Source organism: Hordeum vulgare, chromosome 2H (assembly GCF_904849725.1).
Source record: "Hordeum vulgare subsp. vulgare chromosome 2H, MorexV3_pseudomolecules_assembly, whole genome shotgun sequence".
NCBI lineage: Eukaryota > Viridiplantae > Streptophyta > Magnoliopsida > Poales > Poaceae > Hordeum > Hordeum vulgare.
The window spans coordinates 187,407,578-187,551,756 of NC_058519.1; positions in this window are offsets into that span (position 1 = coordinate 187,407,578).

A 144,179-nucleotide genomic window follows, 5' to 3' on the forward strand; every position below is an offset into this window, starting at 1 on the left:
ATGCAATATACCTCTGGGTGAAGAACGGTTTTGTTGGGCTCCCTGGGGAAACCAGGGGATGACCCGGGATGCATGGGGAAGCACCATGACATCTTGCAGAAAGCTTCACCCAGGCACGAAGAGATGGATGGATAATTCAAGACGTGAGGCTTACCTGCACAACCACAAGTCATTATGGGCTCTGGCTTAGTTGGACATCGTGGTGACTCTGGACGGGCGGTGCTACGAGATGTAGAAGAACGATAGGATTGGATGGGCACCGACAGTGGCTCGGAGGAACCCTTTGGAAGACCATGTTTGATTATTTGGTTCTCAAACACCCTGAAATGCGAGGACTCCAACGGAGGCGATAAAATCTTGTGGGGAACGTGTGCAAAACACTGCAGAGTACTCAAACCTAATCGATTAGCCATGTCCACGATCATGGACAACTGGAGCCAAAGGAACTGAAGCTATCAGGAATTCTCAACACCATTAAATCTATTTAATGTGGGTAATATTGATAACTTGGGTATGAGAAATGGTTGGTGGAACTTTCTCATTAACAACCAACAATGTAGTAAATTTTGCGTTTACCCTCTCCCTAGTTGTAGGAAAATTTGCCTTACACAAAACTTAAACTACTGCCCCACCTGCCATATATGCATATAATATAGATGATATTTTCACCCCTCTCTTTTATGACTTGCCAGCATATTCAATATGCTGACATACATGGCTGCAACGTCTTATGTTGCAGATACTTTCTTGGATGAGTAAGAGTACGATTCAGGGTTACGGTCTGCACTCAACCTGCCGTTGGTGCTTATTGGGACTCCACTCCCTTTGACAGTTTCCACTGAGATTTTGATGTATATATCAATTTTATGTTCTTTACATGTGATTGCACTTTGATATATACTTTGATGTACTATGTGTGCCAGCATACTAATACAGGGATGGCACAGATACACAGAGGCTTGACTCGTTTTGAGTCGGGTCGCTACAACAGATCTTTGTCTACTATGCTTAGGGTTGTTTTGAAGAACAATATAAAACTGTGGGAAGAATGCTTTCCTCATATTGAATTTGCTTATAATTTTTCGCTGCATTCTACTACAAAGATGTGTCCTTTCAAAGTTGTGTATGGTTTCCTACCTCGTGCACCTATTGATTTGTTAGCTCTTCCATCTTCGGAGAAGGTTAACTTTGATGCTAAAGAACGTGCTGATTTGATATTAAAGATGCATGAGTTAACTAAGGAAAACATTGCGCGCATGAGTGCTAAATATAAACTTGCTGGAGATAAGGGTAGAAAACATGTTGTCTTTGCACCTAGAGATCTTGTTTGGATGAATTTGCGTAAGGGTAGGTTTCCTTATTTGCGCAAGTCAAAGCTAATGCCGCGTGTTGATGGTCCTTTCAAAGTGTTAGAGAAAATAAATGATAATGCATATAGACTTGAGCTGCCTGTAGATTTTGGGGTTAGTCCCACTTTTAACATTGCAGATTGGAAGCCATCTTTGGGTGAGGAAGATGAGCTTCCGTCGAGGACGACTTCAGTTCAGGAAGGGGAGGATGAAGAGGACATCAACACCATTGTTACACCCACAGCCCCAGCTGTTATACATACTGGTCGAGTTACTAGAGCTCGCGCACACCAATTGAATTACCAGGTACTTTCATTTCTTGGAAATAATTCTAATGTTCATGAACATATGATACTGCCTAAGTTAGATACTTTTGTTTTGCTCATGAATGAAGGACCTAGCATGGACAAGAAGGATATCCGTTGGAGCGAGGTCAAGTATGGAGAAGAAGGTCTCGCGCACACCAATTGAATTACCAGGTACTTTCATTTCTTGGAAATACTTCTAATGTTCATGAACATATGATACTGCCTAAGTTAGATACTTTTGTTTTGCTCATGAATGAAGGACCTAGCATGGACAAGAAGGATATCCGTTGGAGCGGGGTCAAGTATGGAGAAGAAGGTGCACGCGCGGGGAAGAACAATGAGGTTCCACTGGTGACTTTCACACATTAAATCCACCATTAGGAGAGCATGAAGGCTTGGACGAAATATTCAAGATGCCACTTTATAAAGTTTGTTCATAGGCTATTATAGGTGTCGCGCCACCTTATTTTTGGGCTAGGCCCATGTAATTTCGAAATACCATAATATAGGTTGTTTTTAGAGTCTGTATGTGTGGGGAAACCGAGTTTAGGGCTCTTTTCGGACCCCTCCTCCAAGGGTCACGAAATTGCCTCTTTATTCCCTCATATATACAGCCCTTAGGGCACCGTTTAGACTTGGCTTTTGTTTAGATTACATGTTCGCCATAGCTTTAACTTCGCGTTCTTTGTTTGTGTTCCATGACCACACAAAGGGGTCACAGAACCCCATCTTCATCAATAAAGCTTTCCTCTTATATTCGCAATATCTTTATTGCAATCTTAGTTTCTTGCTTGTTCTTCGTTTGCGTGAAGGAAACACACCTTTGTGGTCAGGTTGATCGTGCTTCGGCATGGTCAATAACCTCTCGGAGTTGGTTTAGCGATTGCTAAGGCGCGACATCCTCACACATCTGTAGTCAGATCATCAAAGTCGACTCTACCAAAATGAAACCACCATCTCATCGAAAAACAGGGACAACTTCGCCTCTATCAAATTACAGCTGGGCAATTGACAGAATTATAAACGCACCGCAATGCTAATCATGCTATTAGAAGTTAGAGGCTCAAAAGTAATGGGCAGTACGCCAAGACAAGTAGACCATTTGTACATCACCATCTACTCTCTAATCATCCACCTTGAGATATCTATCCAGAACATCTCACTGGTATTAAGTTGCGAGCCCCACCCAAAGTGTAAACTCAAAGCAACGGACAACTGCATTAACGAACTTTGCGTAAGGTAAACAATCCTTGCAACCGTGGTTACAAGCACCGTTGTTTTCTCCCTGGTGGCAACAGCACATCCCCTAGTCTCATGTTTCTGTCACTCAAGATAGACATCAAGGGGCATGAACCCACAATCATGCATAACACTCCCCCTTGGAGTTACAATCTACTACTTGGCCAAAGCAATAAAAAGCAACGGAGAACATGCATGAATTACTCAAGAACATAATATAAAAGGAGAACCAAATATATAACTCATCACAATCTGAACATAATCTCATAATCCATCGGACCCCAGCAAACTCAGCATAGCAACAACAAGTAAATTTCATAGATGCCTTGATCATGTAGGGCAGCTCACAAGGGCTAAGCATTGAAGCACAAGATTGGAGAGAAGACATCACATAGCTAGTGGTCATGGACTCATGGTCCAAGGAGGAGTACTCACGGAACGTCCGAGAAGCGTCCATGGTGGTGGAGAAGCTCCCGGAGGTCAATTCTCCCTCCGACAGGGTGCCGGGAAGAGGTCTTCTGGCGCTCCCGATCTCGGAAGCGCTACAGCAGCGGAACGGAGGAGAAACTCGCAACTGGATATATCTTTAGGGTAAATATAGGCCAAAGGAGGGTGTGGGGGGGTGGACCCTCCACCTAGGCGGCCTGGTGGCACGGCCAGGAGGGGGCCTGCATAGGGTGGCCGCCTGGGCGGCGCCTGGCTCCCCTCTGGCCCACCTTGATGCTTCGTGAAGCTTCTGTCACGCCGATTTTTATATATTTTTCTCGGGATTATTGGGGCTCTGGAAATTGGGGTAAAGCGTGTGAAATTAAAATACATCAGCAGACAGAAACTGGCACTCGGTGCACTTAGTTAGTAGGTTAGTCCAAATATGTGTAAAAAGGTATGAAAGTGTAGCAAAACATATAACAATGTCACCCAAAAGAGCATCGAACAAACAGAAATTATAGATACGTTGGGACGTATCAACATCCCCAAGCTTAATTCCTGCTCGTCCTCGAGTAGGTAAATGATAACACAAATAATTTTTTTGGTGACATGCTAACACACATATAAGAACTTCAAAGTAAAGCAAGTAAGATATGCAATTCAAGTCAATACAAGAACAAGCAAGAGTCTATATCTAGTTGAAATTAGCAAAGTAAGAACATAAAGGTGCAAGAGCCCTCGCTCCCCGTGACTCGAATGTCTCCAAATGGTGTTTGCGTGCAAGAAGTGGGAGATGGGTTTAGAGCATAAAAATATTATATAGTTTAATTGAGAACTCAATCTACTAGACTTCACACTTGGTCTCCTTCAGAATCTTATTTTGACTCATCCCCAGACCACTAGTCACGCACAAGTCAAAATGATCCTCTCCCTTTCGACTTTGAGCACTCATGCAATGGATGAGTGCAAGCAAGATATTTTGGCACTTAGGCTGGCAAACAGAATAATTATGGTGAAGAAAGACAAAAAAAGGTGTGAAAGGCTCACATCAATGAGGACAACATAGGCGAGAGAAAGCCAAATGATAGATATGATGTGAGGAGTAGGGATTGCCATGCAACATATGAGCTAAGGTAGGCTCTCCAATGGAACTAGTGGGGGTGCATCCAACTTGCTTGCTCATGAAGACCTAGAGCTCATTTGAGGAGGCTCATCATTGGAATATACAAGCCAAGTTCTATAGTGTAAGGGTCCCACATAGTTATGCATGAATAATAATCTCTATGGAGTACAAATATAACAATGGAGTACGAGTGTGGATCTTTCAAAAGGAATAATAGTGTTGCCCCTTCTCTCTTTTTTTTTATTTTTTTATTTTCTTTCTTTTTTTTATTTTTGTGGCCTCTTTATCTCTTTCTATTTATCTCGCATCTGTCCTCTTTGCGATCTTTTCATGTGTCCTCTTTTGGGATCTTTTAATTTGTCCTCTTTGGGATCTTTTCCTCACTTAAGGGCAACACTCTATGTTCTACAAGAATAAAAATAAGATCTTCACACTTTATAAGAAGTATTCAACATAAAGATAAAGGAAAACTATCATGATGTATGCAAATTATGCATCTGCCGGTGTAGCAGGATATGCAATGAAACTAGCGCGTCATGTAGAATTAATTAGGGCAAGGCCCAACTAACATGCGGCTCCTCGGAAAGGCTATGGAAATTCCTTAATAGGTAGGTATGGTGGCTGTTTTGAGGAAGAATATAATGAGGCTTATGATGACAGAGCATATCATGCCAAGGGTTTGGATGCACCGACGAAGTATGCACCTACTCTCAGGATGAGAAAGCGCAATGCACGGTACCGCAGAGGCTAGCAAAATATGGATGGTGGAAGTGCCAATAATCGAATACTCGGATTAGTCCGAAGAACTCATGCACTTATTATTGGTAACTCTATATCTAGTGAGGAGATTCACAAAGAGACAAGTACCCCGAGGAGGAGTGTTTGCGGGTTTGGTTATCCTTGCGCATCCTCGACCCATGATAACGTGAGGGTACTCTATATATTCCAACCCCTCGAGAGGTTAGCGATCCATCTAGTAGCTAGAGTTCTCAACTAATTTTTAGTTTTTGAAAATACACACGGATTTCCCAAAATAAAACACCTATCACTAATAGGCTCAATCTCTTGACACCAATAGTCCAAACATTACTTAAATCAATACCTCAAAACTATTGCAAGTTACTACTACACTCAAATAGCAACCTCACTTACCTACTCATGCAAGACACACAACTCAGTGCAACAAACCAACTCTCTAAACAAGGTAAGCATGATAACTCAAGAGAGTTCGAAAAGCAACCTAAATAAAAGCTCTTAAAAAGATAAAGCATGAAAACTAAGAGCTAAGCATGACAACAGCTATGAAAAGATAAAGAACACACAAAAAGATAAGCATGAAAACCTATGTTGTGTTCTAGGGTGGAGTGGAGCGTGTTTCTCTCCCAAACAAAGAAGGCTAGGGTCCAACTTGTTATGAATAGAAGGAAAAACTAAAACAAACTAAAAAGTAAAAGCGGGATGATACGTCCATTTTGCATCATGTTTTCATGTTGATATTTATCGCTTCTTTCACTGTTATTTCACTTCACGGTACTATTCTTATGCCTTTTCTCTCTTATTTTGCAAGCTTTACATGAAGAGGGAGAAAACCGGCAACTGGAATTCTGGCCTGAAAGTGGAGCAAAGTTGAGATACCTATTCTGCGCAACTCCAAACGCCATAAAAATCAACGAGGAATTTTCCCGATTTATCAAAAATACTGGGCCGAAGAAGTGCCAGAGGGGCACGAGGGGGTGCCCACAAGCCTGCACGGCGCGGCCACCCCCCCCCCCCCCAGGCCGCGCCATGGGGGCTTGTGGGTAGCCCACTGGCCCACTTGCTCCCTTCTTTTGCTATATGGAGGGTTTTGTCCAGGAAAAAATCAAGGAGGAGCTTTTTCGTGGTTTCGCCACCGCCACGAGGCGGAACTTGAGCAGAACCAATCTAGAGCTCCGGCAGGACGATCCTGCCGGGGAAACTTCCCTCCCGGAGGTGGAAATCGTCGCCATCGTCATCACCAACACTCCTCTCATCGAAGGGGAATCGTCACCATCAACATCTTCATCAGCACCATCTCATTCCAAACCCTAGTTCATCACTTGTAACCAATCTCCGTCTCGCGATTCCGATTGGTACTTGTAAGGTTGCTAGTAGTGTTGATTACTCTTTGTAGTTGATGCTAGTTGGATTATTTGGTGGAAGAGTTTATGTTCATATCCTTGATGCTACTCATTACCTCTCTGATCATGAATATGATTATGCTTTGTGAGTAGTTACTTTTGTTCCTCAGGACATGGGATAAGTCATGCTAATAGTAGTCATGTGAATTTGGTATTCGTTCGGTATTTTGATATGTTGTATGTTGTTTTCCTCTAGTGGTGTTATGTGAACGTCGACTACATAACACTTCACCATTATTTGGGCCTAGAGGAAGGAATTGGGAAGTAGTAAGTAGATGATGGGTTGCTAGAGTGACAGAAGCTTAAACCCTAGTTTATGCGTTCCTTCGTAAGGGGCTGATTTGGATCCACTAGTTTAATGCTATGGTTAGACTTTGTATTAATTCTTCTTTCGTAGCTGCGGATGCTTGCGAGAGGGGTTAATCATAAGTGGGATGCTTGTCCAAGTAAGGGCAGTACCCAAGCGTCGGTCCACCCACATATCAAACTATCAAAGTAACGAACGCGAATCATATGAACATGATGAAAATAGCATGACAGAAATTCATGTGTGTCCTCGGGAGTGTTTTCCCTCCTATAAGACTTTGTCCAGGCTTGTCCCTTGCTACAAAAGGGATTGGGCCACTTTGCTGCACCCTTGCTACTTTTGTTACTTGTTGCTTGCTACGAATCATCTCACCACACAATCACTTGTTACCGACAATTTCAGTGCTTGCAGATATTTCCTTGCTGAAAACCACTTGTCAGATCCTTCTGCTCCTCGTTGGGTTCGACACTCTTACTTATCAAAAGGACTACGATTGATCCCCTATACTTGTGGGTCATCACGGGACGCTCCAATCATAGCACATAACATATGAAGTGATAAAAATATAGCATGGAGAAGGACGAACTAATGATTGTTGATGGAGAAGGGGATGCACACGGGCATCCCCAAGCTTAGACGCTTGAGTCTCTTTGAATATTTCATGGGGATGCATGGGGGCATCCCCAAGCTTGAGCGCTTGACACTCCTGGATCTTCTTTCATCATCTTCCAACGCATACTTGAAAACTCCCTTCATATGAAACTCATCATAAGCTGATTAGACTGGTTAGTGCCCATAATAAAATATATTTTTCTCTACTGGAAATAAATATTTTCAGGAAGAGCTACTGTTTCTCAAGATTGCCAAAAGGTTTTTGCAAAGAAAAAGCAAGCTAAAGATTTGCAAAACAATGAAAATGCAAAACAGGGCAGAATCTGGGGAAACAGAATAGAAGGTAGTAAATAATTTTTACGGGGCACTTCTGCAGCTCAAATAAAAAAACTCAGAACAGATGCCAGAAAGAAAATTATATAGAGCATACTTTAAAAAACATTCAGATCAAAAATATGATCTGGTGATTTTGGGAGAATATTTCCGTCATGCAGACAGAATCTGTTTCTGGACAGCATGTCACAACTTTTGAACTTTCTTGCAATCGGAGGCTAAAACTTGGCACAAAGCTTGAAAATAAAGATAGAATGATGTTGCTATAGTAGTAACAAGAATCAAGACCACTAAAACGGAAAGTAAAAACAAATTGGTTGCCTCCCAACAAGCACTTTCTTTTATGCCTTTGAGCTAGGCATGATGGAATAAGAACAAGTATTATCAACTCCAAAAGAATAACTTACCCGAATAACGGACTCATAAGGTAACTTAATCTTCTTTCGAGGGAAGTGTTTCATTCCTTTTTAAGGGGATATTGGAATCTAATGGTCCCTTCTTTCATGTCAATGATAGCACCAATGGTGCGGAGAAAAGGACACCCCAAAATAATTGGACATGAGGGATCACACTCAATGTCCATAACAAGAAAATCAACGGGAACATAATTATCATTGACAACAATAAGAACATCATGAATTATCCCTAAAGGTTTCTTTATGGAAGAATCAACAAGATGAACACCAAAAGAACATTGATCAACAGGTTTCAAATCAAGCATATCATACATTCTTTTGGGCATAACAGAGGCACTAGCTCCAACATCACATAAAGCAAAGCAAGAGAAATTATTCAATTTAATCTTGACCATAGGATCCCAATCATCTTCAATTTTTCTAGCAATAGAAGTCTCTAGCTTGAGCTTCTCCTCCCCAGCTTTGATAAGAGCATTGGTAATATGCTCGGTGAAGGCAATATTGAGTGTACTAGTGTGGGGATCTTTAGCCATTCCTTGCAAAAAAGTGATAACTTCGGAAAGACTACAATTATCAAAATTAATATCATCACTATTAAGTAAAATTGTAGTGTCATCCTCTATATTTGATTTGCTCTCTGTTATAAAAGTTTGGATGTCTTCCCAAGTTTGGGGACGTTTAGGAGCAACTTCAAACCAAAGATCTGGTTCCTTCCCGGGGAGACCATGACAAGGGCATAATTCTCCATAATATATACCTAACATAGTCACAAGGTCTGTTACTTTAATATATACCCGCAGTCGAAATTGGAGCAATTGAAGTGAACGTAAAATCAGTGTTGTTTTGACTAGTGAAGTCACACAACTTGGTGTTCTCAGTGGAACCCATAGCAGCAGCAACAAGCAAGCACAAAGCAACTAATTTTTTTGTGGTTTTTGGTATAAGACTCTAAAGCAAAAACTAGAAAGCAAACTAACAAGACTAAAAAGCAAAGGTAAAAGATAGTGTGCAACTCCCCTATCTTGAAGATTGGAGTCCGTGGCAACGGCGCCAGAAATTTTCTTGATGACGAGTTGAAGGATATACTTCTCGCCCCCCGTTGGTTACCCCAAGTGGAATGTTGAGATGTCGTCAACAGCAGATTTCCCTTACACGGGGACTATAAGGTTTATCGAACCAGGAGGACTCCAAGATAAAAAAAGTAGGTGTTTGTTGCTCTCGCGCTAGCAGAAGAAGTGGACCTGCACACACAACAAATAACTTTGCTCCCAACGAGTTCAGAGACGTTGTCAATCTCTCTGGCCTTGTAGTTTGCAAAGGATCAAAACACAAGCGGAAATAGCGATGGTGATTGCAACGGAAAAGTAAAATAAAATAGTAAATGGTGGAGGTGTAAACAATGGTGGTAATATGGACCAGAGTCCCATGATGTTCACTAGTGATGTCTCTCTCCCAAAAGACGATAAACAACTATGTTGGGTAAACAAATTACATCTCGGCAATTGACAGAATTATAAACGCACCGCAATGCTTATCATGATATTGGAAAGTTAGAGGCTCACAAGTAATGGGCAGTACGCCAAGACAAGTAAATCGTTTATCCATCAGCATCTACTCTCTAATCATCCACCTTGAGATATCTATCCAGAACATCTCGCTCGTATTAAGTTGCGAGCCCCACCCAAAGTGTAAACTCAACGCAACGGACAACTGCATTAATGAACTTTGCGTAAGGTAAACAATCCTTGCAACCATGGTTACAAGCACCGTTGTTTTCTCCCTGGTGGCAACAGCACATCCCCTAGTCTCATGTTTCTGTCACTCACGCTAGACATCAGGGGGCATGAACCCACAATCAAGCATAATGCTCCCTCTTGGAGTTACAATCTACTACTTGGCCAAAGCAATAAAAAGAAATGGAGAACGTGCATGAGTTACTCAAGAACATAATATGAAAGGAGAACCAAATATATAACCCATCAGAATCTGAACATAATCTCATAATCCATCGGATCCCAGCAAACTCAGCATAGCAACAACAGGTAAATTTAATAGATGCCTTGATCATGTAGGGCAGCTCACAAGGGCTAAGCATTGAAGCACAAGACTGGAGAGAAGACATCACATAGCTACTATTCGTGGACTGATGGTCCAAGGAGGAGTCCTCACGGCACGTCTGGTAAGCGTCCATGATGGTGGAGAAGCTCCCGGAGGTCAATCCTCCCTCCGGCAGGGTGCCGGGAAGAGGTCTTCTAGCACTCCCAGTCTCGGAGGCCCTACGGCGGCGGAACAGAGGAGAAATTCGCTATTCTGGATATATCTTTAGGGTTTTCTGTCTGAGGGGTAAATATAGGCCGAAGGAGGCCGCTAGGGGGTGGACCCTCCACCCAGGCGGCTTGGTGGCGCGGCCAAGAGGGGGCCCGCGCAGGGTGGCTGCCTGGGCGGCGCCTCGCTCCCCTCTGGGCCACCTTCATGCTTCGTGAAGCTTCCGTCATGCTGATTTTTATATATTTTTCTTGGGATTTTTGGCGCTCTGAAAATTGGGGTAAAGTCCCTGCAATTAAAAGACATCAGCAGACTGAAACTCGCACTGGGTGCACTGAGTTAGTAGGTTAGTCCAAATATGTGTAAAAAGGTATGAAAGTGTAGCAAAACATATAACAATGTCACCCAAAAGAGCATGGAACAAACAGAAAATATAGATACGTTTGGGACGTATGAGTGAGGCATCTCATGAAGCTTTCCTTTGGTACAGGTACTACAAGCACGACCTTTGGCAAAACTAACATTTGTTAGTCCATGGACATGGACCCCATTCAGGAGACTTTGCAAAGATCTCATATTTACTTGGGATAAATGACAATGCAAAAGCCATCCCACATCAACTTTAGCCATTAGACATGGTGCGATCTTAGTGGGCTTCTCCGAGAAGTTTACCACATAGAGACCATTCTCAACATATCCAACATAGGCTACTTTAAGAGTGTTGCTCCACATGATGGACACAGTATCAATAGCAAACAAAGTTGAAAAGCCCGTGACTGCAAGTTGACGAATGGAAAGTAAATTATATGCAAGGGTCTCAACAAGCATGACTTTCTCAATGGTTAAATCTGTAGAGATCACCACCTTGCCTAGACCCAATACCTTAGAAGTTGTAGCATCACCAAATTAGACTTGAGTGGCCAAATATGAGTTAGTTTGAACATCCACCACCAAGTCCTTGCTTCCGGTCACATGGTTCGTTTCTCCACTATGAAGCCACCATGAACCTCTTCCGGAAGCAAAGTCTTTTAGGTACCCATTCTTGAATGGACCCTTTGATGTGAGTTAGAAAGGTCTTAGGAACCCAAATAGACCATTCAATGTACTCAAAAGGAGAACCAACAAATTTGGCATAAACATGCCCATCACTAGCACGACATAATACATAGGAAGGGTTAAAATCGTCGGCTTTGTTGGGATGAGTGGCATTACCCCTTTTGTCCTTATCACCCATCACCTTGTTCTTCTTCTCCTTAGGAGAACCCTCTATCTCTTTGACAAATCTTTCTTTAAGAGGAAGAGGTTGCTTGTTCTTGACTTTCTTGGAGTTTGTCTTCTTTGACTTGGGCAGAAATCCCTCATGTCTACAATGCAACTTTATTCTTATAGACGTTGTTGGGCCTCCAAGTGCAGAGTTTTGTAGGACAACAACAAATTTCCCTCAACTGGATAACCTAAGGTTTATCAATCCATGGGGGTGTAGGATGAAGATGGTCTCTCTCAAATAATCCTACAATCAAATACAAGATATCTCTTGTGTCCCCAACACACCCAATAGAATGGCAAATTGTATAGGTGCACCACTTCTGCGAAGAGATGGTGATACAAGTGTAGTATGGATAGTAGAAATAGATTTTTATAATCTGAATAAATAAAAACAACAATGAAAAAATTATTAAATAGTGAGCACAACGGTATATTAATGCTTAGAAACAAGGCGAGGGTTCATACTTTCATTAGTGCAATATCTCAACAATGCTAACATAGTAAAATCATATGATCATCCTCCAACGTGCTACAAAGAATCACTCCGAAGTTCCTATTAGTTGAGAACATAATAAGAAGTTGTTGTAGGCACTGAACCACCTCAAAGCTATTCTTTTTGATGAATATTTTGAGCTATTCCTTTAAGTGTCACAAACAGCCCTAGAGTGTGTACTAGAATAACACTTATGATGCATATCAATCAACCCTAATGTCACCTAGATACTCCAATGTCACCTCAAGTACCCATCGGTTAATTATTTGACATGCATAAAAAAATCAGATTCATCATATTCAATCCAACACAAAGAACTTCAAAGAGTACCCCAAGATTTCTATCGGAGATACTAAGATAAGAATGTGTATCAACCCCTATGCATAGATTACCCCAATTTCACCTCGGGAATCCGCAACTTGAGTACAAAACATATATCTAGTGAATCAATGGAACGACCCATTGTCACCAAGCGTATCCACATGAAATACATACATTGAGTGATCTCAAATCTAATATTCAATCCAACATAACAAAATCTCAAAGGGAAAAATTCAATTCATCACATCAAGATAGCAAGGGAAGAGCGACATATGATCCAACTATATTAACACAACATGTGATACATCAAGATCGCGACATCTCAATAACACAAGAGAGAGAGAGAGAGAGAGAGAGAGAGATAGATACATAGATAGATAGATAGATAGAGAGATAGAGAGAGAGATCAAACACATAGCTAATGGACATACCGTCAACGTCGAGGGTGAACTACTCCCTCCTCATCGTGGCCTCCGTGGGGATGATGAAGATGGCCACCAATGATGATTTCCCCCTCCGGCAGGGTACCGAAAACACTATAGATGGGTTTTTCTTCTATACAGATAGTTGTGCCATTAGAGCGGAAGTTCTAGGTTAACTTTCGTGGGTTTTTGGATTTATTGGAATTTTCAGCGTTGGAATCGTGTCAGTCACAGCCATGTGGGCCCCACAAGCTATCAAGGCGCGCCCAGGAGTGGGCGCGCCTTGTTGGCTTGTGGCACATAGGTGCTCCCCCCCTCCATTTGTTCTTCGCACCAGTATTTCTTATTTTCTCTAGAAAAATCATACATAAGTTTCGGGCGATTCCGAGAACTTTTATTTTTTGCACAAAAACAACACCACGGTAATTCTCCTGAAAACAACGTTAGTACGGGTTAGTTCTAAATAAATAATATAAAGTGCATCAAAAACATATAAAAGTATTGTAGACAAAGGAAAATATGGCATGTGTGGCTCATAAATTATTGATACACTGGAGACGTATCAGCATCCCCAAGCTTAATCCCTACTCGTCCTCGAGTAGGTAAATGATAAAAGAAGTAATTTATGAAGTGTGAATGCTAGCATAATGTCTAATATTGATCAATGATAATTTCAATCACTTTAATAGCATAATAACCAGCAACTTTTAGTAGGAAACTCATTATGATAGAGTAGCAATCAATTCACATGTCATGGTTCAAACAATGCATTCTCTTGAAACTTATCAACATATGTTCTTAGGCATCAAACAATTTCAATGCATCATTGCTACTGCGACAACAGACCTTCCCTGGCAACGGCGCCAGGAATCCTTCTATCACGGGCTACGCCTATAGGGACTTCCTTGGCAAATATGCAAAGGATTTCCCCGCGGCCTTGGAGCCTTGCGTTGGTGTTCCCTTGAAGAGGAAATGGTGATGTAGCACAGCGGCGGTAAGTATTTCCCTCAGTTTTGAGAACCAAGGTATCGATCCAGTGGGAGGCGCTCGTCGAGTCACAAGTACCTGCACAAACACAAAGAGCTTGCACCAAACGCTATGAAGGGGTTGTCAATCCCTTATAGATTGTTTGCAAAGTGAGAACTGAAAGCAAAAAGTAAACAAAGCAAAGTAAAAGTAAAAGTGGAGACGATAGTTGTGAATAGACCCGGGGACGTAGTGTTCACTAGTGGCTTCTCTCATGAAAGCAAGTAGACGGTGGGTGAATGAATTACTGTCGAGCAATTGATAGAACCGCGCAAAGTCGTGACGTCATCTATGGCAATGATTATATCTATAGGCATCACATCCAAAACAAGTAGACCGATAGTTTCTGCATCTACTACTATTACTCCACACGTCGACCGCTATCCAGCATGCATCTAGTGTATTAAGTTCATAAGAACAGAGTAACGCCTTAAGCAAGATGACATGATGTAGATGGACAATCTCATATCTACGATAAAAGCCCATCTTGTTACCCTTGATGGCAACAACACGATGCATGCCTTGCTGCCCCTTCTGTCACTGGGAAAGGTCACCACACGGTATGAACCCAAAACCAAGCACTTCTCCCATTGCAAGCATCATAGATCTAGTTGGCCAAACAAAACCCAAGACTCGGAGAGACTTACAAGGATATCAAATCATGCATACAAGAAATCAGCAAAGACCCAAATATAAATCATAGATAATTTGATCACAAATCCACAATTCATCGGATCTCGACAAACACACCGCAAAAGAGGACTACATCGGATAGATATCCATGAAGATCATGGAGAACTTTGTATTGAGGATCCAAAAGAGAGAAGAAGCCATCTAGCTACTAACTACAGACCCGTAGGTCTGAAGTGGACTACTCACGAGTCATTGGATAGGCGATGATGTTGATGTAGAAGCCCTCCAACTCCAAAGTCCCCTCCGACAAGGCACCGGGAAGGGTCTCCAGATGAGATCTCGCGGAAACGGAAGCTTGTGGCGGCGGAAAAGTGTTTTCGTGGATGCCCTGATTTTTTCGGGATTTTAGGGAATATATAGGCGAAAGAGCTAGGGCAGGGGAGCGCCAGGGAGGCCACAAGGCTAGTAGCCGCCCCCCCCCCTTGGTGGCGGCTACAGGGCTTGTGGGCCCCCTGTGGCTCTCCTGCCTTGGCCCTCGAGTCCCCTGATCTTCTTCTCTTCTAGAAAAATTTATTTCGGGGATTTTATTCCGTTTGGACTCCGTTCCAAAATCAGATCTGAAAAGAGTCAAAAACACACAAAAAACAGGAACTAGCACTTGGCACTGAATTAATAAGTTAGTCCCAAAAAAGATATAAAAGGTACATAAAACATCCAAAGTTGACAAGATAACAGCATGAAACCATCAAAAATTATAGATACGTTTGAGACGTATCAAGCATCCCCAAGCTTAACTCCTACTCGTCCTCAAGTAGGGAAGTGATAAAGAATGTTTTTTTGATGCTTTCATGCTACCTAGCATAGATGTCCTTTGTAACTCCTCTTATGTGACGTGAATGTTCAGATCCATTAGATTCAAAACAATAGTTTGCTATTGATGTGGAGACAATAATAATTCAAGCAAACTAGCAAGGTAATCATGATAACAAGGCCAAAAGAAAGTTATCCCTACAAAATCATATAGTCTGGCTATGCTCTATCATCCTTGCACAATGAATTTAAATCATGCACAACCCTGTATTGGCCAAGTAATTGTTTTCACACTTTTACTTTCTCAAACTTTTCCAACTCTCACGCAATACATGAGCGTGAGCCATGGTTTTAGCACTATAAGTGAGATGGAGTGTAGTGGAGGTTGCAAGGCAAACAAGGAGAAGATGGTCACATTAACTAGGCATATCAATGAACTATGGAGATGCTCATCAATAGATATCAATGTGAATGAGTAGGGATTGCCATAAAAATGATGCACTAGAGCTAAGAGTATGTGAAAGCTCTTAAAGAAAACTTGTGGGTGTGCATCCAACTTGCTTGCTCATGAAGACCTAAGGCAAATTTGAGGAAGCCTATCATTGGAATATACAAGCCAAGTTATATAATGAAAATTTCCCACTAGCTATATGGTGGTGACAAAACGAGAGACTCTCAATCATGAAGATCATGGTGCTTAATAAGCACAAGTGTGGAAGGATAGTAGCATTGTCCCTTCTCTCTTTTTCTCTCATTCATTTTTTTGGTGGGATCTTTGGCCTCTCTTTTTTATTTTATTTTTTATTTTTTATTTTTGGTGGGTATCTTTGGCCTCTTTTTGTATATGTGCTTCGCTGGCCTATTTTATTTCCTCACATGGGACAATGCTCCATCAATGATGATCATCACACTTACAAATCAAAACTTAGAGCAATGATGACTCTATATGGAATGCCTTCGGTAGTGTACCATGACAACGATCTAGCATGGCATGAACATCAATGGAAACATCATGCTAGCTATCTTACGATCATGCAATGGCAATGTAGAAGTGGTGGCACATGTCATGGTGGTATTTGCATGGCAATATATCTCGGAATAGCTTCCAAAAAGTCATAGTAAGTAGGTATGGTGACTCTTTTGAGGGAGGCTATATGGTGGGTTTTGTGCACCGGCGAAAGTTGCACGGCACTAAAGAAGATAGTGATGGTGGAAGGTAAAAGTGCATCTAAACCATGGACTCAACATTAGTCATGAAGAACTCATATACTTGTTGCAAAAGTTTTAGTAGTAATCAAAACAAAGCATTCAACGCATACTCCTAGGGGAAAGGTTGGTAGGTATAAACCATCGCGCGATCCCGACCGCCACACAAAGGATGACAATCAATAGACTACTCATGCTCAGACTTCATCACATAGCGGTTCACCATACGTGCATGCTACGGGAATCACTAACTTCAACAGAAGTATTTCTAGATCGACAACACCTTACTAACAACTTAAATATTCCCACAACCACAACTCAAAACTAATTGAGATGAATCAAACTTCTCTTACTATTCAATACACATGAAGGTGGAAGTTTTCATATCCCTTTGGATAACTACCCCTTTTGAGACTACTTTCATAGCATAGATCAACTACCAAGCCACGCGCTTCCGTGCTCTAAAATATATAAGTGAAGCACATAGAGAAAAATCAACTAGCTCAAAAGATATAAGTGAAGCACATGTGAGCTGAATTGTCTACCAAAGGATATAAGTGAAGCTCGACAAAATCACGATGAGTGCATGTCTCTCTCTCTAGGTGTGCAGCAAGGAAGATTGTGACACAACAAAAATAAAAGACTCCTACGATACAATACGCTCCAAGAAAAACACATAACATGTGGTGAATAAAAATATAGCCCCAAGTAACGTTTTCGATCGATTGAAGACAAAAGAGGGGATGCCTTCCCGGGGCATCCCCAAGCTTAGGGTTTTACGACATCCTTGAATCAACTTGGGATGCCTTGGGAATCCCCAAGCCAGAGCTCTTGTCACTCTTTATCTCTTTGTCCATAAGAACTTCACCCAAAACTTGAAAACTTCACAACACGAAACTTAAACGGAAACTCGTGATAACATTAGTATAAGAAAGCAAACCACCACTTTCTTAGGTACTGTAGCAAACTTAAATTCTACTTATGTTGATGTTGGGTTACTGTATTTTCAGTCTTCCATGGCTAATACCCCCCGATACTATCCATAGTTTCATCAAAATAAGCAACAAGCTCAACAAAAACAGAATCTGTTAACAGCAGACCAGTCTGTAGCAATCTGTATACTTTGTATACATCTGGTACTTCAAAAATTCTGAAAAATTACGACAGTCTGAATAATTTGCGTAGAAATCAACAGCAAGAAGAATCAACTTAAACTCTCTTACAGAAAAAAAAAATTCTTTTCGTGAGAAGAAAGTTTTTGTTTTTTCCAGCATGACCAAACGATCATCCCCAAGACTAATCATAACGGTTTTACTTGGCACAAACACAAAAGATACACAAAAAACACAATCATAACAGAATTATGAAAGTGTGGAAAACACAAAACAGAAAGAAAAAGGATAGATTCGTTGGGTTGCCTCCCAACAAGCGCTATTGTTTAACGCCCTTAGCTGGGCCAAAGGTTATGGAATCACGTATAGTCATCTTTGGTGCTCAAACCATAAGTAGCGTGATCATTTATCATCTTAAGATCTTCATCTTTATTGGATGACTCACCACTAGCTTTAGGAACAAAAACAGACTTGACGGTCTTTTTGAGAGTGAAATTTGGAGTATTTTGCACATCGGCAAAAGCGGAACCCAAGTTGGTTATGACATCTTCTAGTTTGCCAATTCTAGAGGAATCATTAACTATAGGTTCCTTCTCCCTTAAATTTTTCAAAACCATTCCCACTTTGGATCCGTACTGAGTAATTTGATTGTGGATCTTTCTATCCAAACCCTCAATAAGTTCAATTGTGGCAATTTTGTTTTCAATAGCGTGAAGCCTTTGCATCAAGTGTTCCAAGGTCAAGGTAGTTCCATTAACCATGAGCGGGTGTGAGCCTACAAAATTCATGATAGCTCCATAGGAGTCAACAGTATGGCTCCCCAAAAAATTCCCGCCTACGATGGTATCAAGGATATACCTATTCCAAGGAGAGATTCCAACATAAAAACTGCGAACAAGAACGGTAGTGGATTGTTTACGAGTAGATCTACTTTGAGCATTGCAAATCTTCTACCAAGCGTCCTTTAAATTTTCTTCCTCATTCTGCCTAAAATTGAGAACTTCATTCTCAAGGGTATCATTTGGAGTGGTGGGTATAGCCATTGATGGACTATCCCACACACAAACGAGCAGGAAGAGAGTGAGTGAAACGGGCAAAAGAGAACGGCAAGGAAGAAAGGCAAATGAAAACGGCAAAGGAGAAAGGCAAATGAAAACGGCAAGGAGAAAGGCAAATGAAAACGGCAAATGTGAAGTGGGGGAGAGGAAAACAAGAGGCAACTTGCAAAAAAGGTAAGTGCAAGAGATGAGTTTGTGACACCTACTTGGATAGATCTTGACTTGATCTCTCCTTGGAAAGCGATCCTCCTCCCCGGCAACGGTGCCAGAAATCCTTCTGCTACTAAGACAACAGACCTTCCCTGGCAATGGTGCCAGGAATCCTTCTGTCACGGGCTACGCCTATAGGGACTTCCTTGGAAAATATGCAAAGGATTTCCCCACGGCCTTGGATCCTTGCGTTGGTGTTCCCTTGAAGAGGAAAGGGTGATGTAGCACAGCGGCGATAAGTATTTCCCTCAGTTTTGAGAACCAAGGTATCGATCCAGTGGGAGGCGCTCGTCGAGTCACAAGTACCTACACAAACACAAAGAGCTTGCACCCAACGCTATGAAGGGGTTGTCAACCCCTTATAGATTGTTTGCAAAGTGAGAACTGAAAGCAAAAAGTAAACAAAGCAAAGTAAAAGCGAAAGTGGAGACGATAGTTGTGAATAGACCCGGGGGCCGTAGTGTTCACTAGTGGCTTCTCTCATGAAAGCAAGTAGACGGTGGGTGAACGAATTACTGTCGAGCAATTTATAGAACCGCGCAAAGTCGTGACGTCATCTATGGCAATGATTATATCTATAGGCATCACGTCCAAAACAAGTAGATCGATACTTTCTGCATCTACTACTATTACTCCAAACGTCGACCGCTATCCAGCAAGCATCTAGTGTATTAAGTTCATAAGAACAGAGTAATGCCTTAAGCAAGATGACATGATGTAGATGGACAATCTCATATCTACTATAAAAGCCCATCTTGTTACCCTTGATGGCAACAACACGATGCGTGCCTTGCTGCCCCTTCTTTCACTGGGAACCACACGGTATGAACCCAAAACCAAGCACTTCTCCCATTGCAAGAATCATAGATCTAGTTGGCCAAACGAAACCCAAGACTCGGAGAGACTTACAAGGATATCAAATCATTCTTATAAGAAATCAGCAAAGACCCAAATATAAATCATAGATAATCTGATCACAAATCCACAATTCATCAGATCTCGACAAACACACCGCCAAACAGGATTACATCGGATAGATCTCCATGAAGATCATGGAGAACTTTGTATTGAGGATCCAAGAGAGAGAAGAAGCCATGTAGCTACTAACTATGGACCCGTAGGTCTGAAGTGGACTACTCACGAGTCATTGGAGAGGCGATGATGTTGATGTAGAAGCCCTCCAACTCCAAAGTCCCCTCCGGCAGGGCACCGGGAAGGGTCTCCAGATGAGATCTCGCGGAAACGGAAGCTTGCGGCGGCGGAAAAGGGTTTTCGTGGATGCCCTGATTTTTTCTGGATTTTAGGGAATATATAGGCGAAAGAACTAGGGCAGGGGAGCGCCAGGGAGGCCACAAGCCTGGTAGCCGCCCCCCTGGTGGCGTCTACAGGGCTAGTGGGGCCCTTGTGGCTCTCCTGCCTTCGCCCTCAAGTCCCCCGATCTTCTTCTGTTCTGGAATAATTTATTTCAGGGATTTTATTCTGTTTGGACTCTTTTCCAAAATCAGGTCTGAAAAGAGTCAAAAACATAGAAAAAAGAGGAACTGGCACTTGGCACTTAGGGTGCCCTCAACCATTCAAACACTTTCCATGGCTAGGTGTATCCATGGGTGCCCTCCAAATAATAAAATTTCTAGGGGGTTCTTGTTATTTTGTATTATGAAAAATTGGGCATCCTTTTTACCATCCTCTCTCATGCAATGACAAGTTAATAAACACTCATCATGAGAATAACCTGGTTAGCATGGAAGATATTTACCACCCCGATAGCTCAGTGAGTGGTACGGACACACAAAACAGATGTGTATTTGAAGGTTTTAGAGGTGGCACATACAAATTTACCTGGAATGGTAGTGAAATACCATATATAGGTAGGTATGCTAGAATCTCATGGACGAACTTGGCTCAAGGATTTGTATGCACAAGTAATATCTCTATTTAGTACGAAGTTTTTTCTAGCAAAAGGTTCTAAACAAGCACCACATGTTGGTGGATCCATAACAATATAACTTCTATGCAAATATACCCAATCATAACCATTATGTTGTCTTCCTTGTCCAACTTCAACTAATTGATCAAGGTTGAATATAATTAATGGGCACTCACAATCGTAAAAGATGTCCAAGATAATATATTTGTGTGTGAAAAAGTTCTCTTTCCTATACTGATCATTCATGGATTGCGTGTATGACCAATATTGTGATTGTCAAACTTCAATAGATTTTACTTTATAAAACAAATGTGAAACTACTGCCAACAATATAGCACACTGATAATTTAATACTTATGATATTTTATTCATTCACAATTTACTCTTAGGATATAAGTGAAGCACAAGAGTAAACATCAAACTACTCTCAAAATATATAAATGAAGATCAATGAGTAGTCAAACAATTAAGTAGATGTTTGAGGACTCTGTCCCAATAAAGTTTTCAGATCTGAGAATTTTATTCAAACAACAAACTAAACAAAAATGCACTCCAAGAATAGCACATATCATGTGGCCAAATACAAACTTAGGTTCAACGTAGGCTAAGTGACATTTGTTGACGAAGACAGGTGGGATGCTTGACACTGTTTGTAATATTTACTTGGGTGAATTGGTCATCTCATGCTTGATATTTTGTATCTCGTTCAATCCTCTCACATCCAGGTTTCACCTAACTCTCAAAAACTTCATCCACACAAAACTTTAAAAGAACTCGTGAGATAGGTTAGTACACATAAGAATAAATCAACACTTCATGTATTGCCAAGAAAATTGGCATAATAATTTGAAAATATTTTGTACTATATACTATCATTTACAGAATTTATATCTACCAATATAATCCATGAAAACTCTAGGATAAGTAGATGACAAAGCTATGACAACAATTTGTCCAGACAAAACAGTCTGTGGAAATTAATTTAACAAGTGTACTGATGCAACTCCAAAAATTCTACAAATTTAGGACATGATCAATAATTTGTTCAAAGTATTGTGTAAAAATGTAAGAAACCTTACATGTTCCAGTAAAATCTGATAATCAAATACTACAACAAAAGTTTATGTTTTTGTACAGCACACATCACACATGCAATTCAAGCATTCTAAAGAAAACTCTTGGAACTTTTTATTAAAAACAAGAGTATAAATAATATCTAACATAGAACAATGAAATGAAATGAAGAACTCGTATTATGTTATGAATAAATATATATAGCTCTAAGCAAGATATACCGATAGTGTTGAAGATGAAAGAGGGGATGCCTTCTAGGGCATACCCAAGATTAGACGCTTGAGGCTACCTTGGATATTACCTTGGAGGTTCCTTGGTCATACCCAAGCTTAGCTAATTGCTAATCCTTATTATCCTCATATCAGTATCTCACCCAAAACTTGAAAACTTCAATCACACAAAACTTAACGGAACTTCATGAGATGGGTTAGTGTAATAAAGATAGAACATTCACTTATGTATTGTCAAGACAATATTCATAAGTGTTCTAACATAATACCTACTGTACTATATCATCCCCATAATTTATATCATTAAATATAAGCTATGGAAACAATAAATCAAGCAAACTATGCATGCAAAACAGAATCTGTCAAAAAGAGAATAGTATGTGAAGATTTGAATGATAACCATACTTACGTGACTCTAAAAATTGTGAAAACTTAGGACAACTCAGAATATTTTCATACCTAAACTATGTAAAAATTCAGAAATTTTTTACACTCCAGTAAAGTCAGAGAAATTCTGCACTAGACATAAAAGTTTCTATTTTTGCATAGAATCAAACAAACAAGTATCCACACTATCCCAAAGGCGTTACTTGGCACTTTATTGAAATAAAAGACACAAAACATGATTACTACAGTACCTTAACCATGTCAACACACAAAAATAGAAATTATAAGTGTTGGGTTGTCTCCCAACAAGCGCTTTTCTTTAAATCCTTTTAGCTAGGTGTCGTGGGTATAAGTCTGACAGTAGAAGTACGGGGTACGGAAGTATATGGGCAGAGCCTTAGCTACGGCGAGGATGTATGAGTTCAGGCCCCTCTACGGTGGAGGTAAAAGCCCTACGTCTCAGTGCTCTTGGGAGCTTTGTGTCGAGTGTATTAAGGGATTACAGCAAGTGCCAACCCCTGTAGCAGTGGTGAAGGGCGGCTTATATAGAGTGCGCTGCCCTTCATAATGGTCCGGTGGACAGGGGTGGAGTAGTGGCGAGTAAATGCTGGCGTTACTAGTAACGTAAGCTTTAAATGCTAGTTATGGTGTACGAAAACTGACCGTTGCCCTCCTGGGAGGTTACGATGTACAGAGTGGATTCCAGTCGGTACGTTAGATATGCGCCGAGTGGATCGTCGCCGACTGGATGATGGGGGCGTCCACAGTTGAGTCGGAACTGTCTAAGGGCCTTGTCCCCTATGAAGGGTAGTCCTTGGGTAGGACCTATAGGGCAGACCTATGACCCTACCCTGGGACTATAACCCCATCATTAGTCCCTGAATGGATCGGGGCTGGAACGATGAAGTGAACCCTGGAGTTTGGAGCCCACTGGTATTGAGGTGATCTTAGCGTTGTCTACCTTGATCCATTTTATCTTTGCGGCTAGTGATTCGAGTGACTATGCAAGCGTAACGAACCGTGAGGGACCGATTTCTTCGACGGAATCTTTCGACGTGACCGGTCATACTGACAGCGCCGGATTTTCCGGGATTCTCAAATTTCGGTTGCCGCACGCTCAGCGGGGATGACGACATCGCCATCGAGTAGATTTCGCCTCCTCGATTACTGCGCCGCGATCTTCTCCACTGATCTTGCAGTAGCCGGTTGGGAGGATAAGATCTTGGGCCCACGTGTAGGTGGCTTAGTCGGGGGCCTTTTAAAGCCTTCCCGGCGGACCTTCCTGTTGTGCTGCTCGTCTTCCTCCCATCGATCTCGCCTCCGCGCAACTCCCTGCACACCTCTAGCCACCTCCTTCCCGTCGCCCTCGCCATGACGAAGGGGCAGACCAGCAAGCTTGACGCGAAGAAGAAGAAGAAGAAGGGGGCGGCCTCCACTCAGCGGCGGTAGCGGGCGTTGTCGGCGGGCTGGATCCACGGGGACTTCCTCCCCTCCACGGTGAGGGAGACCGACATGCTGGAGCTGGTGGAGCACGGCATGGTCATCAACAAGTCTTGGAGGCTGCCGGAAGGCGAGATGGAGTCGGCGCCGAGGGAGGGGAGCACGTCCTGCTGCTCAGCCACGTGGCCAAAGGTTTCTCCCTGCCTCCCCATCCTTTCTTCCGTGGTATTATGAACTACTTCGGGGCGCAGCTCCATCACTTCCCGCCGAATGCAATAGCTCATCTTTCCGCATGCATCACCCTCTGCGAGTGTTTCATAGGATGTCCTCCCCACTGGGGGATCTTCAAATATGTTTTCTCCGCTAGATCTCAAACGGTTAAGAAGCTTAGCCAGTCTGATGATAAGACACACATCCTCTAGCTCTGCGCGGGTTTAGGATTTCAAAAGAAAACGAAAAGTAGTTATCCCTCCATTCAGCTATCCGAGTCGGTTAGGAACTGGCAATTGTCCTGGTTCTATTGCCAGGACATTGCCAGCCCGAATGCTCCGAGTGGGTTACCACCCTTCAGGTTAGACCGTCCGGGCCCTCCCAGGAAGCTAGCACTCTCTAAGGGAGAAAAAAACCCAGATCCAGCCTTTGATCGACGCGCTGATAGCCGTCGTCCGGAAGGGAGTCACCGGCCTGGACCTGTTGGAGACTTTTTTGGGTCGACGCATCCAGCCGCTCCAGGCCCGAGACCACGCAATGTGGCATTACACGGGGCCTTCGGATACCACTCGGTCCCATCCTCAAGACGTGAGCGAGGAGACCGTGGGTGCGGGGGTCCGCAGCATCACGGGCACATGTGATAACCCTGTGGGAGCTCGGCGGGTGAAGGCCTTCCATGCCCAAAATCCTCCTCCGAATGAGGTGAGTACATGTTGTCGAGTGCTTTTAACCTTCTCAGTTTTATTGCTTTTCTTGTCTCACCGACTGACGTTGCCGACTGTGTTTTGTGCAGGACTGGATGAATTGGCATTTTGCAGTCTCAGGTGGGGATCCGGTCGAGGAAGAAAAAGGCGGCATGGAGCGCGGGTAGTGTCGTGTACGTCTCTGACAGTAGGGAGACGGAGGAGGAAACAAAAGAGGAGGAGGAGGAGAGCGAAGAGCAGAGCTCGTCACCCTCACCACCAGAACTCCGAACCAAGCACCGTCATGACCCCGCTGTTCCGCCGGCTCCTCCTGTGGCCCCGAGTGCTCGAAGTGTGAAGAGAACCAGGGGTTCTTCTGCCGAGCCCGTGGATCAGCCGTCCAAGGTGGCTAAACCCAGCCGGTCTAAACCTCAGAAAGCTTTGCCCCGGATGAGGATCGCTGTTCCGGTTGCCTCAGCGTAAGTATCTTTGCTCTTCCATCTTCCTTCAGTATCCGATTGGACTCTTCTTTTTGGGAATCCATGTTTACCCGTCGAATGGATTTCACTCAACAAAGCTGCTACCTCCGCCACCTCTGTGCCGCGTCAGGGTGACGATCCCATGGACACTGATGACGCCGCTACGTCCCAGCAAGGTACGTTGTCACGACTCTGAGAGCTGTATTACCGTTTTACGAGTGTTGTCTTTGATCTTGATCTTTTTCTGTACTTTTATTTTGTTCAGTCGGGCTTCCTTTGGAGGTGATCCATCTGGACGACGACGCCAAAACGGGGTCCCAACCAGCTTTGGCGCCTGTCCCTGGGGTTATCCAACCTGCTGCCAACCCTGCCATGAGCATGCTGCCGACTGAGACGGTGGCCTTCACGGCGAAACCGACTGGAGCAGAGCTCGGGATGCCCAGGGAGCTCGGGATGCCTAGGGCGCCTTCTGCCATGCCGGGTCCGTCGAATGTTCACTATAATGCCCGACGCCTCCTGGAAGATCAAGTAGGAGCCGCCAAGGACGCCATGGTATGGAGCTGATGGTGGGCGAAGCCAAGGGAGCATATGACTCCCTTGCGTCCCTGTACAAGAAGAGATTGGAGCTTCGGGATGATATCCGAGTAAGTGCGCTAGTAAGTGTTTACATTCCTCTTGGTGCCCACTGGGGGTTTTGGCGAGATACTCGGATACAGTAGGTTAATTTTCCAGTGGGTTCACTCCGAGTGAACCCAGTGGGTGTAGTCCCCGAGACTTCTGCCGAGTGTTTGCACCGGCAGTTGTCTTTATATGTATTTTCCATAATCTCTACAGATCTGAGTTGATCTGCCCAAATGGTACTAGTGGGGGCACGCCGAGTGCACCCACTGGGTGTAGTCCCCGAGAGTAGTGTTACTCGGGTCGAGTAATAGTAGTCTCATAGTGTTATTGGTTTGCTATGGAGCTCAATGGGACCGACCTGTTCGACCTTCATACCAGTGGGGTCACTCTCAGTGAACCCACTGGGTGTAGTCCCCGAGACCGCTGTCGATTGCTTGCATCGGCACGGGTCTGAAGAATCTTGAGTTTTGATTGTTTTGTCATATCTATCAAGACTTTTTCCTTGTTGAATCTGGCTGATCCTCCATTTGTGTCTCTTTGACAGAAGACTTGTGAAGTGGGATCGGCCTATACCGCTCTGATGGCTGAGAAGACTCAACTTGCTGCCGACTTGGAGGTAGCTCCGAATGATATGGCTGGCACGAATCGCTGAACAAGAAATATCTTTGGAGAAATCTCGGGAGACTAACAAGGCACTGTTAGCCGAGTTAGAAAATATGAAGAAGGAGAGATCTAAATGGGTGGGCCAGCTGAAGTCAATAAACGCTCGGTGCAAAGCGCAGGATAATTACGTCAGCGACTGGGCAAAGAAGATGGTCGCACTGCTTGGTGGTAAGTTGCTTGCCGAGTGCTCTTTGACTTTGGAGTTCACTCCGCGCTTATTTTCTCCCTGTGTTTTCTTTGCAGATTTCTATCGAGACGTTGAAGCCGAGACCGCCGAAATTGGACCGGCGCTTGGGCAACGGAATGTTCCACTCGGTGATGAAGCTAACCGGGACATGTTCCGACTGAATACCCGCCTTAACAAGGTGGGTCCTTTCGTTGGTCGCCTGAGAGAAGTTGTCGGCTGAATTGACAAAGAGTTGTGGCCTGAAGATGACTCCCAGAATGAGATAGAGGGGTCGATGACTCGACTGGAGGATGTTCCAAGCAGAGTGCACGTATGGAAGAAGTCTGCCGCTCGGTGTGGCGCAGACGTGGCGCTGTCTCTGGTCCGAGTGCATTGTAAGGAAGCCCGTGAAGACAAGCTGAAGACGTTGCAGGTCGCCAACACCAAGAAGCTTCAATTTGAAGACTTCATGGAGACCTTCCTCGACACGGCCACTCGGATTGCAGATGGAATTGACCTCGACACCTTCGTGGAGCCTGCCATCCCCGGCGATGCTTGATTGACTTTATGCTGAATGCGCATTTACCTCGGTATGCCGAGTGGAGTCTGTATTAAACTTTGGCCACTACTGTTGGCCGGTACATTCGTGGCTCGGTGTGGATAAACTTGATTCACACCGAGCCGACTAATCGTTGAACCCAATTTGAATTCGAACCGGATCTTTTGCTCTTCTTTCGCTGAGTTTTTTTTGACATGATTTTGGCTCGTGGTTTTTGTTTAAGCGACTCAGCTAAACCTCCGAGTGTAACTTGTGTGCCCACTCGGCGGAAGCTCTTTACTTAGGCAACTCTGGCTTGTAGCTAAGTCCTCGAGTGTGACTTGAAATGCACACTCAGAGCAAGTTGTTTGCTTAGGCGACGCTGGGTCGCAGCTAAGTCCCTGAGTGTGACTTTTGGTGCACACTCGGAGCAAGTTCTTTACTTAGGCGACTTTGGGCCATAGCTAAGTCCCCGAGTGTGACTTTTGGTGCACACTCGGAGCAAGTTGTTTACTTAGGCGACTCTGGGTCGCAGCTAAGTCCCCGAGTGTGACTTTTAGTGCATACTCGGAGCAAGTTGTTTACTTAGGCGACTTTGGGTCGCAGCTAAGTCCCTGAGTGTGACTTTTAGTGCATACTCGGAGCAAGTTGTTTACTTAGGTGACTCTGGGTCGCAGCTAAGTCCCCGAGTGTGACTTTTGGTGCACACTCGGAGCAAGTTGTTTACTTAGGCGACTCTGGGTCGCAGCTAAGTCCCCGAGTGTGACTTTTGGTGCACACTCGGAGCGAGTTGTTTACTTAGGCGACTCTGGGTCGCAGCTAAGTCCTCGAGTGTGACTTTTGGTGCACACTCGGAGCAAGTTGTTTACTTATGCGACTCTGGGTCGCAGCTAAGTCCCTGAGTGTGACTTTTGGTGAACACTGGGAGCAAGTTGTTTACTTAGGCGACTCTGGGTCGCAGCTAAGTCCCCGAGTGTGACTTTTGGTGCACACTTGGAGCGAGTTGTTTACTTAGGCGACTCTGGGTCGCAGCTAAGTCTCCGAGTGTGACTTTTGGTGCACACTTGGAGCAAGTTGTTTACTTAGGCGACTCTGGGTCGCAGCTAAGTCCTGGAGTGTGACCTTTGGTGCACACTCGGAGCAAGTTGTTTACTTAGGCGACTCTGGGTTGCAGCTAAGTCCCCGAGTGTGACTTTTGGTACACACTCGGAGCAAGTTGTTTACTTAGGCGACTCTGGGTCGCAGCTAAGTCCCCGAGTGTGACTTTTGGTGCACACTCGGAGCAAGTTGTTTACTGAGGCGACACTGGGTCGCAGCTAAGTCCCCGAGTGTGACTTTTGGTGCTCACTCGGAGCGAGTTATTTACTTAGGCGACTCTGGGTCGCAGCTAAGTCCCCGAGTGTGACTTTTGGTGCACACTCGGAGCAAGTTGTTTACTTAGGCAACTCTGGGTCGCATCTAAGTCCCCGAGTGTGACTTTTGGTGCACACTCGGAGCGAGTTTTTTAGACCAGAGTCTGCAAACGCGGAAGAATTTTGAATCAGCAAGAAATTAATCAGCTTTGTATTACTTCGATGACATTTGTTCTTTACATTGCCTGTGTCGGCGGTTATGTGTAGAAGCGCTTCAGTAGAGCTCCATTCCATGCTCGCGGCTCATCCGTCTCCCTGTCGAGGTTGTAGAGTCGATACGCTCTGTTGTTCAGCACCTTACAAATGATGAACGGTCCTTCCCAGGAGGGAGCCAACTTGTGTGGTCTCTGTTCATCCACTCGGAGCACCAGGTCGCCTGCTTGGAACGTGCGGCTCCTGACGTGCCTCGCATGAAATCGCCGCAGATCTTGCTGATAAATTGTTGAACGGATCAATGCCATCTCGCGCTCCTCTTCTAAAAGGTCTACTCCGTCTTCCCTGGCTTGCTCTGCTTCGGCTTCGGAGAAGAGTTCGACTCGTGCAGAGTTGTGAAGCAAGTCACTCGGAAGGACTCCCTCTGCTCCATAAACGAGAAAAAATGGGGATCGTCCTGTCGATCTATTCGGAGTTGTTCGAAGGCCCACCAGCACCGAAGGCAGCTCGGTGACCCATGCGCCGGCGGCATGTCCAACTTCCCGCAGGAGTCGAGGCTTCAACCCTTGAAGAATGAGTCCATTCGCCTGCTCCGCTTGTCCATTTGTTTGGGGGGTGCAACGGATGCAAAATCCACTCGGATACCTTGGCCTGCGCAAAAACCTTTGAACTCGTCCGAGTCAAAGTTTGTGCCATTGTCGGTGATTATGCTATGTGGAACCCCGTATCTGGCGATGATGTCTCTCATAAATTTGATGGTCGTAAGGGAATTAAGCTTCTTGATTGGCTTGGCTTCAATCCACTTGGTAAACTTGTCGACTGCTACCAGCAGATGGGTGAATCCTCCTTGGCGTGTTCTGAATGGTCCGACTGTATCTAATCCCCACACAGCAAACGGCCAAGAAAGGGGAATTGTCTTCAGCGCGGACGTTGGCTTGTGGGACTTGTTTGAATAGAATTGACAACCTTCGCAATGGTCGACTATATCTTTTGCCATTTCATTCGCCTGCAACCAGAAGAAACCAGCTCTGAATGCTTTGGCGACGAATGCCCTTGAGGAGGCATGATGGCCGCAGGTTCCCGAGTGAATTTCTTCCAAAATTAACCGACCCTCCTCAGGAGAGATACACTGCTGAAGGACGCCTGAAACACTTTCTCTGTATAACTGGTCATCAACGACGGTGAAGGACTTCGACCTGCGAACGATCTGCCTAGCTTGGACCTCGTCTTCTGGTAACTCTTGCCTCGGGATGTACGCAATCAATGGTACAGTCCATTCGGGAATGACAGCTAGAATCTCCATGACCAGGTCGACCACAGCAGGAACCTCGACTTCAGTCTGATCTGTTGAGCTCTTCGGTTGCACAGGTTCCTCTGTAAAAGAATCTTCTTTTACCGAGGGGAGGTGTAGGTGCTCGAGGCACACATCACTCGGGACAGGTCTCCGTGTGGATCCAAGTTTTGCCAATTCATCTGCTGCTTGGTTTTTCAGTCGGGGAACATGGTGAAGTTCCAGACCTTCGAACTTCTTTTCGAGCTTTCTTATTGCTTTGCAATATGCAGTCATGGTGGGGTTCCTTACATCCCACTCCTTCATTACTTGATTAACCACTAGATCTGAGTCGCCATAGACCATCAGGCGACGGACGCCGAGTGTGATGGCCATGCGCAACCCGTAAAGGAGAGCTTCGTACTCTGCTTCGTTGTTGGAAGAATCAAAATGGATCTGCAACACATACTTGAGTTTATCACCTTTCGGGGATATGAGCACTACGCCAGCGCCGGAGCCATTCAACATCTTGGACCCATCGAAGAACATGGTCCAATGAGCCGAGTAGATGTGAGTCGGTTGCTGTTTTTCTACCCATTCTGCTATGAAGTCAGCAAGAGCTTGAGACTTTATAGCTTTCTTGGCTTCGAACTTGATGTCGCAGTATAGCATCTCCATTGCCCACTTTGCCACTCGGCCTGATGCGTCCCGATTGTGGAGAATTTCCGACAACGGAGCATCAGATATGACAGATACCGAGTGGTCTTGGAAATAATGAGCCACCTTCTTTGCAGTCATGTAGATCCCACAAATAAGCTTCTGATAATGGGGATACCTCTGCTTGGAAGGAGTCAGGACTCCGGAAACATAATATACTGGCCGCTGAACCTTGTACTCTTTGCCTTCTTCTTCGCGTTCGACTGTCAGAACGGTGTTGACGACTTGATTTGTAGCCGCGATGTATAGAAGAAGGGGTTCTTTACTGAGCGGGGAAGTAAGAACCGGCTGGGTGGAAAGCAGGGCTTTGAGGTCGTCAAATGCGGTTTGGGCTTCGTCTGTCCACTCGAAGGTATCCGACTTCTTCATGAGTCGGTACATGGGTAACGCCTTCTCGCCGAGTCGAGCGATAAACCTGCTCAAAGCCGCTAGGCAACCTGTGAAATTTTGTACGTCATGTACTCTTACCGGCCGCTCCATTCGAACAATGGTCCCGATCTTTTCGGGGTTGACATCGATCCCTCGTTCGGAAACGAAGAAACCGAGTAACTTCCCGCTGGGAACACCGAATGAACACTTGGCTGGGTTGAGCTTGATATCGTATCTTCGTAGGTTGGTGAATGTTTCTGCCAAGTCAATCAGCAGGTCGGAACCTTTGTGTGACTTGACTACGATATCGTCCATATATGCCGCCACATTTCGACCAATCTGGTCTAGGAGGCATTTTTGGATCATTCGCATAAAAGTTGCTCCTGCATTTTTCAAACCGAATGGCATAGTGATGTAACAGAAGCACCCGAATGGGTTGATGAAAGATGTTTTTAATTCATCTGGACCATACAGACGGATATGATGATAGCCCGAATAGGCATCAAGGAAGGATAACAGCTCGTAACCCGCAGTCGAATCGACGATTTGATCAATGCGGGGGAGCGGGAAGTGGTCTTTCGGACATACCTTATTAAGGTGCTTGAAATCGATGCACATACGGAGAGACTTGTCCTTCTTGGGCACCATGACAACATTAGCGAGGAAATCGGAGTGGTGTACCTCGCGAATGAAGTTGGCTGCCAGAAGTTTAGCTACCTCCTCTCCGATTGCTTTTCTCTTGTGCGCAGCGGACCGACGCAGGCGTTCTCGGACGGGCCGAGCGGCAGGATCCACATGCAGTCGGTGCTCAGCCAACTCCCTGGGTACACGTGGCATGTCAGCAGGCTTCCATGCAAAAATGTCCCAGTTCTCACGGAGGAATTGGATGAGCTCGGCTTCCTATTTTGGATCAAGGGTGGTGGAGATGTTTGTTGGGGCGGCGGTGGCATCCGTCGGGTGGATGCTTACTTTCTTCGTGTCTCCCGCCGATTGGAATGCGGACTCGGAAGCTGGCTTCTTTGAACGCATTAGGTCGGTGGGGTCGGCAATCTTCTTGTACTCATCCAACTCGAGCACAGCCATCTGATGGTCTGCAATTCTCGACCCATGCTGCAGACACTCCTCGGCCCGCTGTCGATTGCCTGTGATAGTAATCACGCCTTTGGGACCACGCATCTTCAGCTTCAAATATAGGTAACATGGACAGGCCATGAAACGTACGTATGCCGGACGGCCCAGAATGGCATGGTATGCACTCTGGAAGTCTACCACCTCGAATGTTAACTTCTCTTTGCGGAAGTTCTTGTCAGAGCCGAAAACAACATCCAACACAATCTGGCCGAGTGATTTGGCCTTTCTTCCTGGGACGACTCCATGGAATTGCATACTGCTGTCGCTAAGTCTGTACATCGGAATGCCCATTCCCTTGAGAGTATCGGCTTACATGATATTCAAGCCGCTGCCGCCGTCCATGAGGACTTTGCGCAGCCTAACTCCTTCCACCACCGGGTCGACAACCAGAGCTTGCCTCCCTAGGGTGGGTACGTGTGCTGGGTGGTCTGACTGATCAAAAGTGATTGCAGTCTTTGACCACTTGAGGAACGTGGGAGTAGATGGGGTTGCCATGTTTACCTCCCTGTTGACCAGCTTCAGTCAACTTTTGCTTTCTAAATCAGGATAAATCATTAACGTTGCATGGACTTGATGGAACGGATCCTCCTTGTCCTCATCATCTTGCTCGGTGTCTTTCTCACTCGGCTGTCCTTCACCGAATCCTTGGATCAGGAGGCGACACTGCCGAGTGGTATGTTTCGGCAATATGACATTGCCCTCTTCATCCGTCTTCGAGTGGATTGGACATGGTTGATCTAGGATGGAATTTCCTGATTGTTTCTTCTTGGGGGTGTACTGCAGTTTCCCCTTGCCTTTGGACTTAGCGTTTGTAACGACTGTCGCCTCTGCTTGCGGAGTGGATTGGGCTTTCTGTTTCTGCTTCCGACTGCTGCTCCCATCTCCGTCGACGACTGACTTATGCTTGCCGCTACGTATGCGGTCCTCTTCTTTGCCATTTGCATAGCGCGCATCTATCTCCATCATCTTTCTCATGGAGATGTCGCCTGTCCGACCAAACTTCAGGTATAGATCTCTGTACCGAACGCCTGCCTTGAAGGCGCAGACTGCTTGGTGTTCTGTAACATTCTCCACCGTGTGGTAGAGGGTTGTCCAGCGCTGGATGAAATCGCGCAAGGGCTCGTTTTGCTTCTGGACACAGTGCTGAAGCTCTATGAGACCAGCAGGGTGTTTGCACGTACCCTCGAAGGTCCTGATGAAGACTCGGGACAGATCTGCCCAACTGTAAATGCTTGATGGAGCTAACCGGTTTAGCCAAGCTCGAGCCGAACCGTCGAGCATCAGTGGTGATCTTTCATGGCGACATGGTCATCTCCGCCACCTATCTGGACCGCCACTCTGTAGTAATCTAACCAAGTTTCTGGCTCGGACTCTCCTGTGAATTTGCTAATTCCCGTTGCCAATCGGAAGTTGGGAGGGATGTCAACCGAGCGAATGGCCCGAGTGAAACAATCGGGACCAGAAACAACAGTCTTGCTTCCACTCGGATGATCTCTATCATGACCATCACGGTGGGCTCGGCTTCTATCAACCTTCTTCTGAGTGATATACCCTCTTGCATCAGGCCTTTGATCATGCACGTCACCGCCCGAACGATGATCATCGTAATGCCGGGGTCCGTAAGGCCCACTCCGCGGAGGAGTACGCGAACGGCGACGATCTTCGGGATGAGACCGAATGGAAAGAGGATTCCGACTCTGGTCCCTGGAACGATCGTTCCAGAGGCTGCCTCCTCTGCGACGCTGGTGAGAGTCGGGACTGAAAACCGATCGATGTGTGTTGGCTTGAACGGAACTGTTGTGGATCTTGTTGTGCGACTTGGAGACCGCCGAGTTTTGCTGCTATGTTGTATGTAACAAGGCACAGATCTGCTCGATTCCTCTACCAGCCTCCAAATCAGTCAGCTGGAGTGAATCAGCGATCCTGGCGGCTGCAACCAAGTTGAGGATGGGTGTGCGGAACACCTCGACGTTGCTCTGGCGAGCGTGTCGACTGGAAGAACGAGGGTGCTGACGACGAGTGCCGGATGATTCTCCGGTCCCAGGCTCGTTCCGACAAGTCCCGGAGGGACTTTTGTGGGAATCGTCCATGAGTACTTCGGCTGCAGGCCCGTGACCCTGATACTCGGAAGGTACTTCAGTCGGAACTGACTCCAAGCACTGGGATGACCGCGGGACCACAACCGATTCGAGCACCGCTACTTGAGAGGACATGTTTTATCGCGCTAGGGCGTGTCGCACCCAACGCTGGAGCCGCGAACGACCGGATCGCTTGTTGCGGCGCGTGACGGGGGCGAAGATCGACACCGGGGTCGATGGCTAGAGAAGAAGAACACCGCAGGAACTGGCACGGAAGTGCATAGCCCCGCGACTCGGAAGCGTCTCGATGTCGAGGGGCGCATCCTGAAGCCATGCCGAATCATCGGCGATGAAGGAGAGTGCATTGAAGAGGATCTCATGACCCATGCACAGATCTCCGTCGGATGACATGACGAAAAGATGAAATCGCAAACTCGTCGGAAGTCGCTTAGACGCCTGCCCCACGGTGGGCGCCAACTGTCGTGGGTATAAGTATGACAGTAGAAGTACGGGGTACGAAAGTATATGGGAAGAGCCTTAGCTATGGCGAGGATGTATGAGTTCAGGCCCCTCTACGGTGGAGGTAAAAGCCCTACGTCTCAGGGCTCTTGGGAGCTTTGTGTCGAGTGTATTAAGGGATTACAGCAAGTGTCAACCCCTGTACCAGTGGTGAAGGGCGGCTTATATAGAGTGCGCTGCCCTTCATAATGGTCCGCTGGACAGCGGTGGAGTAGTGGCGAGTAAACGCTGGCGTTACTGGTAACGTAAGCTTTAAATTCTAGTTATGGTGTATGAAAACGTATGATCGTTGCCCTCCTGGGAGGTTACGATGTACATAGTGGATTCCAGTCGGTACGTTAGATATGCTCCGAGTGGATCGTCGCCGACTGGATGATGGGGGCGTCCACAGTTCAGTCGGAACTCTCTAAGGGCCTTGTCCCCTATGAAGGGTAGTCCTTGGGTAGGACCTATAGGGCAGACCTATGACCCTACCCTGGGACTATAACCCCATCACTAGGCATGATGATTTCAATGATGCTCACATAAAAGTAAAGAATTGAAACACAATGGAAGCATCATGAAGCATATGACAAGCACATTTAAGTCTAATACACTTCCTATGCATGGGGATTTTGCAGGAAAACACTTTATTGTAGCAAGAATCAACTTGCATCGGAAGGAAAAACAAGCATAACTTCAAAAAATTCAACACATACATAGGAAATTTGATATTATTGAAATATACGTATGCATATCTTCACCTCTGATAATAATTTTCAGTAGCATGTGATAACCCACAAGTGTAGGGGGGTCTTTTATAACCATTTTCGATAAGTAAGAGTGTAGAATCCAATGACGAGCTAAAGGTAGAATTAATATTCTGTCAAGTTCTATCGACCACCGATACAACTCTACGCACGCTAACGCTTACTTTACCTAGAACAAGTACGAAACTACTTTGTGGGAACGAAACTAGAAGTACCTAGTAGGTGTGATAGATAGTTTTGCAAAGAAATAAAGAGCAAGTAAATAAAAGTTTGGTGTTATTTTCAAAGAACAAAAAAGTAAATATAGCGAGTGTGGAAAAGCGGTGATAGGATTTGCGAGATTGTCCTAGGCAATTGATAACTAGACCAGTAATCATTATTGCAGTTTTACATGAGGGAGTGGCATGAGCAAACATACTTTCAGTACTTGGATCATATGCACTTATGATTGGAACTCTAGCAAGCATCCACAACTACTAAAGACCATTAAGGTAAAACCCAACCATAGCATTAAACATGAAGTCCCCTTTACTCCCATACGCAAACAACTCCCTTACTCGGGTGTAAGCTTTTGTCGCTCTAGCCACCCACTATAAGAGAATCATACACATATTGCAAACCCTCCAGCGTTAATCTTTCATGTGTGCGCCTCATGGAAAGCACCTTAGGATAGCACCAATATAAACCACGCAACTCAAATCAATCAAGATCATCAATCAACCCATAGGACGAAAAGGAACTACTCAAACATGATAGGATAGCCACACATCATAGGATAATAATATATAGCATTAAGCAACATCTTCAAGTAGGGGTACAGTGGGATGCAGGAGAGTGGAACACTTTAGATAGATGAGGGAAGGTGATGGTAGTGGTGATGATGGTGACGAGGTTGTTGGTGTAGATCGTTGCCACGATGGTCGCCGCGGCGGTGCTCCGACGCCATCAGGAGAGAGGGGGACAAAGCCCCCTCCTTATTATTCATTGGCCTCCTCCCTAGGTGGGAGGAGGGCTTCTCCTCTAGTACATGCCCTCCATGGCACCCAAAGGGTAGTAGCCCTATGGGATTGGATCTCTCTATGTTTCTCTCCTGTTTTTCGAGTCCGGTTTTCGGACCCTTCACCGTTTCTTAAATATCCGGAGATCCGTAACTCCAATCAGGCTGAAATTTTGAGGGGGGTTTCATCGCGAAAATATCTTTCTTGTGGCCAAAGGAGAGCTCAAACCGACTTAAGGGGTGGTCACAAGCCATCAAGGTGCCCCAGACCGCGCGATGTTGGCTTGTGCCTCCCTCGGGCAGCATCTTGCGTTGATTCCGACTCCCAAAATTCACATATATTCCAAAATATCTTCATAAATTTTTATCGCGTTTGGAGTCCGTTTGATCTGGATTTTCTACGAAAAAAATACGCAAAAAAATAGGAACGAGCACTGGGCACTTAGTAAGTAAGTTAGTCCCAAAAATAATATAAAATGTTGCCAAAAGTATATGAAAGATGTAGAATATTGGCATGAGACAATCAAAAATTATGGATACGACGGAGACGTATCAACATCTCCAAACTTAATTCCTGCTCGTCCTCGAGTAGGTAAATGATAAAAAGATATTTTTTGATGTGTAATGCTACCTATCATAATCTTGAACAAATGTATAATCATGGCATGAATATTAAGATATAAGTTATTCAAGGCAATAGTCTATTATTTAACAAAAAGACATCCATACTTAGGATTACTAGCAAACAATCATGTCCTTTAAAAATAACAATGCTTGAAGAATGCTATCCTTACAAAGTTATATAGCCTCACATGCTTGGTCTTCCTAGCATAAAGTATAAATCATGAGTACCCTCGTGTCAAACCAAGCAATTGGATTGTACTTTTTGAAGCGTTTCAGCTTTTTATTACTCATACAATACATGAGCGTGAACCATGGATATAACATAAAGGTGGAAAGGAATATAGTGGAAGGTTTCAAAGGGGTAAAAATGGAGAAGAAAGTCTTGCATCAACTCGGTGTATCAGCAGGCTATGAACATGCCCATCAATAGATATCAATGCGAGAAGTAGGGAATGCCATGCGACAGATGTACTAGAGTTATAAGTGTATGAAATCTTGACTGAAACTAAGTGGGTGTGCATCCAACTTGCTTGCTCAAGAACAACTCGAGCATTTGAGGACACTAATCATTGTAATATACAAGCCAAGTTCTATAATGAAAAAATCCCACTAGCATATGGAAGTGACAAAACAAGAGACTCTCTATATGAACAACATGGTGCCACTTTGAGGCACAAGTGTTGTAAATGATAGAAGCAAAGTCTCTTCTATTTTTTGCTCTCATATATAGAAGTTTGTGGATATCGAGTTTAACCATCGAAGACGGCCCCTAAAAATGTTCGAAGACATTGATGATGGCCGAAGCCATTGGTGGTACGCGAAGATAATCGCTTGTAGATAATGAAAGAGAAAGATGAAGTATTTTGTTTGTTTTGTTTCTTCTTTCCTAAGTCATAGGAACCACCGTACTATTAAGTGCGGTCGAGGTGATCGAAGTTAGATGCTGATGCGATGCTCAACCCAAAACACCTAGGTCTTCGAGTGAAGACAATGAGAGGAAATCTCTTCGAGGGTTGGTTGAGTTAGCATTGCTTGTATCCAAAGTAATGTTGTCGCGTGGGTCTTTGAAATCCGACCATTCGAACACGTGTCAGTTGGCCATTGACCCAAGGTCATTTTCATCATACCATGTCGGGTTGCCTGCTGGCTATAAATACCCCACCCCCTCCACCATAAGTTGGTGGCTGCTTAGAGTTAGATATATTTGTTGTTGTCTTGGAGCAACCCACCTCGAAGACGTCGAGAGAGAACTATCCTGCAAGGATAAACCCAAACACCTAGAGCCAGAGTGTTTGAGCATCACCGAAGTCATTCCGTTTAGAATGAACCGAAGACTTGTCACACTTGAAGACTGTGATCAGACGGTTAGTCATCGTGGTCTAGAGCATCCAACTATCACCATGGATTGTCAGGTGACCGAGTTTGTACGGGTTTCGGAAGTCTCCCCTGAAGACTTACCTGAGTGGTTGGGCATGGTCTAAGTGACCTCGGCTCAAGGGGAACAATGTGAAGACGAGGTCTTCAGAGTTCAATCTCAGCCTCCCCAACCAGACGTACAGTTGTCACAACAACTGGAATTGGTCCAACAAATCATGTGTCTTCATGAAGCTACTCATTCTATTACTCAATCTCTTACTTTTTGTATAGTAGTGTGAAGTAATTGTTTGATCATCTCAATTCAAAGACATACTCCAAAGACATTCCTTAACTGCCTTTTATCTTCATTCTACTTAAGTTTATCTTCTATTCATCTTAGTATGCATGATGACTATGCTATACCTGCATGAACGTCTTCATAGTATTTCCTGCTTTGCTTAGATCCTCGATTCACATCCCTTCTTGATCATGTTTTGCTTCCGCATACTTGGAATACATTTACTATTTCAAAGCTTTTCATAAAAATGGTCTATTCACCCCCCTCTAGTCGATAATTATCACTTTCAACTGGTAACACAGCAAGGTACTCCCTTGTTCCATGTTTTGTTTTAACCACCTGGAGTTTTAGCTACATCGACTACATGGATAATCAAGGTCTCTGCTGAGTGCCCTGTCTTGATGGCACTGATTACCATACTAGAAGAATAAGACGCGCATGCATCTCGAAGCCATTGACAATGACCTCTGGTATGTCATCATGGCTGGCATTCCCAAGATTGGCGAAGGTGTCACTTCTATTGATATGAAGAGATTTGGTCAACTGGACTCCACTTCAAGAACATCGTATGTGGTCATATGACCAAAGGACCATATGGCCGTGTGAGTGCTCTTGACACTACAAAGCAAATCTAGGAATGGTTTTCCAAAGTCAACGAAGGTGTTCCATATCAGAGAGACTCACGTGTTGATGTGCTTTGCAATCTGTTTAACAAGAGGCTTGATAATGAAGATATCCAGCTCACTTTTGGTCGACTTAGCGATATCTCAAATGAATTAAATGCTCTCGCCGCCACTCATATCACCAAACATAAAGTTGTGAAGAAGCTATTGAGATCTCTTGACAATTCCTTTGGCACTCTTACCCTCATTATCCAAGAACGCCCAGACTTCAAGGACTTGGATCCTGCTGATATACTTGAGAGGTCGAACACTCATGAGTTCAAGCAAGCTGAGAAAAGGGAAATCTATCGTTCCAGCTATGGTCACTCTCGTGCCCTGAAGGTGTAACATCCCAAAATTATATATTTTGGAATGTTATAACATATAAATAATTTGGATTTTTGTTTGTTTGAATGATGTGTGATTGATTGTTTGAAATTGAGCGAGATTTGAAACTTTTGAATGAGAGGGAATAAAATGACTTTCCCAAAATTTTCTATTTTGAATCCCTATTCAATTTTGAGTTTGAATATTTTCAAAACCCTTTGATAAAAAAAATTGAATGAGAGGAGGAAGAATGACACTCCAAAATATGGGACAATGTTTTGATTCAAATTTTATGTATTTACAATTTATTTAAAAATGCAATTTCTTTTCATTTTAAAGTTATTGCAAAAAAATAATTTTTTAAAAAGTATTCTATTTTGTCTTGAAAATATGTTCATGTTGTAGGAAATTTTATTCTAAAAAATTTGATATATAATATGCCTATATGATTATTCTCTTAATTTTGTTTATATTTTTTTGCTGTTTATTTTCAAAAAAAATAAAAAGGCACTATTCACTCGAACACTGTTCTTCCAAGGAAAAAAGGGCTGGCCGGACTTGACTGTGGGCTGGCCGAAATTTACTTGGCCCATGGGTATTTGGCCCCTCCTTTTCTCCTCTTTTCGTCTATGTTTAGTCCCACATTGCCTATCTAATGACTTTTAACCTGCTTTCCACCTATAAATATAGACCCATTGGAGCATCCAAATATCATCTATTTCGGGTTAAATCAATCTTTTGGTTTGACTAGGTTCATTAAATAAAAATGTTTTCTTCTCTTCGGCGGGATTTCTGGAAGTGGTCTCCTCTTTGGAATTAATTCTTGCTCTGCATTCTAAAGGTATTATCTTCGTATTTTTTTTATACTCCCGTAGTATATTATTTCAAGACTAGTATTCCTACACAAGTATACGGTAGAGGAATTAGATTTATCAATTTGTCTCTATATTTATACATTAGTCCTCGAATTCTTTTAGACATATCACTTTTCTTCCGTAAAACAGCTTAATCCTGATTTTTCAAATAGCCATAACTTTTTACTCGTTTATCCGAATTAGATGAAACCAAAGCCTAGAGTTTTTCCTTGATCCCACCTATCCGGTGAACCTATCATATCAACTTTTCGAAATTTTTAAATTTCGAAATTTGTTCACACTCATATTCAAACTTATTTTGATCATATCTTTTTATCCGTAGCTCCGTTTTAGATGAATCCAATTGCGTCGGATTCGTATCAAAGTAATATTCCAGTTTGTATCATTAGTTTTAACTTTTCAACTTATAATTTTGATCAAACCAGATTTATCTATTAGTTCCCAAAAGTGTTCACATCGTTCTAAGATGATTCAATGTTATATTGAAGTATTTGTATGTTTTGATCCGCTATTTCAAATCTAGTAATTCTTTTTTTCTATATGTTCGTATTGATCTCCTATATCCAGTAGCATCATTAGTTTCAGCCTTTGAACCTTACAAATTTGAGCTATTCAAATTTGTATTCGAACATTCATTTGATCTTATCTTGCAAATCGTAACACCTTTTCAATTGGTTCGTTTTACCCCTAAATACTCATGTCATATATTTTTGTACATAACCATCATACTTCAGTTCAACTTCTTTTGACCTTCTGAATGCAAATTCAATTCATACTTCAATTTGCTATAACTTGTGTTGCGTTGTAGTGCTCCATTTCAAGAAATTCTTTCTACAAATAAATTCTTATGTCTTATTCTATTTATCAAACAAAATTCATGTTGTTCTCCTAATATTTTTTATCATCTCCCATAGTGTATGCATGTCGTGCTTATATAGCGATAGTTGATCATCCTTTGGCTCTTTCGAGTTGACCCCTTTCACCTTTTCTTTTAGAACACCATAGGGCCCTATCTTTTCTTATTAAATCTTGGTATGTTGTTATTTTGTACCAAGACATGTTTTGTTCTTATGTTCTTTTGGTTCTTCCTTTTGGCATGAATATTTATTGAATGCTATTTCATTTATGATAGATTGCCCGGAGTGTGACGAGTAGAATTATCAGGATTATGAGAGCGACTATCTTCATCAAGTAATACCAGGCAAGTCATGTTGATCATATTTTACCTCTGTTTTATATGCATTGTAGTTCTACCTTTCCTCACCCAATTGCATGCAAAGTAGGTACTTGGAAATTTTGGATCTTGATGTAGTATCATGTGGTAGGCACCCATCCCCCTTGTTACTTTGGCCGGGACGTTATTATGCTATGCTCCTAGTAGACGGGGTTTGGTTGAGTGTTTACCATGAGTGTTGTGAGAACTTAATAATCTAGACCTGAAGACTCCAAGACTTGCAAGACCTCAGAATGAAATATACCTCTGGGTGAAGGACGGTTTAGATGGGCTCCGTGGAGAAACCAGTGGACGACCCGGATGGATGGAGAAGCGCCATGACATCTTGCGGAAAGCTTCACCCACACACAAAGAGATGGATGGATACTTCAAGACCCAAGGCTTACCTGCACAGCCACAAGTCATTATGGGCTCTGGCTTGGTTGGACAACATGGTGACTCTGGACAGGCGATGCTACGAGATGTAGAAGAACGGTAGGATTGGATGGGCACCGACAGAGGCTCAGAGGAACCCGTTGAAAGACCATGTTTTAATCATCCGGTTCTCAAACACCCTGAAGTGCGAGGACTTCAACGGAGGCGATCAAATCTTGTGGGGAACGTGTGTAAAACTCTACAGAGTACCCAAACCTAATCGATTAGCCGTGTCCAGGGTCATGGACAACTTGAGCTGAAGGAACTGAAATTATCAGGAATTCTCAACACCATTTATTATTGATGTGTGTAATATTGATAACTTGGGTATGAGAAATGGTTGGTGGAACCTTCTCATTAACAACCAACAATGTAGTAAATTTTTCTTTTAGCCCTCTCTTGTTGTAGGAGAAAACTTTGCTTTCCGCTAAAAACTTATAGCCCCACCTGCCATATATGCATATAGTATAGATGATACTTTTTCACCTCTCTCTTTTGTGACTTGCCGGCATATTCAATATGCTGACCTACACGGCTGCAACGTCTTATGTTGCAGATATTTTCTTCGACAAGTAAGAGTACGATTCAAGGTTACGGTCTGCACTCCACTTGTCATTGGTGTTTATTGGGACTCCACTCCCTTGACTGTTTCCGCTGAGATTTTGAGGTATATATCAGTTTTACGTTATTTACATGTGATTGCACTTTGATAAATACATTGATGTACTGTGTGTGCCAGCATACAGATCCAGGGATGGCACAGATGCACAAAGGCTTGACTCGTTTTGAGTCGGGTCGCTACAAGAGGCAAAGGTTGTTTCTTCATCTAAAAAGAACAATCTAAATGCAATTTTGATGGTGTCGAAGACATTGGCAAAGAACTTGCTCCGCTCATGAGGAAGTTCCAGGAGTTCACCAAGTTCAAGCGCTTTGGAAAATCTTCACGGCGTGACTCCAAGAAGTATGGAGAATTGTCTTCGCATGACAACAAAAAGAAAACTTGTCACAAATGCAAGAAAGCAGGTCACTTCATCGTTGATTGTCCCTGATGGGAGAAGGAATCCAATAAGAAGAGCAAGGACTATGATTCTGATGACAAGAAGAAGAAGCATCACAAGTCTTCATCCAAGTCTTCATCGCATAAGGAGAGCTCATCTGGCAAAGAACATGCTTTCATTGGCAAGGATATGGACTCTAACATTGAACCTGTGTCTGAAGCTGAAGAAGAATCTAAGGAGGAGTATCATTCTTAAGTTGCTGGTTTTGCTATGGCTTGTGCATTCGTCGCTTCATCTGTCTTCGACCCCAAAGACAATGGCCCCTCGTCAACACTGAAGCCAGTGACGATGACTATGCTCCAGCCTACTGCTTCATGGCAAAAGGCTCCAAGGTATCCACAAAATCTTAATGTCATGACTCTGATAGCAAAGATGAATCTCATGATGAGTTGAAACCTAGCTATTCTCAACTTGTAAAGATTGCCACTAAAAATGGTATGGAGGAAATGCAATTTTTTTAGAGAAAAGCGATGACATATTAAGCGATGAGATGAGTCCGAACGAAACTATGGCTAAAGACATGCAAAGTCTTCGTTCAAGGTTTGAGGATCTCCAAAATCGTCATGATGTTCTCACAACTCATCATGAGAAGCTTTATTATGAATATCTTCAAAGAAAGCAAGATCTTGAGAAGTTAAGAGAACCTCATGAGGATCTTCGGAAGTAAAACGACTCACTCCTAGCAGAACAGATGAGTACCGCTCAGGATGAATTTAATGCTCCATGCTTAAAATGCCTTGCTTGTGAAGCTAATGATTCTACTTTTGAATGTTTAAAGGCTTCTGAAAATGCTTTATCTTTAATTTTATATGTGGTATCTGACCCCTCACGTGAGGAAACCACTGTTATCAGTGATGACAATGACAGGTTGAAGACATTGCTTGAAACAGGCATGTAAAAAAGTCTGAAGGGACATTAGATTTTGTTGGATGTCCTCAAGAAGACAATCTTAAAAAAAACTAGGAAAGAGGGTGTTAGTTTCGAAACAAACATCAATGTTGATGGATCTTACTGGAAGCCTGAGAAGTTCCCCAAAACCACATGGGTTGTTGTAAAGGGCCCCTCAGTTGATCCATCCACACTACCTAGCTTTAACTGTGCTAATCCTATGATTATTGATGAATCTTTCAACTCCAACTATAAGTTGTTCAAATCTCATAATGATGAAGTGTTTGCTATATTCATTGGCACTAACTGCAGGAACGGTTCTCCTATGAAGAGGATCTAGGTTCCCAAATGTCTTCTTGAGAAGCTTCATTTGAATGTCATGAGAGCATCTCTTAGGAAGAAGACATATCCGAGATCAAAGTCTTCGATAAGACAAAGGTATTCATATGATCATGCTAACAATTATGTTTCACACGAAAGGAATGAAAAGACTCATGAGTATGAGCACTATTCCATGAACCGTTTTGTAAATAAAACTAAGAATTACTTTGTATATTCTTTTGAGTACTCTAATCCTTTTATGAAGCATACTGTTAGGGCTACATTGCCTAAATTCTCTAATGTTGCTTTATGTATCATTGCTTCTAACCCACCCCTTCAAATGTGGGTAGCTAAGAAGAACTAACTTTTTCATGCAGCATCGGGCCTCCAGAAAGGATGAACCTTAACTCGAAGATTATCTGTAGAGATCTGAAAAACACTCTTGCATGGACGCAAGATAAACATGCAAATGGTTTTTACCATTTAAATCATGCAGTTTACTTACCACGGGCTACTGCAATATCTTCATCCATGCATGATACACCTGCATGCTTTGGTGAACAAGACTAATTGTCAATTCCAGAAGATAAATCTAACTCCACTGAATGGATCATGGACAGTGGATGCACTAGTCACATGACTAGTGATCGAAGCCTATTGATGGACTCAACTCTTCGACCTCCAACTAAAGATCACATCATCTTTCTGGAAAAAGTAGCAGCAAAGTACTCGGACTAGGTAGAGTTGCTATCACAAGGGATGGGCACATGGATAATGTGATGTTGGTCGAATCCCTTGGTTACAACTTAATGTTTGTATCAATGCTTTGTGATCTTTACATGCTTGTCATATTTGGAAAATTTTGATGTGTTGTACTAACAGCCTCTGACAAAACAAAGTCTTCATAGGTTTTCAAAGAGGTGATCTATACATGGGAGACTTCTCTATAGGACCACAAGTTGCCACATGCCTTCTAGAAAAAGCTTCAGAGTGTTGGCTATGGCATAGAAGACTAGGACATGATGCCATGAGGAACTTGCACACTCTCGCCAAGAAGAAGCTTATCATTGGCGTGGAGGGGGTCAAGTTCAAGAAGGATCACCTGTGTGGTGCCTCTGAAGCTAGGAAGATGATCAGGGCCAAACATCCCTCGAAGACTATCATGACAACCTCTAGTCCCTTCACGCTACTCCATATGGACTTATTCGGCCCTACTCACTACTCCACTTTCTCTACCACTTCAAATCTATATGGCTTCGTGATTGTTTATGATTACTCTGAATATACCTAGGTGAACATCTTACTTTATAAGACTGAAATGCAGGTTGTCCTCGGGCGCTTTGCAAACATGTGAATGACCAACTATAATGTCAAGATCAAGCATATCAGTAGTGATAATGGCATAGAGTTCAAGAACACTGGTCTTGACACTCTTGGTGTCACACATGAGTTCTCTACTCCATACACACCAGGCACAACAGCATAGTGGAACGCAAGAACAGGACTCTCATAGAGACGGAGCACACTATGCTTGATGAATACAAGACACCTGGAAGACTATGGCCTAAAGCCATTGATATTGCTTGCCACGTCATCAACATGGTATATCTACACAAATTCTTCAAAAACCTCATATGAGTTGCTTACTGGTAAGAAGCCCAATGTAAGTTACTTCAAAGTCTTCGGTGCAAGATGTTGGATTAGAGATCCACACCACACTTCCAAATTTGCACCGAAAGCACATGAGGGTTTCATGCTTGGTTATGGAAAGGATTCGCACACCTACAGACTCTTCAATAGTTTTCACAATAAAATTGCTGAGACTCTAGATGTGTGGTCCAATGAAACTAATGGCTTGCAAAGAGAGCACATGTCTCCTATGTTAATTTAACTTCCACCTAAATAAGTTATTAGGATGATGGGCACTAGTGACATCATACATAAGGAACCTGGAGTTGAGGAAGTCATCATTCCCCCATCTACCAAATTCAAAGAATGTTGCTCATGAAGATAATGATGCTGATGAAAACTATGCTTAGTATCATGAACAAAGTCTTCGCCCTGATCATCTGCGAGTTGCTAATCAAGTTCAAATCGAGAAGATGCTCGACAAGATCAATGCACCAGGTCCTCTTACTCGCTCAAGAGCTAACCAATTGGCTAAATTTTGTGGGAACTTTGCTTTCGTGTCTATCTCAGAGCCCACCAAACTAAATGAAGCCTTCATGGAATCAGAATGGATTCAACCTATTCAAGAAGAACCTCATGAATTCAAGCTCAACAACATACGGGAACTCGTCAAGCGACCAAATCCACGTAAGTACAACATCATTGGTATGAAGTGGATCTACCGCAACAAGCAAGATAAATCTGGCCAAGTGGTCAGAAACAAGGCTCGACTTCTAGCTCAATGCTATACACAGGTTAAGGGTATTGATTTCGATGAAACATTTGCATGTGTTCCTAGACTTGAAACCATACGCATATTGCTCGCTTATGTTAAACACTATGATAAATGCCTATATCAAATGGATATCGAAAGTGCATTACTCAATGGTAAGATTGAGGAAGAAGTATATGTTGCTCAACCACCAGGGTTCGAAGATCCAAATCACCTTGACATGGTCTACATGCTCAACAAGGCATTGTATGGCCTCAAGCAAGCACCAAGAGCTTGGTATGACACTCTTAAGGAATTTCTCAAGGAGAAAGACTTCAAACCTCGTTCACTCAATCCTACTCTCTTCACTAAATCATACGATGGTGAATTATTTATATGTCAAATGTATGTGGATGACGTTATCTTTGGTTGTACTAACAATCGATATAGTGATGAGTTTAGATTCATGATGAAAGAACAATATCAGATGTCGATGATGGGAGAGATGAAGTTCTTTCTAGGGCTTCTAATTTGACAGCAACCAAATGGAGTATTCATATCTCAAGAGAAATACCTCAATGACTGCCTCAAGAAATTTGGCATGCAAGATTGCAAGGGATACAAGATGCCAATGCGAACAAACGGCCACCTCTACACTAACAAAAATGGTAAAGATGTCGATCAGAAGGTATATCACTCCATGATTGGATCTTTATTGTACTTATGTGCATCTAGGCTAGATATAGTGATTAGTGTTTGCATGTGTGCCTCATTTCAAGTGGCACCAAAGGAGCCACATCACATTGATGTGAAGCGAATAATTTGATATTTGGCTCACACCCTTATGCTAGGGTCGTGGTATCCAAAGGGCTCAAGGTTTGATCTCATTATCTATTCATATTCAGGTTTTGCTGGTGATAGAGTTGATCGCAAGTCTACATCACGCACTTGTCACTTTCTGGGTCGATATCTTATATGTTGGTCTTCTAAGAAGCAGAAATGTGTATCACTCTCCACTGTTGAACCGGATACATTGTTGCTAGCTCGTGCTGCACTCAGCCTCTCTGGATGAAGCAAACACTGAAGGACTAATAACCCATAAGTGTAGGGGATCGTTTGTATCCTTTTTGATAAGTAAGAGTGTTAAACCGAACGAGGAGTTAAAGGTAGAATTAATAATCTCTCAAGTTCTATCAACCACCCATACAACTCTACGCACGCTAATGCTTACTTTACCTAGAACAAGTATGAAACTACTTTGCGGGAAAGAAACTAGAAGTACTTAGTAGGTGTAGTAGATAGGTTTGCAAGGAAATAAAGAGCAAGTGAATAGAAGTTCGGTGCTGTTTTTCAAAAAAGACTTTGTCGCGCTAAAACACAGATCCAAAAAGGGTGTGCATTGCTATTGTGTATTGAATTAGTTAGGTTCTTATTTGGAGTTGTTTTTGCTTTGTGTTGGATCATGGATAGAATGTACGACCCCCCCCCCCCCTGAACTATCTCTGTAGGATATTCGTCTTGCTAACTGTTAGATAGGTAGGATCCCTAACCCTCCTCTAACACCCATTTGTAATATCTGATTGTATGCCTTGTGCTCTTTGATATTTTAATATAAAAAGGTTGGAGGAAATTCTCCTACAGTCATTCACAGTTGAAAAAAAAATTAGGGGTTGTTTAGTAGAAAGATTTTTGTGTAACACAAGAAAAAGATTGTCCATAGGTAATTGAATATAACACAATAGATACTTATCATATGGAATGAGGGAGAGACATACATTAACAAACTTTCCATACTTGGATGATATGCACTTATGATTGGACACTTGGCAAGCATCCACAACTACTAGAAATCATTAAGGTAAACCAAACCATAGCATTAAACATCAAGTCCTATTTACTCCCATATGCACACAACTCTCTTACTCGGGTGTAATCTTCTGTCACTCTACCCACCCACTATAAGCGAATCATGAACATATTGCAATCCCTCCAGCATGAATCTTTCACGTGTGCGCCTCACAAAAATCACCTTCGGACAGTGATACGTCTCAAACGTATCTATAATTTTTGATGGTTTCACGCTCTTATCTTGCCTTCTTTGTCTGTTTTATGTACCTTTTTATATCTTTTTGGGACTAACTTATTAATTCAGTGCCAAGTCCCAGTTCCTGTTTTTCTGTGTTTTTGACTCTTTTCAGATCTGATTTTGGAACGGAGTCCAAACGGAATAAAAACCCCGAAATGATTTTTTCCCGAACGAAAGAAGACCAGGGAGCCTTTGGGCCAAGCCAGGTGTGCCCAGGGAGCCCACAAGCTCCCACCACGCCACGATGGGAGGCAGCGGTGGGCAACCTTGTGGCCACCCTGGCCGCCCCCTAACCTAGATCTTGCGCCTATATATTCCCAAATATTCCGCAAAAAATCAGGGGAGCCTCGAAAATACTTTTCCGCCGCCGCAAGCTTCCGTTTTCGCGAGATCGCATCTGGAGACCCTTCCCGACGCCTTGCCGGAGGGGACTTTGGAGGTGGAGGGCTTCTTCATCATCATCATCGCCCCTCCAATGACTCGTGAGTAGTTCACTTCAGACCTACGGGTCCGTAGTTAGTAGCTAGATGGCTTCTTCTCTCTCTTGGATCTTCAATACAAAGTTCTCCATGATCTTCATGGAGATCTATCCGATGTAATCTTCTTTGGCGGTGTGTTTGTCGAGATCAGATGAATTGTGGATTTGTGATCAGATTATCTATGATATATATTTGAGTCTTTGCTGATTTCTTATATGCATGATTTGATATCCTTGTAAGTCTCTCCGAGTCTTGGGTTTTGTTTGGCCAACTAGATCTATGATTCTTGCAATGGGAGAAGTGCTTGGTTTTGGGTTCTACCATGTGTTGACCTTTCCCAGTGACAGTAGGGGCAGCAAGGCACAGATCAAGTAGTTGCCAGCAAGGGTAAAAAGATGGGGGGTTTATCATTGGTTTGAGATTATCCCTCTACATCATGTCTTCTTGCTTAAGGTGTTACTCTGTTCTTACGGACTTAATACACTAGATGCATGTTGGATAGCGGTCGACGCGTGGAGTAATAGTAGTAGATGCAGAAAGTATCGGTCTACTTGTTTCGGACGTGATGCCTATAGAAATAATCATTGCATAGATATCGTCATGACTCTGCACAGTTCTATCAATTGCTCGACAGTAATTTGTTCACCCACCGTCTACTTCCTTTCATGAGAGAAGCCACTAGTAAACACTACGTCCCCCTGGTCTATTCACATCCATCGTTTACAACTCCGCTTTTACTTTGCTTTGTTACTTTGTTGCTTTTAGTTCTCACTTGGCAAACAATTTATAAGGGATTGACAGCCCCTTCATAGCGTTGGGTGCAAGCTTTTGTGTTTGTGCAGGATCTTGAGATACTCTTCCGTCGGATTGCTACCTTGGTTCTCAAACTGAGGGAAATACTTACCGTCGTTGTGCTACATCACCCTTTCCGCTTCAAGGGAACACCAACCCAAGGCTCCAAAGCCACGGGGGAAATCCTTTGCATACTTGCCTAGGAAGTCCCTTAAGGCGTAGCCGTAGCTGAAGGATTCCTGGTGTCGTCGACACAACTACTTCCTGGCACCGTTGCCGGGGATCTATTTGAGGTAGCAGAAGTATTTCTGGTGCCGTTGCAAGGGATACACAGCAGACCAATCAGAAGTATTCCTGGCGCCATTGCCGGGGAGGAGGATCGTCAAGAATATTCTCCCGACAACGTGCCTATTTCTGGCACCGTTGCTGGGGAGGAGAAATCAAGATCTATCCAAGTAGGTCTCATAAAATCTTCTCTTGCATTTACTTTTGTTGCCAGTTGCCTCTCGTTTTCCTCTCCCCCACTTCACATTTGCCGTTTTCATTCGCCTTTCTCCTTCGCCTTTTTCGTTCGCCCTTTTCTCTTGCTTGCTTTCGATTCGCTTCTGTGCCATGTGCCCTCAATATGCTTGCATCTTCGCTTGCTGAAAATCTAGTGATATGGATCCTCATCCACTTGCTAGTCTCTTTAAGAGACCCACTCGTGTGGAACAAATTGCTATTCGGTTGAGGGAAATTTCCAATTCCTTTGGAGTTTTGCGTAAGATGCGTGAATCTGAAAATTGTGAGGAAGAAATTCATGAAGTGATTCACGAGGGCTCCTTGGATGAAAAGCATGATTGCAATGATTTCACTATAATTTCTATTAGTGAAAATTATGTTAAAATTATAAAAACCCTAAGCTTGGGGATGCTAGTTTTGCTTTGTCCACTACTTGTTGCAATAATCATGATTGGGGTGATGATCTTTCTTATGATCTTGAAAATTTGTTCAAACCTCATGATGAATATGATATTTGCAACAATACTGAAAGTGGGATTGGAGAAGTCATGACTTTATTTGATGATAATCCCACTATTTATGAAGAGCGTCAACTTTGCATGCATGTGGATCATGAAAAGAATATCCTATGGGATATCTATATTGTTGAATTTAAATATGATCCCACATGTAATTGCTATGAGAGAGGAAAATATTGTGGTAGAAACTTTGATGTTACCAAATCACCTCTCGTGATGTTGAGATTGCTCTTGTCTCTTTCTTCTTCCTTGCATATGGCAGCTATTGGTTGTCTTGACGATTTGTTTTCCTATAAAATGCCTATGCATAGGAAGTATGTTAGACTTAAATGTGATTTTCACATGCTTTAGGATGCTCTCGTTGTTCTTCAATTCTTGTCTTTTGTGAGAGCATCATTGAATGCCTAGCTAAGGGCGTTAAACAAAAGCGCTTGTTGGGAGGCAACCCAATGAGTCTATCCTTTTTCTTTCTGTTTTGTGTTTTTCACACTTTCATAATTCTGTTATGATTGTGTTTTTTGTGTTTCTTTTTGCGTTTGTGCCAAGCAAACCGTTATGATTAGTCTTGAGGATGATCGTTTGGTCATGGTGGAAAAGACAGAAACTTTCTGCTCACAAAAAGAATTTTCATTTTTTTATGTAAGAGCTTTTGAGTTGACTCTTCTTGTTGTTGATTGCTACGCAAATTCTTTAGACTGTCGTAATGTTTCATACTCTTTGAAGTACCAGAGGTATACAAAACATATAGATTGCTACAGACTGGTCTGCTGTTAACAGATTTTGTTTTTGTTGTTGGTTGCTTATTTGGATGAAACTATGGATAGTATCGGGGGGTATTAGCCATGGAAGATTGAAAGTACAGTAACCCAACATCAGCCCAAGTAGAATTTGAGTTTGCTACGGTACCTAAGGAAGTGGTGGTTTGCTTTCTTGTACTAATGATATCACGAGTTTCTGTTTAAGTTTCGTGTTGTGAAGTTTTCATGTTTTGGGTGAAGTTCTTATGGACAAAAAGATAAAGAGTGGCAAGAGCTCAAGCTTGGGGATGCCCAAGTCACCCCAAGAGATTCAAGGATGCCGTAAAATCCTAAGCTTGGGGATGCCCCGGGAAGGCATCCCCTCTCTCGTCTTCAATCCATCGGAAACGTTACTTGGGGCTATATTTTTATTCACCACATGTTATGTGTTTTTGCTTGGAGCGTCTTGTATCGTAGGAGTCTTTTAATTTTTTATTTGTGTCACAATCATCCTTGCTGCACACCTAGAGAGAGAGACATGAACACACTGTGATTTTGTCGAGCTTCACTTATATCTTTTGGTAGACAATTCAGCTCACATGTGCTTCACTTATATCTTTTGAGCTAGATACTTCTGCTCTATGTGCTTCACTTATATCTTTTAGAGTGCAGCGGTGAGTGGCTTGGTAGTTGATCTATGCTTTAAAAGTAGTCTCAAAAGGGGTAGTTATCCAAAGGGATACGAAAACTTCCACCTTCATGTGCATTGAACAGTTAGAGAAGTTTGATTCATCTCAATTACTTTTGAGTTGTGGTTATGGTAATATTGAAGTCATGCTAGTAAGGTGTTGTGGATCTAGAAATACTTGTGTTGAATTTAGTGATTCCCGTAGCATGCACGTATGGTGAACCGCTATGTGATGAAATCTGAGCATGATTAGTCTATTGATTGTCATCCTTTGCGTGGCGGTCGGGATCGCGCGATGGTTTATACCTACCAACCCTTCCCCTAGGAGTATGCGTTGAATGCTTTGTTTTGATTACTAATAAAACTTTTGCAACAAGTATATGAGTTCTTCATGACTAATGTTGAGTCCATGGTTTAGATGCACTTTCACCTTCCACCATCACTATCTTCTTAGTGCCGTCCAACTCTCGTCGGTGCATAAAACCCACCATTAGCCTCCCTCAAAACAGCCACCATACCTACCTAGTATGGCTTTTTCAAACTCATTCCGAGATATATTGCCATGCAACTACCACCATGATATGTGCCACCACGTCTACATTGCCATTGCATGATCGTAAGATAGCTAGCATGATGTTTCCATTGATGTCTATGTCATGCTAGATCATTGCCACGGTACACTACCGAAGGCATTCCATGTAGAGTCATAATTGCTCTAAGTTTTGAGTTGAAAGTGTGATGATCATCATTATTGGAGCATTGTCCCATGTGAGGAAATAAAAGAGGCCAAATAAGCCCATAAAAAAGAGGCCAAAGAGCCCACCAAAATAAAAAAAATGAGAGAAAAAGAGAGAAGGGAGAATGCTACCACTTTTTCCACACTTGTGCATATTGAGCACCATGATCTTCATGATTGAGAGGCTCTCGTTTTGTCACCACCATATAGCTAGTGGGAAATTCTTATTATATAACTTGGCTTGTATATTCCAATGATAGGCTTCCTCAAAATTGCCTTAGGTCTTCGTGAGCAAGCAAGTTGGATGCACACCCACTAGTTTTCTTTAAGAGCTTTCACATACTTGTAGCTCTAGTGCGTCATTTGTATGGCAATCCCTACTCATTCACATTGATATCTATTGATGAGCATCTCCACAGCACATTGATATGCCTAGTTAATGTGACTATCTTCTCCTTTTTGTCTTGCAACCTCCACCACATTCCACACCATCTATAGTGTTATAACCATGGCTCACGCTCATGTATTGCGAGAGGGTTGAAAATGTTTGAGAAAGTAAAGGTGTGAAACAATTACTTGGCCAATACCGGGGTTGTGCATGATTTAAATTTGTTGTGCAATGATGATAGAGCATAGCCAGACTATATGCTTTTGTAGGGATAACTTTCTTTTGGCCTTGTTATTCTGAAAGTTCATGATTACTTTGCTAGTTTGCTTGAATTATTATTGTCTCCATGTGAATAGCAAACTATTGTTTTGAATCTAATGGATCTGAACATTCACGTCACATAAGAGGAATTACAGAGGACACCTATGCTAGGTAGCACGAAAGCATCAAAAATTCATTCTTATCACTTCCCTACTTGAGGACGAGTAGGAGTTAAGCTTGGGGATGCTTGATACGTCTCAAACGTATCTATAATTTTTGATGGTTTCACGCTGTTATCTTGCCTTCTTTGTATGTTTTATGTACCTTTTTATATCTTTTTGGGACTAACTTATTAATTCAGTGCCAAGTGCCAGTTCCTGTTTTTCCCATGTTTTTGACTCTTTTCGGATCTGATTTTGGAACAGAGTCCAAACGGAATAAAAACCCCGAAAATATTTTTTCCTGAACGAAAGAAGACCGGGGAGCCTTTGGGCCAAGCCAGGTGGGCCCCAGGGAGCCCACAAGCTCCCACCACGCCACCAGGGGGAGGCGGCAGTGGGAAGCTTGTGGCCACCCTGGCCGCCCCCTGACCTAGATCTTGCGCCTATATATTCCCAAATATTCCGCAAAAAATCAGGGAAGCCTCGAAAATACTTTTCCACCGCCGCAAGCTTCCGTTTCCACGAGATCTCATCTGGAGACCCTTCCCGGCGCCTTGTCGGAGGGGACTTTGGAGGTGGAGGGCTTCTTCATCATCATCATCGCCCCTCCAATGACTCATGAGTAGTTCACTTCAGACCTACGGGTCTGTAGTTTGTAGCTAGATGGCTTCTTCTCTCTCTTGGATCTTCAATACAAAGTTCTCCATGATCTTCATGGAGATCTATCCGATGTAATCTTCTTTCGCAGTGTGTTTGTCGAGATCCGATGAATTGTGGACTTGTGATCAGATTATCTATGATATATATTTGAGTCTTTGCTCATTTCTTATATGCATGATTTGATATCCTTGTAAGTCTCTCCGAGTCTTGGGTTTTGTTTGGCCAACTAGGTCTACGATTCTTGCAATGGGAGAAGTGCTTGGTTTTGGGTTCTACCATGTGGTGACCTTTCCCAGTGACAGTAGGGGCAGCAAGGCACACATCAAGTAGTTGCCATCAAGGGTAAAAAGATGGGGTTTTCATCATTGGTTTGAGATTATCCCTCTACATCATGTCATCTTGCTTAAGGCGTTACTCTGTTCTTACGGACTTAATACACTAGATGCATGCTGGATAGCGGTCGACGTGTGGAGTAATAGTAGTAGATGCAGAAAGTATCGGTCTACTTGTTTCAGACATGATGTCTATAGAAATAATCATTGCATAGATATCGTCACGACTCTGCACAGTTCTATCAATTGCTCGACAGTAATTTTTTCACCCACCGTCTACTTGCTTTCATGAGAGAAGCCACTAGTAAACACTACGGCCCCCGGGTCTATTCACATCCATCGTTTACGACTCCGCTTTTACTTTGCTTTGTTACTTTGTTGCTTTCAGTTCTCACTTGGCAAACAATCTATAAGGGATTGACAACCCCTTCATAGCGTTGGGTGCAAGCTTTTGTGTTTGTGCAGGATCTTGAGATACTCTTCCTCCGGATTGATACCTTGGTTCTCTAACTAAGGGAAATACATACCGTCACTGTGCTACATCACCCTTTCCGCTTCGAGGGAACACCAACGCAAGGCTCCAAGGCCACGGGGGAAATCCTTTGCATACTTGCCTAGGAAGTCCCTTAAGGCGTAGCCGTAGATGAAGGATTCCTGGTGCCGTCGACACAACTACTTCCTGGCACCGTTGCCGGGGATCTATTTGAGGTAGCAGAAGTATTTCTGGCGCCGTTGCAAGGGATACACAGTAGAACAATCAGACAGCACCATATTAACACACAATTCATATTAATAACATCATATCACAATTAACCCATAGGACAAAATAAATCTTCTCAAACATCATAGGATAACCACACATCAAACGAATTAAGCACAATGTTCAAGTAGATATTACGGCGGGGAAGAGAGGTTTTATACCACCGCATAGAGGAGGGGGTAGTTGGTTGTGACGGGGGTGAAGTTGTTGATGAATATCACCGTCATGATGGTTGCCCCGGTGGCGTTTCAGCACCATCAAAAGACAGGGGGAGAACCCCTTCCCTGTTCTTATTCGTTGGACTACTCACTAGGTGGGAGTAGGGTTTCTACTCTAGTCCATGGCCTCCATGGCACCCGAAGGTGAGCGGCCCCTCCGGTATTGGATCTCTCTTTTTGTTTCTCTCCTGTTTTCGTGTCCTGTTTTCTGGCCCTTCACCATTTCTTAAATATTCAGAGATCCATAACTTCGATCGGGCTGAAATTTTGAGGGATTTTTACCAGAAAATTATCTTTCTTGCGGCCAAAGGAGAGATCCACCGACTTAAGGGTTGGCCACAAGCCATCAGGGTGCGACCCCACTCCCTGGATGTGCCCTGTTGTCTTGTGGGCCCTCAGGCTTCGTCTTGCGTTGATTCCGACTCCCAAAATTCACATATATTCCAAAAAAATCCATAAATTTTTATTGCGTTTGGAGTCTGTTTGATATGGATTTTCTATGAAACAAATAATACACATAAAACAGGAACCGGCACTCCACACTGGGTCAATAGGTTAGTGCTCCAAAATAATATAATTTGGTAAATAATCATTCAAAAAGGTATCCTAGAATGATAATATAATAGCATGGAACAGTAAAAATTATAGATACATTGGAGACGTATCAAACATCGCCAAGCTTAATTCCTGGTCGTCCTCGAGTAGGTAAATGATAAAAACTGAATTTTTGATGTGACATGCTACCCAATATGTAAGCTTTTGCATGTATGATCATTGAGAAACATTGAATTGACAAACATTGGCATAGTAATACTTATAAGCACAAGCAACAAAATCATCAATATTTCAAAGTATATGATCCTGAAAGAAGGCTTACCCTCATTCATCTTATTATATTAGCAAGGCATGGCTCCATCTTCACCACATTAATACAAATGTCAAGCACCACGGTGCCCAAGTCAAGCAATTGGATCGTGCTTTTCCAATATGCATCAACTTTTTATTCTTCATGCAATACACGAGCGTGAAGCATGGACATATCATATAGGTGGAATAGAATGTGGCGGTAGGCTTCAAAGGGGTAAAAATGGAGAATAAAGTCTCGCATCAACTCGGCGTATCAATAAGATATGTAGATGCCCATCAATAGATATCAATGCGAGGAGTAGGGATTGCCATGCAACGGATGCACTAGAGCTATACGTGTATGAAAGCTTGACAGAAGCTAAGTGGGTGTGCATCCAACTTGCTTGCTCATGAAGACCTCGGGAATTTGAGGACGCCCGTCATCAGAATATACAAGCCAAGTTATATAATGAAAAATTCCCACTAGCATATGGAAGTGAAAAAACAAGAGACTCTCTATATGAAGAACATGGTGCCACTTTGAGGCATAAGTGTGGTAAAGGATAGTAGCAAAGTACCTTCTCTCTTTTATCTCATTTATTTGTTTATTTTATTTTTCTCATGGTGTTTTTTTTTTCTTTTTTTGCCTCCCCCATTTTTTCAATGGAGGGATCATATGGCCTACCCCATTTTTATTTCCTCTATGGCACAATGCTCTAATAATGATGATCATCACACTTTTATTTACTTACAACTCGGTATGAAAACTGGCAGGAATATATAACTGTATATGAATGCCTCTGTAAGTGTACGAGGATGTGCAATGATCTAGCGTAGCAAAAGATATCAAAAAAAAACAAGCCATGTAAATATCATGCTAGTTATCTTACGATCATGCAAAGCAATATGACAATGGAAGTATAAGTCATATGAAGTGACGGTGGAAGTTGCATGGCAATATATCTCAGAATGGCTATGAAAATGCCATGATATGTAGGTATTGTGGTTGTTTTGAGGAACATATAATGAGGCTTATGTGCAACAGAGCGTATCATGTCACGGGGTTTGGATTAACCGATTAAAGTTGCACCAATCCTCAAGGTGACATTTGGAAATGCACAGTATCGAAGAGGCTAGCAAATATGTGGAGGTGAGATTGCATATGTCCATGGTGTCACATTAGTCATAAAGAACTCATATACTTATTGCAAAGTTCTATTAGTTTTATCACAAATCAAAGTACGACTCTCATACCCGAGGGATAGGGTTGGTAGGAATTAACCATCACATGACTCCGACTCACAACAACACTAGGATTTCAACAAGGAATAGAAATGCTCACACATCATCACCATGCCATTTTCATTTTTAGATGAATAAGAAGTTTAACACCTCTTAATACCGACACTTCTATGAATCAACAATGATGCAGTCACACCCTTTCACATTACCACATCAATATCATTAAACCACAATTTCTCTTTAATGTGCTACATGAAGGTTTAGATTATCACTCCTTGAATACCTATTATTTTTGGACTAGTCTTTTAACCCATGCAAATTACCGTCACTATTTATTAACTCTCAAACAAATATTAGTGACGAACGAGAGTTTAATTATCTCTACAAAAGAACTACACATTTTCTAATAAATATAAGTGAAGCAAAATAGCATTCTACGAATAATGGTTTTCTATATGTAGATAAACAAGCATCCAACTTCAAATGATATAAGTGAAGCACATGAAGCATTCTATAAATCAACTCAAAAGAAATAAGTTAAGTGCAAAGAGCATTCTATAAATCAACCATGTAGTTTCCCGTACCATCATCGTGCATAGCTAAAAGGAAAATAAAAGGCACACGACGCTCCAAGAATTTACGCTTATCATGCGAACAAAACAAAAACCGAAACATTCCGATAGTTGTTGAAGAAGAAAGATGGGATGCCTTCCGAGGCATCCCAAGGTTAGACGCCTGAGTCTCCTTTAATATTTACTTGGGGTTCCATGGGCATCTGCAAGCTTGAGCTCTTGTCTCTCCTTATTCTTCTCATATTAATACCTCCTCGATCTTTGAACACTTCATTCACACAAAATTTAGCAGAATTTTCATTAGAGAGGTTAGTTCATATAACATCAAATCCCATCATGTCCTGCCATAAAATTATTGCATGATTACAATATAACATTACCCACTGTATATCACAATTATATGGCTCCCAAGTCAATGGGGATCAACAATAATCCAAACATAAGCACGCAAAGCAACTATAACACCAATCTGTGAAAAAATAGGAAAATTTGTAAATACGCAGATCAAACTTATACTTATATATCTTAGTAAATTCTGAAAAGTTAGTACATGGTAAACAATTTTCATAAAATCAATGTGTAAAAAATTCAGATTTTTTTGACGTTCTAGTAAAATATGAAAAATCAAACTCAGCTAAAGTTTATGTTCTTACACAACACATATAAAACAAGCAATTTAAACATCCTAAAGGAAATACTTGGAACTTTTTACTGAAAAACAAGATTATAAATGACATATAATATAGAACAACAAAATAAAATGACTCTCCAAGCAAAACACATATTATTTGATGAATAAAAATATAGCTACAAGTAAGATATACTGATAGTGTTGAAGACGAAAGAGGGGATGCCTTCCGGGTCATCCCCAAGCTTAGACGCTTGAGTATTCCTTGGATATTACCGTGAGGATGCCTTGTTCATCCCCAAGCTTAGGTTCTTACTGCTCCTTATTCTCCACATATCGGTTTCTCGCCCAAAACTTGAAAACTTCAATCACAAAGAACTCAGCAAAACTTCGTGAGATCCATTAGTATGAGCCACATATCGAATACTTTAGGTACTATTATGAGTTGATTCTTATTTTATTGTAGCATAACATACTATATTATAACTTCTCCATGGCTTATACCCTCCGATAAAATCCATAGCACCATCACAACAAGCAAACTATGCAAGCAAAAACAGAATATGTCTAAAACAGAACAGTTTGTGATGATACATTTAATTTCCATACTTATGTCACTCAAAAAATTCTTAAAATTTAGGAAGACCTTAAGAATTTGTAGATCATTACATTTTAAGAAATATAGATTAAAAAGACATTCCAATAAATTAGAGAAATTTTGCACTCAACGTCAAAGTTTTTGTTTTTTGCACCATAACAATTCTACTCATCATACAAATCATCCCACTTGCTTTACTTCGCACATTATTTTTATAATACAAAAGGATTTATACAAGGGTATAACTATTTTTGTTGAAAATTTTCTGTAATCAAGATTCACAAAGGTTTTCATGGGCATGAACAAGTTCAAGGCTAGCCCCCACTTCAACGGTGCTCATCTTTCTCACTTTCACCTTCCTTTTTGAAAAAGTTTTAGGTTCCCAACTTTATTTTTTGTTTTAAATTATTTTGAAAGCACAGAACAGAAATAAATGACTCTCTAAAACTTTCGGGTTGTCTCCATGGCAGCGCTTTCTTTAAAGCCATTAAGCTAGGCATATAGTTCTCAAGTAATTGATCCGCCCGGATCCTAAGGTATATCAAAGCCAATTTAATTAAAAATGAATTTTAAGTTAGTAGTGAGCACAAAGGGATATATATCATGTGAGAACGAAGTCTAACCTTCTTCCTATGCATTGGCATGTCATAAAAGAACAATTCATTCACACAAAGTAAAGGCCAATACATAGCATAAGTAGTTTCTTGCAATTTTACATATTGGAAACATAGAGAGGTGAAGATTTGGTTTATCCCTCATAATAATTGCAAGTAGGAGCAGCAATCACATGCATATTATATTCATCAAAATCAGCATGTGTAGTGGTAAAACGCAAACCATCAATATAATCCTTAATAAGTGCAAACTTCTCCAATATGGTGTAGTTGGGAAAATTCAAAAATATAATAGGACTATCATGTGTGGCCGCAATACCAACAATTCCATGCTTAACATAAGGAACTATAGCAAGTTCATATCCATAAGCATAATTCATATTGGCATCATGGTCATAAGCATAAGAATTATGAAGTTCATTAAAAAGGGATATTTCAAATGAATCCAAGGGATCATAGCATTCATCCTTCGGTATGTGTGAAGGGAAATTAAACAATGTATGAGTTGAAGAGTTACTCTCATTAGAAGGTGGGCAGGGGTAGCTAATCTGTTCTTCCTCCTTTTGTTCTTCGCTCTTCTCCTCATCTTTTTCATCTAATGAGCTCAAAATTTGAGCAATTTCTTCTTCCATAGATTCATGTGAAATATTATTCTCTTCCAAGGCAGCGGTCATTCTTTCAATAAATTATTTAACATAAGCATAAGAAGCATAGTTTTCATGGCAATATATAAGTAGGGCAAAATTTTCAAATTTGTAAAGAGTAGCATCATACTTTTCAACCAAATTCTTCAATTTGTTCAACATCATAACAAAAATAGGCCTCCTTGGTGTATGAAGATAATATTTCATTATCATTAAACACACACTAGTAAGGAAGGTGTTTTTTAGTTTCTTCAGAATAACAAGTAAAATCATATATTTCGCATAAATTCTGAGCATAGCAACACAAAGTATTAATTTGATACCACAAGAGTTTCCCTTTTTGAGATAAGAAATGTCACATGTAATAAGCATACCCATTTAATGGTTTTCCCTCAACTAAGCTAGTTGGGTTTTTGGCACGAGCACAAAGGGATCAAATATGATCCAAGTAATAAGCTTCAATAGAAGGATACATTTTGGGTGGTTCCTCAACCACTCGGTTAGCAAGTACATCTTTTTTTGGTGTTTCATGTTCCATATCCATAACTAAAGATACAAAATAACTAATAAAATAAAATAAAAATTACTTAGTGATAAAGAAAACAAGCACACATGATAATATCAACCACTACACTATTGCTCCCCGGCAATGGCGCAAGAAAAAGGTCTTGATCACCCACAGGGGTAGGGGATCGTTTGTAGCCTTTTTTGATAAGTAAGACTGTCAAACCCAACGAGGAGCTAAAGATAGAATTAATAATCTCTAAATTTCTATCGACAACAGATACACCTCTAGGCATGCTAACACTTACTTTACCTAGGACAAGTATGAAACTACTTTGCAGGAAAGAAACTAGAAGTACTTAGTATGTGTAGTAGATAGGTTTGCAAGGAAATGAAGAGCAAGTAAATAAAATTTAGGTGTTGTTTCACAAGAAAATAAAAGGCATGGAAATAAAAGTTCGGGGTTGTTTAGTAGAAAGCTTTTTGTGTAACGCAACAGAAAGATTGTCCATAGACAATTGAATATAACATGATAGATACTTATCATATGCAATGAGGGATAGGCATACGCTAACACACTCTTTGTACATGGATCATATGCGCTTATTATTGGACCCCTAGCAAGCATTCTCAACTACTAGAAATCATTAAGGTGAACCCAACCATAGCATTAAACATCATGTCCTCTTTTCTCCCATACGCACACAACTATCTTACTCGGGTGTAAGTTTCCGTCACTCTAGCCACGCACTATAACTGAATCATGAACATATTGCAAAACCTCCAACATGAATCTTTCATGTGTGCGCCTCGTGGAAAGAACCTTAGGACATCACCATATAAACACACAATTCATATCAATAACATCGTATCGCAATTAACCCGTAGGACAACAGAAATCTTCTCAAACATCATAGGATAGCCACACATCATTGGGTAATAATATATAGCACTAAGCACCATGTTCAAGTATAGATTACAGCGGGGAAGAGAGGTTTTACACCACTGTATAGAGGAGGAGAGAGTTTGTGGTGACATCGGCGAAGTTGTTGGTGTAGATCAGCGTCACGATGGTTGCCCCAACAGCGTTCCGGCGCCACCTGGAGAGACGGTGAGAGAGACCCCTCCTTCTTATTCTTCCTTGGCCTCCTCCCTAGGTGGGAGGAGGGATGCTCCTCTGGTCCATGGCCTCCATGGCACCCGGAGGGCAGCACCCTGATACGTATCAAACGTATCTATAATTTTTGATGGTTTCATGTTGTTATCTTGTCATCTTTGGATGTTTTATGTACCTTTTATATCTTTTTGGAGACTAACTTATTAATTCAGTGCCAAGTGCCAGTTCCTGTTTTTTCTGTGTTTTTGATTCTTTTCAGATCTGATTTTGGAACGGAGTACAAACGGAATAAAATCCCTGAAATAAATTTTTCCAGAACGGAAGAAGATCAGGGGACTTGAGGGCCAAGGCAGGAGAGCCACAGGGGGCCCACAAGCCCTGTAGCCGCCACCAGGGGGCGGCAGCTACCAGGCTTGTGGCCTCTCTGGCGCCCCCCTGACCTAGCTCCTTCGCCTATATATTCCCTAAAATACAGAAAAAATAGGGGAATCCACGAAAACACTTTTCCGCCGCCGCAAGCTTCCGTTTCCGCGAGATCTCATCTGGAGACCCTTCCCGATGCCCTGCCGGAGGGGACTTTGGAGTTGGACGGCTTCTACATCAACATCATCGCCCCTCCAATGACTCGTGACTAGTTCACTTCAGACCTACGGGGCCGTAGTTAGTAGCTAGATGGCTTCTTCTCTCTCATGGATCTTCAATACAAAGTTCTCCATGATCTTCATGGAGATCTATCCGATGTAATCCTCTTTGGCGGTGTGTTTGTCGAGATCCGATGAATTGAGGATTTGTGATCAGATTATCTATGAATTATATTTGAGTCGTTGCTGATTTCTTATATGCATGATTTGATATCCTTGTAAGTCTCTCCGAGTCTTCAGTTTTGCTTGGCCAACTAGATCTATGATTCTTGCAATGGGAGAAGTGCTTGGTTTTGGGTTCATACCGTGTGGTGACCTTTCCCAGTGACAGAAGGGGCAGCAAGGCACGCATCGTGTTGTTGCCATCAAGGGTAACAAGATGGGATTTTATCGTAGATATGAGATTGTCCATCTACATCATGTCATCTTGCTTAAGGCGTTACTCTGTTCTCATGAACTTAATACACTAGATGCATGCTGGATAGCGGTCGACGTGTGGAGTAATAGTAGTAGATGCAGAAAGTATCGGCCTACTTGTTTTGGAAGTGATGCCTATAGATATAATCATTGCCTTAGATAACGTCACGACTTTGTGCGGTTCTATCAATTGCTCGACAGTAATTCGTTCACCCACCGTCTACTTGCTTTCATGAGAGAAGCCACTAGTGAACACTATGCCCCCCGGGTCAATTCACACCTATCGTTTGCACTTTTGCTTTTACTTTGCTTTGTTTCTTTTTGCTTTCAGTTCTCACTTGGCAAACAATCTATACGGGATTGACAAACCCTTCATAGCGTTGGGTGCAAGCTCTTTGTGTTTGTGCAGGTACTTGTGACAATTCTTCACTAGATCGATACCTTGGTTCTCAAAACTGAGGGAAATACTTACCGCTGCTGTGCTACATCACCCTTTCCACTTCGAGGGAACACCAACACAAGGCTCCAAGGCCATGGGGGAATCCTTTGCATATTTGCCAAGGAAGTCCCTAAAGGCGTAGCCATAGTAGAAAGATTCCTCGTGCCGTTGCTGAGGAGTATCAAGACAAGAATAGTCTCCCGTTAGAGCATCTCTAGTAGAACCCTCAAACCCTCAAACCTCCAAACCCTTAAAAATAACCGTTTTTTTACAGTTTTCGTCCGAAAAACGGCGTAGACTAGAACCCTTAAACCCTTAAACCCGTAAATATTTTTAGAGGTCCAACCCTCAAACTAGTTTTGAGCCTGTAGAAGTGAGGGTTGGGAGGAGAAACTCCTCCCAACCCGCACTCCACTTCCCACCTCGCGCGGGAGGTAGTTGGTTCCCGCCCGCGCGAGGAAGTTGCCTCGGCCGCCGCCGCCCCGCCTCCCCCCGTGCTCCGGCCGCCGCCCCGCCTCCCCCCGCGCTCCGGCCGCCGCCCCGCGCTCCCTCCGCGCCCCCGCGCCCGCCCCGCCCGCCGTCGCGCCCCCCGCGCCCGCCCAGGCTGCCGTCGCGCCCCGCCCGCCCCAGACGCCGTCGCGCCCCGCCCCCGCCCCCCCCCCCCCCCCCCCCGCCCGCCGCGCCAGCCGCCCCGTCCGCCGCGCCCGCGCCCGCCCCGGCCGCCGCGCCAGCCGCCCCTCCCCTTCCATCTCCCTGCCGCAGAAGGAGCTCGTCGCGGCGGCGCCGCAGCAGCAGCAGCGCGCGAGCTCCAGCAGCCGGCGCGCGCGGTCCTGACTGTATTTCGATTTTGAGGGTTCTAGTCTTTGCCCCTATTTTTCAGCCCTTAAAAGTGTCAAAAATGTGCAATTCTCAACCCTTAAAACTGGTTTTTGTTTTTAAGGGTTTGAGGGTTCTACTAGAGATGCTCTTAGCACGCTTGTTTCAGGCGCCGTTGGAAGGTCTTTTGTTGTAGTAGCAGAAGTATTTCTGGCACCGTTGCCGGGGAAGGAGAGATGTATCCAAGTAGGTGTCACAAACTCATCTCTTGCAATTACCTTTTTTGCCAGTTGCATCTCGTTTTCCTCTCCCCCACTTCACATTTGCCATTTTCATTTGCCTTTCTCCTTTGCCGTTTTCATTTGCCTTTCTCCTTTGCCTTTTTCGTTTGCCTTTTCCGTTTGCCTTTTTCTCTTGCTTGCTTTCTGTTCGCTTGTGTGCCATGTGCCTTCAATATGCTTGCATCTTCGCTTGCTGAAAAACTAGTGATATGGATCCTCATCCACTTGCTAATCTCTTTAAGAGATCCACTTATGTGGAACCAATTGCTAGTGAATTGAGTGCACTTGACTATCTTTATGGAGTTTTGCTTGAGATGCGTGAATCTGAAAATCGTGATGAAGAAACTTATGAAGTGATTCACGAAGGCTCCTTGAATGAAAAGCATGATTGCAATGGTTTCAATATAAATCCTATTAGTGACAATCATGCTAAAAATATACAAAACCCTAAGCTTGGGGTTGCTAGTTTTGCTATGTCCCCTACTTGTTGCAATAATCATGATTGGGGTGATGATCTTTCTTATGATCTTGAAAATTTGTTCAAACCTCATGATGAATATGATATTTGCAATAATATTGAAAGTGGGTTTGGAGAAGTCATCACTTTAGTTGATGATAATCCCACTATTTTTGAAGAGCGTCAACTTTGCATGCATGTGGATCATGAAAAGAATATCCTATGGGATAGCTATATTGTTGAATTTGAATATGATCCCACATGTAATTGCTATGAGAGAGGAAAATATTGTGGTAGAAACTCTCATGTTACCAAATTACCTCTCGTTAGGTTGAGATTGCTATTGTCTCTTTCTTCTTCCTTGCATTTGGTAACTTTTGGTTGTCTTGCCAATTTGTTTTCCTATAAAATGCCTATGCATAGGAAGTATGTTAGACTTAGATGTGATTTTCACATGCTTTATGATGCTCTCATTGTGCTTCAATTCTTGTCTTTTATGTGAGCATCATCAATGCCTAGCTAAGGGCGTTAAACAATAGCGCTTGTTGAGAGGCAACCCAACGAATCTATCCTTTTTCTTTATGTTTTGTGTTTTCCACACTTTCATAATTCTGTTATGATTGTGTTTTTTGTGTTTCTTTTGAGTTTGTGCCAAGTAAAACCGTTATGATTAGTCTCGGGGATGATCGTTTGGTCATGCTGGAAAAGACAGAAACTTTCTGCTCACGAAACGAATTTTCGTTTTTTTCTGTAAGAGCTTTTGAGTTGATTCTTTTTGCTGCTGATTGCTACCCAAATTCTTCAGACTGTCGTAATTTTTCAGAATTTTTGAAGTACCAGAAGTATACGAAGTGTACAGATTGCTACATACTGGTCTGCTGTTAACAGATTCTGTTTTTGTTGAGTTGGTTGCTTATTTTGATGAAACTATGGATAGTATCGGGGGGTATTAGCCATGGAAGATTGAAAATATAGTAACCCAATATCAACATAAGTAGAATTTAAGTTTGCTACATAACCTAAGGAAGTGGTGGTTTGCTTTCTTATACTAATGATATCACGAGTTTCGGTTTAAGTTTCGTGTTGTGAAGTTTTCAAATCTTGGGTGAAGTTCTTATGGACAAAGAGGTAAAGAGTGGCAAGAGCTCAAGCCTGGGGATTCCCAAGGCACCCCAAGATGATTCAAGGATGCCGTAAAAGCCTAAGCTTGGGGATGCCCCAGGAAGGCATCCCCTCTTTCGTCTTCAATCCATCGGTAACGTTACTTGGGGCTATATTTTTATTCACCACATGTTATGTGTTTTGCTTGGAGCATCTTGTATCGTAGGAGTCTTTTACTTTTGTTGTGTCACAATCATCCTTTCTGCACACCCAGAGATAGAGACATGCACTCATCGTGATTTTGTCGAGCTTCACTTATATCCTTTGGTAGACAATTCAGCTCACATGTGCTTCACTTATATCTTTTGAGCTAGTTGATTTTGCTCTATGTGCTTCACTTATATATTTTAGAGCACGGAAGCGCATGGCTTGGTAGTTGATCTATGCTATGAAAGTAGTCTCAAAAAGGGGTTGTTATCCAAAGGGATATGAAAACTTCCACCTTCATGTGCATTGAATAGTTAGAGAAGTTTGATTCATCTCAATTTGTTTTGAGTTGTGGTTGTGGTAATATTGAAGTTATGCTAGTAAGGTGTTGTGGATCTAGAAATACTTGTGTTGAAGTTAGTGATTCCCGTAGCATGCACGGATGGTGAACCGCTATGTGATAAAGTCTGAGCATGATTAGTCTATTTATTGTCATCCTTTGTGTGGCGGTCGGGATCGCGCGATGGTTTATACCTACCAACCCTTCCCCTAGGAGTATGCGTTGAATGCTTTGTTTCGATTACTACTAAAACTTTTGCAACAAGTATATGAGTTCTTCATGATTAATGTTGAGTCCATGGTTTAGATGCACTTTCACCTTCCACCATCACTATCTTCTTAGTGTCGTGCAACTTTTGCCGGTGCACAAAACCCACCATTAGCCTCCCTCAAAACAGCCACCATACCTACCTACTATGGCTTTTTCAAAGTCATTCCGAGATATATTGCCATGCAACTACCACCATGACATGTGCCACCACGTATACATTGCCATTGCATGATCGTAAGATAGCTAGCACGATGTTTCCATTAATGTCTATGCCATGCTAGATCATTGTGACGGTACACTACCGAAGGCATTCCATATAGAGTCATCATTGTTCTAAGTTTTGAGTTGTAAGTGTGATGATCATCATTGATGGAGCATTGTCCTATGTGAGGAAATAAAAGAAGCCAGCGAAGCCCATATACAAAAAGAGGCCAAAGATGCCCACCAAAATAAAGGCCAAAGAGCCCACCAAAAAAATGAGAGAAAAAGAGAGAAGGGACATTGCTACTATCCTTCCACACTTGTGCTTATTAAGCACCATGATCTTCATGATTGAGAGTCTCTCGTTTTGTCACCACCATATAGCTAGTGGGAAATTTTCATTATATAACTTGGCTTGTATCTTCCAATGATAGGCTTCCTCAAATTTGCCTTAGGTCTTCGTGAGCAAGCAAGTTGGATGCACACCCACCAGTTTTATTTAAGAGCTTTCACATACTCTTAGCTCTAGTGCATCATTTGTATGGCAATCCCTAGTCATTCACATTGATATCTATTGATGAGCATCTCCACAGCTCATTGATATGCCTAGTTAATGTGACCATCTTCTCCTTGTTTGTCTTGCAACCTCCACCACACTCCACACCACTTATAGTGCTAAAACCATGGCTCACGCTCATGTATTGCGTGAGAGTTGAAAAGGTTTGAGAAAGTAAAGGTGTGAAAACAATTACTTGGCCCATACCGGGATTTTGCATGATTTAAATTCGTTGTGCAAGGATGATAGAGCATAGCCAGACTATATGCTTTTGTAGGGATAACTTTCTTTTGGCCTTGTTATATTGAAAGTTAATGATTACCTTCCTAGTTTTCTTTAAGTATTATTGTTTCCACGTCAATAGAAAACTATTGTTTTGAATCTAATGGATCTGAACATTCATGTCACATAAGAGGAGTTACAAAGGACATCTTTGCTAGGTAGCATGAAAGGATCAAAAATTCATTCTTTATCACTTCCCTACTCGAGGACGAGCAGCAGTTAAGCTTGGGGATGCTTGATACGTCTCAAACGTATCTATAATTTTTGATGGTTTCAAGTTGTTATCTTGTCATCTTTGGATGTTTTATGTACCTTTTATATCTTTTTTGGGACTAACTTATTAATTCAGTGCCAAGTGCCAGTTCTTGTTTTTTCTATGTTTTTGACTCTTTTGAGATCTGATTTTGGAACGGAGTCCAAACGGAATAAAATCCCTGAAATAAATTTTTCCAGAACGGAAGAAGATCAGGGGACTTGAGGGCCAAGGCAGGAGAGCCACAGGGGGCCCACAAGCCCTATAGCCGCCACCAGGGGCGGCGGCTACGAGGCTTGTGGCCTCCCTGGCGCCCCCCTAACCTAGCTCCTTCGCCTATATATTCCCTAAAATACAGAAAAAAATAGGGGAATCCACAAAAACACTTTTCCGCCGCCGCAAGCTTCCGTTTCCGCGAGATCTCATCTGGAGACCCTTCCCGGTGCCGTGCCGGAGGGGTCTTTGGAGTTGGAGGGCTTCTACATCAACATCGTCACCCCTCCAATGACTCGTGGGTAGTTCACTTCAGACCTACGGGTCCGTAGTTAGTAGCTAGATGGCTTCTTCTCTCTCTTGGATCTTCAATACAAAGTTCTCCATGATCTTCATGGAGATCTATCCGATGTAATCCTCTTTGGCGGTGTGTTTGTCGAGATCCGATGAATTGTGGATTTGTCATCAGATTATCTATGAATTATATTTGAGTCTTTGCTGATTTATTATATGCATGATTTGATATCCTTGTAAGTCTCTCCGAGTCTTGGGTTTTGTTTGGTCAACTAGATCTACGATTCTTGCAATGGGAGAAGTGCTTGGTTTTGGGTTCATACCGTGTGGTGGCCTTTCCCAGTGATAGAAGGGGCAGCAAGGCACGCATCGTGTTGTTGACATCAAGGGTAACAAGATGGGCTTTTATCGTAGATATCAGATTGTCCATCTACATCATGTCATCTTGCTTAAGGCGTTACTCTGTTCTCATGAACTTAATACAATAGATGCATCCTGGATAGCGGTCGACGTGTGGAGTAATTGTAGTAGATGGAGAAAGTATCGGTCTACTTGTTTTGGACGTGATTCCTATAGATATAATCATTGCCTTAGATAGCTTCACGACTTTGTGCGGTTCTATCAATTGCTCGACAGTAATTCGTTCACCCACCGTCTACTTGCTTTCATGAGAGAAGCCACTAGTGAACACTACGGCCCCCGGGTCTATTCACACCTATCGTTTCCACTTTCGCTTTTACTTTGCTTTGCTTATTTTTGCTTTCAGTTCTCACTTGGCAAACAATCTATACGGGATTGACAACCCCTTCATAGTGTTGGTTGCAAGCTCTTTGTGTTTGTGCAGGTACTTCTGACAATCCTTCACTGGATCGATACCTTGGTTCTCAAAACTGAGGGAAATACTTACGGCCGTTGTGCTACATCACCCTTTCCGCTTTGAGGGAACACCAACGCAAGGCTCCAAGGCAACGGGGGAATCCTTTGCATATTTGCCAAGGAAGTCCCTAAAGGCGTAGCCGTAGAAGAAAGATTCCTCGTGCCATTGCTCAGGAGTATCAACACAAGAATAGTCTCCCGTCAGCACGATTGTTTCTAGCGCCGTTGGAAGGTCTTTTGTTGCAGTAGCACACCCCCTCTGGGATTGGATCTCTCTCTTTGTTTCTCTCCTGTTTTCGTGACCTATTTTCTGGCCCTTCGACATTTCTTAAATATTTGGAGATCTGTACCTTCGATCGGGCTGAAATTCTGAGGGGATTTGTAAAGGACAATTATCTTCCTTGAGGCCGAAGGAGAGATGCAGCCGACTTAAGGGTTGGCCACAAGCAATCAGGGTGCGACCCGCCTAGTCGCGCCCTGTTGGCTTGTGGGGCCCTCGGGCACCGTCTTGCGTTGATTCCGACTCCCAAAATTCACATATATTCCAAAATAAATCTCCATCAATTTTTATCGCGTTTGGAGTCCGTTTGATATGGATTTTATGCGAAATGAAAAAAACACAAAAAACAAGAACTAGCAGTGGGCACTGGTTCAATAGGTTAGTGCTAAAAATGATATAAATTTGTAAATAATCACTCAAAAAGTATCCTAGAATGATAATATAATAGCATGGAACAATAAAAAATTATAGATACGTTGGAGACGTATCAAGTACTACGACATCAATAAGATAAAAATACCACTCTACTACAACAATGAGAGTGTTATCAACATCGCCTACAACCCAGTACATCACTCGAAGACAAGGCACATTCAAATACGCCATCATTTTTTTCATGATCATGTGTTGAAGGAGACACCGTAATCGAGCATGTGAAGTCAGAAGAGCAATTGGCTGATATCTTCACACAAAGACTTTGGATGAGAAGAGGTTTTGCAAGTTGCGGTGTGACCTACATATCTTAGAATCGTCAAATGTCTAGTGAATGGACACATACATCCTAACGCTTATGCACTTTGATGGCTTTGATGCACAACACATGAAGTAACGTATGTCTTCAATCCATGAATACATACGCTCGAAGTGTGAATATATTATCAAATAATATGACTTTGGAGTGCCACGATAATTGCGCATCGTGTCTGGGTCAAACATTGTTATACGGTAGGCAAATCCACGAACCACTCTTGAAGACATTACCTTTATCTTCGCATTTTTATCCATGTCCTCAAGAAATTGAGTTTATCTACGAATTGTGTGTTTGTATTTGAACTTAACCAATTAGCATTTTGATATATCATATTTGATACTTTGGAGTTCAATCCTCTACGACATCTTGCCTATAGCTATATCTTCGACTTTTTATCTATGCAAATGTGATCGGACCCGCAAACCTCATCTATGCTTATCTCTCCTAAGACTGTTCAACTCCGGTCATTTGCATTCTACTTGACACATGTTGATTGTCTTCATAGCGTCCTAGGCAATCGAAGACAAATCCAACCAAACATTTAAAATTTCATTCTTATCATCTACAGCCCTTAACACAACAAATTCCAGTGCTCGTTGCTTCAGTTGAGAGGTAGTGGGTTGTCACACGTGATGCATGCGTGTCATGGGTACCACTAAGCCAAATGGTGAGTGGAATATCCATCCAAAATTGTCGAACCGTTCCAAATTCCACCCTCCTTATAAATACAAGGCCACTCACTCATTTATGAATCTTACCTCTCTTGCCTTCGCTCTCGAGCTCTAAACCCTAGCACCATCACTGGAATTCATCATCGGCGGAGGAGAAGCACTTAGCTCTCATGACTTCTTCGTCGACGTACCCATGCGTGTCGCGATTGTCTTTGTACTGGTGGCGCCGTAACCATCTGTCACCAGCAAGTTAGGGTGTGTCAAATCAAACCACTCGGCCTCTCCACCTCGTCGATCTATTCTTCGTGTTCTTCACTACAATATATAAATGCTGACTTTTACCCCTTGTTTGATCCAAAAAATTATCAAATTTCTTTGAATGTTGTTTTTCCACTATCTTTTCGAAAACACTCAAACATCCATCTCTATTTTCTCAATGCTTTTACTAATTATGTTGAAAATATGGGTTGATTCCTCATTTGTGCAATTTTCGAATTTGCACAAGTCTAAAACCACCTTATCTTCAGCAAAAGTGAAAGTCTTCGATGAACGAGGTCAATATCTTCAGACCAAGTTTTTATCTTAAAAATCTTCTAAGAATGCATATGACCTCTTATATTCCCCTTGCATCTCTAATTCTTTCACACGTACATGTGCGTGGTAGAATCCTTGGATATCATAGTCTTAATTCATTTGCAAACTACTTGCAGATACACTTGGACTCACCTGGAGCCAGTTCTCACTTACACCAGCATGTGAAGTCTTTGCCTAAGTTGAAGACAATGGATAGAGATAAAGCACCTAAGAAAGGTGGGAGGCGAAGACGTTTGAACACAACCAAATATCTTCCGCCTATAGTGTATGAGAGATACAAATCTGACATTGAAGACAATTACACTCAGTGCAAGAACCGGATCCAATGGATAAGAATATATTGGGCAGAGGAATGGTTCTACTACCACTTTGTCAATGTTGAATACACTGAGAAGAACGCAAAAAAGGCCCCATGGACTAACATTGTATACAAGAATCTGCACCCGAAAACAAAGGTTGAAGCCATCAAGATTGGGTTCTTCGCATGCATCATCAGGCCACCTATGCCAAAGCATCCAAATCTATCAAGCATCCTTGGGTGTCCTCTTGCTGGAGAAGGTTTTGAAGAGGATACAGAACAGCCTCATGTCACTTATCCTAAACCAATGCAGAAAACAAAGGCTTCAAAGGCTTCAAACCCAGTCGCCACAAGCTTCGCGATCAAGGCGAGCTAAACTAGCTCAGACTGAGGATGAATCATGCACGACGAGAAGGCTGAAAAGGAAAATCGTTGCTGCTCATGGCACGAAGCCATCCATCCCCTCGCTAGACAGTGCCAAATTGATTGAACTCTCTGATGATGAAGCTTTGGAGAAGCTTATCCAGCAAAAGTAGGAAGAGGCCAAACGTCTCGCAGACTTGCCTCTATTTGATGTAGATATCCTAAACCAATTCATAGATGAATGGTTTGCTGACCCCTCAATTTCCATTGATGCTCTGCAGCTTCCTGTTGGACTCAGTGTCACCTTCCAAGGGTTGGTGAGTGAAGAGTTGTCGGTTATACAGAAGGTAGTTCGGCAACGCGACAAGATTCACCATGAGAACGCTTTGTTCAAGGAGAAGATGCACCAGCTAAGTATTAAACAAATCCAAGGGTATCACACGATGATGGAAGATTTGAAAACTGAGTTTGGAAGGCGCCGTAAACTTGCCAAAGGCGACCTAGCACATCTGAAAAATAAATCTAAGAAGATGGTCCATGCTCATAGAGATATCATGAGGAGAAAAGCACTTGGCCAACCAGCTCTTGACCCAAGAATTATTGACAATTCAAGGCATGCTTCTATTTCTTCGATCCAGCCTGCACCATCAAGGCAAGCCACTCTAAGCATTATCTTCTCATTTGGCTTCTCTCGCACAAGGACACCTCCTCCTTCCTTTGATGTGTCCAACAAGAAGGCAAAACAGGTTGAGGCTGAAGCCAGAAAATGCAAATTTGTGCCAGCTACTGAAGCTCAACCTGCAAAGATGTCGAAGACAAAGAAGACAAAGTCTTCAAGCTTGGCCCAAGTGCCCAGGCCCCCTCAAGTTCCCTCTATCACTCCACCTGATCGCGAGGAGCCACTTGTAGTGATGCATATCCCCATGGCTCCTCGGGCATCTGAAAATGTTGATAGACACATCATTCTTCATGAGTGTGCTACCACACATGCTCCAACAACTGAAGATATCCCAGCTATTGAACCGACCAGAGCTGAAGACATTGCTTCTGTTGAAGACAATATTGAACAAGACCACATGCCTCAAATTGATGTATTGTCAGTATCATCGCCACTTCCAATTGTCACTGAACATGTGGACATTGTCTCGCCTCCAATGCCAATCGTCCCTGATACGTTCTAGCAAGAAGTCCACCCCAACACTCCCATGCATGAAGTCATTCCTCGCACTCCGCCTACCCCTTTTTCAACTCCAGTGCTGAGATCATCTGAATCGCCGTTTGAAGCCATGGAGGTTGAAACTTTCGAGCATGCATCGCCCCTCAAAAGGCTTCACCGAGGATCAAGGCCTATTGTATCTTCAGTGACAAGCATACATAAAGATGAAGTTCATGCTGATTTGACTGCATCAGTCGAGGAGATTCCCAGAACTAAAGATGTTGTTCATGGACTTCCATAGGATGAAGTCAATGCAGCTGAAGACATTGCTACTACATTGTTGTTGCTCCTCCAGAACCCCAACTCACAGTAATCACTAAGGTCGAAGCCAAAGCTCCATCTCCTGATGGTACTCATGTTCCTGCCACGCCATCGACTAATGAAAATTTTGAGAACATTGCCATGGCTCCAAAGATGAGAGGAGAGATGGTGCCAACCAAATGTCCCAAGCTAATTCCGCCACCAAGAATGGGCCTCGGTATGAATTCAACATTCATCATCATGCAAGGGTCATGAATCTGATGCGAAGGCTTCCAAGTCTTCGACAACAAGTACCAATGTGTCCTCTTGTCTTCAGTGTCATGCAATTCAGACTGAACAACACATTCCTTGAATCTGATTAAAATCCCTACAAGCATCAGAAGATTCAGCCCGATCAGTTTTGGAGTGCTCCAAAGCGCACCTACTATATATGTGTGCTCTATGGTCAGAACGGGATATCTCCCCACAAGCATCTTAGCTTGGAAGCCATAAGTGGTATTCCTTGTTTTGATCAAGCCCTCGATTGTCTTCGGGATGTTGGACTATTGCCCTTTGTTGTTGATCATGAAGACTGGAATGAATAACTCATTCTTCAATTTTATGCAACTTTCCACATCTCTGGCTTTGGGAGAGATCTGAAAGCATGGGCAATGGACTTCACGATCCGTGATGAGCATATCAAGGCTCCTGCTGTGGACTTCTTTGTCACCACTCCACTTACTGCATCACGCAAAGACCTTCATCCGCAATCTGCTGCTTATGCTGAAGCTACAAAGTGTATCTTCCAAATGCTTGAGCCCAACATGACTGAAATGATGACACTCATGAAGCCATTGGCACCAGATGAAGACTTGCCCACAACGTTCTTTGTTGATGATCTTCAATATCTGCCAAAGACTATATATCATATTCTTCGACATACTATATGACCAATCAAAGGGCATTCACCTTACACAAGCTGGAAGGCGCACTGAAGACATTGATCTATAATATAGTCTATCGCATAAGGTTTAATCTTCAAGACTTATTCTTGTGCAACCATGCAGCAAATGTAATCAATCTCTTTGCACCAAAGATCTATGCTCCATGGATCATGTGCTTTATCAAGCGCCAAACAAACACAAGGTACTGCCCTCTACTCGCAACCATGGTGTGGACCTCCCGGGTGTGGAAGTCATTCACGAAGACATTTACCCATCCAAGAGCAAGAACCCCATTATTGAAGGCACAATTGGCACTTCTGACAGTGAATGGCTTCTCATTCTGTTTGATCCTGCCAAAGAAAGGTTGATTGGGTCAATTCGCCATCCATAGCAAAGTGCTACTGCCACTGAAGCCACTGGCAGCACTTTGCCTCAACATCCTCAACCCAGAAGGGAACATGCAATGACTGATCGCGAGCTTCTAGTATCTCTTCATCAGAAGCAGGATCGGCACCATGAGTGGACGAGCGAACAAATGCAATCCCTTGTGACAGATATCAATCGCATTCACAACCTCTCCATCAATAACACGTTTGTGGCACATGCAACTTTTAGGCGTTCCTAGAAGACATTGACGATGTAGGCTCATGAGGATGATCTTCGTGAGGATGGCTTTGAAAAAAACTTTAGATGATGTGCTCCTCCTCCTCGCACAGAGAAGTGGCACAATACGTCATCCCTCGAAGATAGTGACTATTCTTCTTCAGCACCGTCCATCAATGTCAATCTTGCTAATGATGAAGCTGAAGATGTCACTTCTTTGCCAGCACCAATAGAACGCAATGGCACTGCAACAGGCCCATCTGCACCAACCAACGACGACCCTACTGCACCATCATCTTCAACTCATGATGGTGACATGCAGTGCCCAATGTATTCACCATTTTTGTTCATTCAATGACAAAGGGGGAGAAGCATTGGACTCATAGTCTTTCAAACGGGTCTATAAGGTTGGGTGCTTCTTATTTTGTTAAGGTTACAACTCTCGTTTGAAACATTTGTTGTTTTGGCTTGTGAAACATACGTCCTCATGGGAATCTTCACATTTTATGTTTACCTTACTTCTGGCGCTACTTAGTAACTTATCATATGCGCCCGAAGTCCTTCAGCAGACGCCCATTTTTCATTGTGCACTTAATTATCTTGACAAAACCTCTAAAATGCATAGTAGTAGGATTCCAAGATATAGGGGGAGCTCTCACAAATTAAAAAGTGCCATGTGCTTTTGCATTCAAAGCAAAATCTTCATAAGCATATATTCTGGGGGAGATCTATTTCTTCCACTCATAATCTCCAAGTCCTTATCTTCATATATTTTATCCCCGTTGAGAACTTCAAACAGTTTGTCATCAATCACCAAAAAGGGGGAGATTGTAAGTGCATCTAGTGCCACCCCTTGTTGGCTTTGGAGCATTGAATACAAACGCGGTTGAGGGACTAATGTGTATGAGAGAGTTCATAGGTTAACACAGAAAGAAGTCCTAGATTTAAGCATCGCGAACAATCCAGGGATTATCTTCTCCATTCCTTGCATGTTATAGTTCATCCCAAAGCTCGTGTAGCTAGGTGGCAGTAACTGGAGAAGTCTGTCAACCACTACCTCATCCGGAATATTAAATCCCAATTGTCTTAAGAGGTTATAGTACCCATACATTCTGAGAACATGTGCATTGACAGAGTTGTTCTCCTCCATCTTGCACCTAAACAACTTGTCGGAGCATTCATACCTCTCGACCCGGGCATGAGCCTGGAAAACCAGTTTTGGCTCTTGGAACATCTCATACGCTCCATGGTGCTCAAAGCGTCTTTGGGGCCCCGGTTCTAAGTCGTACAACATGGCACATTGAACTATAGAGTAGTCATCAGCACGCGCCTGCCAGACGTTCACAATGTCCACACACAACATTAGAGGGGGTGGCACACCAAGCGGTGCATCAAGGACATAAGCCTTTTGTGTCGCTGTGAGGATAATCTTCAGATTACACACAAAGACCGTATAGTTACTTCCATCATCTTTCAGCTTAGCTTTCTCTAGGAGTGCATTAAAATTCATGGGGGCTACTGCGTGAGCTATTGATTGATACGTCTCCAACGTATCTACTTTTCCAAACTCTTTTGCCCTTGTTTCGGAATATAATTTGCATTATTTGAATGGAACTAACCTGGACTGACGTTGTTTTCAGCAGAATTGCCTTGGTGTTATTTTTGTGCAGAAATCAAAGTTCTCCAAACGTCCTGAAAATTTACGGGGAGCAGTTTTGGAAAATATCAAAAATATCTGCGCCAAGTTCCACATCAGGGGGGTGTGCCAGTGGGCCACAAGGCCCTGCTCCGCCACCACCACCCCTGGTGGCGGTGGGCAGGCTTGTGGGGCCCACAGGCACCTGCCGCCCCCAACTCCAGCTCTATAAGTTGTCTTTCGTCCCAGAAAAAATAAAAAGAGAAGTTTTCGTCACGTTTTCGATACGGAGGCGCCGCCACCACCTGTTCTTCTTCTGGAGGGCAGATCTGGAGTCCGTCTTGGGCTCCGAAGAGGGGAAATCGTCGCCATCGTCATCATCAACCTTCTTCCCTTTCCAATTTCATGAAGCTCTTCGTCGTTCGTAAGTAATCTATTCGTAGGCTCGCTGGGCGGTGATGAGTAGGATGAGATCCATCATGTAATCGAGTTAGTTTTGATGGGAATTGATCCCTAGTATCCCCTATGTTCTGAGATTTCATGTTGTTACTACTTTGCCATGCTTAATGATTTTCACTAGGGCCCGAGTCCCATGATTTTAGATCTGAAATTATTATGTTGTCACCAATATATGTGTGTTTTAGATCCGATCTTGCAAGTTGTAGTTATCTACTATGTGTTATGATCCGGCAGCCCCGGAGTGACAATAACCGGAACCACTCTCGGTGATGATCATAGTTTGAGGAGTTCATGTGTACACCAAGTGCTAATGCGTTGGTACGGTTCTTTATTAAAAGGAGAACCTTAATATCCCGTAGTTTCCTTTTGGACCCTGCTGCCACGGGAGGGATGGACAATAGATGTCATGCAAGTTCTTTCCCTAAGCACGTATGACGACACACGGAATGCATGCCTACATCACATTGACGAACGGGAGCTAGCCACATATCTCTCCATGTTATAGCTATTGCATGATGAATATCATCCAAACAAATCACTAACCCATTGCCAACGAGTTTGTCCTACTACTGTTGTCACTTGTTTTGCTCTGCTGCTACTACTGTTGCTACTGCTGTTACTTGTTTTGCTGTGCTGCTACTGTTGCTATTACTGTCGCTTGCTACTGTTGCTACTTGCTACTGTTGTCACTACTATTGTTCCTTGGCACTGCTATTGCTCGTTACACTGTCGTTACTCGCTACTTTGCTGTTACTACTGTGCTTGCAGATACTAATCTTTCAGGTGTGGTTGAATCTGACAAATTCAGCTGCTAATACTTGAGAGTATACTCTCACCTCCTTCTAGCGATGTACAAATTTGGGTCGAATACTCTACCCTCGAAAACTGATGTGAACCCACGCGATGGTGGGCCATCAACAACATTCTTCCAGTTTCATTGACGGGGATTGCTATCAGCATTCTTCTGGTGCCGTCGTAGGAGAAGGTTAGTTGTTATAAGCATTCGTCTAGCTAACGCCAGGGATTGCAGGATCAGCCCTTTTCTGGAGCCATTGCCAGGGAAGCACAGCTGACGTCAGCGTTTTTCTGGCGCCGTTGCCGGGGAGGTATTTCTATATTCTCTGAGTTACTTGGGATTTATATCTGCTGATCACTATGAAGAATCTGAAGGATCAGAAGACCAAAGTCTTGCGCTCCACTACGAGGGGAGGTAAGGAATTGCCATCTAGCTGTGCACTTGATTCACCTTCAGTTATGAGTAAGTTTTTGACTTCACCTCGTGCTAGAAATCTTGATATGTCGCCTGTGCTTGATGATGCTTGTGATACTACTGCTAGAGATGCTATGCTTGATACTATGCCTGATGATGCTATGCTTGATACTACTCCTAGAGATGCTATGCCTGATGATGCTAGAGATGTTATGCTTGATACTGCTTTGCCTGATGATGCTAGAGATGCTGCTTTGCCTGGTGATGCTATGCTTGATACTTCTAGAGATGCTCCTTTGCCTGTTCCACTAGGAGTGTTCCTTGATACTCATATTGCTAGAGTTACTGCCAATGCTCGTGATGCTTCTGAAACTACCGATACTTTTGAGATAGAACCTGCTTTTGCTCCTGCTAGATCTAGCTCTCTAGATATGAATTGCCTGATATACCTCAAGGTTACGTTATGGAGCGAGAGAGAGCTGAGAATTTTCTTGCATGTAAGGATGTCTATGACGCTGAGAAATTAATTCTCAAGTGGAAGGAAAAATCTCGGGAAGTTAGGATGAAAAATGATCCGAAGTTTGCCACTTTGCCTATCTTTCTCACCGATAAGGATTATGAATTCTCTGTCGACCCTGAGATAATCTCTCTAGTCGAATCTGATCCTTTTCACAGTTATGAGTCTGAGACGGTCATAGCCCATCTTGCCAAACTATCTGAAATAGCCAACCTTTTCACTAATGAGGAGAAGATCCGCCACTACTATATCCTTAAGTTGTTTCCTTTCTCTCTAAAGGATGACGCTAAAGCCTGGTTCACCTCTCTTGCTCCTGGATGTGTGCGTAGTCCCCAGGAGATGGTCTATTACTTCTGTGAGAAATATTCCCTGCCCATAAGAAGCAAGCTGCCTTGCAGGAAATATACAACTTTTCTGAACTCCAAGAAGAGAGTCTTCCACAAGCTTGGGGGAGGCTCGTCCAGCTACAGAACGCTTTGCCTGATCACCCTCTCAAGAAGAACGAGATACTTGATATCCTCTATAACGGACTTACTGATGCCTCTAGAGACTACCTAGATAGTTGTGTCGGTTGTGTTTTTAGGGAACGAACTGTAGAACAAGCTGAGACCCTGCTGAATAACCTCTTGATCAACGATAATGCTTGGACTATTCCCGAACCACCTCCTAAGCCAACTCCTAAGAAAAGAGGTATTCTATTCCTCAGTCCTGAAGATATGCAAGAAGCCAAGAAATCTATGCAAGAGAAAGGCATTAGATCTGAAGATGTCAAAAATCGACCACCTATCTAAGAGATCCATGGTCTCGATAATCCGATACAGGTAGTAGAAGTGAATTCTCTGCGTAGGTTTTGAAAGGACGTGGATGTCGCCTAGAGGGGGGGTGAATAGGCGCTTTTAAAATAATTAAGGTTTAGGCTTGAACAAATGTGAAATAAAACTAACGTTTAATATGTCAAGCACAAAACCTACAAACAACTAGGCTCACCTATGTGCACCAACAACTTATGCTAAGCAAGATAAACAACTAAGTGATAGCAAGATATATTACAATAAACAATATGTCTATCACAAAGTAAAGTGCATAAGTAAAGGGTTCGGGTAAGAGATAACCGAGGCACGGGGAGACGATGATGTATCCCAAAGTTCACACCCTTGAGGATGCTAATCTCCGTTGGAGCGGTGTGGAGGCACAATGCTCCCCAAGATGCCACTAAGGCCACCGTAATCTCCTCACGCCCTTGCACAATGCAAGATGTCGTGATTCCACAAAGGGACCCTTGAGGGCGGTCACCGAACCCGTACAAATGGCAAACCTTGGGGGCGGTCACCGAACCCGTACACGTGGCAACCCTTGGGGGCGGTTACCGGTACCCGTACAAATTGCTCGGGGCAATCTCCACAACCTAATTGGAGACCCCGACGCTTGCCCGGAGCTTCACACCACAATTATTGAGCTCTGAGTCACCACCACGCTTCTAGGACGCCAAAGCATCCACGAAGAACAATATCTAGGGTACTAAGTACCAAAGGTAGTAAGCTTCTTAACTTCTCACTTCCACGTATCACCGTGGAGAACTCAAACCGATGCAACTAATGCAATGGCAAGAACACACGAAGTGGTCAAGTCCCTCACACTCAAATCCCTCCACAACAACGAAAGATATGGAGAAATATGAGAGGAAGAACAAGGAGCTCACAAAGAACTCCAAGATCTAGATCCAAGGGGTTCCCCTCACATAGAGGAGAAAGTGATTGGTGGAGATGTGGATCTAGATCTCCTCTCTCTTTTCCCTCAAGAACAAGCAAGAATCATTGGAGGGATTGAGAGTAAGCAAGCTCTAAGAATGTCAACAATGGAGGTAGAACAAGAGCTCAACGGATGGATAAGGCCAAGGGGGAAGAAGACCCCCTTTATATAGTGGGGGGAGGAATCACACCGTTACCCCCACTTACAGCACGAGCCCAGCGGTACTACCGCTGACCCTCCGGCGGTACTACCGCTGGCTGCAGCGGTACTACTGCGGACCCTCCAGCGGTACTACCGCTGGCTGCAGCGGTACTACCGCTGAGCCCATGGTAGCGCAAAGATACTACTGGGCCAACCACCGCCAAGAAAGTCTTCGCAAAAATGTCCGGCGCAGTACAACCACAAAGATGACGGTACTAAAAACTTGGAGCGGTACTACCGCTGGCCAGGGGCGGTACTACCGCTGGGACAGTGGTACTACCGCTAGCTCTAGTGGTACTACCGCTAGGTCCAGCGGTACTACCGCTCGCCAATGAAACAACCATAACTTTCGCATACGAGCTCCGAATCAAGCAAACCCAAGCTTGTTGGATTCGGGACGACAAGAGCTATCCAAACAGCAACTCTTAAGACCATGCAGATATGAAAATGCCAATGATATAGAGATGTGAGTCCTCTATGAATGAAGAACCGGCAAAAACTCCAACATCGAAAACATCATAGTAGATGCATATGGACTCCGTTTTTTATGAACTCGAGCTTGTCACAAAGATGACCATAAGCTTTAAAACTCACAAAGAGAAACACCAAACAAGAACCAAGAAGTATGATGCAAGGATGCAAATGGTTTGAGCTCTCAACGAACGATACGATCAAGCTACTCACTTGAGAGCCCCCCTTGATAGTACAGCAATCTATCCTAAACAGAAAACCTATCAAGGGCAAACCTATACCTTGCACCTCGTCCTCTTGAGCTAGATGATGATGATCTTGGCTTCCTCAAGATGGACCACCTTTCTTGATTGCGTTGGCTTGATGAAGACTAGTTGATTGCTCCCCATACTCACTACGGGTGAGCCACTCTTCAGCATATCTTCACAAGTCCATTGCCACCACAATGGACGGCAAGCTTCAAGCATGATATCTTCGTGTTGATCCACTTGAACTTGCACATCACAATCTTGATGACGATCACAGACGTCATACTTCATGGGTTGTATGAGATCTTCCCTTTGACGCAAGCCCATGGAAACACACCTAACCCCCACATAGAACTCTCACGAAGACCATGGGTTAGTACACAAACACGTAATGGACAATGCTTACCATACCATGGGATCACTTGATCCCTCTCGATACATCTTGTACGCTTTGTGTATTGATCATCTTGATTTACTCTTTGTCTGAGATCTTGATCAACCATGTGTCTCTATGGCCATTCTTTGCATAATACCTTGAATACCATCTTGGTCATCATATAAACTCCTTGAACCCAACAGATGGACTTCAAGAAGTGCCTATGGACAAATCCTATAAATGTAACTTAAGGCAACCATTAGTCCATAGGAATTGTCATCAATTACCAAAACCACATATGGAGATATATGCTCTAACAGGTTTGATGAGAGTGATATTCCTTTTGATAAACCTGCTAGCCTGTGCTTTGATGAATTTGACAACTTTGTTGCCAAACAACAGAGTTTCAATGATTATGTTAGCAGACATTTGGAACACAGTACTCGTATACTTAGCCATTTAAGTGCTTGTGTAGACAGAAATGTCAATGCTCTGAAGCTTCAGAGTAAACATGCCTCTATGATTACTACTCAGGTAGAACAAGTACTTAAAGATCAGAATGACCTGCTCAATGACTTAAATGACAACTCTGTCAGAGTCATTACTAGAGGAGGCAAAATGACTCAGGAACCCTTGTATCCTGAAGGTCATCCTAAGAGAATTGATCAAGATTCTCCAGGAATTAATGTTGATACACCTAGTCATCCTAAGGAGAAGAAGAAGGATGATATAAACCTGCACGCCAGATCACCAAATACTATCACACCTGAAGAACCTAACGATATTTCTACGTCTGATGCAGAAACACAATCAGGTGATGAACATGAACCTGGTGACAACATGGACAATGATGTTCATAATAATGCTCAACCTAGCCATGATGAGGATGTGGAGATTGAACCTACGGGTAATCCTGATAATCCACAACCTAAGAGATACGACAAGAATGACTTTACTGCTAGGAAGCATGGTAAAGAAAGAGAGCCATGGGTTCAGAGACCTATGCCCTTTCCTCCTAAGCCATCCAAGAGAAAAGATGATGAGGATTTTGAGTGCTTCGTTGAGATGATAAGACCCGTCTTTCTGCAGATGCGGTTAACTGATATGCTCAAGATGTCTCTGTATGCCAAGTACATGAAAGATGTCGTGACTAATAAACGGAAGATACCAGATCTTGAGATCTCCACCATGCTTGCCAAGTACACTTTCAAAGGTGGAACTCCTAAGAAACTTGGTGATCCCGGAGTGCCCACTATACCTTGCTCCATTAAAGGAAACTACGTAAGAACTGCCTTATGTGACCTTGGAGCCGGTGTTAGTGTTATGTCGCTCTCTCTTTATCATAGCCTTGAGTTGGATAAGTTGATACCCACTGAAATTTCTCTGCAAATGGCCGACAAATCAACTGCTTTCGCTATCAGCATTTGCGAGGATGTGCCTGTTGTGGTTGCTAATACCACTATCTTAACAGACTTTGTTATCTTGGATATTCCCGAGGACGATGCCATGGCTATCATCCTCGTAATACCCTTTTTAAACACTGCAGGGGCTGTTATAGATTGCAACAAAGGCAATGTCACTTTCCATGTCAACGGTAATGAGCACACAGTGCATTTTCCGAAGAAACGATATCAAGTACATTGCATCAATGCTATCGAAAAGACTTCATCGATTCTTATTGGGAGCTTTGAATGCCCTATTCCTCGTGTCAAGATGAAGTATGATTTGCTTGTTGGGGATATACATATCCCCATTGAGGTGACTTAGTGGCTATTTGAAAATTCTCCGTTCTCTCTTGTGATTCGAGAAGGTTTTGTCATAAGGACTTGATCAATCCCATTGACGGATTTCTTCCAATGACCATGAAACGGATGAATCAGAGAGTCACATACCTCTGTTTTGAGTCTTCATTTTCTGTTTCTTAGAAGAAAAATGATAGAATTAGTTTAGCTTTTCCTGTTTTCTATTTTAGCGTCCCGGAGAAAAATACCTTGAAAATAAAAGTTCTCCGATGGTCCTGAAAATTTAGTATGATTTTTTCTAGAATTTTTGGAAATTTCTGGGCCTGAGAGCTGGTCAGGGGGCCTGACCAATGGGCCACAAGCCCCCCACCGCCACATACCCCCTGGTGGCGGGGTGCAAGCTTGTGGGGCCCACGGGCATCCCCTCCACTCATTCCAGCTCCCAGCCTCTTCTTCGACCTCTAGAAAAAATTGTTTCGCAGGTCAAACCCGTGTTCTTGCTCATTTGGCTGTGATTTTCGATCTCCTTGCTCAAAGCACCATCCTCCAAACTGTTTTGGGGAAATTGCTCCTGTTGGGGAACGTCGCATGGGAAACAAAAATTTTCCTATGCGCACAAAGACCTATCATGGTGATGTCCATCTACAAGAGGGGATTTCCGATCTACGTACCCTTGTAGATCGCACAACAGAAGCGTTAGTGAATGCGGTTGATGTAGTGGAACGTCCTCACGTCCCTCGATCCGCCCCGCGAACCGTCCCACGAACCATCCCGCGATCCGTCCCACGATCTAGTGCCGAACGGACGGCACCTCCGCGTTCAGCACACGTACAGCTCGACGTTGATCTCGGCCTTCTTGATCCAGCAAGAGAGACAGAGAGGTAGATGAGTTCTCCGGCAGCGTGACGGCGCTCCGGAGGTTGGTTGTGATCTAATCTCAGCAGGGCTCCGCCCGAGCTCCGCAGAAACGCGATCTAGAGGTAAAACCGTGGAGGTATGTGGTCGGGCTGCCTTGGAAAAGTTGTCTCAAATCAGCCCTAATAGCTCCATATATATAGGAGGAGGGAGGGGAGGCTTGCCTTGAGGCTCAAGGAACCCCAAGGGCTGCGCACCAAGGGGAGGAGGAGTCCTCCTCCAATCCTAGTCCAACTAGGATTGGAAGGTGGAGTCCTTCTCTCCCTTCACACCTCCTTTTTTTCTCTTTGATTTTCTATCTATGGCGCATAGGGCCTTCTTGGGCTGTCCCACCAGCCCACCAAGATTGGTGTGCCACCCCCAAGGCCTATGGGATTTCCCTGGGGTGGGCTGCCCCCCCCCCCCTCGGTGAACACTCGGAACCCATTCGTCATTCCCGGTACATTCTCGGTAACTCTGAAAACCTTCCGGTAATCAAATGAGGTCATCTTATATATCAATCTTCGTTTCTGGACCATTCCGGAAACCCTCGTGACGTCCGTGATCTCATCCGGGACTCCGAACAACATTCGGTAACCAACCATATAACTCAAATACGCATAAAACAACGTTGAACCTTAAGTGTGCAGACCCTGCGGGTTCGAGAACTATGTAGACATGACCCGAGTGACTCCTCGGTCTATATCCAATAACGGGACCTGGATGCCCATATTGGATCCCACATATTCTACGAAGATCTTATCGTTTAAACCTGAGTTCCAGGGATTCATATAATCCCGTATGTCATTCCCTTTGTCCTTCGGTATGTTACTTGCCCGAGATTCGATCGTCAGTATCCGCATACCTATTTCAATCTCGTTTACCGACAAGTCTCTTTACTCGTTCCATAATACAAGATCCCGCAACTTACACTAAGTTACATTGCTTGCAAGTCTTGTGTGTGATGTTGTATTTCCGAGTGGGCCCCAAGATACCTCTCCGTCACACGGAGTGACAAATTCGAGTCTCGATCCATACTAACTCAACGAACACCTTCGGAGATACCTGTAGAGAATATTTATAGTCACCCAGTTACGTTGCGACGTTTGATACACACAAAGCATTCCTCCGGTGTCAGTGAGTTCTATGATCTCATGGTCATAGGAACAAATACTTGACACGCAGAAAACAGTAGCAACAAAATGACACGATCAACATGCTACGTCTATTAGTTTGGGTCTAGTCCATCATGTGATGCTCCTAATGACGTGATCCAGTTATCAAGCAACAACACCTTGTACATAGTCAGAAGACCCTGACTATCTTTGATCAACTGGCTAGCCAACTAGAGGCTTGCTAGGGACAGTGTTTTGTCTATGTATCCACACATGTATATAAGTCTTCAATCAATACAATTATAGCATGGATAATAAACGATTATCTTGATACAGGAATTATAATAATAACTATATTTATTATTGCATCTAGGGCATAATTCCAACAGTATCCCACTTGCACTAGAGTCAATAATCTAGCCCTCACATCACCATGTGAATTACATTGTAATAAATCTAACACACATACAGTTCTGGTGTTGATCATGCTTTGCCCGTGGAAGAGGTTTTAGTCAGCGGGTTTGCTACATTCAGATTCGTGTGCACTTTGCATATATTTACGTCCTCCCCTTCGACGTAGTCGCGGATAAGGTTGAAGCGTCGTTTGATGTGTCTAGTCTTCTTGTGAAACCGCTAAGGCAATGGCACCGGTGTTGTCATAGAACAAGGTTATTGGATTCAGTATGCTTGGCACCACTCCAAGATCCATCATGAACTGCTTCATCCAGACACCCTCCTTAGCCTCCTCCGAGGCAGCCATGTACTCCGCTTCACATGTAGAATCAGCTACGACGCTTTGCTTGTAACTGCACCAGCTTACCGCACCCCCATTAAGAATAAATACGTATCCGGTCTGCGACTTAGAGTCGTCCAGATCTGTGTCAAAGCTTGCATCGACGTAACCCTTTACGGCGAGCTCTTCGTCACCTCCATACACGAGAAACATCTCCTTAGTCCTTTTCAGGTACTTCAGGACATTCTTGACCGCCGTCCAGTGATCCACTCCTAGATTACTATGGAACCTGCCTGCCATACTTATGGCCAGGCAAACGTCCGGTCTAGTGCACAGCATTGCATACATGATAGATCCTATGGCTGAAGCATAGGGGACGGTGCTCATATGCTCTCTATCTTTATCAGTTGCTGGGCACTGAGTCTTACTCAATGTCGTACCTTGTAAAAGTGGCAAGAACCCTTTCTTGGGCTGTTCCATTTTGAACCTCTTCAAAACTTTATCAAGGTATGTGCTTTGTGAAAGTCCTATCAGGCGTTTCGATCTATCCCTGTAGATCTTAATGCCTAGAATGTAAGCAGCTTCTCCTAGGTCCTTCATAGAGAAACGTTTATTCAAGTAATCCCTTACGCTCTCCAAAAACTCTACGTTGTTTCCAATCAGCAATATGTCATCCACATATAATATTAGAAATGCCACAGAGCTCCCACTCACTTTCTTGTAAATACAAGATTCTCCAACCACTTGTATAAACCCAAATGCTTTGATCACCTCATCAAAGCGATTATTCCAACTCCGAGATGCTTGCACCAGTCCATAAATGGATCGCTGGAGCTTGCATACCTTGTTAGCATTTTTAGGATCGACAAAACCTTCGGGTTGCATCATATACAACTCTTCCTTAAGGAAACCGTTAAGGAACGCTGTTTTGACATCCATTTGCCAGATTTCATAATCGAAAAATGCAGCTATTGCTAACATCATTTTGACGGACTTAAGCATCGCTGCGGGTGAGAATGTCTCATCGTAGTCAACTCCTTGAACTTGTGAAAAACCCTTTGCCACAAGTCGAGCTTTATAAACGGTCACATTGCCGTCAGCGTCTGTCTTCTTCTTAAAGATCCATTTGTTCTGAATAGCCTTGCGGCCCTCAGGTAGTACTTCCAAAGTCCACACTTTGTTTTCATACATGGATCCTATCTCGGACTTCATGGCCTCCAGCCATTTGTTGGAATCTGGGCCCACCATTGCTTCTTCATAATTCGCAGACCATTGTTGTCCAACAACATGATTGATAAGACGGGATTACTGTACCACTCTGGAGCAGCACGTGGTCTCGTCGACCTGCTGGTTCGATAGGAACTTGAACCGAAGTTTCATGATCATCATCATTAACTTCCTCCTCAACCGGAGTCGCAACGACAGGGGTTTCCCCTTGCCCTGCGCCATCATCCAAAGGGATGAGAGGTTCGACAACCTCATCAAGTTCTATCTTCCTCCCACTCAATTCTCTCGAGAGAAACTCCTTCTCGAGAAAAGCTCCATTTTTAGCAACAAACACTTTGCCCTCAGATTTGAGATAGAAGGTGTACCCAACTGTCTCTTTTGGGTAACCTATGAAGATGCACTTTTCCGCTTTGGGTTCCAGCTTTTCAAGCTGAAGCTTTTTGACACAAGCATCACATCCCCAAACTTTAAGAAACGACAACTTTGGCTTTTTGCCATACCACAGTTCGTATGGTGTCGTCTCAGCGGATTTTGATCGTGCCCTATTTAAAGTGAATGCAGTTGTGTCTAATGCATAACCCCAAAACGATAACGGCAAATTGGTAAGAGACATCATAGATCACACCATCTCTAATAAAGTACGATTACGACGTTCGGACACACCATTACGTTGTGGTGTTCCAGGCGGTGTCAACTATGAAACAATTCCACATTGTCTTAAGTGAGCACCAAACTCGAAACTCAGATATTCACCCCCACGATCAGACCATAGGAACTTGATCTTCTTGTTACGATGATTTTCAACTTCACTCTGAAATTGCTTGAACTTTTCAAAGGTTTCAGACTTGTGCTTCATTAAGTAGACATAACCATATCTACTCAAATCGTCAGTGAAGGTGAGAAAATAACGATATCTCCGCGTGCCTCCACGCTCATCGGACTGCACACATCGGTATGTATGATTTCCAACAAGTCACTTGCACGCTCCATTGTTCCGGAGAACGGAGTTTAGTCATCTTGCCCATGAGGCATGGTTCGCACGTGTCAAGTGAATCAAAGTCAAGTGACTCCAAAAGTCCATCGGTATGGAGTTTCTTCATGCGCTTTACACCAATATGACCTAAGCGGCAGTGCCACAAAAACATGGCGCTATCATTATTAACTCTAACTCTTTTGGTCTCAATGTTATGTATATGTGTATTATCACTATCAAGATTCAGTATGAACAATCCTCTCACATTGGGTGCATGACCATAAAAGATGTTACTCATAGAAATAGAACAATCATTATTCTCTGACTTAAAAGAGTAACCGTCTCGCAATAAACAAGATCCAGATATAATGTTCATGCTCAACGCAGGCACTAAATAACAATTATTCAACTTCATAACTAATCCTGATGGTAACTGAAGTGAAACTGTGCCGGTGGCAATTGCATCAACCTTGGAACCATTTCCTACGCGCATCATCACTTCATCTTTCGCCAGCCTTCGCCTATTCCGCAGTTCCTGTTTCGAGTTGCAAATATGAGCAACAGAACCGGTATCGAATACCCAGGCACTACTATGAGAGCCGGTTAAGTACACATCAATAACATGTATATCAAATATACCTGATTTTTCTTTGGCCGCCTTCTTATCAGCCAGATACTTGGGGCAGTTGCGCTTCCAGTGACCCATACCCTTGCAATAGTAGCACTCTGTTTCAGGCTTAGGTCCAGCTTTGGGTTTCTTCGTCGGATTGGCAACAGGCTTGCCTCTCTTCTTTGAATTACCCTTCTTCCCTTTGCCGTTTCTCTTGAAACTAGTGGTCTTATTCACCATCAACACTTGATGCTCTTTACGGAGTTCAGACTCTGCGACTTTCAGCATCGCAAACAACTCGTCGGGTGACTTGTTCATCCCTTGCATGTTGTAGTTCAACACAAAGCCCTTATAGCTTGGTGGCAGTGATTGAAGAATTCTGTCAGTGATAGCCTCTTGCGGGAGTTCAATCCCCAGCTCAACTAGACGGTTTGAGTACCCAGACATTTTGAGCACATGTTCACTGACAGACGAATTCTCCTCCATCTTGCAAGCATAGAATTTATCGCAAGTCTCATACCTCTCGATCCGGGCGTTCTTCTGAAAGATAAACTTCAACTCCTGGAACATCTCATATGCTCCATGACGCTCAAAGCAACGTTGAAGTCCCGGCTCTAAGCCATACAAGACTGCACATTTAACTACTGAGTAGTCCTCCTTACGTGTTAACCAAGCGTTCTTAACATCTTGGTTAGCCTTAGCGGGTGGTTCATCTCCTAGCGCAGCATTAAGGACATAATCCTTCTTCCCAGCTTGTAGGATCAACTTAAGATTACGAGCCCAGTCTACAAAGTTGCTTCCATCATCTTTCAACTTAGCTTTCTCTAGGAACGTATTAAAATTCAGGGTGACTGTTGCGTGAGCCATGATCTACAACACAAATATATTCAAAGTGGACTTAGACTATGTTCAAGATAATTAGAGTTTAACTTAATCAAATTACTTGCTAAACTCCCACTCAAAAATTACATCTCTCTAGTCATTTGAGTGGTTCATGACCCACTTACACTAGCTCAAGTCCGATCATCACGTGAGTTGAGTATAGTTTCAGTGGTAAGCATCCCTATGCTAATCATATCAACTATATGATTCATGATCGACCTTTCGGTCTCATGTGTTCCGAGGCCATGTCTGCACATGCTAGGCTCGTCAAGCTTAACCCGAGTGTTCCGCGTGTGCAACTTTTTTGCACCCATTGTATGTGAACGTTGAGTCTATCACACCCGATCATCACGTGGTGTCTCGAAATGACGAACTGTAGCAACGGTGCACAGTCGGGGAGAACACAATTTCGTCTTGAAATTTTAGTGAGATATCACCACATAATGCTACCGTCGTTCTAAGCAAAATAAGGTGCATAAAAGGATTAACATCACATGCAATTCATAAGTGACATGATATGGCCATCATCACGTGCTCCTTGATCTCCATCACCAAAGCACCGGCACGATCTTCTTGTCACCGGCGCCACACCATGATCTCCATCAACGTGTCGCCATCGGGGTTGTCGTGCTACTCATGCTATTACTACTAAAGCTACATCCTAGCAAAATAGTAAACGCATCTACAAGCACAAACGTTAGTTTAAAGACAACCCTATGGCTCCTGCCGGTTGCCGTACCATCGACGTGCAAGTTGATATTATCTATTACAACATGATCATCTCATACATCCAATATATCCCATCATATCGTTTGCCATATCACATCACAAGCATACCCTACAAAAACAAGTTAGACGTCCTCTAATTTGTTGTTGCATGTTTTACGTGGCGACCATGGGTATCTAGTAGGATCGCATCTTACTTACGCAAACACCACTACGGAGATATATGAATTGCTATTTAACCTTATCCAAGGACCTCCTCGGTCAAATCCGATTCAACTAAAGTTGGAGAAACCGACACTTGCCAGTCATCTTTGAGCAACGGAGTTACTCGTAGCGATGAAACCAGTCTCTCGTAAGCGTACGAGTAATGTCGGTCCAAGCCGCTTCAATCCAACAATACCGCGGAATCAAGAAAAGACTAAGGAGGGCAGCAAGACGCACATCACCGCCCACAAAAACTTTTGTGTTCTACTCGAGATTACATCTACGCATGAACCTAGCTCATGATGCCACTGTTGGGGAACGTCGCATGGGAAACAAAAAATTTCCTACGCGCACGAAGACCTATCATGGTGATGTCCATCTACGAGAGGGGATTTCCGATCTATGTACCCTTGTAGATCACACAGCAGAAGCGTTAGTGAACGCGGTTGATGTAGTGGAACGTCCTCACGTCCCTCGATCTGCCCCGCGAACCGTCCCCCAATCCGTCCCACGATCTAGTGCCGAACGGACAGCACCTCCGCGTTCAGCACACGTACAGCTCGACGAAGATCTCGGCCTTCTTGATCCAGCAAGAGAGACGGAGAGGTAGATGAGTTCTCCGGCAGCGTGACAGCGCTCCGGAGGTTGGTGGTGATCTAATCTCAGCAGGGCTCCGCCCGAGCTCCGCAGAAACGCGATCTAGAGGTAAAACCGTGGAGGTATGTGGTCGGGCTGCCTTGGAAAAGTTGTCTCAAATCAGCCCTAATAGCTCCATATATATAGGAGGAGGGAGGGGAGGCTTGCCTTGAGGCTCAAGGAACCCCAAGGGCTGCGCACCAAGGGGAGGAGGAGTCCTCCTCCAATCCTAGTCCAACTAGGATTGGAAGGTGGTGTCCTTTTCTCCCTTCCCACGTCCTTCTTTTTCTTTTCTCTTTGATTTTCTATCTATGGCGCATAGGGCCTTCTTGGGCTGTCCCACCAGCCCACCAAGGGCTGGTGCGCCACCCCCAAGGCCTATGGGATTTCCTCGGGGTGGGCTGCCCCCCCCCCCCCCGGTGAACACTCGAAACCCATTCGTCATTCCCGGTAACTCCAAAAACCTTCCAGTAATCAAATGAGGTCATCCTATATATCAACCTTCGTTTCCGGACCATTCCGGAAACCCTCGTGATGTCCATGATCTCATCCGGGACTCCGAACAACATTCGGTAACCAACCATATAACTCAAATACGCATAAAACAACGTTGAACCATAAGTGTGCAGACCCTGCGGGTTCGAGAACTATGTAGACATGACCCGAGTGACTCCTCGGTCAATATCCAATAGCGGGACCTGGATGCCCATATTGGATCCCACATATTCTACAAAGATCTTATCATTTGAACCTCAGTGCCAGGGATTCATATAATCCTGTATGTCATTCCCTTTGTCCTTTGGTATGTTACTTGCCCGAGATTCGATCGTCAGTATCCGCATACCTATTTCAATCTCGTTTACCGGCAAGTCTCTTTACTCGTTCCGTAATACAAGATCCCGCAACTTACACTAAGTTACATTGCTTGCAAAGCTTGTGTGTGATGTTGTATTACCGAGTGGGCCCCAAGATACGTCTCTGTCACACGGAGTGATAAATCCCAGTCTCGATCCATACTAACTCAATGAACACCTTCGGAGATACCTGTAGAGCATCTTTATAGTCACCCAGTTACGTTTCGATGTTTGATACACACAAAGCATTCCTCCGGTGTCAGTGAGTTCTATGATCTCATGGTCATAGGAACAAATACTTGACACGCAGAAAACAGTAGCAACAAAATGAGACGATCAACATGCTACGTCTTTTAGTTTGGGTCTAGTCCATCACGTGATTCTCCTAATGACGTGATCTAGTTATCAAGAAACAACACCTTGTACATAGTCAGAAGACCCTGACTATCTTTGATCAACTGGCTAGCCAACTAGAGGCTTGCTAGGGACAGTGTTTTGTCTATGTATCCACACATGTATATAAGTCTTCATTCAATACAATTATAGCATGGATAATAAACGATTATCTTGATACAGGAATTATAATAATAACTATATTTATTATTGTCTCTAGGGCATAATTCCAACAGCTCCTTGGTAAGTGACTCCTCTATTGGTCCAATTAGCTTTTGCTCTAGTGCTTTATCCTTTGCGAATTCTTGCTACCTTGGTGACCCTGTTCTTGAGCTAGAAAAGTTGATTTTAGTTGGTCCCAAGTAGTTTTAGCGCGTGATACGGTCTCTAGGCACTAGTAGGAGTAGTTGCTACAAGGTGTGGTGGGTCTTTATTCACTTTTCTCTTGAACTTCAAAAATTTCAGCATAAGGAAATTATGTTCAGGAGAATGTTTCATGGTGGTTCCTCAAGTAAGAAGGGCCCCGTCTCTCTTTTCGGGAGCCCGAACCTTTTCAACTAAGGGACGCCCCGGTGCAACCATGTGAATGGCCTTCGATGAGTTCATGATCGAAGCAGGTTTCAAGGATGAGTTTGATGCACTTGTCCGCAATGCCGGGTTAGAAGAATTCCTCTCAGATAAATGTGAACAGTATGCTATGCTCACTACCTCTTTCGTGCGTAGATTTAAGTTCTTAGATGGCCATGACTCATCCATACTGTTTAATCTATACGATAAATCCTATACCGTGGGTGTGGAGGATTTCAATAGGATTTGCAAGATACCCGATGGAGGTAGTGTTAATGATCCTCCAAAGTCTTCGGTCAGAGACTTTGTTTCCAGTATAACTGTTGGAGAAACCAGAGATATCACGCAAGCCACCATAGGAAGCATCCATTTCCCTGCCTTGCACTACCTTGCCCTCTTCATAGGTAGGTGCGTTAACGGTAAGGGTGCACATTGTCACCTATGCGCTTCCGACCTTAGTATCCTTAAGAGCGCAGTAACGGGTGACAGGAGCTTCAATATGGGAGCTATAATAGCAAGGAGGCTGAATAAAAATGCCAGTGAGGGGGATTTCTTTGGTGGAGTTTATGTTACATGCTTAGCAAATTTTCTTGGAGTATCCATCCGTCCAGAAGACCCTCCCCTCCGTATAGCCTACCTTGATTGTGTCGCTCTAACACGCTACCAGTTCCTTGAGAGAGATCATGGATCCCTCCTATACCGCTTGATATTTAATCGGCAGCGTGTTTTCCATATTACCCTTCCTGCTCCTGCCTTCTTTGACTTTTAGGTTAAACGAAGATACTACATAACCATAGGAGAGACAGAGGACTATGAGAGGGAGGCGACGGTTGCTCGACTTCGTGAGGCGGCTATTCACGTAGTGGCTGCAGCACTCCCGTATAATACCCATTATGACTTTGGGTATCGCCAGGACCCACCATGGGAGTAGACCAAGCTAGGCCAAAAGCCTAAGCTTGGGGAGTACGTGTTCGCACCGACTTTACATTCATGCTTATGCTTTCAGTTTGTTAGCCGGTGTTTACACTTTGCCACTGTATTATCCATGGTAGTTTCTTTTCGTTTTCTTGTTTTCTTGTTTTGTGTCCTTTTGAGAAAACCCAAAAAGATTTTTCTTTCTTCTTTTGCTTGTTGGGAGCTTTCCCATGTAAATAGTTTTCTTTTTCTTTGTGTGAAGATAGAAGATATTGGTTACAATGCTTATTGGTTCTTGCATGCTTACCTGTTTAGCTTTCAAAGAGCCATATTATTTTTTCTTCTCCTTTGTGTTTGCCTGCAGATTCAGCTTAGTCCAATGCGCTTATTATCGTTTTCATCGTTCGATCGTGCAAATGAAAGGCAACAATGATGATATATGATGAAGTGACTGAGACTGAAAAGCTGGTATGAACTCTATCTATTTTGTTTTTGTAAATATGACTAGCTTGTCGACCCAGATTTAGCTTTGTTGTGAGAGAACCATATTTGCAATGACAACTTAGAGATCATAGTTTCTGATGCCGTGCTTATTTAGCTAAGAGCTTATAATGGTTTGTCTTGAATGCCAACATAGATTTTGAGATGACTATGATGTAGTATGATAGGATGGTATTCTCCTTTGAATGTTTCAAGTGGCTTGACCTGGCGCATGTTCATGCATGTAGTTGAAACAAATTCAACATAGCCTCTATGATGTTCGTGTTCATGGTGATTTATATCTTGTTCATGCTTGCACTTAATGTTAGTCAAACTCATTGCATCTTGATGACTGTTGTCGCTCTCTAGTTGGTCGCTTCCCAGTCTTTTGCTAGCCTTCACTTGTACTAAGCGGGAATGCTGCTTGTGCATCCACTTCCATAAACCCAAAAGTTTTTCCATGAGAGTCCACCATACCTACTATTTGCGGTATCTACCTGCCGTTCCAAGTAAATTTGCATGTGCCATTCTCTAAACCTTCAAGAAATAAATCTGTTTTGCATGCCCGAACCGCTCATGTGGTGACAGAGGGCTATTGGTATCTTCCATGCTAGGAGTGTTATCCTCGACATGTGTTTATTCACAGTCATTCACGAGAAATGGGTCGGTATTTGGGATGCCCAGTTCCATGCTTAAATCGAAAACATAACTGTAAAACAAGACTCCCCCCGGATTGATGTTAGTATGGACGGTACCCGAGGATTCGGCTAGCCGTGGAGTGTGATTGATTGGTGGTGGGGGAGTTAAAACTTTACTTTTCTGTTTGAGAACCGCCTATAGCATGAGTAGCATGGAAGATATTGAGAACTCTTGGTCATTGCGTTGACAATGAAAGCATGCCACCCAAAATTATTATCTCTGTTTTCAAAGCTTGAGCTCTGGCACCTCTGCAAATCAATGCTTCCCTCTGCGAAGGGCCTGTCTATTTATTTTCCTGTCAAGTCATCCTCCTCTTATATAAGCACCAATTAGAGAGCACCTCTGTCATTTTTATGCTTTGCTTTTGATTGATATTGAGTATGACTATGACTGGATCTTCGTTGCTATGAATTACAATGTTTAGCCAGCCCTTGATCTTTGAAAGTGCTCTGCATTTATGTTTTGCGGTCTCAGAAAGAGCTAGCGAGATACCACCTATTCATATTGCGTCATGCTTGTTTTGATTGAAGTGTTGGTATTTGAAACTCATTATTATTTGCTCGTTAGTTGATTATGCCATTGATATTAGTTTACCGTGAGAACTTTGTGTCATTTGCTTATGTGGTTAACTTGTGATCTTGCTGAAATTCTGGTTATGAGTTAGACATAGTTGCAACAACAAGATCAAACAGAGTTTGTCGAAGTTTTTCTTTCTCTCTCAGTTTGCCAACTGAGTTGCTTGAGGACAAGCAAGGTTTTAAGCTTGGGGGAGTTGATACATCTCCAACGTATCTACTTTTCCAAACTCTTTTGCCCTTGTTTTGGACTATAATTTACATGATTTGAATGGAACTAACCTGGACTGACGCTGTTTTCAGCAGAATTGCCTTTGTGTAGAAATCAAAGTTCTCCAAACATCCTAAAAATTTACGGGGAGCAGTTTTGGAAAATATCAAAAATAGCTGCGCCAAGTTCCACCTCAGGGGGTGGGCTAGTGGGCCACAAGCCCCTAATCCTCCACCACCCCCCTGTTGGCGGTGGGCAGGCTTGTGGGGCCCACAGGCACCTATCGCCCCCAACTCCAGCTCTATAAGTTGTCTTTCGTCCCAAAAAAAATAAAAAGAGAAGTTTTCATCGCATTTTCGTTTCCGGACCATTCCGGAGACACTCGTGATGTCCAGGATCTCATTCGGGACTCCGAACAACATTCAGTTACCAACAACAATAATTCAACTATACGAAAAACATCACCGAACCTTAAGTGTGCAGACCTTGCGGGTTCGAGAACTATGTAGACATGACCGAGACACTCTCCAGTCAATATACAATAGCGGGACCTAGACGTCCATATTGGATCCTACATATTCTATGAAGATCTTATCGGTTGAACCTCTATGTCAAGGATTCACACAATCCCGTATATCATTCCATTTGTCCTTCGGTATGTTACTTGCCCGAGATTCGATCGTCGGTATCGTCATACCTATTTCAATCTCGTTATCAGCAAGTATCTTTAATCCTTGCGTAATACAAGATCACGTGGCTAACTCTTTATTCACATTGCTTGCAAGGCTTGTTTGTGATGTTGTATTACCGAGTGGTCTCAGAGATACCTTTCTGTCACACGGAGTGACAAATCCCAGTCTTGATCCATGCTAACTCAATGGACACCTTCAGAGATACCTATAGAGCACCTTTATAGTCACACAGTAACGTTGCGATGTTTGATACACACAAGGCATTCCTCCAGTGTTAGTGAGTTACATAATTTCATGGTCATGGGAATGTATACTTGACATGCAGAAAACAATAGCAACAAAATGACACGATCATATGCTACGTTTATAGTTTGGGTCTTGTCCATCACATCATTATCCTAATGATGTGATCTCGTTACCAAGTGACAACACTTGTCTATGGCTAGGAAACCTTAATCATCCTTGATCAACAAGCTAGTCAACTAGAGCCTTAGTAGGGACATTGTTTTGTCTATATATCCACACATGCATTTATATTTCCATTCAATACAATTATAACATGGATAATAAACAATTATCTTGAAACATGAAATATAATAATAACTATTTTATTATTGCCTTTAGGGCATATTTCCAACAGTCTCCCACTTGCACTAGGGTGAGTAATCTAGCTTCACATCTCTATGTGATTTACGATGTAATGAATCTAACACCCATACAATTCTGGTGTTGATCATTCTTCGCTCTTGGAAGAGGTTTAGTTAGAGGATCTGCAACATTCAGATCTGTGTGCACTTTGCAAATATTTGTGTACTCCTCCTTGATGTAATCGCGGATGGCATTGAAGCGTCGCTTTATGTGTTTGGTGCTCTTCTGAAACCTTAGTTCCTTGGCTACAACAATGGCACCAGTGTTGTCACATAACAGACTGATTTGGTCTAGTGAACTTGGCACTACTCCAAGATCTGACATGAACTGTTTCATCCACACACCCTCCTTAGCCGCCTCTGAGGTAGCTATGTACTCTGCTTCGCATATAGAATCAGCTACATCGCTTTGTTTGGAACTACACCAGCTTACCGCACCCCCGTTAAGAATAAATATGTATCCAGTTTGAGACTTAGAGTCATCCGGATCATTGTTGAAGCTTGCATCAATGTAACCCTTTACGATGAGCTCTTCGTCACCTCCATAAACGAGAAACATTTCCTTAGTCCTTTTCAAGTACTTCAGAATATTCTTGACCGCCACCCAGTGCTCCACTCCTGGATCACTTCGAAACCAGCATGCCATACTTATGGCCAGGATGACATCCGGTCTTGTGCACAACATTGCATACATGATAGACCCTATGGCTGAAGCATAGGGGACGACACTCATCTTTTCTCTATCTTCTGAAGTTACTGGACATTGAGTCTTAATCAACTTTATACCTTGTAACTGATACGTCTCCAACGTATCCATAATTTTTGATGGTTTCATGCTATTAGCTTGTCAAACTTTGGATGTTTTGCATGCCTTTTATTTATTTTTGGGACTAACTTATTAATCCAGTGCCAGTTCCGGTTTTTTCCATGTTTTTGACCCCTTTCAGAGGAGATTTTGAAATGGAGTCCAAATGGAAGAAAATCCCCGAAAAGATTTTTTCTGCAACGGAAGAAGATCGGAGAGCTAGGGGCCAAGCTAGAAGAGCCCCAGGGGCCCCACAAGCCCCCACCCCGCGGCCAAGGGGGCCGCGCCATGCAGTCTTGTGGGCCCCCTGGAGGTCCCCTGACCTAGATCTTGCACCTATAAATTCCCAAATATTCCCAAAAATATCAGGGGAGCATCGTGATGCCTATATGCTAGATCATTGCCTTAGATATCGTCATGACTTTGCGCGGTTCTATCAATTGCTCGACAGTAATTTGTTCACCCACCATAATACTTGCTATTTTGAGAGAAGCCTCTAGTGAACACTATGGCCCCCAGGATCTACTCCACACCATATTTTCTGCCGTACACTTTTTACTTCGTTGCACTTTCCGCCTTCAGATCTCACTTTGCAAACAATCTTGAAAGGATTGACAACCCCTTCGAAGCGTTGGGTGCAAGCTTGTTTGTGTTTGCGCAGGTACTCTGGACTTGGCGAGACCCTCCTTCTGGATCGATACCTTGGTTCTCAAACTGAGGGAAATACTTACTGCTCATGTGTTGCATCACCCTTTCCTCTTCAAGGGAAAAACCAACGCAAGCCCAATCTCCGTCAACGTGTCAATTTCTGGTGCTGTTGTTTGAGAAGTAGCAGAAGGATTTTTGGCGCCGTTGCCGGGGAGGAAGATCAAGTAAAGAACTCATCCAAGTAAGTGTCGCAAACTCATCTCTTGCATTTACTTTGTTTGCCAGTTGCCTCTCGTTTTCCTCTCCCCCACTTCACCAATTTGCCTTTTTCGTTCGCCCTTTTTCTCGCCCGCTTTTTGCTTGCTTGTGTGCTTGCTTGCTGAAGTCACCATGAACGAAAACACCAAACTTTGTGACTTCTCGGATACTAATAATAATGATTTTATTAGTACTCCGATTGCTCCCGCCACTAGTGCGGAGTCATACGAAATCAATGCCGCTTTGCTGAATCTTGTTATGAAAGAGCAATTCTCTGGCCTTCCTAGTGAAGATGCCGCATCCCATCTCAATACCTTCATTGTGATTTGCGATATGCAAAAGAAAAAAGATGTGGATAATGACGTGATTAAATTGAAGCTTTTTCCTTTCTCGTTGTGAGATCGCGCAAAAACTTGGTTTTCTTCTTTGCCCAAAAATAGTATCGATCCTTGGGATAAGTGCAAAGATGCTTATATATCCAATTATTTTCCGCAAGCTAAGATCATCTCTCTGCGTAATGATATCATGAATTTCAAGCAACATGATCATGAGCATGTTGCACAAGCTTGGGAGAGAATGAAATTAATGATTAGAAATTGTCCCGCTCATGGCTTGAGCCTTTGGATGATTATTCAAATCTTTTACGCTGGCTTGAATTTTGCTTCTAGAAATATATTGGACTCCGCCTCAGGTGGAACGTTCATGGAAATCACATTAGGAGAATCCACAAAGCTCTTAGATAACATCATGACAAACTACCCTCAATGGCATACTGAAAGGTCACCTACTAGTAAGAAGGTACACGCTATAGAAGAAATTAACTCGTTGAGTGCTAACATGGATGAGTTAATGAATTTGGTTGTTAGTAGAAGTGCTCCTTTGGATCCTAATGATATGCCTTTGTCTTCTTTGATTGAGAGTAGCAACGCTATCTTGGACGTAATTAAGTTGGTAGGAATAACTTTGGAAACAACAATGCTTTTAGAGGAAACTATGTTCCTAGGCCTTTTCCTAGTAACTCCTCTAATAATTTTGGCAACTCCTACAACAATACTCATGGAAATTACAATAGATTACCCTCTGATCTAGAGAGTAATATCAAAGAGTTCATCAACTCCCAAAAGATTTTCAATGCGTCCATAGAGGAAAAACTACTCAAAATTGATGATTTGGCTAAGAGCGTTGATAGGATTTCTTGTGATGTTGATGCTTTGAAAGTTAGATGTGCTCCTCCTAAAATCAACATGGATGAAACTTTGAAAGCTATGCGTGTTTCCATGATTGAGAGCCAAGAGCGAACCGCCCAAATTCGTGCTAGACATGAATGGCTTAAAAAGGCGTGTTCTCGTGATGAGAATCACGAAGATGTTAAAGTGCTTGGTGTGACTACCATTGAATCATCTTTTTCTTATGTCAAACCAAATGATTATGGGGCTGGATATGAATCCACTATGGTTGAAAAGTGCCCCCAATGATTCGGAGTCCATCTATCTTGATGCTAAAAACATTAAAAGTGGAGTAGAAGACGTTAAAACTTTGAGTAGTAATGAAATTACTACCGTGGATTTCAAGGAATTCAATTATGATAGTTGCTCCTTGATTGAATGCATTTTTTTATGCAATCCATGTTGAACTGTCCACACGCTTATAGCCAAAACAAAGCCTTTACCGATCATATCGTCGAAGCTATGATGAAAGCTCTTGAAGAGAAACTTGAATTGGAAGTCTCTATCCCTAGAAAGCTTCATAATGAGTGGGAACCTACCATCAAAATCAAAATCAAAAACTATGAGTGCAATGCTTTGTGTGATTTGGGTGCTAGTGTTTCTGCGATTCCAAAGTCTTTATGTAATGTTCTGGGTTTTAATGAGATTGAAGAGTGTTCTCTTAATTTGCATCTTGTTGATTCTACTGTCAAGAAACCCATGGGAAGGATCAATGATGTTCTTATTATTGCAAATAGGAACTATGTACCCGTGGATTTCATTGTGCCTGACATTGATTGCAATCCTACATGCCCTATTATTCTTGGTAGACCTTTCCTAAGGACTATTGGTGCCATCATCGATATGAAGGAAGGGAATATTAGATTTCAATTTCCTTTAAGGAAGGGTATGGAACACTTTCCTAGAAAGAAAATAAGATTTCCTTATGAATCCATGATGAGGGCCACTTATGGTTTGAGCACCAAAGACGACGATACGTGATTCTATCACTTCTATGCCTAGCTAAGGGCGTTATACAATAGCGCTTGTTGGGAGGCAACCAAATGAATTTATCTTTTTCTTTCTGTTTTGTTGCGTCCACACTTTCATAATTCTGTTGTGATTGTGTTTTTTGTGTTTGAGCCAAGCAAAGCCTTTATGATCGGTCTTGGTAATGGTTGTTTGATCCTGCTGGAAAAAGATGGAAACTTTTCGCTCACGAGATGATTTTTCATTTTTATTCAGAAACAGATTTTGAGTTGATTCTTTTTCTTCTGATTGATATGCTTTTTCCCCAGACCTTCGTAATGTTTCAGATTTTTTGAGGTACCATAAGTATGCGAAGTATACATATTGTTACAGACTAGTCTATTTTTGACAGATTCTGTTTTTTGTTGAGTTGGTTGCTTGTTTTGATGAAACTATGGCTAGTATCGGGGGGTACTAGCCATGGAAAAGTGAGAATACAGTAGCCCATCATCAATATAGATGGAATTCAAGTTTGCTACAGTACCAAAAGAAGTGGTAGTTTGTTTTCTTGTACTAATGTTATCACAAGTTTCTGTTTAAGTTTTGTGTTGTGAAGTTTTCAAGTTTTGGGTGATGTTCTCATGGACAAAGAGATAAGGAGTGGAAAGATCTCAAGCTTGTGCATGCCAAGGCACCCCAAGCCAAATTCAAGGACACCAAAAAGCCTAAGCTTGGGGATGCCCCGGGAAGGCATCCCCTCTTTCGTCTTCAATCCATCGGTAACATTACTTGGGGCTACATTTTTATTCACCACATGATATGTGTTTTTCTTGGAGTGTCTTGTATCATAGGAGTCTTTTATTTTTTTGTGTCACAATCATCCTTGCTGCACACCTTTTTGAGAGAGAGAGAGACATGCACTCATCGCGATTTTGGTAGAATGTTCATAGTGCTTCACTTATATCTTTTGAGCTAGATACTTTTGCTCTAGTGCTTCACTTATATCTTTTGAGCTAGATACTTTTGCTCTTGTGCTTCACTTATATCTTTAGAGCACGGCGGTGCATGAGTTGGTAGTTGGCTTATGCTATGAAAGTAGTCCCATGTGCTAGGTACCCAAAGAGGATGCAAAAACCTCCATCTTCATGTGCATTGAGTAGAAAGAGAAGTTCCGATTCCTCTAAATTAGTTTTGAGACATGGATTCGGGAATATTAAAAGCTATGGTAGTAGGGTGTTGGGAATCTAGAAGTACTTGTGTTGAAGTTAGTGATTCCCGTAGCATGCACGTATGGTGAACCGCTATGCTAGGAAGTCGGAGCATAATTGATCTATTGATTGTCATCCTTTGTGTCGAAGTCGGGATCGCGCGATGGTTTACACCTACCAACCCTTCCCCTCGGAGTATGCGTTTAGAACTTTGTTTCGATTACTAATAAAAACTTTCGCAACAAGTATGTGAGTTCTTCATGACTAATGTGAGCCCATGGTATAGATGCACTTTCACCTTCCACCATTGCTAGCCTCTCTAGTGCCGCGCAATTCTCGCCGGTGCACAAACCCACCAAATTCCTTCCTCAAAATAGCCACCATACCTACCTAATATGGCATTTTCATAGCCATTCCGAGATATATTGCCATGCAACTCCCACCGTTCCGTCTCATGACTTGCGCCGTCACTCTCATATTGCCATTGCATGATCGTAAGATAGCTAGCGAGATGTTTTGAACGTCATACGCCATGCTAGATCGTTGCACATCCCGGTACACTGCCGGAGGCATTTCCTATGGAGTCATCATCATTGTGATCTTTGAGCTTTGAGTAACTAAAAGTGTGATGATCATCATTATTAGAGCATTGTCCCATGTGAGGAAATAAAAAAGGCCAAAGATCCCTAAAAAAGAGAAATGAAAAAAAGAGGCCTAAGAGCCCAAATAAAAAAATGAGAGAAAAAGAGAGAAGGGACAATGCTATTATCTTTTTCCACACTTGTGCTTCATGTTAGCACCATGTTCTTCATGATTGAGAGCTTCTTGCTTTGTCACTACCATATGCTAGTGGGAATCTTTTATATGACTTGGCTTGTATATTCCAATGATGGGCTTCCTCAAAATTGCCCTAGGTCTTCGTGAGCAAACAAGTTGGATGCACACCCACTAGTTTTTCTTTTGAGCTTTCACATACTTATAGCTCTAGTGCATCTCTTGTATGGCAATCCCTACTCATTCACATTGATATCTATTAATGGGCATCTCCATAGCATATTGATACGCCGAGTCAATGTGACCATCTCCTCCTTTTTGGTCTCACAACCACCACCACACTCTATTTTACCTATAGTGCTATATACATGGCTCGTGCTCATGTATTGCGTGATAGTTATAAAAGGTTTGAGAAAGTAAGAGTGCGAAAAAAATTACTTGGCCAATTACGGGGTTGTGCACGATTTACATTAGTTGTGTGAGGATGATGGAGCATAGCCAGACTATATGATTTTCTAGGGATAACTTCATTTGGCCTTGTTATTTTGAAAGTTCATGATTACTTTGCTAGTTTGCTTGAAGTATTACTGTTTTCATGTCAATAGCAAACTATTGTTTTGAATCGTACAGATCTGAACATTCATGCCACGTGAAAGAATTTGCAAAGGACAACTATGCTAGGTAGCATTCCACATCAAAAATTCATTCTTTATCACTTCCCTACTCGAGGACGAGCAGGAGTTAAGCTTGGGGATGCTTGATACGTCTCCAACGTATCTATAATTTTTTATGGTTTCATGCTATTATCTTGTCAAACTTTGGATGTTTTGTAGGCCTTTTATTTATTTTTTGGGACTAACTTATTAATCCAGTGACAGTTCCTGTTTTTTCCATGTTTTGACCCCTTTCAGAGGACATTTTGAAACGAAGTCCAAACGGAAGAAAATCCCCGAAAAGATTTTTTCTGGAACGGAAGAAGATCGGAGAGCTTGGGGGCCAAGCCAGAAGATCCCCATGGGCCCCACAAGCCCCCACCCCGCGGCTAGGGGGCCGCGCCATGCAGGCTTGTGGGCCCCCTGGAGGTCCCCTGACCTAGATCTTGCGCCTATAAATTCCCAAATATTCCCAAAAAAATCAGGGGAGCATCGTAATCACTTTCCTGCCGCCGCAAGCTTCTGTCTCCGCAAGATCCCGTCTGGGGCATGTTCTGGTGCCCTGTCGGAGGGGGGATTCGGACACGGAAGGCTTCTCCATCAACACCATGACCTCTCCGATGATGCATGAGTAGTTCACCATAGACCTACGGGTCCATAGCTAGTAACTAGATGGCTTCTTCTCTCTCTTGGATCTTCAATGCAAAGTTCTCCATGATCTTCATGGAGATCTATCCGATGTAATCTTCTTTTGCGGTGTGTTTGTCGAGATCCGATGAATTGTGGATTTATGATCAGATTATCTATGAATCTTATTTGAGTTTCTTCTGATCTCTCTTATGCATGATTTCATATCCTTGTAATTCTCTTCGAGTTGTGGGTTTTGTTTGGCGAACTAGACCTATGATTCTTGCCATGGGAGAAGTGCTTGGTTTTGGGTTCATACCGTGTAGTGACCTCACCCAGTGACAGAAGGGGTAGCGAGGCACGTATCGTGTTGTTGCCATCAAGGGTAAAAAGATGGGGTTTTCGTCATTGGTTTGAGATTATCCCTCTACATCATGTCATCTTGCTTAAAGCGTTACTCTGTTCGTCATGAACTCAATACACTAGATGCATGCTGGATAGCGGTCGATGTGTGGAGTAATAGTAGTAGATGTAGAAAGTATCGGTCTACTTGTCTCGGACGTGATGCCTATATGCTAGATCATTGCCTTAGATGTCGTCATGACTTTGCGCGGTTCTATCAATTGCTCGACAGTAATTTGTTCACCCACCGTAATACTTGCTATTTTGAGAGAAGCCTCTAGTGAACATTATGGCCCCGAGGGTCTACTCCACACCATATTTTCAGCCTTACACTTTTTACTTCGTTGCACTTTCCACCTTCAGATCTCACTTTGGAAACAATCTTGAAGGGATTGACAACCCCTTTGAAGCGTTGGGTGAAAGCTTGTTTGTGTTTGCGCAGGTACTCTGGAGTTGACGAGGCCCTCCTTCTGGATCGATACCTTGGTTCTCAAACTTAGGGAAATACTTATTGCTCCTGTGCTACATCACCCTTTCCTCTTCAAGGGAAAAACCAACGCGATCCCAATCTCCGTCAACGTGTCAATTTCTGGCGCTGTTGTTTGAGAAGTAGCAGTAACACAGTCAAGAACCCCTTCTTGGATTGTTCCATTTTGAACATCTTCAAAAGTTTATCAAGGTATGTGCTTTGTGAAAGAGCTATCAGGCGCCTTGACCTATCTCTATAGATCTTTATGCCCAATATGTATGCAGCTTCTCCTAGGTCCTTCATTGAAAAACTTATATTCAAGTAATCATTTATGCTTTCCAAAAACTCTACATTGTTTCCAATCAGAATACGACATCCACATATAATATTAGAAACGCTATAGAGCTCCCACTCACTTTCTTGTAAATACAAGCTTCTCCAAAAACTTGTATAAACCCAAACGCCTTGATCACCTCGTCAAAGCGTTGATTCCAACTCCGAGATGCTTGCACGAGTCCATAAATGGATCACTGGAGCATGCACACTTTGTGAGCATTCTCTGGATCGACAGAACCTTCGGGTTGCATCATATACAACTCTTCCTTAAGAAACTCATTAAGGAACACCATTTTGACATCCATCTGCTAGATTTCATAATCGAAAAATGCTGCTATTGCTAACATGATTCGGATGGACTTAAGCATCGCTATTGGTGAGAATGTCTCATCATAGTCAACTCCTTGAACTTGTGAAAAACCCGTTGCCACAAGTCGAGCATTATAAACGATCACATTACCGTCTACGTCCGTCTTCTTCTTAAAGATCCATTTGTTCTGAATAGTCTTTCGACCTTTAGGTAATACTTCCAAAGTCCATACTTTGTTTTCATGCATAGATCCTATCTCAGATTTCATGGCTTCTAGCCATTTGTCAGAATCTTGGCCCGTCATTGCTTCTCCATAATTCACAGGCTCATTGTTGTCCAACAACATGATTGACAAGACATGATTCCCGTACCACTCACGAGCAGCACGTGCTCTTGTCGACCTGCGAGGTCCGACAGCAACTTGATCTGAAGCTTCTTGATCACCATCATTAGCTTCCTCTTCAACTGGGGTTGCCTCAGAAATTTATTTCTGCCCTGCACCACCATCTTGTTGAAGTAGAGGTTCCACAACCTCATCAAGTTCTATCTTCCTCCCACTCAATTCTTTCAAGAGAAACTCTTTCTCAAGAAAAGCTCTGTTCTTAGCGACAAACACTTTGCCCTCGGATCTGAGATAGAAGTTATACCCAACTATCTCTTTTGGGTAACCTATGAAGACGCACTTTTACGCTTTGGGTTCCAACTTTTCACGCTGAAGCTTTTTGACATAAGCATCACATCCCCAAACTTTAACAAACAACAACTTTTGCTTCTTGTCATACCACAGTTCATATGGTGTCGTCTCAACGGATTTTGATGGTGCCCTATTTAAAGTGAATTCAGTTATCTCCAATGCATAGCCCCAAAACGATAACGACAAATCGGTAAGAGACATCATAGAATGCACCATATCAAATAAAGTATGATTACGACGTTCGGACACACCATTGCATTGTGGTGTTCCAGGCGGTGTCAACTGTGAAACAATTCCACATCGTCTCAAGTGAGCACCAAACTCGTAACTCAGATATTCACCTCCTCGACCAGATCATAGGAAGTTGATCTTCTTGCTACGATGATTTTCAACTTCACTCTGAAATTGCTTGAACTTTTCAAACGTTTCAGACTTGTGCTTCATCAAATAGATATAACCATACCTACTCAAATCATTAGTGAAGGTGAAAAAATAATGATATCCGCTACACGCCTCTATGCTCATTGGTCTGCACACATCAGTATGTATGATCTCCAACAAGTCACTTGCATGCTCCATTGTTCCAGAGAACGGAGTTTTAGTCATCTTGCCCATGAGACATGGTTCGCATGTGGCAAGTGATTCAAAATCAAGTGACTCCAAAAGTCCACCATCATGGAGTTTCTTCATGCGCTTTACACTAATATGACCTAAGCGGCAGTGCCACAAGAAAGTGGCGCTATCATTATTAACTCTACATCTTTTGGTCTCAATGTTATGAACATGAGTGTCATCACAATCGAGATTCAATATGAACAAACCCCTCACATTGGGTGCATGACCATAAAAGATATTACTCATATAAATAGAAGAACCATTATTCTCTGACTTAAATGAGTAACCGTCTCACAATAAACAAGATCTAGATATAATGTTCATGCTTAATTCATGCACTAAATAACAATTATTTAAGTTCATCACTAATATCGATGGTAACTAAAGTGAGAGCATGTCGACGGCGATCGCATCAACCTTGGAACCATTTCCCATGTGCATCGTCACTAGATCCTTTGCCAGCCTTCGTTTGTTCCGCAGTTCCTGTTTCGAGTTGAAAATGTGAGCAACAAAACCGGTATCAAATACCCAGGCACTACTACGAGAGCTGATGAGGTACACATCAATAACATGTATATCAAATATACCTTGTTTGGCATTGGCCTTCTTCTTATCGGCCAAATACTTGGGGCAGTTGCGCTTCCAGTGACCAGTCCCCTTGCAATAATAACACTCAGTTTCTGGCTTAGGTCCAGACTTGGGTTTCTTCGTCGGGGGGGCAACAACTTTGCCACTCTTCTTGGAGTTACCCTTCTTGTCTTTATCGTTTTTCTTGAAACTAGTGGTCTTATTGACCATCAACACTTGATGTTCTTTCTCGATTTCTGACTCCGCGACTTTCAGCATCACAAACAACTCGTCGGGTGACTTATTCATCCCTTGCATGTTATAGTTCAACACGGAGCTCTTATAGCTAGGTGGCACTGGTTGAAGAATTCTCTCAGTGATAGCTTCTTGCGGGAGTTCAATCCCTAGCTCAGCTAGACGGTTAGAGTACCCAGACAATCCGAGCACGTGTTCACTGATAGACGAATTCCTCACCATTTTGCAAGCATAGAACTTATCGGAGGTCTCATACCTCTCGAACCGGGCATTCTTCTCAAAGATAAACTTCAACTCGTGGAACATCTCATATGCTCAATGATGTTCAAAACGTCTTTGAAGTCCCGATTCTAAGCCATACAAAACTGCACATTGAACTAGTGAGTAGTCATCCTTACAAGACTGCCAAGAGTTCAAAACATCTTGGGTCGCTGTAGCGGGTGGTGCATCACCTACCGCAGCATCAAGGACATATTGCTTTTGGCCAGCTGTGACGATAAGCCTCATATTACGAGCCCAGTCAACAAAGTTGCTTCCATTATCTTTCAGCTTAGCTTTCTCTAGGAACGTATTAAAATCCAGGGTTGCTACTGCGAGCCATTGATCTACAACATAAAATTTTGCAAAGATTACTTAGACTATGTTCAACAGAATTAAGTTTAGCTAATCATATTACTAATAAACTCCCATTCAAATAGACATCCCTCTAGTCATTCGAGTGTGGCATGATCCAAATCCACTAACTCAAGTCCGATCATCACGTGAGTTGAGATTAGTTTCAATGGTGAACATCTCCATGTTGATCATATCAACTATATGATTCATGCTCGACCTTCCGGTCTCTTGTGATCCGAAGTCATGTCTGTACATGCTAAGATCCTCAAGTTTAACCCAAGTGTTCCACGTGTGCAACTGTTTTGCACCCGTTGTATGTGAACGTTGAGTCTATCACACCCGATCATCACGTGGTGTCTCGAAATGACGAACTGTCGCAACGGTGCACAGTTGGGGAGAACACAATTTTATCTTGAAATCTTAGTGAGGGATCACCTTATAATGCTACCGTCGTTCTTAGCAAAATAAGGTGCATAAAAGGATTAACATCACATGCAAATCAAAAGTGACATGATATGGCCATGAACTTGTGCTTCTTGATCTCCATCACCAAAGCACCGGCATGATCTCCATCGTCACCGGTGCCACACCATGAGCTCCATCATTGTGCTGCCATCGAGGTTGTCACGCTATCTATGATGTTACTACTAAAGCTACTACCTAGCGATATAGCAAGAGCATCTGCAAGCGCAAAATAAACTAAAAGACAACCCTATGGCTCGTGCCGGTTGCCGTAGCATCAACGTGCAAGTCGATATTTAACTATTACAACATGATCATCTCATACATCCAATAGATCATATCATGTCTTTGGCCATATCACATCACAAGCATACCCTGCAAATACAAGTTAGACGTCCTCTAATTTGTTGTTGCATGTTTTACGTGGCTGCTATGGGTATCTAGTATGATCGCATCTTACTTACGCAAAGCCACAATGGTGATATGAAAATTACTATTTAACCTTCTCCAAGGACCGCCTCGGTCAAATCCGATTCAACTAAAGTTCAAAAAACAAACACCCACCAGTCATCTTTATGCAACATGTTGCATGTCAGTCGATGAAACTGGTCTCTCGTAAACGTACGAGTAAATTGGTTCGGGCCGCTTCAATCCAACAATGCCATTGAATCAAGAAAACGCTAAGGAAGGCAGCAAATCGAACATCAACGCCCACAAACTCTTTTGTGTTCTACTCGAGATATCATCTACGCATGAACCTAGCTCTAATACCATTGTTGGAGAACGTTGCATGCGAAACAAAAAATTTCCTACGCACACGAAGACCTACCATGGTGATGATCATCTACAAGAGGAGATCGGATCCACATACCCTTGTAGATCGCTAAGCGGGAAGCATTAAGAAACGTGGTTGATGTAGTGGGACGTCTTCGTGATCCAAATCGATGTCGTCCCACGATCCGTCCGATCTAGAGCCGAACGGACGGCACCTCCACGTTCAGCACACGTACAGCTCAATGATGATCTCTGCCTTCTTGATCCAGCAACAAAGACAAAGAGGTAGCTGAATTCTCCGGCAGCACGACAGCGTGGCGGTGATGATGGTGGAGCTACTCCGGCAGGGCTACGCCATGCCGTATTGAACTAGCTACGAGGTGTCACAAAATAGTGGAGGGAGAGAGGGCTGCACAAAGGCTTGAGGTGCAAAAACCCTCTCAAACGTCTACTATATATAGGAGGAACCAAGGGGAGGGTGGCTTGCCTCCTACTCCAAGGAGGAGGAGTAGGCCGAGCCAAGGAGGGAGGATTCCTCCTCCAATTCGGTTTGGTGGAGGACTCCTTCCCATCTTGTCCACCTCCTTCCTTCTTCTTTTTCCTTTTCCTTCTTTATTTTTGCCTTGGAAGAAATAGGCTTATTGGGTTGGCCTCACCAGCCCACTAAGGGCTGGTGCGCCACCCATGGGCCTATTAGGTCCTTTCCCAGGTGGGTGGCCCCTCATGGTAAAACCCCGAAACCCATTCGTCACTCCCGATACTTTACCGGTATTGCCCGAAATCTTTTCGGAAGCCAAATGCAACAATCCTATATATCAATCTTTGTTACCGGACCATTCCGAAGACACTTGTGACATCTGGGATCTCATCCGGGACTCCAAACAACATTCGGTTACCAACATCAATAATTCAACTATACCGAAAACGTCACCGGACCTTAAGTGTGCAGACCCTACGGGTTCGAGAACTATGTAGACATGACCGAGACACTCTCCGGTCAATATCCAATAGCAAGACCTGGACATCCATATTGGATCCTACATATTCTACAAAGATCTTATCGGTTGAACCTCTATGTCAAGGATTCACACAATCCCGTATATCATTCCCTTTGTCCTTCGGTATGTTACTTGCCCGAGAATCGATCGTCGGTATCGTCATACCTATTTCAATATCGTTACCGGAAAGTCTCTTTACTCGTTCTGTAATACAAGATCCCGTGGCTAAATCTTTAGTCACATTGCTTCCAAGGCTTGTTTGTGATGTTGTATTACCGAGTGGGCCCCGAGATACCTCTCTGTCACACGAAGTGATAAATTGCAGTCTTGATCCATGCTAACTCAATGGACACCTTCGGAGATACATCTAGAGCACCTTTATAATCACCGAGTAACGTTCCGATGTTTGATACACACAAGGCATTCCTGCGGTGTCAGTGAGTTACATGATTTCATGGTCATAGGAATGTATACTTGACATGCAGAAAACAATAGCAACAAAATGACACGATCATATGCTACGTTTATAGTTTGGGTCTTGTCCATCACATCATTTTCCTAATGATGTGATCCCATTATCAAGTGACAACACTTGTCTATGCCTAGGAAACCTTAACCATCCTTGATCAACAAGCTAGTCAACTAGTGGCTCGGTAGGGACATTGTTTTGTCTATATATCCACACATGCATTTACGTTTCCATTCAATACAATTATAGCATGGATAATAAACGATTATCTGGAAACAAGAAATATAATAATAACTATTTTATTATTGCCTCTAGGGCATATTTCCAAAAACTTGGGGAGAACACAATTTTATCTTGAAATTTGTGAGGGGTCACCTTATAATGTTATCGTCGTCCTAACAAAAATAAGATGCATAAAAAGATAAACATCACATGCAAATCAAATAAGTGACATGATATAGCCATCATCATCTTGTGCTTTCGATCTCCATCTTCAAAGCACCGGCATGATCTCCATCATCACCGGCATGACACCATGATCTCCATCATCGTGTTTCATGTGGTTGTTGCACCAACTATTTCTAACTCATAGCGATAAAGTAAAGCAAATGGCATAGAATAAATTAAATATAACCATATGGATCTTGCCGATTGTCGTACTCATCGACATGCAAGTCGTGATAACTACTACTCACATATATTGTATCACGTCTTTGCCATATCACATCACAACATACCCTGCAAAAACAAGTTAGATGTCATATACTTTGTTGTTGCAAGTTCTATACCAAGATCGTTCTTACCTATGCAAAGTCACAACTGTGATAATCAGGTTGCCTTTTAACCTTCTACAAGGACCACCTTCACTGAATCTGATTCGATTAAAGTGGGAGACACACACACACCAACCACCTTTATGCAAACAAGTTGCATGTCAATCAGTGGAGCTGGTCTCTTGTGCGAGGACAAGTAAGGTTGGTCTGAGCTGCTTCATCCCACAATACCGCCAAATCAAGATAAGACTAAGGAGGTAAGCAATATATACATCAACTCCCACAAACACTTTGTCTTCTACTCGTGCATATCATCTACGCATAGACCTAGCTCACGATGCCACTGTTGGGGAATGTTTCATGGGAAACAAAAAAATCCTACGCACACTCAAGACCTATCGATGGATATGCATAGATACGAGGAGGAGAGTGTGTCTACATACCCTTGTAGATCGCTAAGTGGAAGTGTTAAAAATGCGGTTGATGTAGTCGTATGTCTTCTAGATCCAATCGCGATCCGTTCCGACCAAGTGCCAAAGGGACGACACCTCCGCGTTTAGCACACATGCAGCTCGATGATGTCTCCGCCTCCTCAATCCAGCGAGCGAGGGCAGAGTAGTAGTTGGGATCTCCGATAGCACAACGCCGTGGTGGCAGTGGTGGAGCAATCCCGACATGGCTTCACCAAGAACTATAGTAGATGCGATCGGACGAGAAAATGGAGTTGAGAGAGAGGGAGGGTTGCGCCCAGAACTTGGGGTGTGTCTGCCCTCCCTCTTCCTCTCTACTTATAGGAGGAAGGGATAGGTAGGGTACCAACCCTAGCTTATCCTCCAAGGGAAGGCTGGCCGGCCAAGGGGAGGAGTCCTCCTCCCACAATGGTGGTGGGCGCCTAGGGAAGTAGTCCCTCCTCCCCAAAGCACCTCCCCAAAGCACCTCCCCATCGACCACTAGGGCACATGGATCCTTAGGGGAGGGGAGACCATCCCACAAGGGGTTGGTGCACCTCCCTCTTCAGCCCATGTGCCCCCCGGTGGACCCCTGAAACCCTTTCGGCACTCCTAGTACTCTACCAAAAATACCTGAAACCTTTCTGGAACCTAAATACACTTTTCCATCTATAAATCTTTAGTCCCAGACCATCATGAAACTCCTTGTGACATCTGGGATCTAATCCAGGACTCCGGACAACATTCGGTCACCAACATACATATCCCGACAATATTATATCGCCATCGAACGTTAAGCATGGAGACCGTATGGGTTCGAGAATCATGTAGACATGACCGAGACACCTCTGTGGTCAATAACCAATAGCGGGATGTGGATGCCCATATTGGTTCCTACAAATTCCATGAAGATCTTTATCGGTCGAACCATGATTTTAAGGATTCAGTCAATCCCGTATGCAATTCCCTTTGTCCATCATTATGTTACTTGCCCGAGATACGATTGTTGGTATCTCCATACCTAGTTCAATCTCGTTACTGGCAAGTCTCTTTACTCGTTACATAATACAAGATCCAGTGACTAAATCCTTAGTCAATTGATTGCAATCTTCTTGTGATGTTGTATTATCGAAAGGGCCGAGAGATACCTCTCCATCACACAGAGTGACAAATCCCAGTCTCAATCTATGCCAACCCAACAGAAATCCTCAGAGATACCTATAGAACACCTTTATGGTCACCCTGTTATGAATTGATGTTTGATACACACAAGGCATTCCTCCGGTGTTAGGGAGTTGCATGATCTCATGGTCTTAGGAACAGATACATGACATGAAGATAGAAGTAGCAATAAACTAAGTGATATGATCCAATGCTATGCTTATGGTTGGGTCTTGTCCATCACACAGTTCTTCTAATGATCCGATCCCGTTATCAAATGACAACTCATGTCTATGGTTAGGAAACATTAACCATCTTTGACCAACGAGCTAGTATAGTAGAGGCTCAATAGGGACACGGTGTTGTTCATATATCCAAGCATCTATTTAAGCTTCCGCTCAATACAATTCTAGCATGGATAATGAGCGATTATCATGAAAAAGGAAATATGCTAATAACAACTTTATTATTGACTCTATGTCATAATTCCAACAAATAGGCAACTACCAACCTTTAGCTTTTCTTAGCAAATTAGGTTTAGCAACAAATAGGTTGTCTAGATATGCAACTACGTGTCAACTTATATGATGTTAGCAACAAAAACAATACAAGCAAACAAGGATACAACACAAGTAAAGCTTGCACAAAGTAAAGGTAAGAAATAACCACAAGTGAAACCAGCAGAGACGAGGATGTGTTACCAAAGTTCCTCCCTGTCGTGGGTATAAGCCTGACAGTAGATGTATAGGGTACGAATGAGATGGGCAGAGTCCTAGCTACGGCGAGGTTGTATGAGTTCGGGCCCCTCTGCGGTGGAGGTAACAGCCCTACGTCTCAGTGCTCTCGGAGCTTGTTACCGAGTGTAATATGGAGTACAAAGATTTGCTAACCCCTTTACCAGTGGGGGAGGGCGGCTTATATAGAGTGCGCTGCCCCCCCCCCCCCCACAACGGTTCTGACTCAGGGGTGGAGTAGTGGCGATTGAATGCGTACGTTATAGGTAACGTATGCTCTAAATGCTAATAAATGCACCCGGAAACGTACGGCAGTTTCCCTCCGGAGAGGTTATGACGTACCGAGTGTATCCAGTCGGTGAGCCTGGTATCCTCCGAATGCTAGTTACCGACTGGATGATTCAGGGCCTGTTACCGACTGGATGATGAGGATATCTTAATTCAGTCGGGGCAGACTTAAGGTCATGTCCTTTGCGTGGGGTAGTCCTTGGGTAGGACATGTATGGCAGGCCTATGACCCTACCCTAGGACTATGACCCCATCATTAGTCCCCGAATGGATTGGGGTTGAAATGTCGAAGCGATGCTTGAGGTTCAGATCCGACTGAACTAGGTTCGGCTTGGGCGTTGCTTGCCTCTATCCATTTTATCTCTCCCGACCAACGCTCCGAGTGGAATTGCTTGCGAAATAGACTGTCGGGAACCGAGTGCTTCCGCGGCATCTTTTGACGCGACCGGTCAAGTGACAGCGGCGGATTTTCTGGGATCTCAAATTTCGGGTTCCGCGCGCTCAACGGGGACGACGTCAGCGCGCTCGAGTAGCGCCTGACTCCTCGATCCTCGCGCCTTCAACTCCTCCACTGATATCGCCGCGGCTGGTTGGGCGGATAAGACTTCGGGCCCGCTCGCCAGCGACCCAGTCGGTGCTCTATTTAACTCTGGGCGACGAGACCCCTCGGTTACGCTCGCCGAACCTTTCGCTTCCGCCTGCTCCGTCTTCCTCGCCACCCCCTGCGCTCATACGCTCCTTCCTTCTCCTCCTTCTCGAGAGCTCGCCGTCGCCGCCATGACCAAAGGTCACACCAGCAAGATGGAGGCGAGGAAGAAGAAGAACAAGGCGGCGGCTGCTCAGCGGCGGCAGCGGCCGTTGCCGGCGGGGTGGATCCAAGGAGACTTCCTCCCTTCCACGGTGACGGAGGGGGGTCTGCTGGAGCTGGTGGAGCACGGCATGCTCGTGCATAAGTCCTGGAGGTTGCCGGCGGACGACGAGGTCGAGCCGGCGCCCCGGGAGGGGGAGCGCGTCTTGCTCCTCAGCCATGTTCTCAGAGGTTTTTCTTTGCCCCCGCATCCCTTCTTTCAAGGCATCATGGATCACTTTGGTGCTCAACTCCATCACTTTCCTCCGAATGCCATCGCCCATCTTTCTGCCTTTATCGTTTTGTGCGAGTGCTTTATCGGTTGCCCCCCCATTGGGGTTTGTTCAAACACATCTTCTCCGCCCGCTCTCAAACCATAAAACATCTTAGTCAGTCGGACGATAAGACGCACCTCCTCCAGCTCTGCGGGGGTTTAGGGTTCCAGAAGAAGAGTCGGAGCAGCTATCCTGCCCTCCAGTTGAGCGAGTCGGTTAGGAACTGGCAGTCGACGTGGTTCTACTGCCAGGACATAGCATGTCCGAATGCGTCGACTGGGCTGCCTCTGTTTAGTCTAGACCGTCCCGCTCCGCCCAAACAACTCGCGCTCTCTAAGGCCAAGAAGAACGATATCCAGCCTTTGGTTGAGGCACTCGTGGATGTTGTCAGGAGAGGGGTCACCGGTATCGACATGCTGGAAGTCTTCCTCGGTCGGCGGATCCAGCCTCTGCAGGCTCGGGACCACGCTATGTGGCACTACACAGGGCCCGAGGATTCCACTCGGACCAACGTGGTGGGCATGCTCGAGGAGAAGGTGACCTCATTGGTGCTCCAAATCACGGGTCCTTGTGAGAACCCTAAAGGAGCCCGCCGAGTGGCGCCTTACAGCACGGACAACCCTCCACCGAATCAGGTGAGTGGCATCAGCCGAGTGCATTGAATCGTCTTTATTCCAGTCGTTTACTTATATCTCCGCGTGATGCTTAATGTTTCCGACTGAAATTCATGCAGGCGTGGACCAACTGGTTCTCCCCCGTCTCGAACAGGAATCCGGAGGAGGAGGAGGAGGAAGGCAGCCAGGAGGGGAGCGTGGAGAGCGCCGAATACGTCTCCGACAGCGGGGAGTCGGAGGAGGAGGACAGCGAGGAGGAGGAAGAGGATGAAGGGCCAGACTTGCCACCTCCGCGGCCAGAGCATCGCAGTAAGCATCGGCATGAGCCCGCCGTCCCTTCAGCTCCTCCTGCGTCGTCGAGTGCTCCGTCTGCTACCCCGGTGGTACCGAGTGTTCGAGGCACTAAGAGGGCCAGGGACGCAGCCGCTGAGCCCGCAGGCCAGTCCTCCAGGGCACCCAAGCCGAGTGGGCCCAAACCTCGGAAGGCTCTGCCGCGGATGAGGATGGCCATCCCCGTCACCTCCACGTAAGTGACTCTAACTTTCGGCTCTTTCTGTTGACCGAGTGAACTCCTGCTTTATAAGTCGAATGGGCTTCACTCGACAGGGTTGCCACTTCTACAACCTCTCCGGCCCTCCAAGGGGACGACCCCATGGATACGGACAACATCGTTTCGTCCCAGCCAGGTATGTTGTAGGAGAGTTGGGTATTTTATTCCTGTAGACTATGTCCTTCTTTCTTTTTCTGAGACGTCATGTCATTTGCTTTGTCAGGGGCAATTTGTCTGGACGGGGACGACCAGGTGAGAGCCGACCCGTCCGTGGAGCCCGTCCTGGAGTCTGTCCCTGAGGCTGCTACTCCTGTTGCCGCCCCTGCTGCCGACGCTCCACCAACCGAAGTGCCTCCACTGACTGAATCGGTGCCGGTGGGTGAGGGACCGACTGGAGCGAACCTTGGGATGCCCCAGGAACTCCCCACGATTCCCGGTTCGTCGAATGCTGAATTCAGCATCCGGTGTGTCCCAGAGGAGCAGGTGGGAGCGGCCAAGGGGGCCATGGTGCAGGCGGAGTTGATGACTGGAGAAGCCAAGAGGGCTTACGACTCCGTTGCGGCCTTGTACCAGCGGAGCTTGGAGCTGCGCGATGACATCCGAGTAAGTAGTCTAGTAAGTATTTACTTTTTCTCCTGTAACCCACTGGGTGGGATTGTTTTTGCAATGGGTTCACTCCGAGTGAACCTAGTGGGTGTAGTCCCCGAGACTTCTGTCGAGTGCTTGCACCGACAGTTGTCTTTATACATTTTGTCTTCAGGTTGGTTGTGTCCGTAGACAGGATTTCCGAGTGCGAGTTCTTATTGCAGTCGGAGCGCTCTTGCGGGAAGAGTCTCCGAGAGTAAGTTGCACGTAGGTCGAGTAGTATTGTCCCCGGAGGAGTAGTATTTCCGAGTGCACCTCAATAGGACGGGCCTGTTTGAGGTGCATGCCAGTGGGGTCACGCTTAGTGAACCCACTGGGTGTAGTCCCCGAGACCGCTGTTGACTGCTTGCGTCGGCAGGGGTCTGAAGAACTTAACCTGTGAACTGATAAACTTGCTAATTACCCTTTGTTTCTTGGTGCAGAAAACTTTTGAAATGGGAACAGCGTATGAAGCCCTGAGAGCGGAGAGGAACCAGTATGCTGGTGAACTGGAAGCTGCAATGCTCGCCATGGCCGGCATGAAGGACGCGCTGGAAGTACGAGAGAAGTCCTTGGAGGAGGCGCTGGAGGCAAACAGGTTGTTGACGGCGGAGGTGGAGAGGATAGGGAAACAGAGGACTGAGCTGCACAAACAGATGGGCATCCTGAACAAACGATGCATAGCCCAAGACAAGTATGTCACCGACTGGGCTGTGCAGATGATGACTCGTCTGGCTGGTAAGTCTTATGCTTTGTCGAGTGGTTGGACCGTGTGACGAACACTCGGTTTTTACTGTCTGCTTGCTCGTTTGGTGCAGACTTTTGCGGAGACGCTGAAGCTGAAGCAGCAGCTGTGGAGCGGTCCATGAAAGACAAGGTGCCACTCGGCGATGACGCCAACCGGGATCTGCTCCGAGCACATATCCTCGTAGGTAAAGTAGGTCCTGTCATCAGCTGACTGAGAGAAATCGTCGGTCGAATTAACAAGGAACTTTGGCCAGAAGACGAGTCACGGCAGGAGATGGAGACCCTGACGGGGCGACTGGAGGAGGTTCCGAGCCGAGTGCAATCCTGGAAGAAATCGGCAGCGCGTTGCGGTGCTGATGTTGCGCTGTCCTTGGTCCGAGTCCATTGCAAGGAGGTGCGGGAAGATAAGCTGAAAGCATTGAAGGTCGCCAACACGAAGAAGTTCGATTCGAAGACTTCATGGAGACGTTCCTTGAGACTGCTACCCGCATCGCTGATGGAATCGACTTGGACACTCTTGTGGAGCCCTCCAGTCCTGACGCCGGCCCAGCTGACCCGTGATCAAACTTTATCCTCGGTATGCCGAGTGTTTACCTGTAAGATACTCGGGCCACTTCTGTTGGCCGTCATACTTTTGAATCGGTGCGGGTAATCTTGATCCGCACTGAGTCGGCTATCGTTTTTGGACTTATGTTGTCGGAATGAAAACATTTAGTCTTTTGTTTGAATGTTGTTTTGAGTGCAACACTTAGTGCGTACTTGGAGAAGATTAAGACTTAGGTGATTCTTGGTCACGTCTAAGTCTCCGAGTGCGACTTGCAGTGCACACTCGGAGGAGATTAAGACTTAGGCGATTCAGGATCGCAGCTAAGTCCCCGAGTGTGACGTATAGTTCACACTCGGAGGAAGTTATTACTTAGGTGATTCTTGATCACAGCTAAGTCCCCGAGTGCGACGTATAGTGCACACTCGGAGGAGGTTGTTACCTAGGTGATTCATGATCACAGCTAAGTCTCCGAGTGCGACGTATAGTGCACACTCGGAGGAGGTTGTTACCTAGGTGATTCAGGATCACAGCTAAGTCCCCGAGTGCGACGTATAGGGCACACTCGAAGGAGGTTAATACTTAGGCGATTCAGGATCGCATCTAAGTCCCCGAGTGCGACGTATAGTGCACACTCGAAGGAGGTTAGTACTTAGGTGATTCTTGATCACAGCTAAGTCCCCGAGTGCGACGTATAGTGCACACTCGAAGGAGGTTAATACTTAGGCGATGCAGGATCGCAGCTAAGTCCCCGAGTGCGACGTACAGTGCACACTCGAAGGAGGTTAATACTTAGGCGATGCAGGATCGCAGCTAAGTCCCCGAGTGTGACGTACAGTGCACACTCGAAGGAGGTTAATACTTAGGCGATGCAGGATCGCAGCTAAGTCCCCGAGTGCGACGTACAGTGCACACTCGAAGGAGGTTAATACTTAGGCGATTCAGGATCGCAGCTAAGTCCCCGAGTGCGACGTACAGTGCACACTCGAAGGAGGTTAATACTTAGGCGATTCAGGATCGCAGCTAAGTCCCCGAGTGCGACGTACAGTGCACACTCGAAGGAGGTTAATACTTAGGCGATTCAGGATCGCAGCTAAGTCCCCGAGTGCAACGTACAGTGCACACTCGAAGGAGGTTAATACTTAGGCGATTCAGGATCGCAGCTAAGTCCCCGAGTGCGACGTATAGTGCACACTCGAAGGAGGTTAGTACTTAGGTGATTCTTGATCACAGCTAAGTCCCCGAGTGCGACGTATAGTGCACACTCGAAGGAGGTTAATACTTAGGCGATGCAGGATCGCAGCTAAGTCCCAGAGTGCGACGTACACTGCACACTCGAAGGAGGTTAATACTTAGGCGATTCAGGATCGCAGCTAAGTCCCCGAGTGCGACGTATAGTGCACACTCGAAGGAGGTTAATACTTAGGTGATTCAGGATCGCAGCTAAGTCCCCGAGTGCGACGTATAGTGCACACTCGAAGGAGGTTAATACTTAGGCGATTCAGGATCGCAGCTAAGTCCCCGAGTGTGACGTATAGTGCACACTCGAAGGAGGTTAATACTTAGGTGATGCAGGATCCCAGCTAAGTCCCCGAGTGCTACGTATAGTGCACACTCGAAGGAGGTTAATACTTAGGCGATGCAGGATCGCAGCTAAGTCCCCGAGTGCGACGTATAGTGCACACTCGAAGGAGGTTAATACTTAGGCGATGCAGGATCGCAGCTAAGTCCCCGAGTGTGACGTATAGTGTGACATCCTCGACTTTGGCAAGAGTAATTATTGTAATTAAGCTACAGCGATCACCCGCTAATGATGCCACGTCATCGAATTCCCATCTTAGACCCGCGTTGATTCGAGTCTGTCCGGATCCAAAATTTGAAAACAAAAGAAAAGTATTTAAAAAGAAAATTCAAATAGTAAAATAAATAATGAAAGAAAGAAAAGAAAAGAAATTAAAAACAAAGAAAAAAATTAAACTCCCCCCTTGGCCCAACTGGGCCTCAAGGCCGAGTGGGCCTCCCCAACCCCTCTCGAACCCTAGGGCGAGGCCCCCCCTCCCCTGCCTCGTTCCCTCCCTCCCCTGGCAGCGCCGCCACCCCCCACCCCCCCCCCCCCCGCACATCTCGTAACCCCCACCCCCCACCGAATCCCTCTCTCTCACGTAACTCCCTCTCCCACCCCAGGCTCTCCCCACTCCCACCCGAGCCCCTCTCCCACCACGAGCACCAGCCCCCCCCCCCGACGGCCTCCTCCTCCCGCCGGCGAGCCCCCCCCCCCCCCCCACGGCCTCCTCCTCCCGCCGGCGAGCCCCCCCCCCCCCCCGGCCTCCTCCTCCCGCCGGCGAGCCCCCCCTCCCCACTCCACCGGCCTCCCTCCACCGGCTCCTCCACCCGAAGCACCTCCTCACCCCGACCTCCTCCCTCCGGTGTCCCCCCCCCCTCGGCCCTCCACCCCACCGGCAGAAGCCCCGGCCACCTCGGCCCTCCACCCCGCCGGCAGAAGCCCCGGCCACCTCGGCCCTCCACCCCGCCGGCGAGCACCTCCCGCTCGGTCCAAGAGGGACCGGGCAGGGAGACTCCTCCTCCTCGTCGCGTCCGGTTGGCCACCTCCGGTAGGCTTCTCCGGCGACCGTCCTCACCGGCATCCCCACCACCGCGCCATCACCGCCGTCACCTCCACTTCCCGCGAACTCCGGCTTCATCGGGCCGTCTCATCACCGTTGGTGAGCCCCTCCTCGGGCTCCTCCCACCGTCGCGTTCCCCTCACCGTCTCGGTTCCGTTCCGGCAAACGGGACCCCGATCCGTCGACGGTAGTGACCGGTAGGAGGATTTGAAGAACGTGCTCTCCTATGTTGAGTTAGCACAGAGTTGTGTTCTGTGTCTCTCTGTTAACACAGAGGGAGATGAGAGTTTTGATAGAAAGAAAAAGAAATATATGTATTGCGTATGTATGTATGTATATGGAATTGAGTATGTATTTGTGTTAAGATGTGTGTATAAAAAAAACGTGGTATACGGTCTCTCTGTGTGCGTTTAGTGATTATGATGCTCACTGTCTCTATGACATGCGGGGCCCGCCCCCCCTAAAATGAAATTAAAAATAATAATTAAAAATATTTTTTCTTATATATTAAATAAATAAATAGATAGATATATTAATTAATTAATTAATTAAGTAATTCCTTTAATTAAGGAGTCTGTTAATTAAGGTAATTAAAATATTCTAAACAGTATGACATGTGGGTCCCATCCCACTAATTAATCTTGATTAATAGTAATTTAGTCAATTAAAAACCCGTGTCTATGACAACTAGGACCCACTGGCCAGTTTGACCAGTCAACCACTGATATCAGCATGACATCGTGCTGATGTCATAATTGCATTTAATAAATTAGCTAAATCTGTGTTTAATTCCTAATTATTGAATAAAACCTTAAAAATTAATATTAAATAATCCATAAGTCAGATAAAAATATTTTCAACATGAAAGTTGATCAGCAAAACGAGACGAACCCGGATACACGGTCCATTCGTCTGTTACGCGTCCCTAGCATAGCAAACATGGAACATTTCCATCGTTTCCAGTATAACCGATAGTAGCCCGAGACCCGGAAAATATCATCAAATATTCTTCCGACCGTCTATGACGGATGTTGCTGCGTTAGCTCATGTCTAGCCTGCATCTTGCCATGTCATGCTTTGTGTTGCACCGTTTCTATTATTTATTGTTTCTTCCCCCACTTCTTCCCGGTAGACCCCGAGACTGACGCTGCTGCCGGGTACATCTACGACCCTGCCGATCAGTCCTTTGCCGCAGAGCGGCAAGGCAAGCAAACCCCCCCCCCTTGATCATTCCTATATCGCCTACGTCTTTCTTCCTACTGCTTGCATTAGTATTTTGCTACTGTTGTAGTTAGCTCCTATATCTGATGCATAGCCTATTTTTGATGAACTGCTACTTTCAGTCTTGTACCTTTAATCTGCTTAGTATAGGTGGAGAAGTCATCCCCTCTAACCCCGTAGTTCAGTTGCCCCGCTTGTTTTCAAATCTCGATCTCTAATTGACGAGCCAGACCCGACACAGCACATTCACCCCCTTCGTTGTACGACGCTACAGAGATACTATCGGGTACCGAGGGTGACACCTCACTAAGTACTCCTGATGATATCTCTGTAGTATAGCTAGTCGGTCGTGGTTATCAAGGGTGATTCCTCTTTCACCATTCCCGATGACGCCCCTGTCGTGCAACCCCTCAAGTGTGGGACCCCCGAGGGTGATTCCTCTAAGCCCACCTTGACGGGTACATCGTTCAGAATCCAACGAGGGTGATACCTCGGATTCCCCCCGATGTTACAACCACACAGTTACTCGACCATGTTACTGGGATCGTTGGTGATTAGTTGTAAGACGGGTGGATTCCCGTGAGATTGTGTTGATGGCCTAATTAAAATGCTAATGGATTTGGATATTTGATCTGGGTTGGTCGGAGACCTTTTCGCACTAACCGGCTATGCGGGAAGAATTATGGGTACTCGGCGTCGCGGTATCAGCCGAAGCTTTTCAGATGCCAGCAATGTAGCGGCGCGCGCCCGAGTGGTCCCGAGATGCATCGCGCTTGTGATTAAGGGATGCTAGGACTGACGTCGGCCGCCCACGCCACGTGCAGGAGCGTGAAGGGGAACTGGGCCCACGAACCCTTTGTGCTTAGGATTTAGATCGGCAGGCTGGCCTCTCTGATTAGTCTTAGGTGGGGCTGTGACGTGTCAATATTCCGAGGCCGGGCAGGACCCAGAAAAGTATGTCCGGCCAGAGTGTTATCGAGCGTGACGGGACATGTGGTGCACCCCTGCAGGGATGAAAATTAACTATTCGAATAGCCGTGTCCACGGTTACAAGACGACTTGGAGTTGTGCATCGATCTTATACAACTACAATTGTTACTTAACTGGATCATTAGTTTGCCTCGGGATTGCTTCCTCGCAGGGAGTCGAGGGAGGATCTTTAGGCGTGACCTCACTTTAATATTGCTGCAACATTATGACTATTAATGTGTTACCCCTGTTCTACTCTCATCTATTGCTGCAAGACCCTGAAGATGCTAGTCTTCGATAGGACTAGGCCTTCTCTCTCTATTCTCGCATTGCTGCGGTCAGTCCACATATAACCCCCTTCTTTGATACTGATGCATAATTAGAATAGTTCTGATGTAATACTTGCGAGTACTTTGGATGAGTACTCACCGCTGCTTTGCTCCCCCCTTGTTCCCTTGATCTGTTTGCTGCGACCAGATGATGGAGCCCAGGAGATGGAGGTCCCCGCCACCGACGACTGCTACCCCGACGGTGCCTGCTACTACGTGGAGGCCGCTGATGATCGGGAGTAGTTAGGAGGTTCCCAGGCAGGAGGCCTCGCCTCGTTCGATCGTTGTATCTTTTGTGCTAGTCTTCTCTAAGGCACCCCATGTTTATGTCTGTACTCAGATATTTGTTGCTTCCGCTGACTCGTGTGTTTTTCGAACTTTCGTATTCTAGCCCGCGAGGCCCCTGGCTTGTAATATGAAGCTGATGTTATTTTATTTGTGTCTAGAGTTGTGTTGTGATATTTCCCCTTGAGTCCTTGGGTTTGGTCGTACGCATTTGCGTGTATGATTAGCGTACGATTAAATCGAGGGCGTCACAAGTTGGTATCAGAGCCAACTGCCTGTAGGTAGCCCCCTTTCCAACTCCTTGGCTGAAGTTGAGTCTAGTGTTTGAAAAACTTTATTAACACTGATGTTGCGGCTTACGGGCCCACATCTCAATTGGGTGGTATTAGTATCTTTTACTCCTTTCCTATACTCCCGGCTCTACTTTCTCTTCTCTTTCGGGTCAAAGATTTTACTAACTCTAACATTAGGTTCTCGAATCACATCGATCTAGAGCGCTGGGCTATCTACTCTTTCTCCTGAATATATATTACACACACTGTCATTTGACATCCGTCAATCTTATTTTCAGATGCGTCCCGCAAGACAGCACGTGCGCCTGACACTGGCCACTGAGACGACTGGGTTCCCGGCCATTTTGGTCGATCTCCTGACCAGGCTGGGATATCGCTGGTACCCCCGAGTACACTGTGTTCGAGGATTTCCGCGAGTACAACCAGTACCAGTACCAGGCTGAGGTTCGCATCTTCGACCAGAGGGGCGGCGAGACCCTCGAGCGCCACGTGTTCTTTGGTATTGGAGTGTCGGTCGAGATGGTCGTCCATGATGCGGCCTACATCGCCATCACCCATCTCCGTGGAGCGTACCCTCACCTAGAGGAGAGCCCTTTCAGATACATCCCGCATGCTTCTGCTGGGGATGAGACTGGATCTGATCTCACTGCCTACGCTTCTGACGTTCGGGAGCGCAACGACCGTTCCTACGTCGCTGTCTACGCCCCCTACGTGACGCGTGGATACGACGCGCGGGTTCTGGTGCAGTACACTGAGGCAATGGATCGTGCTCTCCGAGCTCTGACTGTGGAGCTGTATGCTACGCGCGCTCGTCTTTACGACGCATTGACAGAGCTACAGCCATCACACTGCCCGAGGGTTCCCCCTATGCGCATCCGCGAGCCGAGCAGGACAGAGCTACCATCAGCTCTCGAGTGGACAGATGTTGGGGGTAGAACCCCTGCACTTGGACCTCAGCTCCTCGACTGGATGCGGTACCGTCACCAGAGTCACAACGGGACACAGGGTCCTGTCCCTACCTTCTATCACCGCCAGCTACCAGGATTCATTCGTCCTCTCCGACGTTGATGTAGCCTTATCGCTACATCTCGTTGTGGTACTCTTCCACCGCGTGCCAGCGCGCCGCCTAGTGAGTCCAGGGTATCGTCTAATGCGTTCGGGCTATCGCAAAATTTCGAATTTGTGATCGTTAGTCTATAATCGAACTTATGTATGGGTTTGTATGTCGAACTCAACTACTATGGAGTATCTATCCCATTTCCCTTTCATTATGCTTAATTACTTCATGAATGTGTGCGATGCCTTTGCAATTACTTTAAGCTAAACTACACCTGCTAAATATTTAACAGGATGGTTAGACCAGCTGGCCGCCCGCGTGCCCCTACCAACGATGCACCACCCCCGCCTCCTGAGTATATGGCGGGGATGATCCAACAATTTGAGATGAACCGCCAGTTTATGCAAGGGCTCATGGATCAGTTCCAAAGGCCGAACATGAACCAACCGCAAGGCGTGACACTGCAAGACTTCTGCCGTCTCAACCCTGCGATCTACCGCAGCTCAACTCAGCCTCTTGATGCTGATGACTGGCTCCGTGACATTTCTTATGAGCTGGAGTCTGCCAACGTGCCCCTGGCGAGCTATGTCAACTTTGCCGCCTACTTTCTGAAGGGTCCCGCTGCTCAATGGTGGGACAGCCACAGGCGCTCTCAGCCCGATGGAACTATCATCACTTGGGCAGAGTTCAAGGCTGCTTTTCGTGCTCGATACATTTCCCAGGGAATCATGGACCGGAAGAAGCGTGAGTTCCGCAACTTGGTCCAGGGCAACAAGACTGTGGATGCTTATCAGCAGGAATTTCTGGAATTATCTCGCTATGCTGAAGAAGACATTGCGACTGATGCACGCAGGCAGGAAAAGTTCCGTGAAGGCCTCCACCCTGATATCAAGCTGACACTCCTCGTTCAGGACTATGCTGATTTCGCCACCCTGGTGAACAAGGCTATTCAGGTTGAGACTGGTCTGCAGGAATACAAAGATAGCAGCAAGCGCAACCGTGACATGGGCTCATCTTCGGGCTCATCTGCACAGAAGCGGGAGATCTGGATTCCCAACAACATGTACCATGCACCTGCTCCTACTCCGAGGCCGTCCTATGCTGCACCTCGCCTGCCTCCTCCACCACCTAGGCAGCCGAGGCTTCCAGCTCCACCGCCTCGAGTTCCTCCTTCCCGTCCTGAGGATGGACTGTGCTTCAAGTGTGGCCGTCCAGGTCACCGTGCTAGAGACTGCAGGCAGAATCCGAATCAGCTGACACTTCCCGCAACTGGCAGTGGCAACAACCAGAACCGCAACTTCAACGCTAAGCCTGCTTATGTTCGTGGTCAGGCCAACAACATTGATATGGGTCAACCTCAAGACCAGCCTGCTACCGTGATGGGTACACTTCTCGTTAACTCAGTACCTGCTTCTGTATTGTTTGATACACGAGCATCGCATTCCTTCATGTCGGAAAATTTTGCATACATGCATGACATTAGGAGCGAAGAGATGAACATCCCGATAGTGGTAAACACCCCTGGGGGCGAATGCCGAACCTCTGTGGTTTGGCCCCATGTTCCAGTTGAAATTGAAGGATTAGAATTCCTTGCCAACCCCATCCTACTAAAATCATCCAACATTGATCTCATATTGGGGATGGACTGGTTGAAAGCTCATACGGCATCAATCGTTTGTGCCACCAAGACCGTCCACCTCCTACACCCTTCAGATGAAGTAATAAGCTACCATGCGCATCTCATCCGTAATGCTGAGGCACGACTGTATGCTTTGAATGCATTAAATGTGTCGCCTCTGGAAGGGATTGAAAACATACCAGTGGTCCGAGAATTTCAAGATGTCTTTCCAGAAGAACTTCCGGGGATTCCCCCTGCTCGAGCTATCGAGTTTGTCATTGACTTGGTACCCGGTACCACTCCTATTGCCAAGCGTCCTTATAAAATGCCACCACATGAACTCCTTGAACTTAAGCAAGAAATTGACAACTCGCTCCGTCTGGGTTTCATCCGTCCGAGTTCCTCTGCTTGGGGAGCACCTTCTCTCTTTGTTAAGAAGAAGGATGGGACAAATCGATTGGTTCAAGACTATCGTCCTATCAACCAGGCCACTATTCAAAACAAATATCCTCTCCCTCGGATAAATGATTTGTATGATCAACTTGCCAGTTCCACCGTTTTCTCTAAGCTCGACTTGAGATTGGGATACCACCAAATCCGTGTTCGCAAGGCGGATATTCCAAAGACCGCCTTTGTTACTCGATATGGATCATACGAGTACACCGTCATGTCCTTCGGCTTAACCAATGCACCGGCAACCTTCTCTCGATTGATGAATTATATATTCAAGGACTACCTCGACAAATTTGTCATGGTATATCTAGATGATATTCTGGTATTTTCGAAGAACAAAGAAGAGCATGCTGAGCATCTTCGTCTTGTACTGGATAAGCTTCGGGAGCATAAACTCTATGCAAAGTATTCCAAATGTGAGTTCTGGCTAGACGAAGTGACTTACCTTGGGCATGTGATTTCCAAGGATGGTATTGCGGTCAACCCCGAACGAATTCAAGCTATTCTTGAGTGGACTCCCCCGAAGAATGTCAAGCAAGTCAGAAGTTTTCTCGGACTCGCCAGCTATTGCCGTCGATTCGTCAAGAACTTCTCCAAGATTGCGAACCCTTAACCAACCTGCTTCACAAAGGTGTTAAGTATGAATGGACTGATAAATGTCAGGAAAGTTTCCAGGCGCTCAAGGACAAACTGACGTCCGCTCCAGTACTTGCTCCTCCAGATACGAAAAGGGACTTCTTCATATACTGTGATGCTTCTCGTCAAGGAATAGGTTGTGTCCTAATGCAGGATCGCAAGGTGATCGCTTATGCTTCACGTCAACTGCGTGCTCATGAGGAGAACTACCCAGTTCATGATCTCGAGCTTGCCGCAGTCATTCATGAATTGAAGGAGTGGCGACAATACCTTGTCGGTAATCGCTGTGAAATCTATACCGACCATCAAAGTCTGAAGTACTTGTTCACTCAACCGGAGCTGAACCTGCGTCAACAAAGATGGATGGAGCGTATAGCAGATTTTGACTGTAGTATATCATATACCCCTGGCAAGGCTAACGTAATGGTTGATGCCTTAAGTCGTAAGTCATACTGCAACCGACCCCAAGTTCATCAGGTTCACGATCGTCTGCAAGAGGAATTCCGTAAGCTGAACCTCCACATTGTTCCTCAGGGTTACCTTGTTTCCCCCCCTGAAGAGTGTCAAAAGATGAACCTTCGTGTTGTTAATCAGGGTTCCCTCAGTAACCTAGTGGTTGAACCAGATCTTGTGAGCTCCATAAAGAATCTACAAGACTTTGACGATGATGTCGACAGGATTAAGAGCTATATTGCGAAGGGTAAGCCCTCCTTTTTCACTGTTGATGAAGGTGGCGCCTTGTATTTCAAGGGTCGCCTATTCGTCCGAAATAAGAAGGAAAATCTCAGGATGACTCGGAAGGTGATGGAAGAAGCTCATGACACACCACTGTCTATTCACCCGGGTAGTACCAAGATGTACCAAGACATCCGGCAATGATTCTGGTGGCCCAATATGAAACAAGACATTGCACGCTATGTGGTAGAATGTGATATATGCCGGCGTATCAAAGCAGAACACCAAAAGCCTGCTGGAACTCTGCAGCCTATCTCTATTCCTGAGTGGAAATGGGACCACGTTGAAATGGACTTCGTCACTGGTTTTCCCAGGTCTCAGAAAGGTAATGATGCTATTCTTGTCGTCATTGTTCGACTGTCCAAAGTTGCACATTTCCTGGCCGTCAAAGAAACGATTAATGCTAGTCAGCTGGCAGATCTTTATATGTCAAGAGTTGTTTCACTTCACGGTATTCCGTTGGTAATCAGTTCGGACCGTGGCAGCTTGTTCACTTCAAAATTCTGGGAAAGTTTTCAGAAGGCTATGGGGACTCATCTGTCCTTCAGCACTGCATTTCATACTCAATCCCAGGGACAAGTTGAACGAGTCAACCAAATTCTCGAGGACATGCTTCGAGCTTGTGTCATTTCTTCCGGTAAGAAATGGGAGGAATCTCTCCCGTATGCCGAGTTCTCTTACAACAATAGCTATCAAGCTAGTCTGAAGATGGCCCCTTTCGAAGTATTGTATGGGCGAAGGTGTCGAACTCCTCTGAATTGGTCAGAAACTAGGGAATGATCACTCTTCGGTCCGGATATTATTCAACATGCCGAAGATCAAGTCCGCATTATTCATGAGAATCTGAAGGCTGCTCAGTCTCGTCAGAAGAGTCAGTATGACCGTCATCATCAAGATATGGTCTATCAACCTGGCGAAAAGGCTTATCTTCGTGTCACACCAATGAGAGGTGCACACCGTTTCAGAATCAAGGGCAAGTTAGCTCCTCGTTATATTGGTCCTTTCACTGTTCTTGAAAGGCGTGGAAGAGTGTCTTATCAATTGGAACTGTCGGCGAACCTTTCTCAGGTTCACGATGTCTTCCATGTTTCTCAGCTCCGTCGCTGCTTCAAGGACCCTATCCGAGCAGTGGATCACGATATGCTTGAGCTACAACAAGACCTCTCTTATAAAGAGCATCCGGTCCACATTCTCGACCAAGCTGAACGTAAGACTCGTCGCAAGGTCACCAAGTTCCTTAAGGTGTAGTGGTCAAATCATTATGAAGATGGAGCCACTTGGGAACGCGAGGATCATCTTCGTGATGAATACCCCGAGCTTTTTCCTTCTACCTCTTAATTCTCGGGACGAGAATTCTTGTTAGTAGGGGAGAATTGTGACATCCTCGACTTTTGCAACAGTAATTATTGTAATTAAGCTACAGTGATCACCCGCTAATGATGCCACATCATCGAATTCCCATCTCAGACCCGCGTTGATTCGAGTCTGTCCGGATCCAAAATTTGAAAACAAAAGAAAAGTATTTAAAAAGAAAAATCAAATAGTAAATAAATAATGAAAGAAAGAAAAGAAAAGAAATTAAAAACAAAGAAAAAAAATTAAACTCCCCCCTTGGCCCAACTGGGCCTCAAGGCCCAGCGGGCCTCCCCAACCCCTCTCAAACCCTAGGGCGAGGCCCCCCCCTCCCGTGCCTCGTTCCCTCCCTCCCCTGGCAGCGCCGCCACCCCCCCCCCCCCCCCCCCCCGCACATCTCGTAACCCCCACCCCCCCATCAAATCCCTCTCTCTCACGTAACTCCCTCTCCCACCCCAGGCTCTCCCCAATCCCACCCGAGCCCCTCTCCCACCTCGAGCACCAGCCCCCCCCCCCCCGACGGCCTCCTCCTCCCGCTGGCGAGCCCCCCCCCCCCACGGCCTCCTCCTCCCACCGGCGAGCCCCCCCCCCCCCCCCCCCACGGCCTCCTCCTCCCGCCGGTGAGCCCCCCTCCCCACTCCACCGGCCTCCCTCCACCGGCTCCTCCACCCGATGCACCTCCCCACCCCGACCTCCTCCCTCCGGTGTCCCCCCCCCCTCGGCCCTCCACCCCGCCGGCAGAAGCCCCGGCCACCTCGGCCCTCCACCCCGCCGGCGACCGTCCTCACCGGCATAACCACCACCGCGCCATCACTGCCGTCACCTCCACTTCCCGCGAACTTCGGCTTCATAGGGCCGTCTCATCACCGTTGGTGAGCCCCTCCTCGGGCTCCTCCCACCGTCGTGTTCCCCTCACCGTCCCGGTTCCGTTCCGGCAAACGGGACCCCGATCCGTCGACGGTAGTGACCGGTAGGAGGATTTGAAGAACGTGCTCTCCTATGTTGAGTTAGCACACAGTTGTGTTCTGTGTCTCTGTGTTAACACAGAGGGAGATGAGAGTTTTGATAGAAAGAAAAATAAATATATGTATTGCGTATGTATGTATCCGTATGTATGTATGTATATGGAATTGAGTATGTATTTGTGTTAAGATGTGTGTATAAAAAACGTGGTATACGGTCTCTGTGTGTGCGTTTAGTGATTATGATGCTCACTGTCTCTATAATAATAATTAAAAATATTGTTTTCTTATATATTAAATAAATAAATAGATAGATATATTAATTAATTAATTAATTAATTAAGTAATTCCTTTAATTAAGGAGTCTGTTAATTAAGGTAATTAAAATATTCTAAACAGTATGACATGTGGGTCCCATCCCACTAATTAATCTTGATTAATAGTAATTTAGTTAATTAAAAACCCGTGTCTATGACAACTAGGACCCACTGGCCAGTTTGACCAGTCAACCACTGATATCAGCATGACATCATGCTGATGTCATAATCGCATTTAATAAATTAGCTAAATCTGTTTTTAATTCCTAATTATTGAATAAAACCTTAAAAATTTATATTAAATAATCAGTAAGTCAGATCAAAATATTTTCAACATGAAAGTTGATCAGCAAAACGAGACGAACCCAGATACACGGTCCATTCGTCTGTCACGCGTCCCTAGCATAGCAAACATGGAACATTTCCATCGTTTCCACTATAACCGGTAGTAGCCCGAGACCCGGAAAATATCATGAGATATTCTTCCGGCCGTCTATGACGGATGTTGCTGCGTTAGCTCATGTCTAGCCTGCATCTTGCCATGTCATGCTTTGTGTTGCACCGTTGCTATTATTTATTGTTTCTTCCCCCTCTTCTTCCTAGTAGACCCCGAGACTGACGCTGCTGCCGGGTACATCTACGACCCTGCCGATCAGTCCTTTGCCGCAGAGCAGCAAGGCAAGCAAACCCCCCTTGATCATTCCTATATCGCCTACGTATTTCTTCCTACTGCTTGCATTAGTATTTTGCTACTGTTGTAGTTAGCTCCTATATCTGATGCATAGCCTATTTTTGATGAACTGCTACTTTCAGTCCTATACCTTAAATATGCTTAGTATAGGTGGAGCAGTCATCCCCTCTGACCCCGTAGTTCAGTTGCCCCGCTTGTTTTCAAATCTCGATCTCTGATCGACGAGCCAGACCCGACACAGCACATTCACCCCCTTCGTTGTACGACGCTACAGAGATACTATCGGGTACCGAGGGTGACACCTCACTAAGTACTCCAGATGATATCTCTGTAGTATAGCTAGTCGGTCGTGGTTATCGAGGGTGATTCCTCTTTCACCATTCCCGATGACGCCCCTGTCGTGCAACCCCTCAAGTGTGGGACCCCCGAGGGTGATTCCTCTAAGCCCACCTTGACGGGTACATCGTTCGGAATCCAACGAGGGTGATACCTCGGATTCCCCCCGATGTTACAACCACACAGTTACTCGACCATGTTACTGGGATCTTTGGTGATTAGTTGTAAGACGGGGATTCCCGTGAGATTGTGTTGATGGCCTAATTAAAATGCTAATGGATTTGGGTATTTGACCTGGGTTGGTCGGAGACCTTTTCGCATTAACCGGCTACGCGGGAAGAATTATGGGTACTCGGCGTCGCGGTATCAGCCGAAGCTTTTCAGATGCCAGCAATGTAGCGGCGCGCGCCCGAGTGGTCCCAAGATGCATCGCGCTTGTGATTAAGGGATGCTAGGACTGACGTCGGCCGCCCACGCCACGTGCAGGAGCATGAAGGGGAACTGGGCCCATGAACCCTTTGTGCTTAGGATTTAGACCGGCGGGCTGGCCTCTCTGATTAGTCTTAGGTGGGGCTGCGACGTGTCGATATTCCGAGGCCGGGCAGGACCTAGAAAAGTATGTCCGGCCAGAGTGTTATCGAGCGTGATGGGACATGTGGTGCACCCCTGCAGGGATGAAAATTAACTATTCGGATAGCCATGTCCACGGTTACAGGACGACTTGGAGTTTTGCCTCGATCTTATACAACTACAATTGTTACTTAACTGGATCATTAGTTTTCCTCAGGATTGCTTCCTCGCAGGGAGTCGAGGGAGGATCTTTAGGCGTGACCTCACTTTAATATTGCTGCAACATTATGACTATTAATGTGTTACCCCTGTTCTACTCTCGTCTATTGCTGCAAGACCCTGCAGATGCTAGTCTTCGATAGGACTAGGCCTTCTCTCTCTATTCTCGCATTGCTGCAGTCAGTCCACATATAACCCCCTTCTTTGATAGTGATGCATAATTAGAATAGTTCTGATGTAAGACTTGCGAGTACTTTGGATGAGTACTCACCGCTGCTTTGCTCCCCCCTTGTTCCCTTTATCCGTTTGCTGCGACCAGATGATGGAGCCCAGGAGATGGAGGTCCACGCCACCGACGACTGCTACCCCGACGGTGCCTACTACTACGTGGAGGCCGCTGATGATCGGGAGTAGTTAGGAGGTTCCCAGGCAGGAGGCCTCGCATTTGCGTGTATGATTAGCGTACGATTAAATCGAGGGCGTCACATATAGTGCACACTCGGAGGAAGTGAGTACTTAGGCGATGCAGGACCGCAGCTAAGTTTTGTGTGTGTGTGTGTGTGTGTGTGTGTGAGAACTCTGAATCTGCACAAAACTGAATCTGCTGAATATATTATTTCTTCAAACTTGTTCGTTACACTGCTTCAATGGACGATCACGTATAAAAACGCTTGAGGAGATCCCCGTTCCATGCGCGCGGCTCGTCTGTCTCCCTCTGAATATTGTAGAGTCTGTATGCTCCGTTGTTCAGCACCTTGGAAATGATGAAAGGCCCTTCCCAGGCCGGAGCCAACTTGTGTGGTCTTTGCTGATCCACTCAGAGCACCAAATCGCCAGCTTGGAATGTGCGACTCCTGACGTGACGTGCGTGAAAGCGTCTCAGATCTTGCTAGTAAATTGTTGAGCGAGTGAGTGCCATCTCGCGCTCCTCCTCTAGAAGATCGACTCCATCTTGCCTTGCTTGTTCTGCTTCGGCTTCGGAGAAGAGTTCAACTCTCGGGGCGTTGTGAAGCAGGTCACTCGGAAGGACCGCTTCTGCCCCATAAACGAGGAAGAATGGTGATCGCCCCGTCGATCTGTTCGGAGTGGTACGGAGGCCCCAAAGCACTGAAGGTAACTCGGTGACCCATGCACCAGCAGCATGTCCTACCTCACGCAAGAGTCGGGGCTTCAAACCTTGAAGGATAAGTCCGTTCGCACGCTCAGCTTGTCCGTTGGATTGTGGATGTGCTACAGAAGCAAAATCCACTCGGATACCCTGACTCGCACAGAAGCCTTTGAATCTGTCCGAATCAAAGTTTGTCCCATTGTCTGTGATTATGCTGTGAGGCACCCCGAATCTGGAAATGATGTCCCTGACGAACTTGACAGTTGTTGAGGCATCGAGTTTCTTGATGGGCTTGGCTTCTATCCATTTTGTAAACTTGTCGACTGCCACCAACAGATGCGTGTAGCCTCCCTGGCCTGTCTTGAATGGTCCGACTGTGTCTAATCCCCAAACTGCAAATGGCCATACAAGTGGGATTGTCTTTAACGCAGATGTTGGCTTGTGGGATTTTGTTGGAGTAGAACTGACAGCCTTCACATCGGTCGACCATATCTTTAGCCATCTCGTTGGCCTGCAGCCAAAAGAAACCAGCTCTGAATGCCTTGGCGACAATCGCTCTCGAAGAAGCGTGATGGCCGCAGGTTCCCGAGTGAATATCTTCTAAGATCAACTGCCCTTCCTCAGGGGAAATGCAGCGTTGAAGCACGCCCGAGACACTCTCCTTGTATAATTGACCGTCAATGACAGTGAATGCCTTCGACCTGCGAACTATTTGCCTGGCTTGGACTTCATCTTCTGTAAGTTCTTGCCTTAGGATATATGCGATGATTGGCATAGTCCAATCGGGAGTGACAACCAGAATCTCCGTGACCAAATCAACCACAGCAGGTACATCAACTTCAGTCGGGTCTGTTGCGCTCTTGGGTTGTATCGGTTCTTCTGTGAAGGGATCTTCTTTGACTGAGGGAAGATGGAGGTGCTCGAGGCAGACATCACTCGGGTCTGGTCTCCGAGTGGATCCGAGTTTCGCCAACTCATCAGCCGCTTGGTTGTCCCGAGTGGATCCGAGTTTCGCCAACTCATCAGCCGCTTGGTTCTTCAGTCTCGAAACATGATGGAGCTCCAGACCTTCAAACTTCTTCTCCAGCTTCCTCACTGCATTGCAGTACACTGTCATGGTTGGGTTCCTTACGTCTCACTCTTTCATCACTTGGTTGACTACCAAATCCGAATCGCCGTAGACCATCAGGCGGCGGACGCCGAGTGAGATGGCCATGCGCAGTCCGTAGAGAAGAGCTTCATACTCCGCCTTGTTGTTGGAGGAATCGAAGTGTATCTGAAGCACGTATTTGAGCTTGTCGCCTTTGGGTGATATGATCACAACGCCAGCGCCGGAGCCATTCAACATCTTAGACCCATCAAAGAACATCGTCCAATGAGCCGGGTAGATGTGGGCGGTTGCTGTTGTTCTACCCATTCTGCTATAAAGTCAGCCAGGGCTTGAGACTTAATACCTTTCTTGGCATCGAACTTGATGTCGCAGTACAGCATCTCCATTGCCCATTTGGCCACTGGGCCTGATGCGTCACGATTGTCTGCTCGAGTACAGCCATCTGCTGGTCGGCGATCCTTGATCCCTCTTGCAGACACTCCTCGGCTCGCTGGCGGTTGCCGGTGATGGTGATAACGCCTTTTGGACCTGGCATCTTCAACTTCAAGTACACATAGCACGGACGTGCCATGAAACTCACGTATGCCGGGCGGCCCAGAATTGCATGGTAAGCGCTCTGGAAATCCACCACCTCAAATGTGAGCTTCTCCTTGCGAAAGTTTTTGTCAGAGCCGAAGGTGACGTCCAACGCGATCTGACCGAGTGACTTGGACTTCCGTCCGGGGACGACTCCATGGAACTGCATATTGCTCTCGCTGAGTCTGGACATCGGAATGCCCATTCCCTTGAGGGTGTCGGCGTACATGATGTTCAGTCCGCTACCGCCGTCCATGAGGACTTTGCGCAGTCGGACTCCTTCCAGCACCGGGTCGACGACCAGAGCCTGTCTTCCTGGAGTGGGGACATGCGTTGGATGGTCCGACTGATCGAAGGTGATCGCAGTCTGAGACCATTTAAGGAACTTGGGAGCAGTCGGAACGGCCATGTTGACCTCTCTGTTCACTAGCTTCAGTCGACTCTTGCTTTCGACGTCAGCAAAAATCATGAGGGTTGCATGGACTTGGGGGAACGGATCCTCCTTATCCTCCTCATCTTGTTCAGGATTCTTCTCACTCGGTTGTCCTTCGCTGAACCCCTGGATCAGGAGACGACACTGTCGAGTGGTATGCTTCGCGTATATGGGGTTGCCTTCTTCGTCCATCTTCGTGTGAATTGGACAAGGCTGATCCAGGATGGGATTGTTGAACGGCTTCTTCTTGGGGGCAGACTGCGCTTTCCCTTTGCCCTTGAACTTGGCGCTGGTCACAGCTGCAGCTTCTGCCTGCGGTGTGGGTGGAACTTTCAGTTTCTGCTTCCGAGTGTTACCTCCATCGGCATCGCCGACTGTCTTGTGTTTGCCACTCCGGATGCGGTCCTCTTCCTCGCCATTTGCATAGCGAGCAGCTATCTCCATCATCTTGCTCATGGAGATGTCGCTCGTCCAGCCGAACTTTAGGTACAGCTCTCTGTACCGTACGCCTGCCTTGAATGCGCAGACCGCTTGATGCTCGGTGACGTTCTCCACCGTGTGGTAGAGAGTTGTCCATCGCTGGATGAAGTCGCGCAAGGGCTCATTCGGCTTCTGGACACAGTGTTGAAGCTCCACAAGGCCAGCAGGGCGTTTGCACGTCCCTTCGAAGGTTCTGATGAACACTCGGGCCAGATCTGCCCAACTGTAAATGCTTGAGGGGGCCAACTGGTTCAGCCAAGCTCGCGCCGAGCCGTCGAGCATTAGAGGGAGGTGCTTCATAGCGACATGGTCGTCCCCTCCTCCGATCTGGACTGCCACTCGGTAGTCGTCTAGCCATGTTTCAGGCTTGGATTCTCCCGTAAATTTGCCAATTCCCGCTGCCAATTGGAAGTTGGGCGGGATGTCAGCCGAGCGGATGGCTCGACTAAAACACTCGAGGCCGGACACGATGGTCCTGCTGCCACTCGGACGATCCAGATCGTGACCATCGCGGTGGGCTCGACCCCTGTCGACTCTTCGCTGGGCGATTCGCCCTCTTGCGTCGGGTCTTGGGTCGTAAGTGTCGCCGACTGAACGCCGATCATCATGATGCCGGGACCCATAGGGCCCACCCCGCGGAGGGGTGCACGAGCGGCGGCGATCTTCACGGATCATGGAACGGCTGCCTCCCCTGTGGTGCTGATAGGAGCCAGGGCTGTGAACCGACCGATGCGTGTTTGCATGGACGGAACTATTGTGGATCCGATTGTGCGACTGGGAGACTGCCGAATTTCTGCTGTTGCGCCGTGTGCAACAGAGCACGGATCTGCTCGATTCCCCTTCCTGCCTCTAAATCACTCGGCTGGAGGGAATCAGCGATCTTGGCAGCTGCAGCCAAGGTGAGGAGAGGAGTGCGGAACAACTCCACGTTGCTTCGCCGGGTGTGCCGACTGGCGGAACGACGAGGCGGACGGCGTGCACCGGATGCTTCACCGACCTCGTGCTCGCTCCGTCCGGCCTGATGGGGATCTTCATGGGTGTTGGCCATGTGTACTTCTGCTGCAGGCCCGCGGCCCACGTACTCGGAAGGGAGCTCAGTCGGAACCGAGTCCGAGCACTGGGAACGCGGGGCGACCACAACAGACTCCAGAACTGCCACTTGAGAGGACGCGATCTGACGCGCTCGGGCATGCTGCACCCAACGTTGGAGACGCGGACTGCGGGATCGCTTGCTGCGGCACGTGACGAAGGTGCAAGCCGACAATGGAGCCGATTGTTGGAGAAGAAGAACGTCGCGAGCGCCGGCACGGAAGAGTGTGGCCCCGCGACGGGGAAGCACCTCGACGTCGAGAGGTGCCTCCCGAAGCCACGCCGAATCGTCGACGATGAAGGAGAGAGCACCGAAGAGGATCTGGTGACCCATGCTCGAATCTCCACCGGGCGACATGACGAAAGGAAGTAGTCGCAAACTCACCGGAAGTCTCTTAGACGCCTGCCCCACGATGGGCGCCAACTGTCATGGGTATAAGCCTGACAGTAGATGTATAGGGTACGAATGAGATGGGCAGAGTCCTAGCTACGGCGAGGTTGTATGAGTTCGGGCCCCTCTGCGGTGGAGGTAACAGCCCTACGTCTCAGTGCTCTCGGAGCTTGTTACAGAGTGTAATATGGAGTACAAAGATTTCCTAACCCCTTTACCAGTGGGGGAGGGCGGCTTATATAGAGTGCGCTGCCCCCCACAACGGTTCTGACTCAGGGGTGGAGTAGTGGCGATTGACTGCGTACGTTACAGGTAACGTATGCTCTAAATGCTAATAAATGCACCCGGAAACGTACGGCAGTTTCCCTCCGGAGAGGTTATGACGTATCGAGTGTATCCAGTCGGTGAGCCTGGTATCCTCCGAATGCTAGTTACCGACTAGATGATTCAGGGCCTGTTACCGACTGGATGATGAGGATATCTTAATTCAGTCGGGGCAGACTTAAGGTCCTATCCTTTGCGTGGGGTAGTCCTTGGGTAGGACATGTATGGCAGGCCTATGACCCTACCCTAGGACTATGACCCCATCACTCCCCTTTGATGGCAAGTACGTCTCCGCTGGAGTGGTGTGGAGGCACAATGCTCTCTGATGTCCCACAAGCGTATGGGATCGCAGCAGTTTTCGAGGGTAGAGTATTCAACCCAAATTTATTGATTCGACTCAAGGGGAAGCGAAAGAATATTCTCAAGTATTAGCAGTTGAGTTGTCAATTCAACCACACCTGAAAGATTAGTGTCTGTAGGCAAAGTATCAAAACCAAGGTAGTATGATAGCAACGGTGCCAGGGAAAGCCTTGCTGACGGGATGTAAGTGCCGCTTACCTAGACCGGCAACGGCGCCAACAAAGTCTTGCAACAAGTAACAGCGGAGTAGTAAGGAACAGTAGTAGCAGCAGCAAAGTAACAAGTAACAACAGTAGTGACAGCAGCAGCAAAGTGGCCCAATCCCTTTGGTAGCAAGGGACAAGCCTAGGCAAAGTAACGTAGCGAGAACCAGTAGTAAAAGACTCGTAGGCAGGGGATCGGTGATGGATGAGTGTGACGGATGTGATTCATCATGTAACAGCTATAACACGGAGAGATATGTAACTAGCTCCCGTTCATCGATCTAATGTAGGCATGTATTCTGTATGTAGTCATACGTGCTTAGGGAAAAGAAACTGCATGACATCTATTGTCCAGCCCTCCCGTGGCAGCGGGGTCCTAATGGAAACTACAGGATATTAAGGTTCTCCTTTTAATAAAGAATCGGACCAACACATTAACACGCGGTGAATACATGAACTCCTCATACTATGGTTATCTCCGGGAGTGGTTCCGGCTATTGTCACTCCGGGGTTGCCGGGTGCTGATGCAACAAAAGACCTTCCAACGGCGCCAGACACACGTGCTGACGGGAGGCTGTTCTTGTCTTGATTCTCCTCAGCAACGGCACCAGGAATCCTTCTACTACGGCTACGCCTTTAGGGACTTCCTAGGCAAATATGCAAAGGATTTCCCTGTGGCCTTGGAGCCTTGCGTTGGTGTTCCCTCGAAGTGGAAAGGGTGATGTAGCGCAGCGGTGGTAAGTATTTCCCTCAGTTTTGAGAACCAAAGTATCGATCCAGTGAAGGAGTATCACAAGTACTTGCACAAACACAAAGAACCTGCACCCAACGCTATGAAGGGGTTGTCAATCCCTTATAGATTGATTGCCAAGTGAGAACTGAAAGCAACAAAGTAACAAAGCAAAGTAAAAGCAGAGGTGTAAACGATAGGTGTGAATAGACCCGAGGCCATAGTGTTCACTAGTGGCTTCTCTCATAAAAGAAAGTAGACGGTGGGTGAACAAATTACTGTCGAGCAATTGATAGAACAGCGCAAAGTCGTGACATCATCTATGGCAATGATTATATCTATAGGCATCACGTCCAAAACAAGTAGACCGGTACTTTCTGCATCTACTACTATTACTCCATACGTCGACCGCTATCCAGCATGCATCTAGTGTATTAAGTTCATGAGAACAGAGTAACGCCTTAAGCAAGATGACATGATGTAGATGGACAATCTCATATCTACGACAAAGACCATCTTGTTACCCTTGATGGCAACTACACGATGTGTGCCTTGTTGCCCCTACTGTCACTGTGAAAGGTCACCACACGGTAAGAACCCAAAACCAAGCACTTCTCCCATTGCAAGAATCATAGATCTTGTTGGCCAAACAAAACCCAAGACTCGGAGAGACTTACAAGGATATCAAATCATGCATATAAGAAATCAGCAAAGATTCAAATATATATCATAGATAATTTGATCACAAATCCACAATTCATTGGATCTCGACAAACACACCGCCAAAGAAGATTACATCGGATAGATCTCCATGAAGATCATGGAGAACTTTGTATTGAAGATCCAAGGGAGAGAAGAAGCCATCTAGCTGACCCGTAGGTCTGAAGTGAACTACTCACGAGTCATTGGAGGGGCAATGATGTTGATGAAGAAGCCCTCCAACTCCAAAGTCCCCTCCGGCAGGGCACCGGGAAGGGTCTCCAGATGAGATCTCGCGGAAACGGAAGCTTGCGGCGGCGGAAAAGTGTTTTCGTGGACGCCTTGATTTTTCTGGATTTTTAGGGAATTTATAGGCCAAAGACCTAGGGCAGGGGAGCGCCAGGGGGGCCACAAGCTTGGTTGCCGCGGCCTCCCCCCTGGCCGTGGCAACAGGGCTTGTGGGCTCCCTGTGGGCCCACTTGCTTGGCCCTCAAGCCTCCTGATCTTCTCCCGTCCTGGAAAAAATCATTTTGGGGATTTTATTCCGTTTGGACTCCGTTCCAAAATCAGTTCTGAAAAGAGTCAAAAACACAGAAAAAACAGGAACTCGCAC